Source organism: Triticum aestivum, chromosome 4D, assembly GCF_018294505.1.
Source record: "Triticum aestivum cultivar Chinese Spring chromosome 4D, IWGSC CS RefSeq v2.1, whole genome shotgun sequence".
Lineage (NCBI taxonomy): Eukaryota > Viridiplantae > Streptophyta > Magnoliopsida > Poales > Poaceae > Triticum > Triticum aestivum.
Window position 1 is genome coordinate 342,394,006 of NC_057805.1, and position 144,179 is coordinate 342,538,184.

Consider the following 144,179-nt stretch of genomic DNA (forward strand, 5'->3'; position numbering starts at 1 on the left):
GAGGGAGCAGGGCGTCTCTAAGCGGCGGGCCAACCGGTGCGCGGTGGAGATGGAGGCCAGCGGCGGCTCAGAGGCGTGGTTGCGTCCATGTCCGTAGCAGCAGCAGTGATGGGCGGTGCCGTGGCGGCGACTTAACAGTGGGTTGCGACTCTAAAGCAGGCAGACGCAACGGAAAAAAGCCCGGAGACGAGTCACAGCCAGAGAAACTGTGGCGGAGATCAGTGCAACCTCGAGGCTGATATGGCAGCCCCCAAGTTGTAACCAGTTGAACAGATTGGGCCGTGGCGCAGTAGCAGAATCGGTCAGGCGTCTCGAGGCCAGTGGTGGTGGTTCGTCACAGTAGCTCAGACAATGGCAACTGCAGCAGGCCACGGTTGCGGTCGCAACGGCAAACCTCGGCGGCGGCTCAGGACGGAGGTGGCGCGACACCGGCTCGGATACGGCCAAGGAGAAACCAGATCGAAACCACGGCGGTCGGGGCGGCTCGGGTTCTGCTGGGGCAGCGATTTGCAGGCACAGCCCAGCGGGGCGGCTCCAGATGAGGCACTGCGAAGGGCCCGGTTCAGCGACGAAACAAGGCAGAGGAGCGGCCGGTTGATGCATCCGCGATGGTGGAGGCGCACTGGCCATGGTAGAATTGTCTTAGAAGACGCGAGGCGGGTCGGTAAGACCGCCGAATCCGAGTCGATCCCCGTGCTCATCCTGGTCGTTGTTGGTTTGACCCTCCTTGATCACTGTTCTGGTATTGACCAAGGGCAGACCATAGGGATAGCAGGCAAAGCATGTGTCCATTGGTTTATACTGCTCTATATAGCAATTTTTACAACTGGTAATCTGCCTTGGTGCACGTGGCATCTGATGGTAAAAAAAAGTTGGAGTAATATCCTGTACTAGTGCCTCCACACGTTATAGTGGACAACAGAGTATTAGCTGATGACTTTATATTTGGTCTCTCTGGAAAGAATCAATGACTAGTCAAATCTGAAGTTGTGGCCGCAGAATCAAACAACTGTCTTGGGACTTGACGCGACCCCACATATTCCGGTTTGGAATAGAAGCAGCAGCAATGCTGGCGCACGCGACGACGCGTACGTGCCCATTGATATAGTAATACTTGACCTCGGGCGTTAATCAGAAGTCTGTCGGTATCGGCAACTTGGAAAAAATCGAGTAAACTGCAGGACGGCGGCAGACCAACCGCAACCCTAATTTCAGTCGAACTTACAGATCTCACAAATCATAAATCTGGATTGACGAGAAAACCGATGTAAATCCTCTTAAACCGGCCATTCTTCATCCGGAAAAACAATGAATTTCTCGATCCCTTGAAGAAATCCCTTCAAGAACTCAATACCACCATGCGCAGGCCCCACGGTGGGCGCCAACTGTCGTGGAATTGTCACGGCAGATGTCCTAGTGTCAGGACTTAGTCGTGAGGCCAACGCATCTATGTAGTAGCTTGAAAGGGGTTGAGCGGAATCGATATACGCAACAAAAGACGAGGATTTAGACAGCTTCAGGCCCCGGGAAACATCATCCGGTAACAACCCTACATGCTGTTTGAGGCTAGGTCTCATTATGATCACGAGGGGGTTGCCGGTAAACCGGCTCTTGGTGTCTAGCCCGAGAGATTGTTTCTTTTTGCTTGTTGCTTGTCCCTCTTTGGGGAGCCCTGCCCCTCCTTATATATGTTGAAGGGGCGGGTTACATGTGGAGTCCTATTAGGATTAGGACTAGTCTACCTTCTAATACAAACCGGATACAAGTCCTGGTCTTAACTCCTTGTAAGGTAAATATTCCTCATGCCTTTCCTCTTAAACCGGCCCACCATAGTATGAACCGGCCTTCATGAACCGCCCGTTGGGCCACCGGGTCTTGTCGCTCCTCTGACCCGCCTGCCGGATTACCAATGAATCGTAAACCGCCAGGTCCAAACAGGTCGCCAGTGAATCGTCAAGTCTCAGCCGGTTCTGAAGTAAACCGCCAAGTCCGGCCGGGTTATACCTCCGGCCGGTTTACGCCGCGGGGTATATCCCCGACAATCTCCATCACCTTCCCCCCTCTATCTACAGCGGTCCACTCTCCCGCAACCCGATGTACCCTCTACTTGAACATGGTGCTTTATGCTTCATATTATTATCCAATGATGTGTTGCCATATTATGATGTCTGAGTAGATTTTCGTTGTCCTATCGGTGGTTGATGAATTGCTATGATTGATTTAATTTGCTTGTGGTTATGTTGCTGTCCTTTGGTGCCCATCATATGAGCGCGCGCGTGGATCACACCATAGGGTTAGTTGTATGTTGATAGGACTATGTATTGGAGGGCAAGAGTGACAGAGGCTTCTACCTAGCATAGAAATTGATGCATACGGGATTGAAGGGGGACCAATATAAATTAATGCTATGGTTGGGGTTTACCTTAATGAACGTTAGTAATTGCGGATGCTTGATAATAGTTCCAATCATAAGTGCATAGAATTCCAAGTCAGGGATGACATGCTAGCAGTGGCCTCTCCCACATAAAACTTGCTATCGGTCTATTTAAATAGTAAATTGCTTAAGGGACAATTTCGCAACTCCTACCACCACTTTTCCACACTCACTATATTTACTTTATTGTGTCTTTATCTAAGCAGCCCCTACTTTTTATTTACGTGCTCTTTATTATCTTGCAAACCTATCCAACAACACCTACAAAGTACTTCTAGTTTCATCATTGTTCTAGGTAAAGCGAACGTTAAGCGTGCGTAGAGTTGTATCGGTGGTCGATAGAACTTGAGGGAATATTTGTTCTACCTTTAGCTCCTCGTTGGGTTCGACACTCTTACTTATCGAAAGAGGCTACAATTGATCCCCTATACTTGTGGGTTATCAAGACCTTTTTCTGGCGCCGTTGCTGGGGAGCAATAGCGTGGGGTGAATATTCTCATGTGTGCTTGTTTGCTTTATCACTAAGTAATTTTTATTTGCTGTTCTTAGTTGTTCTTTATCTTTAGTTATGGATATGGAACACGAAATACCAAAAAATTTAGGTTTACTTGCTACTCATGGAGAAGGGGAACCTCCTAAAACCCTCGATGCTCGTTATGTGACAGATATTATGTACTACTTTGATAATCCTGAGAAAACCCCATTCAATCTGGTAATGGGAGACACGTTGGATCAACACGAATACTTTAGGGATTATCGCTTGACTCAAAAAGGGAAACTATTATGGGATCAAATTTATATGTTGAAGTGGTATGCTAGGCAACTATGCTTGAGATATGATTATACTTGTTGCTCTAGGATGAAGGCTCCACACCTTCCCTTTTCATGCAAATTTAATGATAATAAACCTTGGCTTCTTATGCTAATGGTATATATGATAACTATGATGTGGAACAAATAGAAGAATTTGTTGCTTTTATTGGTGCTTATGAAATTGAATCTTTGTTCAAAGAGTTTGAAGATCTTTATGATGCTGTTTATAGACCTGAAAATTTAGCTATCCTTAAATATTGCTATGAGAATTATGAATTCAATTCCGATATTGATGAATTTATTGAGAAAGTCTCCGCTGTCCAAGAAGAGACTAATATTTTGCAGGAACCTATGGAAGAAGAAATTGATGAAATTGTGAGCTCATTGGATGAAAAAGATGAGGAGGAGAGCGAAGAACAAAAGGAGGAAGAGCAGATTGATCACCCGTGCCCACCTTCTAATGAGAGTAACTCTTCAACTCATACATTGTTTAATTTCACTTCATGCTTACCGAAGGATGATTGCTATGATGATTGTTATGATCCCATTGATTATCTTGAAATATCCCTTTTTGATGATGCTTGCTATGCTTGTGGCCAAGATGCCAACATGAGTTATGCTTATGGAGATGAACTTGCTACAGTTCCTTATGTTAAACATGAAATTGTTGCTATTGCACCCACGCATGATAGTCCTATTATCTTTTTGAATTATCCCGACTACACCATATCGGAGAAGTTTGCACTTATTAAGGATTATATTGATGGGTTGCCTTTTACCTTTGCACAAGATGATTTTGATGAATATAATATGCATGTGCTTGCTGCTCCTACTTGCAATTATTATGAGAGAGGAACTATATCTCCACCTCTCTATGTTGCCAACACGAAAAAATTGCAAGAAACTGTTTATACTATGCATTGGCCTTTACTTTGTGTACATGAATTGTTCTTTTATGACATGCCGATGCATAGGAAGAGAGTTAGACTTCATCATTACATGATATATGTTACTTTGTGCTCACTACTAAATGCCAAATCTATACCTACTAATAAAGGGGCTATTGCTTCTTACCACCGTAATTTCGTCCGTTTTTCGTCCGTCCGTCGTCCGTCCACTTTGCTGATATTATTTCTATATATCCGAGGTGGTACTAAACTTACGCTTAGGTTTCCTACGTTTGGTCATCAACCAATCGTCTGATTCCACCTATCGATTGCTCGGCATGGGCCTTTGTACGTCCTGTGCTTGGTTTTCACCGATCAATCACTAGGTATGGGCCGGCCCAGTTAATTAGGAGCCAGCGCTGATCGCACGAGACTAACTACGGCCAAAAAGATGGTGGCAGAGGAGATTCTCAAACAAGGGTGCTAGGCACAGGGTTGCCAACTACTGTGACGAGGAGAGTGGTGCATGAATGTAAGTGCATCTAGCGCCCGTTAGTGATTTTGGTGTATTGAAGACTTATAGGTTAAGGGACTAATGTGTTTATGAGTATACACAGGTCTATAAGTCTATGAGGAGTTTGCTATTTACAGAGAAAGTCGACCCCTAAAAATGAACTTCTTCGACTGAAGACTTTGGATTTCTGAAGACTTTCTGAAGACTTTGAAAGTGAAGAAATTGGTGTGACCTTGAAGACTTGGCATTCATTCGAGGAACATGAAGCATGAAGACTTTTGTTTTCGTAGTTTCATTTTCCCTTTCTTGAGTCATAGGAAACACCGTACTGTTAAAGGGGGTCGAGGAAATACTAAGGAAAAATTTCCATGTGATGCTCAACTCAAAATCCTACACCTACCAATCCCTTCGAGTGAAACCATTGGAAATCTCATACAGTTCAGTCAATTTCTTCAGTGATAGAGACAAAGTTCTTCTGGTCACTGAGGAATTTGTTCTGACTGAGGAGTTAGGAATTCGCCAGTGCGGATTGCCTACACAGTGAGGAACATGATAGCCCTGAGGAATTTGATACTCAAATATCCGACCGTTGCTGTGTTATGCGCCAGCTGTTCCAAAATATCTACCCACCTAACGGTCATATCATTGAAGGGCATTTATGTCTTATCATGTCGGGCTGCTCCCTAGGCTATAAATAGCTGCCCCCTACAACCACTAGCTGGTTGGCTGCTCCGAGAGAAACTGACACTTGTCATTTGAGAGCATCCCATCCTCTGAGGACTTTGAGCGAAAATCATCGAGTGAGGAAAACCCAAACCCAAACACCTACAAACCCAAAGTGATTGAGCATCACTTAAGAGATTGATCCTGCGTGGATCCGACGCTTGTTACCTTTGAAGACTGTGCTTCTTCCAGATGGTTAGGCGTCATGGTCTAGAGCATCCAAGAGGAATTGTGGATCGTCGTGACCGAGTTTGTGAAGGTTCGGAAGTCACCTGAAGACTTACCACGAGTGATTGGACGAGGTCTGTGTGACCTTAGTTCAAGGAGAACATGGTGAGGACTGTGTGTCCGGGACTGTGTGTCCTCAGGTTTAAATACCTAGCCGCTCCAACCAGATGTACAACTGAGACAATAGTTGGAACTGGTCTACCAAATCATTGTCTTCACCAAGCCAACTGGTTCTATTTCCTCAACTCTTTCATTTCCTCATAACTGTGTTGTGCACTTGTTCATATCTGTGTTTGAAGACTTTGACTGAAGACTTTCTCAATTTCCTCAGTTCAATTTCTTCATTCTGTTTGTCTTCATCCTGTGTTATCCTGTGATTACGCTTTCTGTACTCTGTGCTTGTCTTCATTTCATCATGATGACTATGATTGTGTTCTGTTATGTTTAATTTTGAGTACTTATTCCGCTGCTAGTAGTTCTTGCTAAGGTATTTCCTCACCCGCAAATTCCTCAGTGAAGAATTCATAAAAATCGCCTATTCACCCCCCTCTAGTCGATATAACGCACTTTCCATTGGTATCAGAGCAAGGTACTCCCTTGTTCTGTGTGATTTTGGTTTAACTTCCTGGAGTTTTAGTTATGTCGACCGCAGGTATGATCAAGGTCTCTGCTGGGTGTCCTACCTTCGATGGGACGGACTACCCCTACTGGAAGAATAAGATGCGAATGCATCTTGAGGCAATTGATAACGATCTCTGGTATGTTGTGGAAAATGGTGTTCCCTCAGTCACACCTTCTCTGAATGCTGCTGATGTGAAGAGATTCAAGCAACTCGATTCTCAAGCGAAGAACATCATTTGTGGCCATCTGAGCAAAGGACAGTATGGAAGAGTGAGTGCTTTGGAAACTGTGAAGCTTATCTGGGATAGGCTGTCCAAAGTGAATGAAGGGGTCTCAACACAGCGTGACTCTCCAGTTGACGTTCTTTGCAATCTCTTCAACCACTTCAAAAGACTCGACAATGAAAATGTTCAACAAACCTTCGATCGCCTCACTGACATCTCAAATGAGCTTCAAGCACTTGGTGCCACTGACATCACCGACCATGAGGTGGTGAAGAAATTGCTGAGATCGCTTGATTCCTCATTTGATACTCTAGCACTGATGATACAAGAGTGTGCTGACTACAAGTCACTTGATCCCGCTGATATCCTCGAGAGGTTAAATACTCATGAGTTCCAGCTTGCTGAAAAGAGAGATCTCTATGGTTCGCGCTATGGCAGATCACGTGCCCTCAAGGCCAAGGCAGTGTCTGAATCTGAAGATGAAGATTCTGGCAGCAGCCTTGGTGACCCTGAAGAACTGAGCCATGAACTAGCACTGCTCGTGAAGAAATTTCAGAAGTTCTCAAGACGTGGTCGCTTTGGAAAACCCTCAAGGAGCACTGATTCCTCATCCAGTGACTACAAGAAGAGGCTTTGCCACAAATGCAAGAAACCTGGACAATACATTCAAGATTGTCCTCAGTGGGAAAAGGAATCAAAGAAGAAGAAATACAAGGATTACAGTTCTGATGATGCGAAGAAAAAGAAGAAATCCTCAAAATCTTCATCATCAAAATCCTCGAAGTCTTCGTCTCACAAGAAGAGCAGCTCCAAGAAGGCTCAGGCATTCATTGGCAAGGAAATGGACTCTGAGGCTGAATCTGAGGAACATGAGGAAGAGGAGGCATCTGAGGAGTCCGAGTCTGGTGTGGCGAGTTTAGCTCTCGCTACTGCATTCGTCAGCAAGTCTATCTTCAACTATGAAGAAAATGGCTTCACCAACAAGGCTAATGAAGGCAATGATGACTACGCTCCCACCTATTGCTTCATGGCAAAGGGTGCCAAGGTACTCAAATATACCTCCTCTGAATCAAGTGACAATGAATCTGATGAAAACCTCAAGCCCAGCTACTCTAAACTTGCTAAGATTGTTGTGAAACAACAAATGACTTTTGAAAAGGTTGAAAACATGCGAGACAAAAGTGATGATATGTTGGGTGAAGAAATGGATCGCACTAAAACCTTGACTGAAAATCTTCAGAGACTTCAGACTAGGTTTGACAACCTTCAAGGTCATCATAACACTCTCTTATCTGATCATGAGAATCTTTCTTATGAGTTTATTCAGAGAAAGCAAGATCTTGAAAAGCTAAGAGTGAGTTGTGAAGATCTTCAGAAGGAGCGCGATTCATTACTTGCTCAACAAATCAGCGCTTCTCAGGAAGAATTTGTTCCTCCATGTTTGAAATGCATTGAACGTGAATCTGCTAATTCTTCACCTGAATGTTCAAATGCTTCTAATGCTACAAATTCTTCAACTGTCTCTGCTATCACTAATTCCTCATCTGAGGACATTGCTAGTATCACTGATGATGCAAGGCTGAAGGAATTGTACATGACAGGCATGTACAAAAGCCTCAAAGGGCATCAGACTCTTTGTGATGTGCTTAAAAAGCAGATCCTCAACAGGAACCCTAGGAAAGATGGTATTTGCCTTTGAGAGGAAACTTAATGCTGATGGTACATATTGGAAGCCTGTGCAGTACCCCAAAACCTCATGGGTTGCTGCAAAGGGACCTCCAGTTGATCCATCCAATTTATCTGGCTTTACATGTGAATCTCCTCATTCTTCTGATGAGTCATTTAACTCCAACTATAAACTATTCAAGAATCAGAATGGTGAAGTATTTGCTAGATACGTTGGCACTAACTGCAAGAACGGTTCCCCTATGAAGAAAATCTGGGTTCCCAAAAGGTGCCTTGAAAATCTTCAGGTGAATGTCATCATGACACCACCAGTGAAGAATAGGAACCCCAGATCAAACTCTTCATATGGACCAAATTCTTCATATGGATCCAAGTCCTTATATGGACCAAATTCCTCACGTGGATCAAATTCCTCAAGAGGATCAAAGTCCTCATATGATCATCATCGTGCTAACCCCTCTGTTTCGCAGGAAAGAGCTAAGGGCTATGAATATGAGCATTATTCTTCTAACCATTATGTTCATAAGTCCTCGAAGAATTTCTCTGCTTATTCATATGCTTATCCTAACTCCTCTTATGTGAAACGAAATGGACTGGCTTCTATGCCACCATTCTCTTATGGAGCTCGCAGAGTGATGAACTCTTTGCCACCCCTTCAGATGTGGGTGGTGAAGAAAAAGAACTAATCTCTTCTGCAGGGTCAGGTCTCCAGACGAGCGTAAATGTCTGAAGAATTTGCTGGAGACCTGAGAGTGCCTGAAAGGACGCAGGCTAATCATGAAGAAATGAACTTTCATTTCTCACGTCCTCATACTGCTTTATCTGTTCTATTACTTGATGAAATTGATATGATGAATTGTGATGCCATATTCTTCACTGATGAAGTATATGAGTTTGTAAGCTGCACTAATTCATCTGCAGGATGATCAACCCAAAGCCACTGAGTGGGTCCTCGATAGTGGATGTACAAATCACATGACTGGTGACAAGAATTTATTGATGGATGCTCCCTTATCACCATCGCATCTGAAGCATATCATCTTTGCTGACAAAGGCAAAAGTCAGGTATTGGGTCTAGGTAAGGTTGCGATCTCAAAGGATCGACACATGGACAAAGTCATGCTTGTCGAGTCCTTAGGATACAACCTCATGTCTGTCTCAATGCTTTGTGATCTTGATATGGTTGTTGTCTTTGGCAAGTATCGTTGTGTTGTGGTTATGGAAGCTGACAATTCCAAAGTCTTCGAAGGCTTTAGGAGAGGAGACTTGTATATTGTTGATTTCTCTACAGTACCACAACCAGCCGTGTGCCTACTTGCAAAAGCTTCAGAAGGCTGGCTATGGCATCGTGGACTTGGTCATGTAGGCATGAGGAATTTGCACACGCTTGCGAACAAGAAGCACGTCATTAGCATTGAGTATGTCAAATTCCTCAAGGATCACTTATGCAGAGCCTGTGAAGCTGGGAAGATGACAAAGGCTAAGCATCCAGCGAAGACTATCGTGACTACTACTCGACCACTTGAATTGCTTCACATGGATCTTTTCGGTCCTAACCATTATTCTGCAGTTTCAAATGATGCATCTCAATATGGCTTTGTTATTATTGATGATTACTGTCGTTACACATGGGTACACATTGTTACTTACAAACATGAAGTGCAGGAAGTCTTCAAACGATTTTCCTCGAGGGCTTCAACCAACTTTGGTGTGAAGATCAAGCACATCAGAAGTGACAATGGAACTGAGTTCAAGAATTCTGGTCTTGATGACTATCTCGATGAACTTGGTATTACTCATGAGTTATCTGCTCCTTATACTCCTCAGCAAAATGGCGTCGTGGAGCGCAAGAACAGGACTCTTGCTGAGATGGCTCGCGCTATGCTTGATGAATACAAAACGCCTCGTCGTTTCTGGATTGATGCAATTGATACTGCGTGCCACATCATCAACAAAGTATATCTTCACAAATTCTTCAAGAAGACTGCCTATGAACTCCTCGCTGACAAGAAACCCAATGTGAGTTATTTCAAAGTCTTCGGTGCTAAATGCTGGATTAGAGATCCTCATCACAACTCTAAATTTGCACCGAAAGCACATGAAGGTTTTATGCTTGGTTACGGAAAGGACTCACCCACCTACAGAGTCTTCAACAATGTTCTTCACAAGGTTGTTGAAACTGTAGATGTGCGGTTCGATGAATCTAATGGCTCGCAAAGAGATCACCTACCTTCTGTGATAGATGAACCAGCACCTGAGGAATCTATCAAGTTCAAGGCTACTGAGGACGTCATTCCTACCGAAGAATCTGCTGAAGAATTCATTCCAGAACGTGAAGAACGTCGAGCTAATGCACCTGAAGAAAATGGTATTGAAGAAAATGCTGATCAAATTCCTCGGCGACAACCAGCTCATCCTCGCGTTGCAAAAGAAGTGCAAGTTGAAAAGATCATCGATGATATTGAAGCACCAGGTCCTCTCACACGCTCAAGAGCTTCACATTTGTCTAACTTTTGTGGGCACTTTGCTTTTGTCTATATCACAGAGCCCGCTAAGGTAGATGAAGCATTTTTGGAGCCTGAGTGGATTCTAGCTATGCAAGAAGAATTACATCAGTTCGAGCTCAACAACGTCTGGGAACTGGTCAAACGTCCAGATCCTCGCAAGCACAACATTATTGGCACAAAGTGGATCTACCGCAACAAGCAAGATGAAAATGGCCTTGTGGTGAGGAATAAGGCACGGCTTGTAGCTCAAGGCTACACACAGGTTGAAGGAATTGATTTCGATGAAACTTTTGCACCTGTTGCTAGACTTGAGGCTATTCGCATATTACTTGCTTATGCTAACCACCATGATATCACTCTATATCAAATGGATGTGAAAAGTGCATTCCTCAATGGTAAGCTTGAGGAAGAAGTATATGTTGCTCAACCCCCAGGTTTTGAAGATCCAAAGCATCCTGACAAAGTCTTCAGACTCAATAAGGCCCTCTATGGCCTCAAGCAGGCCCGACGGGCATGGTATGATACCTTGAAGGAATTCCTAATGAAGAAAGGCTTCAAACCCGGTTCACTCAACCCTACTCTTTTCACTAAATCTTATGATGGTGAACTGTTTGTGTGCCAAATATATGTTGATGATATTATCTTTGGCTGTACTGACCAACGTTATAGTGATGAATTTGCCTATATGATGAGTGAAGAATATCAAATGTCTATGATGGGAGAATTGAAATTCTTCTTAGGTCTTCAAATTTGTCAACAGCGCAATGGCATATTCATATCTCAGGAGAAATACCTTAAGGATGTACTGAGGAAATTCGGCGTGCAAGATTGCAAAGGCGTCAAAATCCCTATGCCCACAAATGGCCATCTATGCACTGATGAAAATGGTATTGACTTCGATCAAAAGGTATACCGCTCCATGATTGGTTCTTTATTGTACTTATGTGCATCTAGGCCAGATATTATGCTTAGTGTTTGCATGTGTGCACGATTTCAAGCTACACCGAAGGAATCACACCATAAGGCTGTGAAGCATATTCTTCGATATCTAGCTCACACACCAACACTTGGATGGTACCCCAAGGGCTCGGCTTTTAATCTCATTGGATATTCTGACTCTGACTATGCTGGTGATCGTGTGGACCGCAAGTCAACATCTGGTACATGTCATTTCCTCGGAAGATCTTTGGTCTGTTGGTCCTCGAAGAAACAGAACTGTGTATCACTGTCTACTGCTGAAGCTGAGTACATTGCTGCTGGTTCTTGTTGTGCTCAATTGCTATGGATGAAGCAAACTCTCAAGGACTACGGCGTCAACGTGAAGAATGTGCCTCTCTTCTGTGACAATGAGAGTGCCATCAAAATTGCTCACAACCCAGTTCAGCACTCGAAGACAAAGCACATTCAGATTCATCATCATTTTCTTCGCGATCATCTATTGAAGGGCGACATTTCTATTGAGCATGTGAAGACTGAAGAACAGCTAGCCGATATCTTCACAAAGCCCTTGGATGAGAAGAGATTTAGCAAGTTGCAGTGTGAGCTAAATATCTTAGAATCTTCGAATGTTCTTTGAAAAGGACACTCATCCTAACACTTATGCATAAATTGATGACTTAGATGTGCAACACATGAAGAAACGTTTTTCTTCAATCAATGAAGAATAACACTCTAAGTGTGAAGAAATTAACGAAGAATTTGATTCTCAGAGCCCTACGACAATTGTACGCGGTGTCTGAAATCATCATTCTTATACGGTGGGTCATGCCACCACAAAAGTTGAAAATCTTCAATTTGAGTTTTTTTTCCCAGTTTTTGAAATTCCTCAGTTGTTAATGTTCTTCAACTTTGCATTGGCTTCACTGATTCCATCATTTTTCTTCATTGGCTACTATATATATATGAGTTTATGTCCTCTACAGCATTCACTTATTGCTAATTCTTCAAGTTGCCATTTCTGCTAAGTGAATGTGATCGGACCCTTCCCCCTCTATGCTAAACTCAACCCAATCTATTCAAAAATTCTTCATGTGAAACTCGTTCAAAATCTTCACTGTGTCCTTGTCAGCTGAAGAATTTGCGAACGGAACGTTAAAACTTATCTTATCCAAAACTTTCATTTTGCCGCTCAAACCGTTCCGCATCCCACGAAAACACTTATCTATTCACCCACGATCTCACACGATCTCCACTTCTTAGTACGTGGGTGACACATGTCAAGCGAATGAGAAGGGTCAGGGGCACGTTCATCCAAATTCTTCAGGTGAACAGTTTTTCACCGTGGCTATAAATACCCCCTTCCCTTCCTCACTTCTCCTTTACTCCGCTCGACCTCTCGCCAGCTCGAGCCTCTCAAACCCTAGCACCGCCGCTATTTCATCGCCGCCGGTGAGGAAGAGATTCACTGCCTCGACCTCGTCGCTGTCGTACTCACGCCGACCGCGGATTTCTTCCCTCCGCCGCCGCCGTAGCCATCTTCCTCTGCCAAGTTAGGGCGTGGAAGATCTGCACTGACGAACTTCACATCTCCACTCCCCAGTCCGTCGTGTTCTTCATCCAGGGCAATTAAAAGTTACTTTTACTGCCCTCTTTGATTCGAATGATTTCTACAAAATCTTCAAAGGTGTTTTTCTTCAAATTTTCACACACTGAACACCTCACATGTCATCTGTTCTTGATCCGTTTCTCTAAGCAATATTTTTCTTCAAGATTCCTCAATTGTGTGGATTTTTGATCTGTACAACTCTGGAACATAAGACAAAGAACGCTTAGTGAAATTCTTCAAGACTCATCTGGCAAATTCCTCAAACTTGTTCATTTTACAAAACCTTCTGAGAACGCATATGACATCTCCAAATTCCTCACAATTATAGTCTGTTCACAGGCACACATGTCCGCTGCTGAATCACTAGGTTCTCATCAACTTAACTCATTTGCAGCGTTCCTTGAAGAAAAGTTGCATACATCTTCAGAGAATTCCATTGTCCAAATTCCTCATCTGAAGAAAACGGCTGATGGTAAGAAGCCACAGAAAGGAGGAAAGAGGCCTAAGATTAATACTGCGTTTGAGATCCCTGATGACATATACAAAGATTATTGCACTCCTGATGAGGCCAAGTTCGGAAAAGAGGATAAAAATCAGCGCAAGGTGCGCATACAGAGGATAGAAAGGAGATGGGCAAGAGAGTGGAGGGAGTACAGATATGTTACTCCCAAAGACATGAAGAAATTCGCGCTAAATACTCCATGCCCAAGACCTCCGTTGGCACCTGGCCAAGAAGCGGATCCCACCAGCCTCAAGTGCGGTGAGGATTATCCTGATGAATGGGCCAAGCGCCAGGCCAAGCTGGCTAGACAAGCCAGAGAAGCAGTGAGGAAATTCAATGAAGACTCTGCTGCTGCTGCTGCCACTGCTGAGGCCTCTGCTAGCAAGCCGAAGAAGGCCATGGCAAAGAAGCCTACGCATAAGCCAAGTGCTTCACCTTCAATGACCTCAAGGCCAAGTTCCATAGCAATGCCCTCACGGCCAGATTCCTCAAAGCCCTCACGGCAAACTCCTCAAACTGCACCTGCTCCTCCAAAGTCCTCGGCTCCTCCGCCAAAGTCTTCGGCTACTCCGACTAAATCCTCAGCACGTGTGCATCTCGCCACATGCCAAAGGACTGCGGGCATATCTATTGCCTCAGGAGCCTCTGCTAGTTCCTCAGCTGCTCCGAGTTCCTCAGCTGGCCCCTCTCTGCTGAAGAAAAAGTCTGCTGCTGGACGAGGTCCTCGACCAAGTCCTCACAAGAAGCAGGTTGCTTTCCAAGTGCCCTCTGATGATGATGAGGCTGATGATTAAGAACTAGCCAAAATCATCAGAGACAGACAAGCCAAGGCCGCTAGAGCCAAAGGAAGCAATGTGCCACTGATTTTGGATCCGAAGTTGATCCTTGACTACATCGATCTCTGGCACAAAGATCCCAACACTCCTTTACCGGAGATGAACCTCACTCCTGGTCAAAGTCGTGTTATTTTACTACGGACTCTTGAATAGATCGAGCAGAAAGAATAACTTTGAGGTGGTTTTGTACCCTACCACAATCTCTTAGTTTGTTCTCCGCTATTAGTGATTTTGGAGTGACTCTTTGTTGCACGTTGAGGGATAGTTATATGATCCAATTATGTTATTATTGTTGAGAGAACTTGCACTAGTGAAAGTATGAACCCTAGGCCTTGTTTCCTAGCATTGCAATACCATTTACGCTCACTTTTATTTAGTTACCTTGCTGTTTTTATAATTTCATATTACAAAAACCTATATCTACCATCTATATTGCACTTGTATCACCATCTCTTCGCCGAACTAGTGCACCTATACAATTTATCATTGTATTGGGTGTGTTGGGAACACAAGAGACTCTTTGTTATTTGGTTGCAGGGTTGTTTGAGAGAGAGCATCTTCAACCTACTCCTTCCACGGATTGATAAACCTTAGGTCATCCACTTGAGGGAAATTTGCTACTGTCCTACAAACCGCTGCACTTGGAGGCCCAACAATGTCTACGAGAAGAAGGTTGCGTAGTAGACATCAAGATCTTTTCTGGCGCCATTGCCGGGGAGGCTAGGTAAGCGGCACTCACACCCCGTCAACTAAGCTCTTTTCTGGCGCCGTTGCCGGGGAGGTGAGTGCTTGAAGGTATATCTTTAGATCTTGCAATCGAATCTTTTTGTTTCTTGTTTTATCACTAGTTTAGTTTATAAAAGAAGACTACAAAAAAATGGAATTGAGTTTGTCTCATACGCTTCATCTTTTAATATCTTTCGTGAGAATGATGGAAAGGAAAATTGTGCTCAAGTGCTAGAATAAGAAGTCTATAAAATGGTTGGCACTAGATCTTTGTATGTTGAGCATTATTGCAATGTTGTTAGTATGAATTCCTTAAATATCCATGATGCTAATGATATGCAAAGCCACAAGCTTGGGGAAGCTATGTTTGATGAAGATGGTATTTTTTGTCCCCCAAGCTTTGATGAGCAAATTTACTATGATGAAAGCATGCCTCCTATCTACGATGATTATTGTGATGACACGTATGCTTTAAAGAATAATGATAAACATGAACCTTGTCATCTTGATTTCAATTTTCAATCACATGATAGTTATTTTGTTGAGTTTGCTCCCACCACTATTCATGAGAATAAATTTTCTTATGTGGAGAGTAATAAAATTTCTATGCTTGTAGATCATGAAAAGAATGCTTTATGTGATAGTTATATTGTTGAATTCATTCATGATGCTACTGAAAATTATTATGAGGGAGGAACATATGCTTGTATGAATTGCAATAATATCAAGTTTCCTCTCTATGTGCTTAAAGTTTTGAAGTTATGCTTGTTTTGTCTTCCTATGCTAGTTGATTATTGTTCCCATAAATTGTTTGATCACAAAATCCCTATGCATAGGAAGTGGGTTAGACTTAAATGTGCTAGTCATATTCTTCACGATGCTCTCTTTATGTTTCAATTCCTATCTTTTATGTGAGCATCATTGAAATGATCATGCCTAGCTAGGGGCGTTAAACGATAGCGCTTGTTGGGAGGCAACCCAATTTTATTTTAGTATCTTGCTTTTTGGTTATGTTTAGTAATAAATAATTCATCTAGCTTCTGTTTAGATGTGGTTTTGTGTTTTAATTAGTGTTTGTGTCAAGTTAAACCTATAGGATCTTCTTGGATGATAGTTATTCGATCTTGCTGAAAATTCCAGAAACTTTCTGTTCACGAAAACAATTGCTTAAAATCACCAGAACGCGATAAAATACTGATTCCAATTGCAGAAGATCAATAGACAAATTATCTAGGTTGTCCTATTTTGGTAGAATTTTTGGAGTTCCAGAAGTTTGCGTTAGTTACAGATTACTACAGACTGTTCTGTTTTTGACAGATTCTGTTTTTCGTGTGTTGTTTGCTTATTTTAATGAATCTATGGCTAGTAAAAGAGTTTATAAACCAGAGAGAAGTTGGAATACAGTAGGTTTAACACCAATATAAATAAAGAATGAGTTCATCACAGTACCTTGAAGTGGTGTTTTGTTTCCTTTCGCTAACGGAGCTTACGAGTTTTCTGTTGAGTTTTGTGTATTGAAGTTTTCAAGTTTTGGGTAAAGATTCGATGGACTATGGAATAAGGAGTGGCAAGAGCCTAAGCTTGGGGATGCCCAAGGCAACCCAAGGTAATATTCAAGGATGACCAAGAGCCTAAGCTTGGGGATGCCCCGGAAGGCATCCCCTCTTTCGTCTTCGTTCATCGGTAACTTTACTTGGAGCTATATTTTTATTCACCACATGATATGTGTTTTGCTTGGAGCGTCATTTTATTTTCTTTTGTTTTGCTTGCTGTTTGAAATACCAAGATCTGAAATTCTTAAATGTTAGAGAGTCTTCACATAGTTGCATAATTATTAAAGTACTCATTGATCTTCACTTATATCTTTCGGAGTAGTTTGTCGTTTGCTCTAGTGCTTCACTTATATCCTTTTAGAGCACGGCGGTGGATTTATTTCGAAGAAATATATGAACTCTCATGCTTCACTTATATTATTTTGAGATTCCGAAACAGCATGGTAATTTGCCTTGGTTATGAATTTAGTCCTAATATGATGGGCATCCAAGAGGGATATAATAAAAACTATCATATAAAGTGCATTGAATACTATGAGAAGTTTGATTGTTTATGATTGTTTTGAGATATGAAGATGGTGATATTAGAGTCATGCTAGTTGAGTAGTTGTGAATTTGAGAGATACTTGTGTTAATGTTTGTGATTCCCGTAGCATGCACGTATGGTGAACCGTTATGTGATGAAGTCGGAGCATGATTTATTTATTGATTGTCCTCCTTATGAGTGGCGGTCGGGGACGAGCGATGGTTTTTTCCTACTAATCTATCCCCCTAGGAGCATGCGCATAGTACTTCATTTCGATAACTAATAGATTTTTGCAATAAGTATGTGAGTTCTTTATGACTAAGGTTGAGTCCATGGATTATACGCACTCTCACCCTTCCACCATTGCTAGCCTCTCTAATACCGCGCACCTTTCGCCGGTATCGTACACCCACCATATACCTTCCTCAAAACAGCCACCATACCTACCTATTATGGCATTTCCATAGCCATCCCGAGATATATTGCCATGCAACTTTCCACCATTCCATTTATTATGACACACTCCATCATTGTCATATTGCTTTGCATGATCATGTAGTTGACATCGTATTTGCGGCAAAGCCACCTTACCTAAATTCTTTCATACATGTCACTCATGAGTCATTGCACATCCCGGTACACCGCCGGAGGCATTCATATAGAGTCATATTTTGTTCTAAGTATCGAGTTGTAATTCTTGAGTTGTAAGTAAATAAAAGTGTGATGATCATCATTTTTAGAGCATTGTCCCATGTGAGGAAAGGATGATGGAGACTATGATTCCCCCACAATTCGGAATGAGACTTCGGACTAAAAAAAGAGGCCATAAAAAAAGAGAAAAGGCCCAAATAAAAAAATGAGAGAAAAAGAGAGAAGGGACAATGTTACTATCCTTTTACCACACTTGTGCTTCAAAGTAGCACCATGATCTTCATGATAGAGAGTCTCCTATGTTGTCACTTTCATATACTAAGTGGGGACTTTACATTATAGAACTTGGCTTGTATATTCCAATGATCGGCTTCCTCAAAATGCCCTAGGTCTTCGTGAGCAAGCGAGTTGGATGCACACCCACTTAATTTCTTTTGTTGAGCTTTCATACACTTATAGCTCGAGTGCATCTGTTGCATGGCAATCCCTACTCACTCACATTGATATCTATTGATGGGCATCTCCATAGCCCGTTGATATGCCTAGTTGATGTGAGACTATCTTCTCCTTTTTGTCTTCTCCACAACCACCATTCTATTCCAGCTATAGTGCTATGTCCATGGCTCACGCTCATGTATTGCGTGAAGATTGAAAAAGTTTGAGAACATCAAAAGTATGAAACAATTGCTTGGCTTATCATCGGGGTTCTGCATGATTTAAATATTTTGTGTGATGAAGATAGAGCATAGCCAGACTATATGATTTTGTAGGGATAGCTTGCTTTGGCCATGTTATTTTGAGAAGACATGATTGCTTTGTTAGTATGCTTGAAGTATTATTGTTTTCATGTCAATATTAAACTTTTGTTTTGAATCTTATGGATCTGAATATTCTTGCCACAATAAAGAAGATTACATTGATAAATATGTTAGGTAGCATTCCACATCAAAAATTCTGTTTTTATCATACCTACTCGAAGACGAGCAGGAATTTAGCTTGGGGATGCTGATACGTCTCCAACGTATATATAATTTTTGATTGTTCCATGCTATTATATTATCTGTTTTGGATGTTTATGGGCTTTACTAAACACTTTTATATTATTTTTGGGACTAACCTATTAACCCAGAGCCCAGTGACAGTTTCTGTTTTTTCCCTTGTTTCAGTGTTTCGCAGAAAAGGAATATCAAACGGAGTCCAAAAGGAATGAAACCTTCGGGAGAGTTATTTTTGGAACGGAAGCAATCCAGAAGACTTGGAGTGTACGTAAGGGAATCAACGAGGAAGGCACGAGGCAGGGGGGCGCGCCCACCTCCCCTGGGCGCGCCCTCCACCCTCATGGGCCCCTCGTGGCTCCCCTGACCGACTTCTTTCGCCTATATAAGTCCATATACCCTAAAAACCTTCGGGAGCAGAATAGATCGGGAGTTCCGCCGCCGCAAGCCTCTGTAGCCACCAAAAACCAATCGGGACCCTATTCTGGCACCCTGCCGGAGGGGGGATCCCTCACCGGTGGCCATCTTCATAATCCCGGCGCTCTCCATGACGAGGAGGGAGTAGTTCACCCTCGGGGCTGAGGGTATGTACCAGTAGCTATGTGTTTGATCTCTCTCTCTCTCTCGTGTTCTTGAGGTGATACGATCTTGATGTATCGCGAGCTTTGCTATTATAGTTGGATCTTATGATGTTTCTCCCCATCTACTCTCTTGTAATGGATTGATTTTTCCCTGTGAAGTTATCTTGTCGGATTGAGTCTTTAAGGATTTGAGAACACTTGATGTATGTCTTGCCGTGCGTATCTGTGGTGACAATGGGATATCACGTGATTCACTTGATGTATGTTTTGGTGATCAACTTGCGGGTTCCGCCCATGAACCTATGCATAAGGGTTGGCACACGTTTTCGTCTTGACTCTCCGGTAGAAACTTTGGGGCACTCTTTGAAGTACTTTGTGTTGGTTTGAATAGATGAATCTGAGATTGTGTGATGCATATCGTATAATCATACCCATGGATACTTGAGGTGACATTGGAGTATCTAGGTGACATTAGGGTTTTGGTTGATTTGTGTCTTAAGGTGTTATTCTAGTACGTACTCTATGATAGATTGAACGGAAAGAATAGCTTCGTGTTATTTTACTACGGACTCTTGAACAGATCGAGCAGAAAGAATAACTTTGAGGTGGTTTTGTACCCTACCACAATTTCTTCGTTTGTTCTCCGCTACTAGTGACTTTGGAGTGACTCTTTGTTGCACGTTGAGGGATAGTTATATGATCCAATTATGTTATTATTGTTGAGAGAACTTGCACTAGTGAAAGTATGAACCCTAGGCCTTGTTTCCTAGCATTGCAATACCGTTTACGCTCACTTTTATTATTAGTTACCTTGCTGTTTTTATAATTTCAGATTACAAAAACCTATATCTACCATCCATATTGCACTTGTATCACCATCTCTTCGCCGAACTAGTGCACCTATACAATTTATCATTGTATTGGGTGTGTTGGGGACACAAGAGACTCTTTGTTATTTGGTTGCAGGGTTGTTTGAGAGAGAGCATCTTCAACCTACGCCTCCCAGGGATTGATAAACCTTACGTCATCCACTTGAGGGAAATTTGCTACTGTCCTACAAGCGTCTACAAGAAGAAGGTTGCGTAGTAGACATCAACGGACGACACTTGTGTCGTTTGAAGGCGGAGCAATCGCCTGCACCAGCAAGCGGGGCGGGCGGCGCTGACCGTTTCGGGCGCAAAGTGCGCGCGGGCAAGGGTGGCGGTCTGGGTGGGCCAGGGCAGTCAGACTCATGGTTGACAGTGAGTTGGTCCAGGTGCCGGACATGCTGGCTCACCAGCGAGCGCGTCGAGCTGAGCATCGACAATCAGACGATGGACGTAGCTTCCGACCTGGAGTGTGCAAGCCGGTTCATGCCGTGTTCACCATAGAGCAGGTGTGACCGCACTTCGACGCCCTAAATGCGGAAGAGCTACCAGTGCAGGAGGACTTGTGCTGCAACCACCGTGTCCTCAACGAGCACCGGTGAACAAGCAAACAATAATGCCATCGCAGACATGTAGCCCTATGATCCTGGCTTCCCGAATGAGCAGCGGGCGCTGTATCAGACCATCCGTAGGGCCCGCGAGGCCCTCTTCGTCATCCTTCGAGTTGTTGAGATCGCTGTGGCGCCGTCGTCTCGCATTGTCAACATGGTCAACGAACATGAGGAATGAGGAGATGACTTCACTTGGAGAGGATGACAGTGGGGACCCACCAGGGCCATGCCCGCACGTACGCAAGTGCCTCCTTATTATATACAACTATAATTTTTTTGCTTCCTCCTGGTTTCCTGACATCACGGTCCCACACCATTGTCAACCTATGTAGTCAATAAACGAGATAATTGCACAAGGAGCGGTTGAGGGATTCCTGGACTAAGGGGTCCTTGGGCGTCCGGCCTGTTGGCCATGGGCCGGACTGATGGGCTGTGAAGACACAAAGACCGAAGACTCTACCCGTGTCCGGATAGGGCTCTCCTTGGCATGGAAGGCAAGCTTGGCGACTAAATATGAAGATTCCTTTCTCTGTAACCGACTTTATGTAACCCTAGTTCCCTCCGGTGTCTAGATAAACCGGAGGGTTAGGTCTGTAGGGACGAACAATCATAAACATAGTCATACATGCAAGACTTCTAGGGTTTTAGCCATTACGATCTCGTGGTAGATCAAATCTTGTAATACTCATATTCAATCAAGATCAATCAAGTAGGAAGTAGGGTATTACTTCCATAGAGAGGGCCCGAACCTGGGTAAACATTGTGTCCCATGTCTCCTGTTACCATCGACCTTAGACGCACAGTCCGGGACCCCCTACCCGAGATCCGCCGGTTTTGACACCGACATTGGTCCTTTCATTGAGAGTTCCGCTATGACGTCGAAGACAGGGTTGATGGCCTGCCTTGTTGTCAAGGATAATATCACCTCCGGAGGAACCCTGGATCCGGGCCAAACCCTCCGAATTGGCGGCTTTACCATGACCGCCTGTTCGGCCATTAAGCCGACGATGACCTCTCAAGTCATCGAAAATCGTCTCCGTGTTGACTCCGAATACTCCAAACGGATGGATCCGACGGAGTTGTCGTCTTTAAACGAACTCCTATATCGCATCACCGCCTTGGGGGTCACTACAGACTATGATCGGATTGGGCTTAAACCTGATCAGAGAGAAATCAAATCTCCGCCGATCACCCATCAGATAGCGGTAGTAGAGGAGCAAGACAATAACTCTTCCCCTATATTGAGGACGAACTATGTTCGGATGTCCGATCTCAAGGAGCCGGATACCTATCCGCGGTACGACGCGCCCTGCCCTCCGAACCTAGAATTGGACGACGGGCCTAAAACGTCAGCTGATATCCCGGAGTCTGAACCATTAAGTTCGGAAGATTTACAAACTCCGGATCCAAAATCAGGTGAGGGTTCAGATTTAATACCACCCACCCACCCAGCTATACGCGATCTTATGTACATACGAAAGCAGTATTAGGAAACGGGCCATCACATTTAGGCCATATTCCTCCTTGTCAAAGACAAGATTAAAGATTGCCGCGATGAAGACGCGATCTCAGTATTCTGCAACAATTGCATGGACGAAGGAATCCTCAACGCCATCAGCAGCTATCGAATGTGGGGTTACGGCAAACCCTTAAGGTTCGAACACTGGGGTGCGCGTGAAGTCTTTCCCTCCTACCGATCTACGCCCTAGCTCGCTAAGATCTCGCGGACGAACTCGACGAACTCGCAACACAGAAAGACACGAGATTTATACTGGTCCGGGCCACCGTTGTGGGGTAATACCCTACTCCAGTGTGGTGGTGGTGGATTGCCTCTTGGGCTGATGATGAATAGTACAGAGGGAAGGACAGCCTCCTGAGGTTGACGTGTTCTTGTGCTTGGTGACCTAGCGGGTGAGAGCTAGATGAACCGCTCGATGCCCCCTAGTGTGATGGATGGCTCTACTTATATAGGCCCTGGTCCTCTCCCCAAATATTGAGCAGGAAGGGAGCCACAACGGTGGGCAAATTTAAAGGGGGACAGCTAGTACAAGCTATCCTGACAAAAGTGGTCTTTGCCTGCGAAAGGCTCTGGTGGTGACGCCGTCTTGGGCTCCACGATGACCTCCGTCTTGCCGTCCTTCCAGTCTTGGTCTCATTGCACCGATATTTTCCTGATGCCTCGGTACTCCTCGCATGTGCTGGCTTCCTTAGCGCCAAAGAGGAAACAAGGACATTGCGCGCGCTGGCGCCTGCCTGGCGCCGATCATCATGGCTCACGTCACGAGAGCCTCGCGAGGTTTGCCCCGCCTTGATATCTCCGCTCCTCGTGAGCCTGCCTGACTAGGCCACTCCTGAGGAGGTCTTGCGTCGTCCCCCTCGCGAGGGTCTTGGATGCCTTGTTGATGAAGATGGGCCGTATGGGCTGCTGGCTTAGCCACGCCGTGGGCCGCAGGCAAGCAAGTCTGGGGACCCTATTCCCAGAATGCCGACAGTAGCCCCCGGGCCCAAGGTGCGCTCGGGCTTGGCTTCGCGGCGAAGCCAAGGGTCAAGTACGGAGCACCGCGGGCCCCAAAAGCCTACGGCTTCGGTTGACGCGTGGCAGTTGATTGGACGTGGGCGTCTCCGCTTCCCCACGCTGCCCTTGAATCCGCCTGGCTATGCGGCCCCGCCTCTCACACAGTTATTCTTCCTTCGCCCACGCCTGGCTCCTCCAATCTCCCTGCTTCCTCGAGGCCCTGCTTTGCCCTTCCAATCTGACTTGCGCTCCGCCTGCTTCATCGCCATGGCGCCAAAACAGGCTAAAAAGGGGAAGAAACCTCTGTCTTTGCCAACTACGCGTCCGCGCTTTGAGCCTGCGCTCGGCCGGCCTCAGGTGCTCAAAGACGAGGCCATGGGCAAGGTGCGCCCCACGCTTGCCTCCAGCTTCAACGAGTGGGGAGAGACGGTGGCTTGGCCCACGTCTCACACTCGCATGGCTCGGGCAGCCACTGAGGTCCCGATCTTCATTGATGCCCTCTGGGCTGGTCTGATTCCTCCCTTCTCCGCCTTCTTCCACGCGGTGCTCGAGCATTATCAGATCCACATGCTTCATCTCGACCCTCAATCTGTGACCCTTCTTGCCGTCTTCGCCTTATTGTGCGAGGCCATGGTGGGCATCGCTCCTTCCGTGGCCCTCCTCCGTCATTTCTTCTCATTGCATCTGACCGGTCCCCGGCAGAGCTCGGGGTGCGTTGGCTTCCAGGCCGTGGCCGCGACTGCGGGCGCGGGGATTGACTTCGATCTTCCTTCATCCACGAACGAGTTCCGCATACGATGGGTGTTTGTTGACGCCAGCGTACTCAACCCTCTGCTCCAAGTTCCGGCGGGGCCTGCTGTTCCAAACTCTGGCTGGGGCCATCAGAAGCTCACGAGCCCCCACCTTGCTCCCGTCTGGGCCAGGCTGAGGTGGTTGAAGGACCTCGGCGTGACTGCGCCCATGGTGGTGAAGGAGTTCGTCAATCGTCGAGTCGCTCCACTTCAGCGCCACTCCTGCCCGATGTGGGACTTGCTCCGCAGCCAGGACCACATGAGGTTTCAGGAGAAGGGGCTTCCTCTTGCGACGTGGCAAACGGTGCTCATGGTCCTATCGGGTGTCCCTCTGCCGGATGAGATGCCCAGGAATAGCTACCTGTTGTACCGCTGCGAGAACAAAGCCGCATTTTCCACGAGCATGCCTTCCTTCGATGAGTGGGGGCTGCGCCCAATCAGCCTAGTGGGATCCCGCGAGAACCCCGTCGTCGTGGTTCCCTTCCTCGCTGCTGGTGCCGAGCTCGCCCCAGGCGATGGTGCGGGAGGGCAAGCTCCGATGGGGGCCGGTGGCTCGAGTGCTGAGGAGCACATGCCGAGTGGTGATCCTGGGGCATCGTCCTCGGGGGCCTGCGACCCCCCTCCTGAGGCGTCGGTCGCTGAGGAGACGCGGCATGCGGCTCCTGAGGCCAAGGCTCTAGGAGCCTTGGGAGGTTGTGGTGAGATGGTGCTCGGCTGTTTGCCGCAACCGGGCACCCCTGAAGCCATCCCTCTCGGCTCTTCTTCGGCCCCGCCGCGCACCGGCCGTCACGTCCAGCGCTTCGGTCGTCTTTGTGTGGACTTCGAGGAGCTCCGTAAGAGGAAGGGATCCCCTAGCGGCAGCAATATCTTCGGGCCGTTGAAGCGACGAAAGTACATCGACGCGTAAGTATCTTATTACCATGGCTTCTTGCACGTGGTCTTCTTATCCTTACGTCTGTCCTTCAGGGCTCCTTGCGTTGAAGCTGTTGTGTCTTCTGAGAAGCGGCCTCCTCCTTCATCAACTCCACCATCGGCCTTGAGCGTTCCTGGTCTGCCTGCCGCCCCTGGAGCAGGGTCGGTTGGGGGAGCGTCTCCGCCTTCGTGGCGCGCTGAGCCCGCAGCTTGGCCACCCCTCTCCCACGGTCTGGCATGGAGCTTGGCGGGTGTGCCCAAGACTCCTCCATTGCTCGTGGATAGCAGCTGGTCGGCTTTGATCTTCGGCTCCTCTTCAAGCAGCGAGCCCCGATCGGCTTGGGTTCCTCGCGAGGACTGGCTGACGTCAGGTGCGGAGTCAGCCCCCAGCCCCCTGCCGGGAGGTGGCGCGCCACTTGGCGCCCCGCCCGCAGCCCCCGAGGTGGAGGACGAGGTGGGCCGAGCATTCGAGCTCGAGCGCGGGCGGAGCGTAGTTCGTCACGAGCTCTTCCAGGAGGCGATGGGCGCTATGAGTCGACTTGGTGAAGAGCTTGCGGGTGTCGACTCGCGCCTTGAGGCTGAAGGTTTCCGGTTGGTGGAGGAGCGGCGCAAGCTGAGGGTGGCCATCAACCTCGGCCGCCATCAGCGTGACCTTGAGAATGCGAAGGCCGAGGCGTCCCTCAAGGTTTCCTATGAAGCCCGCTCGCGGGCCTTGGAAGAGGCTAGCGAGGCTGACCGCCGTCGCGAGGCTGCGGAGAAGCGCGCGTGGGAGCTCCAGGCCTGGAGCGCGTCCCTTGAGCAGCAGGTGGAGGCGCGCAGGGCTGCTCTTGCATCGCTGAGGGGGACGCCCGCGGAGGAAGAGGAGGTCCAGAAGCGCGAGGAGCCGCTGGCCCTGGAAGCCGTGGAGCGCAGCCTCGAGCTCGAGCGACTGGAGACGAGGGAGCGTCAAATTGCCCAAGCAGAAGATGCCGTTGGAGCTCGCGAGGCCAGAGTCGAGGAAGAGGTCGATCGCCGGGTGGCCGAGGTTCGCGCAGACCTGGTGGGTAGGTATGACCTGAAGCTGAAGCTCGCGGGTACAGAGGATGCGGGCAGGGCCGCTGCCCTCAGTCCCAGGTTGGATGAGGCTGAGAGGCGTGCAGAAGCCACGACCGACGCCCTGGTTACGGCGCAGGCGGACTTGGCCTCCGCCCGCGCCGAGCTGCTTTCCCTTCGAAGGCGGGTTGATGACGCTGAGGCCGTTGCCCGGCAAAACACGGAGGAAGTGCTCCAACGATGAACGCTGGAGCGCGAGCATGCCCCTATGCTTCAGGATCTCCGTAACAGGGCCAATACCGCCCTGGGCCATATTTGCGATGAGGATGCACCGGCCCCTCACTCGAATGACTATGCCAGCCACCTGACCTTCTTCATCGAGGTGGTGACGCGCCTGGAGGCTCGATCTGCTAGAGCTCGCCAGCTTGTGGAGGAAAGGGGTCGTGGCCTGCTTGAGCGCGCTTTCTCCCGTGTCTTCAGCCACCTTCTGAATGCCGACCCCAACTTTGATTTCGACGCCGCCATTGCCCCCGTACCCACGGCCGTCCGGGGCAACCTGGAACGTTGGGTTGAGGTGAATTGCAGTTTTTACTTTCCTATGCGATGTGAGTATGTGTCCTTGTGAACTCGTGAATCTAGGGGCGAGTTTTCCGGTCGTGGTTTACCTTAATCGGCGCCAACTTCGAGCTGGGTCATGAAGCGACGAGTTTCTGAGAATCCTGTGGAGCTTATTGCCCCGTCCGAAGGGGCCCCACAAGAGGTGAGCACGAGCCGCAGCGCTGGCGCGCGCTCGGCGAGCGTGCGCTTCGTGCGGTCCAGCTCGCGAGGAGCTCGTGAGTGACATGAGTCCCAGACAAAACGAGATCCAGAAGGCAAGAAATTGCTCGAACGAGAAAAGGCACCCCCCGCACGCATCAATAAAAATTCGGCTTCAACTTAAATCCAGATCCAGAAAACAAAGCTACAGAAAAAGAGATCCAAAGCAAAAGGCTGCGTCCGTCACCTAGTCTAGTCTTCCGGTCTTCAAGTCTTCTCACCAGTGCGGAGCTAAGTGCTGCCACTAGGCGTGGGAAGGAGCCCCAGGGCCTGAGCCCGGCGCTCCTGAGACTCCGGGGCGTGTACAGCCCCAACTCATTATTACGTGAGAGTGTCACGGGCGGCGAGCTTCACAGGCACTGGGCCTTCTTCACAGGTACCGGCCTTGCTTCATATCGCCAGACGAGGGCCCTGCCTTGCACCACCCTTGACCTCCTTTGAGTCGACCGGTTACCAGGACGACACAAAAGAGGGAAAGGGGATGCCAGCGGTGCCCTCGGCGACCACAGGTCCTCTGCCGGGGGAAGGGTCGTCGAAGCCTCCCCGGCAAAGGGCCTACCTCCGTGTGTCCCCTGGCTTCGTGCGCCGTGGGGAGGGGCCTGGCTCCCGACCCCTCTCCTGCAGCCCCCAACGCAATCCTCCTGCTGGCAGGGAGGCCGTCGAGCTGGGGCCGCCGGCCGTTGCGGTGATCTGTTCCTCCTGCGACTCATGGTTAGCGTAAGCTTGCTCCTGAGGGATTAGGGGTACCCTATAGTGGTCGTCGCACAAGCGGTCGTGGTGGTTCCCCAGCGGCTCCTGGAAGGCTTCGACTCCTAGCGTCCCTTCTTCCCAATCTTCTCCAATGAACAGGCCGGGGTCGTCCTTCGGTGTGTACTCCTGGTCCGTCATGCGGGGCACGTAGGCTTCCGGGGCTGTTACCCCGAACACCTCGCCATAGTGCCCCACACTCCATGTTGCCCGGCCCATCACGGCGTCCTGAGGGTGATAGCGCGGCATCCCACTTGGGCCATGGGAGGCAACGCTTGTGCTCATGCTTATTGCGGGCGGTATGGGGGCGGCAGAGCCCCCGGCGCCGCCGGCCATGCTGGTGTTGACGAAGCCCCCTGGCGCACCTGACGGCGCGTGGTGGCGGCATGGCCCGCCGTGAATCCCTGTAGCGACCTGAGGAGGGAGCTGATGACAGAAAGGCGGCGCTCCCGAGGCCGCCGCGTCCAGCAGCTCGGCAACGCGTTCCAGCAGTGCGTCCCGGCCACTCTCCATCAGCCGGCACCGCAGCAGCTCCCTTGCCACGGTGAGTGCTGCCCGCATGTTTGCCTGTTCCCGCCGCTAGTGCGGCGCCGTTTCCGCGGCGTGGCTTGCTGCTCTGGTAGCAGCTCGCACTTGCCATCGAGTGAGGCTAGACGACGCCTGGCCGCGTCGCCCGCGCCTCGCAGGATTGGACGGCGCTCGTCCCGCCTAGAGCGCGGGGCTGAGGTCTTCATGGGCGGGCGGCGCCGACCGGGCTGGCCAGGCTGCCTAGCGGTCGGAGTCAGCTCTTGGGTCATCGGACATCGTGGCCACGGAGCGTCGGCAAGTCGATTGGCGGAGAAGAAGCTCCGGCGCACCCCTACCTGGCGCGCCAAATGTCGGATGTGGGGTTCCGGCAAACCCTTAAGGTTCGAACACTGGGGTGCGCGCGAAGTCTTTCCCTCCTACCGATCTACGCCCTAGCTCGCTAAGATCTCGCGGCCGAACTTGACGAACTCGCAACACAGAAAGACACGAGATTTATACTTGTTCGGGCCACCGTTGTGGTGTAATACCCTACTCCAGTGTGGTGGTGGTGGATTGCCTCTTGGGCTGATGATGAACAGTACAGAGGGAAGGACAGCCTCCTGAGGTTGAGGTGTTCTTGTGCTTGGTGACCTAGCGGGTGAGAGCTAGATGAACTGCTCGATGCCCTCTACTGTGGTGGCTAGCTCTACTTATATAGGCCCTGGTCCTCTCCCCAAATATTGAGCGGGAAGGGAGCCACAACGGTGGGCAAATTTAAAGGGGGACAACTAGTACAAGCTATCCTGACAAAAGTGGTCTTCGCCTGCGAAAGGCTCTGGTGGTGACGCCGTCTTGGGCTCCACGATGACCTCCGTCTTTCCGTCCTTCCGGTCTTGGTATCGTTGCACCGATATTTGCCTGATGCCTCGGTACTCCTCGCCTGCGCTGGCTTCCTTAGCACCAAAGAGGAAACAAGGACGCTGCGCGCGCTGGCGCCTGCCTGGCGCCGATCGTCATGGCTCACGTCACGAGTGCCTCGGGAGGTTTTCCCCGACTTGATATCTCCGCTCCTCGTGAGCCTGCCTAACTAGGCCACTCCTGAGGAGGTCTTGCATCGTCCCCCTCGCGAGGCTTAGCCCCTCGCGAGGGTCTTGGATGCCTTGTTGATGAAGATGGGTCGTACGGGCTACTGGCTTAGCCACGCCGTGGGCCGCAGGCAGGCAAGTCTGGGGACCCCCGTTCCCAGAACGCCGACAGCAGCCGTCGCGTATTACACTTCGCTGACTTGGCAACCACAGTACAGAAGTACTACGCAATGGAAAGCGCCTGGAAAACTCAGGCAGCTCGTTGGGAATCACCGGCTTCAACTCAGCCCCTCGTTAGGGCAAAAAGGACGCACCCTCGTGGGGCGCCTGATCCAATAGTAAAGAAATCAAAGCCCATCACGGGACGCGGAACCGTTCTGGAGGGATGGCTCGACAGGCCATGCAAAATACATGCAACACCAGATACCATACCAACCCACAGCCTTAGAGCATGTTGGATACTCCCGCAAGTGACCAAGAGCGGCGAAGATCTCCTCACCAAAAACACCCCAGAACAACAACCCCCGAAAGACGACGACCCCAGAGTATTGACGGTCTTCGAGACATTTGCTTCGAAAAATCAGCGCAAAAGGGCACTCCGCGACCTCGCCGAAGTCTGCCAAGTAGGAGCAATAAATCCCTGGAATGACACGGCCATAACTTTCAATGCCGATGACGAACCAAAATTCAAAACAGTCCGGGCACCAGCCGCCTTGGTCCTCAGTCCAATTGTGGACGGCTTCCGGCTCACCAAAGTGCTCATGGACGACGGCAGCGGACTAAACCTCATCTACAAGGACACACTCATAAACATGGAAATAGATAGGAGCCGCATTGAGCAAAGTAGCACGACCTTTTGGTGAATCATTCCCGGATAGGAGGCGCAATGCGCGGGAAAAATCACGCTCGACGTGGTATTCAGCACGCCGGAGAATTATCGGTCCGAAGAAATAACCTTCCAAGTGGCCCCTTTCAACAACGGATATCACGCCCTACTGGGGCGAGACACATTCACACACTTTCAAGCTATACCTCATTACGGGTATATGAAGCTCAAGATGCCCGGGCCCAACGGCACAATCACTCTTGCTAGTGATCCGGACATAGCACTGCGCGCCGAAAATAAAACCGCATCCCTGGCCCTCGAGGCATTGTCTGAAGCCCTCGCGGCCGAAGAGCGAACCGCGCTACGCTCCACCGTGGATAGGGATGACGTAATCCTGGACAAGCGACTCAAATCCACCTCCTTTAAACCAGCAAATGAAATAATCAAATTTCAAGTCCACCCGACGGACCCCAAGAAGACAGCATCCATCGGGGCACAACTCGACCCAACGGTCGATGTCGCGCTACGAGAGTTCCTGCGCGAGAACTGGGACATATTTTCCTGGCACCCTTCTAATATGCCAGGAATCCCACGCAGGTTGGCCGAACACTGCCTTAATATCTTGAAGGGATATAAACCAGTCAAACAAACATTGCGGCGTTTTTCCGAACCTAAATGACAAGCCATGGGAGAGGAGCTAGCCAAGTTACTGGAGGCCGGATTCATGAGAGAAATAAAACACCCGGACTGGCTAGCAAACCTAGTGATGGTACCAAAGAAGAATAAATCCTGGCGCCTGTGCGTCGATTTCAAAGACCTTAACAAGGCCTGCCCTAAGGATCCCTTCCCACTCCCTCGCATTGATTAGATTATCGATGCAACCGCAGGACATGACTCACTGTGTTTCCTCGATGTGTACTCCGGATACCATCAAATCAAGATGAAGGAGTCCGATCAAGCCGCAACGGCATTCATTACCCCATATGGGCCCTTCTGCTTTAACACTATGCCTTTCGGGCTCAAAAACGCTGGCGCCACTTACCAACGCATGATTCAAACATGCTTGGAGAAACAGATCGGCAAGACAGTTGAAGCATATGTGGATGACGTCGTCATCAAAACCAGGCATGTCGAGTCATTGATAGACGATCTACATATTACATTCGACAACCTCCGTACATATGACATCAAGCTCAATCCGGAAAAGTGTGTTTTCGGCATCCCCGCCGGAAAACTGCTGGGCTTCATCGTTTCCAATACAGGAATTGAGGCAAATCCAGCCAAAATACAAGCTCTATCACAATTGGCTACGCCTGGTTTCCACGCATACCCCGGTATATTTTGCCGCCCAGGTATTCGGAAACACTCTGCACCTTCGGGTCCAGAGGTCGAAGCGAAAAGGTCTACCATGACAATTGTTTTACAGTCCGGCTAGGGACAAATAAGTCAAGGAAAGTACATAGTCACATGGACTAATAAATTTCCTCCTCTATACCGTCTAATAGGATGTCGAACTTACAATCCTGTTGGGAATATCTGGCGGCTACTTCTACTTGGTCATATACCAAATTCACGGGAATTTCTTTCCCATTTGACCGTAGAGGTCCGACCCGGGCCACATGATTTGGATCAAACTTGGTATACCATGTTTTTACCATGGCCCAGGCTTCTCGCGCACCTTCCCGGCAGGCCGATATCTTCCATAATCGGAAGCGCCACCGCGCTCCCTTGAATAGCTCTATAAGCTCCTCCATCCTTCCTGGAGGGGAGGCGGATGGCCACAAAGCCTTGGCAACACTTCACATCGCCTGCCGAGCTTGCTCGTGCATTTGCGACAGCTCTTGTAGCAGATCGCCCGTGACTCCGGACATCTCTTCTTCGGGGCGGCCGGTCAGCATACCTACAGATATAATTCTGTCAGTCCCTTCAATCTCCGAACTACACGGAGTTAAGTGTGACCACATACCAAATATGCCTCCGTGTAGCCTCTTATTTTCCTTTACGGAATCAGCCAGCTGGGCCCGTACATCTTTCAGTTCTTCGCCCAGCTGGGTGTGGGCATCCTGCAGCTTGTTCTTCTCATCCCTAACTCGTGTCAGCACATGTTCACCCGCGGCCAGCAGTCTTTTGGCTTCTTGTTCTTCCGCCTGGGCGGCTTTCAGTTGCTCCTTCAGTTGATCTGACGATCCTACCATAAGATAAGCAACAGTGTTAGCATCGCCGGTATATAATTATGTTTTCTCGATGGAGGGGAACATTACCGGGTGATGCCTTCTTGGATCCCTCCAGTTCGACAGTAGCAGCAGTTAGCTGGGTCCGACACTTTTCTAGTTCTTGAGACAATAGGCTGTTCTTCTCCGTAAGCGCCTGGTTATACAATGATCCTTAAATCAGTTCTATGACTGCTTCAAGTCTCGGGGGCTACTGGTATATGATTATCAGTTTTGTATAAAATAAATTTACCCGCATATCTTTTAAATGTTTGTCGGTGGCTCTGGCAAGTCCGTCTCGGGCAGTCTGGATATATGCATCAGCCGAGCTGAGGGCATTGAATGCCTCGTTCATAAAGCCGGGGTCGCATAGAATGGCTCTCCGGTGCCGATGATTCATGGTGCTCTCCACTTCCGAGTTTGTGCCGGATACATCATCTGACTCCTTTGCCGAAGGACAATCCGGCGTCACTACCGTATCAGCCCTTGCCTTTAAAGCAGGGTCGGGAACCTGACTCGTGGAGGCGTGGCTGGCGCGATCCCCGAACATAGTCCAGCGAACGCTTTTCTTGAATGAAACACAGCGGATGATGTCATAGTTGGATGTGGCTGCCAAGGGGCACATTCACAAATCAATACCTCTTTGATGAAGGCTCGGTGCGTCTTCGTCAGCCTTCCTCTTCGAAGGCTTGCCCGGTATAGGGGCCGCTCTCTTCGGAGTTGCCTCCTGGGTACCATGGCGCGCCGAACGCCTCCCCTTTTGAGCACGAGACAGTGCGGTGGGTGAGGCAGAACGAGAGAACTCTTTCGGAGTAGATGTCTCCTGATTACTTACGTGCGAAGCAGGGAGAAGACCGGGATAGTCGGTGGTGGTGGCCACTTCCGTACCATCATAGCTCGCCTGGTAAAACACCCCATCCTCGAGCACCACGAATATATCCCGATCCTCTTCGAATTCGGGGTCAAGGTCCCGATTATGGCCCTCTGGCTGTGTGGCGGGGCTATGAAGCCCTTCAGAGATCTTTCGCCAGTGTTGTTATAAATGGATGGATTAATATTCATTGAAAGTAGCTCAGGGGGTGGAATGAGTAGAGCAGAGGAGTTGGGACTTACCCAGCTAGGAGGACTGTACATGGAAAATCCATCTCTGCGCTTGATACGAAGAAATTCCTCTTCCTCCCCTTTGAACAGTTCGGCCAATATTTTGGCCAAAGCGGCGGGGGTATCCAGACCCTTCCGGCTGCAGCGGGAGGCGTCATCTTCCCCATTGTAGTGCCACATGGGAAGACCTCTGTATTGGAGTGGCTGAACCCCCCGTACTATGGAAGTCGCCATTACCTCGACTATTAATAATCCGGACTAAGCGAGCGTCCTTATCTTGCTCATGAGTTGGCGAACTTCCGCACTATCTTCCTCCTCGAGGCTGCAAGGGCGCCAGCTGTGGCATTTCTTCAATGGAACGGTTGTGAACTCGGGAAGACCCCTCCGAACTCGGTCTGGAAGTGCGACGTCCTCAATATAGAACCATTCGGAAGGCCACTCTTCGGATGCCTTCTTCGATGTGCCAGACAGGTATCCGGTCCCAGCAATGCGCCATATTTCGGCTCCGCCCACTTCAAATATTGATCCATCATGGTTGCGCGGGACGAGACAGAATAGGTTTCTCCACAATTCAAAATGGGCCTCACAACCCAGGAACAGCTCGCAAAGAGCAACGTAACCCGCGATGTGCAGAATGGAGGCGGGAGTGAAGTTGTGCAGTTGGAGGCCATAGTACTCCAGAAGCCCTCGGAGGAATGGATGAATCGGAAATCTGACGCCTCTTAGTAAATAAGGGACGAAGCACACTCGTTCCCCCCAGATGGATTGGGAAATTCTCCGCCTGGACCCCGTCATTGAAGGAGGTCAACCCTGCTCGAACAGGGACCAGATCCGCGGGGGGAAGAAATCCCTGTGTTTGCAGCTTCACTAGCTGTCCGTGGGATACGGAACATTTCTCCCAGTCGCCTTTCTCTGAGGCGCAGGGATGGGAGGAGGAGCTAGGAGCGCAAGCCATGTTGGAGTGGTCTTTTTGAGCAAGCTATGGGGATTTCTTCCGTGTGGTGCTGAATGGATCTGAGATCCAATCTCTTTAAATAGAGACCCCTCCTTACATGGCCGGGGTGTTATGTGCAAAAACACCCTGACCTCTCGCATTCGCTCAACACGTGAAAGCTGAAGTTGTTGATGCATAGAAGCCGAGGGGTACGACATTAAATGGAAGGCCGAATACATCGCTTTGAAGTCATCGGAGGAGGAACCCGCCTTGCAATGCCGAAGACTATCCGCGCCGGACACCTCGTTATTGAAGTCTGGTTTGGGGGCTACTGAGGGAGTCCTGGACTAAGGGGTCCTCGGGCGTCCGGCCTGTTGGCCATGGGCCGGACTGATGGGCTGTGAAGATACAAAGACCGAAGACTATACCCGTGTCCGGATAGGGCTCTCCTTGGCGTGGAAGGCAAGCTTGGCGACTAAATATGAAGATTCCTTTCTCTGTAACCGACTTAATGTAACCCTAGTTCCCGCCGGTGTCTATATAAACCGGAGGGTTAGGTCTGTAGGGACGAACAATCATAACCATAGTCATACAGGCTAGACTTCTAGGGTTTTAGCCATTACGATCTCGTGGTAAATCAACTCTTGTAATACTCATATTCAATCAAGATCAATCAAGCAGGAAGTAGGGTATTACCTCCATAGAGAGGGCCTGAACCTGGGTAAACATTGTGTCCCCTGTCTCCTGTTACCATCGACCTTAGACGCACAGTTCGGGACCCCCTACCCAAGATCCGCCGGTTTTGACACCGACAGCGGCCGACGGCTGGGACCAAGAAGCTCGAGCAGTATTTTTGTTTTTGATGTGTGAGCACTGCAGAGTTTTTCTTGAGCAATGTTTTCGTTGTTGTTCAGATGAGAGAAGGGTATTAACTGGGCGGGCTATGGCCCGTCTAGCCCAGGCCAGATATCCAGCCCAGATACTAATGTTTTTCAAGCTGAAAATGGCTATCCCAGCTATACTTTTTTTAGGAATACCCATGCAAGGTCAACTTGTTATTCTCCGCCCCGCTGGGCCGCAAATCTTTCCAAGGAGGGATACATTAGGCTTAAAAAGAAAATGGGCTTTACGAAATAATAAATGGGATGTAATTATAAAAACTGGGCAGTAACTATAAAAATGCACCAAACACGTAATTAGTTTATAAAATATTATTTTTGGATTTTGAAAATTTTAATTTCATTTATTGTTGCGCGCGCAATGTTTCGTTGGATTTTTACGTAATACAAATTTATATTGAAATTGTATTTAATTTGCCTAGAAATTTCGGGATAAAAATATTTCAGATCCCATCAAAATGTGGGAAATTTTATTGAATTCTGTTTTGAACGGTTGGTTGAAATTATTAATCATTGTCCTAGCTAGGAAATGGGTTGTACTTTTAACAAACTGTAAATGGGTTGTAGTAAATTCCATTAGAATTCAAAAATGGGTTGTACATTCTTACAAATCACAAATGGGCTATAAGTTCTCTAGCACACACTTGTGTGCCTACTAAGTTGACGTGTACCCTAAAAAAAGTAAGTTGATGCGTATGCAAGGCTTTGTCAACTTATAGTCAACACACGGTTCTAGCAGCAGTGGCCATTGGATGTCGATCCAACGGATGTCGTGCTTCTTCTTCAATCTCGGATATTCTAGCTTCAGCCGCCCAAAAAATGATTCCTCCCCCTGACATCTGGGTCGCACCGTTTCGGAGGCTGACCTGTGGGCCTATTAAGTTGACGCGTACCAAGGGCTTTGTCAACTTAATCAATATAAACGATTCTAGCTATAGAGACCGTACGATGTCCATCCAACGACCGTAGTGCTTCTTCAACCTTTGGTCTTCTTGCTCCAGCAGCCCAAACCAGCGCCGGTGGGACTGCCTGCTCCCGCCTCCCGTTGTCGGCTGTGCTGCCGCACAGGCCGCACCGCCCCACCCTACTCCATTGCTGGCCAGGCCATTCCTCTACTCACCCACACCTCTTGTTATTTTCCGGCGATGGCAGCCGGACCAGTAAACTCTCGTACTCCCCACCGCATAGGCAACCACTGCCTAGTCTTCCCTGGCTCCGTGTCGTTCCCTTCCTAGGCCTCGCCGTCGTCCACCGCCCTGGTGCTGTCGGCGTGCGGTGGTCAACGTAGTCAACGAACGACATCCATCGGACGTGGACTGTACGTGGAGAGGCTGACAGGTGGGTCCACAGCCGCACACAAGGAAATGCCTCCTTATTACGCACAAAATAATGATTCCTCCACCTGACAGCAGGGACCCACCAGACGAGCCACCGTATTTCGCGAAAAAAATGTTTCGCCCCTGACTGCTGGGACCCACCAGCTACATCTTCACACGCAAGGAAGTGCGTCCATATTACGGGCAAAAAAAATGATTCGCCCCCTGACTACTGGGACCCACCAGCTACCTCTTCGCACGCAAGGAAGTGCCTGACAGTCGGGACCCACCTGGTCGAACCGTACGTAGCGTTGTCATTCTGGTCGTGAATGTGTATGCACATACTGGTTGATCGGTCTGTCTGCAGGCTGCAGCGATGAACCGTGGCCGTGTAAGTAAGGGCACGTGTCGTAGTAGAGGCGCGCACGTAGCATGTACATGTACGTACAGTGGCCAGGGTGCAAGAAAGAAAAGACGGTCACATACATACATACGGGCAGGGTCTCGAACGCCTACTCGCGCATACGTATGCCCAGGGCTCGTGTATATGGCTAGGTCGGAACGGAGAAACTGCGTCGTCGTCGTGTTCATCGGGAGCCAACCGGCTGGGTTGGAACGGAATGTGATGTCGTGTTCATCGGAGGCCAACCGGCTTGGACGGAACAACCGATGGAAACCAGGCCTGGCGTACCGCAGAACGGAGGAAACGGCCTTGTGTTCGACCGGCCACGGTCGAAATGGGATCTTGTTCATCGGGAGGGGTCTGGCGTACCGCAAAAGGGGAGGAAATGGACTTTTCTTGGACCTCCTACGGTCGAAACGGGGTCCTGTTGATCGGGAGGGGTGGGGCGTACCGCAAAACAGAGGAAACAGACTTGTGTTGGAGCGCTACAGTCGAACGGGGGTCCTGTTCATCGGGAGGGGTGTGGCGTACCGCAAAACGGGACTCCACGGGATACTGTTCATCCCCACCGTCGACTACCTCCACGGGCTACTGTTCATCCACCGTCGACCTCCTCCAGCCTCCACCTTCGACTGTTCATCCACGGGCTCCTGTTGATCCAGCCTCCACCGCGCGCTCCTCCACCGGCTACTGTTCAATCAGCCCTCTCCACGGGGTCCTGTTCAACCACCCCTCCACGGGCTACTGTTCATCCAGCCCTCCACCGGCTACTGTTCAACCAGCCCTCTACAGATCGTCCTGTTCATCCAGCCCTCCACGGGGTCCTGTTCATCCACTCCCAACCGGCTCGATCGATCGGGGTCTTGTTCATCCAGGCAACGGCCTCAACTACCACGGGGTCCTGTTCATCCAAACCCCCACCAGGAACTGTTCATCCAAACCCCTCAACAATGCTCACTGTTCATCCAGAGGCAGCATCGATCGGCTTCAGTTAGTAGCAGTAGTGAAGGAATCACTCGGGTTCAGTTAACAGCAAGGGAGCGATCGATCGCTCTGGTTCAGTAACGCGTAGCCTACAGTGCAATTGCTCGGGTTCATTTAGAGCCCAACGCCTCGCTCGGGTTCAGTTAGAGCGCAACGCCCCGCACACATGCACGTACGTATGAGAGAAATGCGCATCGCTCGGCCCCCGACCACCCACTGTTGTCGGATTTCGGGTCCTGGCAAAACCCTCAAGGTTCGAACACTCGAGTGCGCACGTAGATCTCTCCCTCCCCTAGCTCACCCACTGCCCGCGATCTCAAAGCTCAGCACGTCGAACTCGCAGATCAAAGGACATAGAGTTTATACTGGTTCGGGCCACCGATGTGGTGTAATACCCTAATCCAGTGTGGTGTGGCGGATTGCCTCTTGGGCTGAGGACGAACAAGTACAAGGGAAGAACAGCCTCCTGAGGGGAGGTGTTCTTGAGCTCGGTTGGCTTGTGTGTGTGAGGATGGAGATGGATCTGATCCCGGATCAGTTGCCTCCTACTGTGGTGGCTAGTCCTATTTATAGAGGCCCTAGTCCTCTTCCCAAATGTAGGCGGGAAGGGATCCAACAACGGCCAAATTTGAAGGGAGACAACCAGTACAAGTTATCCTGACTAAAGGTGGTCTTCACCTACCAAAGGCTCTGGTGGTGACGCCGTCCTGGGCTCCACGGTGACCTCGGGAGTCCAGCCAACAGCTACGTGACGGCGCTGCGGCAGGAGCTAGGCCTGCCACTGGCCTCGCCAGCGGTTCCTCCAGCAGCAGCAGTGACGCTTGGGAGTCCAGCAACTCTCTCGAGCCCTACGAGACTCCGGAGATGAGCGACGACAGCTACGTGACCCCGAGCTCGCGCCATGCCCGGAGCGCAGCCGCAGCGTTCGGCCGCCGCCGTCGCTGATCTGGATGGGGTTGGCGCCGGCCTCCCGTAGCCCATTGTTGATGATGGCGTCGGTAGCGTTGGCGCGTGTAGATAGGGTTCCTAGAAACCTTCTTCTTTTGTTCCCTGCGAGGAATCGAGACGAACCCCGTGGGGGGTGTGTAAAGGGTCTGTAATGCCTTTTGTTGATATCATCCTTATTATGAAGATCTACAAATGCATGTCCTGATTCGGCTCGGTCTCCCCTTTCCAACTTCATGGTAGCTCGGCGCTCTATACCGACAGGTCCCGGTCCCCAGGCAGGCTGCAGCTGTCGCTGGTATGCCAGGTCGCGATGCCGTGGTCAAGGCCAGGAGGTGAGCGGCCCGAGGTCCAGTAAGACCTCCTGAGGCGCGATGCTCAAGAGGTCCCCTTTGGCGTGCAAGCAGCTACCTGAAGGTTGGAAAGGGAGGCGACGTTGCCGTATCAGGGCTGCAGGAGATGGGAATCCTATGTCGCAGCGCTCGGCTGACCCGGGTGCGAAACTTATCTTAGCGGTCAAGAGTCGACTCCTCATGCGGCGCCTGACTCATGCGTCGACGGCCATAGTGTAGCTAGGTTAGGCCCGTGCGAGCCTCCTCCTCTTTTCCACGCTCTTCAGTGTGCTCCACGTCCTCGGGTCCCGACCATCGAGCGAGCTCAGCCGCCGCTGGTATGCCAGGTCGCGATGCCGTGGTCAAGGCCAGGGGGTGAGGGCTGGAGAGCTAGTAAGAGCTCCTGAGTCGCGATGCTCAGAAGTCCCCCCTTTAATGCACAAGCGAATCACATGAGAAAAGAGGGAGTCCGCAGTACCACCTGCTGTCGCCCTCGGGAGGTTCCTACAGGTTAGAGCGTCGAGGGATACAAATTGCAACCATGCTTGCCGGTCCGCCACTAGTCATTGCGCGAGGAGATGAAGGCACGGAGGGCCTGGTGAGGTGACGTGAGCGGACGTGCCGCGAGCCAGAGCTCGACCGCTCAGATTTGTCAGCGTTGCAGGGACGGACCCGAGCACAAGCGCCGTGCCAGCATGAGTGGCCCTCAAGCAGGATAAGCGAGGCGCCGACCGGCGACGCCGGTGGCCGCGGTGAGTGACAATTAAGCAAGCAATGACTGTAAATAACTCATGCATAGGGACCAGCTAGCTTAGATAGATGCGAGAATGATGCATGCCATTGGGACGGATCCGAGCGGCCTGGGGATGATGCAGCCCGAGGCTCCCCCCCAACAGATTAAGCTAAAGATGCAAAAGGATACATGTCGCAGGAACAGGCCCGTGCGACCTGGGAATAATGCAGCCCGAGGGGCGCTCCCAGCTAAATAAACTTGGAAAATGTCACTTGGTTCTGTTGTCGAAGGAGTGTTGGGGTAGCCGAAGACGCGTGACGAAGGAGCCGTTCCTCATGAGCCGCCTAGACCCTGAGGACCGTCTCCATCTCTGCCTGGACCGCGTGATGCCTGGCCTCCTGAGTTGCGAGGATGCTCTGTAGGTTGCGCTGGAAGGTAGCTGCCACGCTCGGCAGGCCAAATGGCATGCGAACATAGCTGTGAGGTAGACCCTCGCAACGCCCAGCGCGCGAAGGCCAGAAGCGCTCCTGAGACGCGGCTCTGTTGAGCCCTGGGATGTCGATGTAGACGCGCAGCCTGCCATCCTCGCCTAGATGGGGAGCTGCGCCGGGTGGTGGGCGGCGGTCACCGCGCATGGCTCTTGCTTCTTGAAGCTCCTTGGTGGCCTTGTCGATGAACTCCTGAGCGCCGGGCGCTCCTTGCCCGGTGCCCTCCTGAGGGAAACGTGTCGCAAAGCACGCCTCCATGTGGTGCCCGAGCGCCTCCCTCGTGATGTTGGCTAGGTCTGAGGCCCTCCAGAAAAGAGCCCCCGAGCCTTGCCCGAGGAGGGCGCCGGGCGCGCCTTCCAATGGGAGGGAGGGAGGCGCCCTAGGTGCAGGCGCTGATTCTGAGGCGGCGCCGCTGGAGACGCTGCTCTCCTAAGGCCCTGTGCGGAGTAGTTGCTTCTTCTTCTTGGGGGATGGCCTCAGGAGGGTACACAGTGCCTTGGTTGTCGGGGTCTTCGATTGCTGCAGCTTGGAAGGCGCACTCAAGGGAGCACACCGCATCTCTTTCTTCGCAGGGGACTGTGATGATTCCGCCGCTTCCTGGCATCTTGAGGACGTTGTAGCTGTGGTGGGTCACTGCCATGAACTTGGCTAACGCCGGATACCCAAGGATGGCGTTGTACGGCAGACGGATGTGGGCGACGTCGAAGTCGATGAGCTCGGCGTGGTAGTTGTCGCGCTGGCTGAAGGTGACAGGGAGGCGGACCTGCCCTATTGGGGTGGTGGAGCCGTCAGTCACTCCTGAGAAGAGCTTGGTAGGCTGTAGTTGATCATATGGCACTTGGAGGCTGTCGAATGTCTCGACGGAAAGGACGTTAAGCCCTGCACCACCGTCGATGAGGGTCTTGGTGACTTGGACGTTGCTGATGACAGGCGAGCAAAGCATCGGGAGAGCACCGGCGGTCGCCGCGCACTTGAGCTGGTCTGACGAGCTGAAGGTAATGGCGCACTTGGACCACCTGAGCGGGCGTGTGGCCTCAAGCATGGGAAGAGCCACGTTCACCTCGCGAACAAACTGCTTGAAGACGCGCTGGGATGCTGGGGCCTGAGCTCCGCCCAAGATGCAAGCGATAGCGCGTGGTTCCTGGAAGCCCCCAGCCCCCTCGTCCCGATGGTGGTCGTCGCTCCTTCTTGGTGGTGGTCGCGATGGAGGGAGACCAGCATTGCCCCGAGGGCGGTCCTCGCGAAGCTGGTCCCTCCATGCACCCTCACGAGGCTGGTCCTGCCAGTGGTCCTCACGAGGGCGGTCGCGCCACTCCTCGCGGGGGCCACGATCGTCCCAGCGTCCTCCACCTCGTCCTCCTCCTCGTCCGTAGCCCTGGTTGTTGCAGTCGGGGCGTCGACCGAAGCGTCATCTCGAATGGCCCTGAGCTCTTGACAATCGTTGGTGTTGTGGCTGTGTACATTGTGGAAGGCGCGGAACGGACGGCTGCTCTTGGACGACTCGGGGTGGTCCCGGCCGTGCTTCGTGTCCGGTTCCGCCGCGAGCACGGCCACCCCCTTGCGCTTCACATCCATGGCCTTGGCTTTCTTCTCCTCTGGGTCGGTAGCAGGGAGCTCGAGGAGGGAAAGGCGCCCCTCCTCAGCTCTTGCGCACTTGGTCGCCATGTTGAATAGCTCAAGAGCCGTGCATAGCTCCTCGTGGATGATGAGCTCCTCCTTCATCTTGACGTCGCGGACGCCATTGGAAAATGCTGAAATGATGGCCTCGTCCGTCACCTTGGGGATCTTGAGGCGAATGCTATTTAAGCACTGGATGTACTTCTGCAAGGTCTCTCCTGGCTACTGCTTGATGCGGCGTAGGTCACCCGCGGCCGGCGGGCAGTGGCGAGTGCCCTGGAAGTTGGCGACGAAGCAGTTGCGCATCTCACCCGAGGAGGAGATCGAGCCCGGGGGCAGGTTCAGGAGCCACGAGCAAGCACCATCCTTGAGAGCCATGGGGAACCAGTTCGCGATGACTTTCTCGTCGCCGTTGGATGCCTCGATGCTCAGCTCGTAGAGCTGCAAGAACTCCGCAGGGTCGGGGTGCCGTCGTAGCAAGGAGGTAGGTCTGGCTTGAACTTGCCCGGCCAGATGACGCTACACAGCTCCGAGGAGAAGGCGCGGCAGCCTGCTGTGGCCACCGGGGCCCTTTGCAGAGGTGGGGCCTGCCCTCGATGTCCGCACGCTGCCACCGCAGGCGACACGCGGTCTTGTCATGGTGGCGCTGGGAGCGCAGGCGCATTTTCTTGCGGTCGGGGGACCTCTTGGTTGCTTCCTTCTTCTCGCGCGGGCGCCCGGCGCGGTGGGTCACGCCGGGGGGGCGCCTTGGCGCCAGGGCACCGTCTCGGTGCAGAGGTGGTGGAGGTGCTCCGTGAGCCACGTCGCCCGCAGCTGGCGTAGGGCGAGGCAGCGAGAGGGACGGTGCGGGAGAGCCCCCAGCGGCACTGACGAGCTCGGCGATGCGGTCCAGCCAGTCCTCGTAGAGGTCGTTGACTGGGCGGTAGCGCAGGAGCTCGCATGCCATGAGCAGCCCGGCCTGCGCGTCCGTGGGCGCGCGACGAGCGCGAGATAATGAGCCGGCCGGAGTTAGCGATGGAGTTGCGGTGCGGCCGTCCAGCGGCATGGAGGGGTGAAGCGAGGACGCTTACTGCTCGTTTCCCGTCGGGCCAGTGGCGGCGTTGGCGGCAGGCGACGGAGAACGACGGGGAGGCCCGCCAACAGGGGCCGTCTGAGCAACACGGGCGGCGAGGGCGGCCCGGCGCTCGGCGCAGGCTCGACGCGCGTCTGCCATGGATGCGGTGGAGCGGTGGAACGTGGATCGAAGGAAGGACAACTTCAGCGCTCCCCTACCTGGCGTGCCAAATGTCAGATTTCGGGTTACGACAAAACCCTCAAGGTTCGAACGCTGGGGTGCGCACGAAGATCTCTCCCTCCCCTAGCTCACCCACTCCCCGCGATCTCAAAGCTCAGCACGTCGAACTCGCAGATCAAAGGACACAGAGTTTATACTGGTTCGGGCCACCGATGTGGTGTAATACCCTAATCCAGTGTGGTGTGGCGGATTGCCTCTTGGGCTGAGGACGAACAAGTACAAGGGAAGAACAGCCTCCTGAGGGGAGGTGTTCTTGAGCTCGGTTGGCTTGTGTGTGTGAGGATGGAGATGGATCTGATCCCGGATCAGTTGCCTCCTACTATGGTGGCTAGTCCTATTTATAGAGGCCCTAGTCCTCTTCCCAAATGTAGGCGGGAAGGGATCCAACAATGGCCAAATTTGAAGGTGGTCTTCGCCTGCCAAAGGCTCTGGTGGTGACGCCGTCCTGGGCTCCACGGTGACCTCCGTCCTGTCGTCCTGCTGGTCTTGGTCTTGTTGCACCGATATGGAAGCCTTTGCCTGAGGCCTCGGGACTCCGCGCCTGCGCTTGCCTCTTTAGCACCAAAGAGGAAATGAGTACGCTGCGCGCGCTGGTGCCCGCCTGGCGCCCGCCTGGCCTCGGTCGTCATGGCTTGCATCACAGGGACCTTTCGAGGTGCCCCTTGCCTTGATCTCTCCGCCCCTCGCGAGCCAACCTAGTGAGGCCGCCCCCGGGGAGGTCTTGCTTCGTCCGCCTTGCGAGGCTTGGCCTCTCGCGAGGGTCTTGAGTGTTTGCTGATGAAGATGGGCCGTACAGGGCCGCTGGTGGAGCCATGCCGTGGGCCGTAGGCAGGCAAGTCTGGGGACCCCCGTTCCCACGACGCCGACAACCGTAACCAGGAACTCCCCCGATATTTTCCTCGCCCTCGCTTCTACCACGGTTTTTCCATCATGGACGGCCCAAAGAATGTCATGCAGCTGCGTCTCCGGCAAGCCCAGGACGAAAAACCCATTTTCTGTCATGATTTTTTGTCATAGAAGTAGGAGCCCACCACATCTATGATTATACCGGGCTTTGTCACAATTATCATCATAGAAGTGTCATAAGCATGACGGAAAAAAAAATTCGTTCGGCCAAAGTGTCATGGATGTGTCTTTTTTGTAGTGTTGGTCGACAAACCGAATCCTAAGAAGCACAATATCATCGGCACAACATGGATATTCCGGAATAAGCAAGGCAAAAATGGTATTGTTGTGAGAAACAAAGCACGTCTTGTCACTCAAGGGTATACACAGGTAGAAGGTATTGATTTTGGTGAAACATATGCTCCTGTTGCTCGCCTTGAGGCAATTCGTATTCTTCTCACTTATGCAAACTATAATGATATCCTGCTTTATCAAATGGATGTGAAAAGTGCTTTCCTTAATGGTGAAATTGATGAGGAAGTATATGTTAGGCAGCCACATGGCTTTAAAAATCCTTAGTTTCCTAACAAAGTTTTCAGGTTGAAAAAGGCTCTAAATGGCCGAAGCAACTACCTCGAGCTTGGTACTTAAAGACATTTCTGCTTGATAAAGGGTTCAAGCCAGGATCCACTGATTGCACTCTATTCACTCGGTCTATTGATGGTGATCTATTCATGTGTCAAATTTATGTGGATGATATTATTTTCCGTTGTACTAACAATACTTGCAGCATGGAGTTCGGGCAAATGATGTCCGTGAAATATCTAACCTCCATGATGGGTGAACTTAAGTTCTTTGTCCAACTACAAATACGTCAACATGACAACATAATTTTTATATCTCAGGAGAAATATCTAAGAGACTGTCTGAGGAAATTTAAAATGCAAGATTCCAAACTGACGGTCTACAAAACTCCAATGCCCACGAATGGTCAGCTGGACTCAGATGTGTATGGTAAAGATTATGATCAGAAAGCTTATCGTTTGATGATTGGTTGTTTACTCTACCTATGTGCATCACTACTAGGGAAAACCCTAGCAGTAGCGCGTATTTAAAGCCTATCAGTAGCGCGGGGTGCGGCGCTACTAGTAAGGCGCTACAGCTAAAGGTTAGCAGTAGCGTGGGCTGGACCTTGCTACTGCTATATCGACTTAGTAGCAGCGCTTTGTACTATGAGCGCTACTGGTAATTAGTAGTAGCGCTTCTCCTTGCACGCGCTACTACTATTATTCCGTATTTCTTTTTTATTTCGTGTTGTACTCATACACCTTTATACAAGTTTTCATACCGCAGCAATTTAGAGAATGATTCTACATCATAATGAGTTATTACATCACTGGGAGAAAGAACCGTGGACAGTTTCAAGTGGATGGACATCCACTTGAAACTAATTCGCTGTTCGTTCACCCAGTGATATAATATATCATCATCATCATATCATTAACAACTTATCATCGGAATACATCATTGTCATATAACACCTCCTCATGATCATCGTTTTCATCAATGATACATCACATACAAGTTGGTCACTAGACATAATCACAACTACTCATCATCATCAACTCTCATAAACATATTGTACCTCATAGGACCTACTACATTCTCTTAGGACCTACTATATTATCTTAGGTAAAATAGCATAAAACAAGATAGCCCCTGAATGTCCATTATGGAGAATGGAGATTATCCTGTCTCCAATTCTTGCCTTTCGCACAATGTTGCTCCAGGAACCTCCTTACGACTGTCCATACATTTTTTTCCATTCTTTGATTAGCATGTGTTCACCGGTTTTAGAAACCCGGTATGGACAGGTGAGATTCGTAGGATGGCCTGGCTGTATGTTCAAAACATCAAGGCGACCATTCTGATACATCAAATGAGGCACACAATCCATCGGGATTTTCTGTTGAAAAACATAGTAATAACTTCATAGTTAGCAATGATGTACTAGTTTTAGAAGTATCCAAAAGATGCACGGATGTCATAATAGTAAAAAATCTTACCAGGGAATCTCCTTGGAAGTTACCGTGGTTCAACACGTGCACTAGTGGCACGTATTGACCATAATTTGGAGGAGTTCGATAAAACGCACTGTAATTCTCAAGATCAGTACAATATGCGACCAGATGACTTTTCTCCTGATAAGTTAACTCAGAGCCATCGGTGGAGTTGGTTCTGTCTACCATCTTCCGCACATTCTTCAAATAATGAAAGTAAGCTATCAATGGAAATAAGTTGTCAGCTATTTTGAAATAAACAATATAAATTACTTAATAACTATGTTTGAGGAACTCACATAGCGGTAGAATTGGAAGCGTATCAACAAGTACCCAAATTTCCAAATTGTCTTGGTCGATGTCAAGATCACCAAGATCCATGGTGACAAACATACCCTCTTGAAAATCATTCATCTTGCAAAGTGCTTCCCAACCCGGGTAACCAAAATGGGATACGCTCTCAGAATTGTATAGATTTACCTCAAAATCCATACCATGATGGGTCCTTAGGTTAATTTTCTTTGTTTCATTCCTCTCATGATCTTCAAAACCCATCCTCTCCAAGACATAGCGTCTTGCATGGCATGGGATAAGCTAGTCGAATTGTAAAAGATGAAAATTACACGTTGAAGTAGTAGAAGTCGAGCTTAATTATGAAAAAAACACTTTGCGTCGTAGCTTACGGTATCACAATCGAAGGCCTCCCCGAGCTTAATGCTGAAGCGCCGACCTTCGTCCAGGTGAGGCCTGTCGCAGAAACCCCGGTTGTCGCCGCACCAGGAGCACTCCCCGGGACCTTCTTCGTCTGATGACATTTCCTATGTTCATAATTCAAAGATTAAACTTGTACAATTAATACTCTCAGCTTGTTCATTATTTATCACGGGTTGACTATCTGTCTGTCGAGTCTTTTCTTGAAAACTCTCAGCTCACGTGGTGTATATATTCGACCGTCGGTGATGGTAGCTCCTCCTTTCGTTCCCGAGTGCATTACACCAAATTGTCTAGCACACTGGAACGAAGGAGAAGCTACCCCCACGACAACAGTCGGGATTCTTCGTCCTCTCATATATGGTGGAGACTCTCCCTCACTGATTCGTCTCTAACATTTGCGACCGTCGGTGATGGTCATTACTCCTCCTTCCCCTAGTGCATAACAAAGCGCTAGCACCCGGAGAAGAAGGAGAAACGACCCCCATGACAACAGTCGGGATTTTTTGGCCTCGACAGACTTAAAGTCAACCCGAAATATCGTTTAATTATCTTTCTAGAAAATCCAGGCCACTCGATATTTCCTACATATTCTAGCACAAGTCATGTCAAAATTCACGAAAAATTCCGGCATGACCTTTGCTAAAACAATACATATCGAGCGCCTGAAATTTGCCGGAACGGAAATTAATCAACACTCCGGCAAAACATAGGCCACTCAGAGTGTAACCTGAACATGACCGGCCACTTGGGCAACCACATATCCTATTTGAGCAACACAAGATATACATGTTTTTATCTACATCATATCTTATAGGACTCATATTGACATGGAGATTTGGCTGGTCTCACCTCGAGGTCGGAGGGGGTCGGTGACGGGGACGACGACGGGGATGATGGAGGGGCTCCTTGATTTCTGAAAAAACAAAAACCCTATAAGTTATCACTAATACATCCCGAATAGTATCATACATATAACATCACTAATACAACTAAATGTGACATGTTCAACTAGTTCTATTAATTCAACTAGTTCTTACTAAATATAAACTTACTATAAATAGAAATAAACTAGTTCTTTCTAAAAATAAACTAGTTCAACTAGTTAAATTAATTTTCTTACTAAAAATACATTAGTTCTATTAATTCAACTAGTTCTTACTAAAATTAAACTAGTTCAACTAGTTTATTAATTTACTTACTAATTATTTTAAACACTTACTAAAAACTGTAAAAAAAACTACATTATACAATAGTAAAAAACTACAGTGCAAAACAGAAAAAAAAAGATGGAGGGAGGAGGAAGGAGAGAGGAGGAGGGGGAGGAGGCCGGTGGGATTGGAGGAGGGAGGGGCGGGGGGAGGAGGGGGAGGGGCGGCCGGAGAAGGAGGAGGGAGGGGGCGAGGGTGGAGGGGGAGGGGGCGTCCGGAGGAGGAGAAGGGAGAGGGGCGGTGGGAGGAGGGCAGCCGGAGGAGGAGGGGGAGGAGGGAGGGGAGGAGGGAGTACCTCGGCGAGGAGCAGCGCGGCGGCGGCGGACGACGTACGGGTTCGGCGCGGGCGAGAGCGAGTGAGAGGGAGTGAGTGTGAGAGGGTGAACTGCTCCAGGATAAGGTAAGTAAGTAGTAGTGCGTTTCAGAGAAACGCGCTACTGCTACGGGCCGTAGCAGTAGCGCTGGTCAGTGGTACACGCTACTGCTAAGTGGGGCTAGCCATCTGCGCCCGTACAAATATAGCAGCAGCGCTGTTTCGCAGAACGCGCTACTGCTAATGTAGTAGCAGTAGCGCGGTCTATTTAAAAATGCTACTACTAAGTAGCAGTAGTGCCCTGTTTTGTCCAGTGCTACTGCTAAGATGCCGTGTATAAGGTTTTCCCTAGTAGTGCATCCAGACCTGATATTATGTTGAGTGTTTGTATGTGTGCTCGTTTTCAAGATGCACAGAAAGAATCGCATCATCAAGCGGTCAAGCGTATTTTGAAATATTTGGCTCACACCCCCACCATAGGTTTATGGTATCCTAAGGGAGCACAGTTTGATCTCATTGGATATTCAGACTCAGATTATGTAGGTGATCGGGTTGACATGAAATCTACTTGGGGACATGCCATTTCCTCGGGAGATCTTTGTTATGTTGGTCGTCAAGGAAGCAGAATTGTGTCTCTTTCTCTATCTACGGATAAGGCCGAATATATTGCTGATGGTGCGTGTTGCACTCAGTTATTATGGATGAAGAAGATTCTGAAGGATTATGGCATCAAGGTCAAGATGATTCCTCTATTCCGCGACAATGAGAGTGCAATCAAAATTGAGCACAATCCAGTGCAGCATTCTCGCACCAAGCATATTTCGATCAGACATCATTTTATTCGCGAACATGTTTCTCGAAGGGATATTGTTACCAGTCATGTCAATACTGAAGATAATTTTGTTGATATCTTCACCAAGCCTCTCGATGAGAAAAGATTCTGTGTGTTACGGTGTATGCTAAATATCCTAGATTCCGCAAACATGTAGTAAGTTGGACCCGGCACCCGTACCATCACTTCCACATCTTAGAAGGAATGGGTGCACACCATTCAAAGAGTTTGAAAATTTCAACAAAGTGAAATCTTCTTTCTAAGAGTGAATACATTAATGAAGAACTAGACTAACCGGGTGCCACAATAATTGTGCGACGCTCGGGGTCATACTATTCTTATACGGTGGCTCACGCCACCACAATTTCCATTCGCTGAGTTGCCTTTCGGTTGAAGGATTTTGTGTTAGTCCAAATGTATTTCACTCATAGTTTGTCTCCCGGGTGTTTATGTTCCTTTGTCTATGTGAAATACCTAGGACCCTATTTTCCCTCTATTCTATCTCTTCCAGTTTATGTTGTTCTGTTATGAATGCTCAAATTTCATCTGGTAACGATACTTTATCTGGTGTCCTTGACCATGTTAAAGGTTCGTTCCGAACTTAATTCGTTTTGGTGAAAGCTATCCAATATTAGGGGTTTCCTGTCCAAGTCTCGACCATGATCTTTGATGACGGTTGCCGCGTGCTCTTCATCAACTGCCGTTTTACCTGGACTATAGAATCGCAATAGTCCTCTGTTTGTGGCCATCCGATCAGATTCACCGGATGCGGTTGTTTGTCCTCGCACATATATATATTGCTTCACCTCCGCTAATGAATCCACTTCACCTCTTCACCACCGTCAATTTTGAAGCCCTACCGCACCGCTCCACCTTTAGCTCGAGATCATCGATCATCTTTGCCGCTTTGCTGCCGGAAAGAGGTCGCCGAAGTCGTTCCATGCTGCCGCGGATCATCTTCCTCCTCGCGCCGCCGTAGTTGCTGCACATCACCGACTTAGGGTATGTGTAGTGCAAACTCGTTCTTCCACTCATCATGTTTGAGTTCGTCCGCGGTAGAAATTACATGTTTTACCGCATTTCTCAGATCTTTACTAATGAGTAACTTGTGCGGATGTGGGTTGTAGTCCCTCGCATCCGAATTTTTTTAGATCTAGGGTTTGTGTTATGTTTCGTACGAATGGAATGCTTAGCACGTTAACTACTATATTCTTCGAACCTACTAGTTTGTTCTACACATTTCTCTCATCCGAAACATGTCTCGAAGTCTGCATCTAATTCTTCTTTAAAACATTTTTCTTTCTCAAAAACCTCGCTGTGAGAATTTGTAACCCTATCCCCATTTTCCCTCGCATCTATCCTTATTCACAGGTAAATGCAGTCAGTTGAGGACTCTGCTCGACAAGTGAGCACGGATGAAGGAGATGATGGTGTTCTGGGCACAGCAGACAAATCCAAAGCTCTGAATGCCAAGTTCCCAACGGTAGGCCCATCAGCCAGCAAGCGAAAAAGAACCAAGTAAAATGCTGACGAGCAAGAAGAGAATGCTCTGAAGAAGAAGAGGGGTGGCAGACAACCATATACAAACACAGTTGAATATATCTCCCATGATAACTATAATACTGTTCCAGGAGAAACAAAGCAGCAAAGAGATAAGCGTCTGCAATGGATTCGGCATCACTGGATGTGCAAATGGTTCAGTTATGAATTTGTTCATCCTCGGTTTGCTCAAAACTTTGCATTTCATCCACCATCGGGTGACTGCCGGGAAATTTCTCTCATCAAATTAACCAAATGATCCCCAGGAGAGACCGCCGCCTCCACCAAATGCTCATGAATCATCCCTTCGCACACCTGAATCTTATCCTGATAAGCTTGCAAAGCATCAGTGTAATGTCATCAAGTGAGCAAAAAGGGAAGAAAAGAAAAAGGCTCATGAAGAGGAAAACCGCCGCCTTCTCAAAGATGATGTAGAGAAGAAAAAGGTCGAAGGCAAATCTGAAGGTCGCTCTAAACGCAAGCATGATCCTAGTCCTGCTGCATCAAAGCGAAAGAGTGCACCAAAGAAGAGAACGGCTAGACCAGCCGATGAAGATTCTTCAGATGATGATGATCCTCCGCTCACAAAGGAAGAAGTAGCTACTGCTCTCAGTAAGCAAGTGAATATCACCACTTCGACGGTGTTGCCTGATCTTCGGGTCCCTATGATTCCAGTAGCACCACCAAAGAAGATCACTACTAGGAAAACTCCACCTACCACTATCATGATGAAACAACATGTGGACACAACTCCTCATTCAGATGCTATCAATTTGAAGGATTTGGTAGTTGACGCTCCTGTGAGTACTGCAAAGCCAGGCGAACGAATTCCCAAGCCTGACTTGAAGAAAATCAAGGCACCTACTACCGAGCATAATGCTCCTCAAGCTACTCCTCCGACGGAGAAGGCTGCTAAGTTCGCTCCTACATTAATGCAGTCGTTACCTTCTAAACCTCCTTCCGAGCAAGTTCCAGTGCAAACTGCTCCTACTGCCAAGTCTGATGCTCCTCACTACTATAATCATGTGTTCATCATGGAACAACTTGATAAGTTTGTGGACAATCCATTCAATGGTGAAATGGCCTCTCTGCCTATCCCTCCTGAAGTTATTTCACAGGCCACTACAATTGTTCAATAAATGAGAGAAGATGCAGTTGAAATCGACACTCTTACTGCCGAACTAAATGACCTTGATGGTCGAATGAAAACCGCATCTTCAAAGTTTGTCACTAAAGCACTCGGAGACTCCTACAAGGACATCAACCGTGCCATGAATCTTCTCCAAAACAGAAGTTTGCATTTTCACACGGATCTAGATGAGATTGTTCGCAAGATCTGTGATGAGCATCAAGCAAAGGTTACTGGCTACGATGATCTGGTCAAATGCCATATTGATCAAGTTGCTCGGCAAAAGAAGAAGCACCAACATAAAATTGTGATTAAAAATATACCTCCTGCTCCGATAGAAAACTCACCTGATTGCCCAGAGACTCAATCTCAGAAAGAAAAATCTCATGAGCCAGTTGTTCCTTCGCAACCCCCAGTCAAAACCTCTGATGCTCCTCCCTCACCAAGGCCAACTAAATCAGTGTCTGTGGCCTCCCCTGCTCAAGCTGATATTCCATCCCAGCGAACTGTTTCTGAGGAAGGTGAAATCCCTTGCTTCAAGCCCCAAGCTTCTTCTGCTCATGAAACATCAAAGGTCTCGGACTCTCCAACTGTTCAGCAACAAGAGATTCTAGTGGAACACACTCAACCACCTCCAGTGCCTGATTCGACCTCAGTTCCTCTAGTGAAAGAACCTGCTCTGTTGCCTACTATCTCTACAGCTCCATCTGTTGTGCCACCAGCACCTTCGCCACTCAAGTTGTCTATCGACACAGTGATAAGAATGCAAGACTGGTCCCTCCAAATGAAAATCTGTTACTGCACGCCGTACTGACTCTGTTGTATATGGCGATGAATATCTCTCTCTTGAAGACGAACCCAATACCCGTACCCTCGTGAAGAACTGTCTTCGTTCTTGTCAGGAGAAGGCGACAAAGGCCCTCATTTTAATCGGAATGCCCATCCCAAATTCTTTCAAGATAGTCAGTATGATGGGCCGCGCACTTCGAAATCGCCTCGCTTCTGGACAAAGGAATGGACCATATACTACTCTCGGGTTCTCTATGAGAGCAAAAAGATATTTCTGCATGAATACCTGAACATCCCTGCTATGGGAAATATTGGCTACTTCATTCAGGTGCTACAAGATCTGGATGATTTCTGCCGCACCAACGTATTCGAATTCGAGCATCCTTGGAGCAGAGAGATTATTCTTCAGTTCTATGCTACTCTATATATATATCTGGTGATGAATCCGATAGCTCAAAATAGATTATGGAGTGGATGACCGAAGGAAAACGCATCAAATGCACTTCAACAGATTTTGTCTCGCACTTCCATCTCCCTCGCTTTGAGCATGGTGACCATGAAATTTGGGTGCACAACATTGATGTCATGTCAGATGAAACATTTGGTTGCACTATGGATGAAGAAAAGATTCGTGAATACACTGGTCCTCAACGTCCTGCGCATTTAACGTTTGAGAATCAAATGTTGTATCACATGCTCTCCGATACTATTTGCCCTATTGTCGGGATGAATACAGATAAGTCCATCTCAGATGTTCTTCGGAATACTATCTATGCAATCTCTGGCGATATATCTTCGATGTTGAGGACATGTCTCTGTGCATTCTCAAGGATTCTGCTCAATATCCTTTCCGCCTCAAAGTTTTCGTGCCATGGTCCAGAAAGTTATTCATCACACTATGCGCACAGTATATCTCGCGAAGCAAAGTCATAAAAGCTTCATACCTCCTGTTCACGATACCTTGCAAGTCATGGAAGATATTTCTTTGGATAAATCGCCTACGTCAATCCCTCACGATTATCACAAGAAATTTGATGGGCCCCGTCTCCCTCAGCGCAGCAGAAAGATTTCGCCTCAACCTCCATCGCAACTCGAAATTAGTTTGCGTACACAATAACTGTTGCTGCAGCACATTGATACGTCCATTTTGCATCATGTTTTTATGTTGATATTTATTGCATTATGGGCTATTATTTCACATTATGGTACAATACTTATGCCTTTTCTCTCTTATTTTACAAGGTTTACATGAAGAGGGAGAATGCCGGCAACTGGAATTCTGGACCGGAAAGGAGAAAATCTGAGATACCTATTCTGCACAACTCCAAATGTCCTGAAACTTTACGGAGAATTATTTTGGAATATATAAAAATATTGGGCGAAGAAACTACAGAAGGGGACCCACCAGGTGGCCACAAGCCTGGTGGGCACGCCCCAGGGCTTGTGGGACACCTGACCATCATTCGGTGCCCATCTTATGCTATATGGAGGCTTTTCACCTGAAAAAAATCATAAGGAAGCTTTCAGGACGAAGCACCGCCGTCTGGAGGTGGAACCTGGGCAGAACCAATCTAGGGCTCCGGCGGAGCTGTTCTGCCAGGGAAACTTCCGTCCGGGAGGGAGAAACTGATGCAATCGTCATCACCAATGACCCTCTCATCGAGGGAAGGTCAATCCCCATCAAAATCTTCATCAGCACCATCTCCTCTCCAAACCCTAGTTCATCTCTTGTATCCAATCTTTGCCACAGAACCTCATATTGGTACATTTGGGTTGCTAGTATTGTTGATTAGTCCTGGTAGTTGATGCTAGTTGGTTTACTTGGTAGAAGATCATATGTTCAGATCCTTAATGATATTTATTACCAGTATGATATTGAACATGAAAATGCTTTGTGAGTAGTTACGTTTGTTCCTGAGGACATACGAGAAGTCTTGTTATAAGTAATCATGTGAATTTGCTATTCGTTCGATATTTTGATGAGATGTATGGTTTCTTTCCTATGGTGGTGTTATGTGAATGTCGACCACATGACACTTCACCATGATTTGGGCCTAGGGGAAGGCACTGGGAAGTAATAAGTAGATGATGGTTTGCTAGAGTGACAGCAGCTTAAACCCTAGTTTATGCGTTGCTTCGTAAGGGGTTGATTTGGATCCATATGTTAGATTTATCTTAATTCTTCTTTCGTAGTTGCGGATGCTTGCGAGAGGGGTTAATCATAAGTGGGAGGGTTGTCAAGTAAGGACTGCACCCAAGCACCGGTCCACCCACATATCAAATTATTAAAGTAACGAACGTGAATAATATGAGCATGATGAAACCTAACTTGATAGTAATTCCCATGTATCCTCGGGAGCGCTTTGCTTTATATAAGAGTTCGTCCAGGCTTATCCTTTGCTATAAAAAGGATTGGGCCACCTTGCTGCACCTTTGCTATACTTGTTACTTGTTACCTGTTACGAATTACCTTATCACAAAACTACTCGTTACCGATAATTTCAGTGCTTGCAGAGAATACCTTGCTGAAAACCGCTCGTCATTTCCTTCTGCTCCTCATTGGGTTCGACACTCTTACTTATCCAAAGGACTACGATTGATCCCCTATACTTGTGGGTCATCAAGACTCTTTTCTGGCGCCGTTTCCGGGGAGTGAAGCGCCTTTGGTGAGTGGAATTTGGTAAGGAAACATTTATATTACAAGCTGAATTCTATTGTCACTTGTCACTATGGAAAATCATCCTTTGAGGGGCTTGTTCAGGGTATCTTCACCTTGACCGGAAGAGCAAAGAGTTTCTCCTCAAACTAATGCACCTTCTAAAAATATTTATTATGGAATTCCTTCGGGTATGATAGAGAAACTGCTAGCTAATCCTTATGCAGGAGATGGAACACTACATCCTTGTATGCATCTAATCTATGTGGATGAAGTTTGTGGATTATTTAAGCTTGCAAGGTTGCACAAAGATGAAGACAAGAAGAAGGACTCCCTTTATCTTTGAAGGGAAAGGCCTTGACATGGTATAGGCTATATGATGATATTGGAGCCTGGTATTACAACCGATTGAAAAAATTTGGCCTCGTGAAGGAGAAAGTATCTCCCAAGCTTGGGGTAGGCCTAAGTCAATGTCATATTCATGCCCCAATCATGAGCTCTCAAGAGAAATTATTATTCAGAATTTTTATGCTCGGCTTTCTCATAATGACCAATCCATGCTCGATACTTCTTGTATTGGTTCTTTTATGAAGAAGACTATTGAATTCCGATGAGATCTTTTGGAAAGAATTAAACGCAACTCCAAAGATTGGGAGCTCGACGAAGGTAAGGAGTCAGGTATAAACCTTGAGTTTGATTGTGTTAAATCTTTTATGGATACCGATGCTTTTCATGAATTTAGCACTAAATATGGACTTGACTCTGAGATAGTAGCTTCTTTTTTTATACCTGACTCCAAACCACTTTTACGGCACACTATTTATACATGTCATTTGTGTTAGGTATTACAACTTCACACACGGTTTTCGCACCAAACCGTGTGAAAAGACAACGTAGGTGAGACATGGTTGCCGTTGCATAACCATATGTGATGTACTACCCTGTACATATAATTGAGTTATAGTGATACCATGTAAACAGCCGCTCTGCGAATATTCGTCAAAAAAACAGCCGCTCTACATATAGAGATGGCGGCAGCGGCCCAGGCAGTGGCTACCGGAGAAGAGGTCAATCCTCGGTCGGTGGGCGGTGGTGGCGTCATAGGAGGTCAATCCTCGGTCTGCGGCGGGAGATAGGATGAGCTAAACCATCGAGGTCGGCAGCGGCATGATTCAAGCACATCCATCGCGGTCGATGGCGGGATAGTGGAGGTCAAACTTCAGGCGGCAGCCGCACTAAACTTTGCTCCTCGACCCTGCTGTACCGGCGTGCCGCCACATCACGCTCCTCTGTCTGCTAGGTGGAGGTCGTCGTGCAGCTAATTAATTAAGGTATTATTTTCGTGAGTGTCTTAATTAAGGTATTCAATTCCTAAGGGTAGTGATGTACTAGTACTCTGTGTGTAAATTGACTGGCCATTAATTTTTGTCATTAAATGTCTGGATAACAATATGGAGCACCCTCAGTAATTATGAAAATAAAACATTGTGATTTATGCACGCATCTTTGGGCAACCACTACTGCAGGATGGTCCAAACGCGACACTACGATCAGAAACCCTTCAACGAAACTGTGTGCGATGCCATAATCGCAAATGGTGGTGTAAAAAACCGTCAAAAAGGTGCAAAACGTTTGCGATGACAGATGCATCAAACATGGTTCAGAATGTAGTTGCGTGTGTGATGCAGGGCATACGGTTCAGCTCAATTAACTGTTTGGGATGAGGACGAACAAAAGAAACGGGCAGCCACATGAAGGCGTGTGCGATATACAACATACGGTTCACTGGGATGAACTGTGTGTGATTAGGCAACACAATGGAAATGGTTCAACTGAACAAGATGTGTGTGATACACGGCAAACAGGTCCGTAATCATAAATGTGTGCGAAGACCAATAATAACACAGACGATTGCTGCTAATAAGCCGTGTGAATTGCTCTGTCTAAAGTAGAATAACATGTATATATATAACTGAAATAAACATCCAATTACATAAGTGACTATACAGATCATTCGCACACACCTCAATAAACAATTGCATGCATTGTAAAGTAGGAGAAATGATCGTCTAGTCATCTACTTCTTGTGACGGTCATGCCACTACTATGTGGCTCGATCCCTCGTCTGGGTCAGGAAGAAGACAGTTCCTCATGTCAATGATTCGCCTGTACAACTCGTAGCTTGTGTACACGTGCATGGCCGCGTACTTGACATGTTGTCATCCAGTCTCATGCCACACACTCTGCCAGGCGTTCTTGTCCTTATTGCTCTCTTCCTTCATCTTTGCGTAGTAGGGGTCGATGATGGCCGATGCAAGGTCAACCAGGGAGTTCAGTTTGTTTCTGTCGCTGCCCCAGACCTTGTAGTGGTGCTGGATGTTGACAAGATTCGGGCATTTCAAGTCTGAAACCTTGAGCGCTTTTAGATCGTTGGTGGTGTCCACCGTAGTGAAACTGTAGTCGGAGCTGTTGGTAAACCTGGAGAAACACTCGCAAGGCCTTGTGGCAAGGTGGTAGTGGTAGACGAGGAAGTCATGTCGCACGCACAACTGGGCGACGGCAACCTTCTAATCGTGCCCGGCACGACCGATGGTGTACTCGAGGTCGAAGCCGACCACTCGGTACTTGTGCTCGGCAAGGAAATGCTCCATAGTTTGGATGGATCTCTCCACCGAGACCGGATCGTTCGTGTACACCACCGAGAGGGCCTTCCCCCTCACATGGGTGTCCACTACATGATGCGTGGTGAACTGCCCGCCGTTGTCGTCGTCGGCCGCTGGGAGCGCCATTGGAGCCACGGGGAGTGCCATTTGAACCGTTGGATGTCCTCTTTGTATGTGTCCTCGTGGGTGTGATTATTGTGTCGTGTGAGACAAGAGATGAAGGTAAATGGCCGCAGGAATAAAAGGGGGCCGGGCGGCGTGGATTCTCGGCGTGTCCGCATGGCAGTTTTTGCAGCAGGTAACTGCATCGTCGCGTCGCGTCGGGCGCAACCGCTTGCACACGAACATGTGTGATCGTGCGCTGGCCCCAAACACTGTCAGCGCGCGTGGAGGGACGAGGGCAGGGCACCCAGAGGGACACGAGAGCAGAGCGCTCCGCGTCCGCCTGAACCGCAAGCATCCACATGCATAGAGCAGTTGAATACGCAGGAAATGGTCGCCTACAAGCCGGCCGACAGTTGTGTCGCTGCGTAGAGAGCGGCCGTGTGCTACCACCACCATCTAGTCTATAGTCTCCTTTATATTATGTGCCATACTTTGCCCTCAAATTTACCCAACAAAATGTTAATGCATGTTTAATTATATAATTGGAAAATATCTTCAAATACAAATCGAACTATATAATCTTTGGCGACATGCATTCGTATCTTATTAGTTAAATCATACTTATAAACTAGGACGGTGGTATAGTAGGTAATTAAATCGCAAACTTTTTTTTATTAACCGTATGTGTATGTGGCCTTTCGTCCTCCTCTCGCACGTCTTGTCACCCCGCTGCCGCAGACGGCTTACAGCGCAAGCTTACGCAGCGCGCGGGGGTGTTCTTTTGGCCAAACGGTGGCACCAATGAATCATCGGTGAGCCCGTTCCCGCGCAACCTCGCAGGTTCCCGCTCAAGCTTCCCGCCCGACTCGGTGAAATCCCCCAAAATCCCAATGCTTCCCGGCCTGCTACAAAAACCCTCACGGGCGGCGAGTCCTGCGTCGCATTTTCCCCTCCCTCCCTGTAGCTTATCTCGTCTGCTTCTCCCACAATCGCCAATGGCACCGGTCCATTGTCGTCGCTTAGCCACTCCGCCGTCATCAAAGGACATCTCCAGATGGGAGGCTACACCGCGCCGGTGGTGCAGTCCCCGGTGTAGTGTAGTGCGCGTGGCGTCCCTGTTGGTTGTGCGCGGAACACCCACCACACGCTCCGCCGCCGCTGCCCGTCGGCAGCTGTTGCCGGCCGCCGTTGCCAACCGCCGTTGCCGCCACACCACCGTCGAAAGCCAGGGCCATCGCCCGCTCCGCCGCCACGGCCCGAAGGCGGGAGGTGGCCGTCATGGCCGCCACCCCACTGCCGGCCACTGTGGCCATCACCCGCTCCTCCACCCGCGCCCCGAAGGCGGGAGGTGGTGGTCGTGGCCGCCACCCCGTCGTCGGCCGCCGTGGCCACCAGCCCACCGTCGACCGCCGGGGTCATCACCCGCTCTGCCACCGCCGCCCGAAGGCGGGAGGCGGAGGTGGATGCGCACACGTGCGTTAGCGACCTTGCGCGCTACACCGAGTTCCTGCGGGAGGAGGAGGAGGAGCGCCTCGTCGAGCACGCAAAGAGCCTTACCGCCACCGTGGCCGCGGCACACGCCGCCTCAGAGGCGAGGAATCAGGAGATCTACAAGGAGTATCACCGCTTCGAGAGGGGTCGTCTGGAGAGGCAGAGGGCGTTCGAGGTGAGCGTTGCTGAAGCTGCAATAGCGGCAGGTACCGTATTGCGGTTTCCCAGCTCGTCGGTAGGCTCCTCCTCCTCCGCCTCTTACTGAGCGCGCTCGGCAGAGGAGAGGTAGCCGGAACTAGTACAAAGCCCCTCCGCAGTAGTGGTAGTAGTATTTAGGGGCTATTTTGTTCAGTTCATCTAACTATAGACGTGGTGCAACTGTACAACGTACTTAAAATTAGCTAGTATATATAGTTGAACTGGCTATTTCAGTACATGGTTGGCAACAATTGGGGAAAAGTTTGGTCGGTTCAGCTGTCGAGTTGAACTGTTTGTATAAATTAAGAACGACTTCTTAATCTATGAATGAAATCTATGCTTAATTACTGAATTTTAGTTGCAAAAATTAGATACTTCTAGTGATTTTTAGCTTCATATTTTGACAAATCGCAGTGTTACAGGGATTGACAAATCTTACCAAATTGTTTGTACGTGGTTGCACACGGGTCATCCGAAACAACCGTTTGCGTCGAAGGGATGCACAAATCCTGCGCTGCTCTCACTTTGTATACATGTGTTCTATCTAGAACATTTGTGATCAAGAGCTGCAGAAATCCTGCTCGGCACATTTTCTCTTGGCTTCTTGGGGAAGCTGTCGGTTTGCATAGGGGTGTTCTAACTAAAACGTTTGCGAGGAGTGTTTTATATTTAAAAAGAGAATTAAACCGCGGGTTGGGCACCATTAATGGAGAGGATGCAAGCAAGACGGGCGGCCATGGAAGTCAAAGGGCTCACTTCCCAGTGAGCCTGTGCAGCGTACAGCTTGCACGCTTCCCGGTGAGCCTACACATTCGAGGACAGCTTGCACGCCTGTCGGTCAGCCTGCGCACCGGACGACGCTCGCACGCCTCCCGTTCAGTCAAGGTCAAGCAGCTGCCCGCACGACACCTCCTACATCCATTAAAACCAAGACACGTGGCATCACGTGAATGGTTAACAGAACACATACGGTTTGAATTATACAAACGTTTGAGATATTAAAGTGGTAGCTATTTTTTCAAAATGCCTTTATTGGCTGTCATTATTCGAGTGCGCTTCTCTCAAAATGGACACGAAAAATACCACAGCATGTCGGGTGCCATTCCATGATAGAATGCCAAGTTTCATGAATTTCAGACGACTTTTGGATTTACTAGAATTTAAAAATAAAGTACTCAACGTTTTGTCGGCAATCAATGGTGCCCTGGTGTTTGAAATTCATTCCCATTTCTTGCATGTGACCTAAGCATGCACCCAAGGACACATATTTGATTTTCAACCGATTTATATGCACTGGAGCATGTGCATGTAGTTCAAATTTGAATTATGCACATAAATGCATTGAAAACTCAGTTAATGCATAAAAATGTCCAAACGAACCCCGAAAAATCACCAAAATTGACACAACACTCCTGTTGTTCTATGTTGACACGAGATTTTTTTTAAAGCAATAAGAGGCAATGGATATCGTTTCGTCCCCAAAGGTGGGACGTTCCCTACTGAAACCATCATGATGTTGTGAGAAGCTCTTTTTTGTGAGAAGCATATACCCAAACCTGCCCCAAATGGGACAAAAATTTACCACAACATGCTGATGCCGCTCCATGATAGAATGCCAAGGTTCATGAATTTCAGACGAGTTTTGGATTTACTATAATTTAAAAATAAAGTATCTCAATGTTTTGGCGGCAATCAACGATGCCCGGGTGTTTGAAATTCATTCCCATTTCTTGCATGGGACCTAAGCATGCACCCAAGGACACATATTTGATTTTTCAACCAATTTATATGCACTGGAGCATGTGCATGTAGTTCAAATTTGAATCATGCACATAAATGCACTGAAAACTCAGTTAATGCATAAAAATGTCCAAACGAACCCTGAAAAAGCACAAAGATTGACACAACACTCCTGTTGTTCTACGTTGACACGAGAATTTTTTTGAAAGCAATAAGAGGCAATGGATATCATTTCGTCCCCAAAGGTGGGACGTTCCCTACCGAAACCATCATGCTTGTTGCGAGAAGCTCTGGTTTGTGAGAAGCATTTACCCAAACCTGCCCCAAATGGGACAAAAAATTTACCACGGCATGTTGATGCTGCTCCATGATAGCATGCCAAGTTTCATGAATTTCAGACGAGTTTTGGATTTACTAGAATTTAAAACCAAGGCATCTCAATGTTTTGCCGGCAATCAACAATGCCCTGCTGTTTGAAATTCATTCCCATTTCTTGCATGGGACCTAAGCATGCACCCAAGGACAAAGTTTTGATTTTTCAACCAATTTATATGCACTGGAGCATGTGCATGCAGTTCAAATTTGAATTATGCACATAAATGCATTGAAAACTCAGTTAATGCATAAAAATGTCCAAACGAACACCAAAAAATCACAAAATTGACACAACACTCCTGTTGTTCAATGTTGACATGAGAAAAAATTTGGAAGAAATAAGAGGCAATGGATATCATTTCGTCCCCAAAGGTGGGACGTTCCCTACCGAAACCACCATGCTTGTTGTGAGAAGCTCTGGTTTGTGAGAAGCATATACCCAAACCTGCCCCAAATGGGACAAAAAAATTACCACGACATGTTGATGCCGCTCCATGATAGCATGCCAAGTTTCATGAATTTCAGATGAATTTTGGATTTACTAGAATTTAAAAACTAGGTATCTCAATGTTTGCGGCCGAGTGACGGTGGCAAGGTGTTTGACATTCATTCCATGGGACCTAAGCAGGCAACCAAGGACATGAATTTGAATTTTTCAACTAATTTATATGCATTAGAGCATGATCCTGTAGTTCAGATTTGAATTATGCAGATGAATGCATAGAAAACTCAGTTAATGTATAAAAATGTCCAAGCAGACCCAGAAAAATCGCAAAAATTGACACAACACTCATGTTGTTCTATGTTGACACTAGAAAAAATTTGAAATCGAGAAGAGGCAACGGATATCGTTTTGTCCAAAAAGGTGAAACGTTCCCTACCGAAACCATCACACTTGTTGTGAGAAGCTCTGGTTTATGAGAAGCTTATACCCAAACCTGCCCCAAATGGGATAGAATTTTTACCACGACATGTTGATGCCGCTCCATGATAGCATGCCAAGTTTCATGAATTTTAGACAAATTTTGGATTTACTAGAATTACAAAAGCAAGTACGTCGACGTTTGCCGGAGAGCCACTGTGCCGTGGTGCTCGAATTTCATCCCCATTCCTTGCATGGGAGATAAGCATAAACCCATGGACACATATATGATTTTACAACCCATGTTGGTGCACCGGAGCATGGGCATGTAGTTTATTTTTGAATTGTGCACCTGAAATGGCTAGAAAACCAATTTAATGTATAAAATGTTCAAACGAACCCTGAATAATTCCAATTCTTTTACGACACACATATAGTTGCATCTTCACTCTAGATAAAAGGTCTAGCAATTCAAACACTGTCCATTGCCGCTGTGACCCCATTATGTAATTCAAATCTAGATGAAAAATCAAGTAGATCGCACACAGTTTATTATCACCAACCGTGCGAGATGCAGCACAAAATATCCTGGAGCACCGTTGGTGTATAGTACTCCTATGGCTTACGCGAGAAGGTTGCTACCTCTTGAGCATGCGTTGGTTTTCCCTTGAAGAGGAAAGGGTGATGCAGTAAAGTAGCGTAAGTATTTCCCTCAGTTTTTGAGAACCAAGGTATCAATCCATTAGGAGACTACATGCAAATCGCCTAGTACCTGCACAAACAATCAAGACCCTTGCAACCAACGCGATAAAGGGGTTGCCAATCCCTTCACGGCCACTTGCAAATGGGAGATTGGATAGAAATAATAAGATTTGGTATTTTTGTTGTATAGATTGGAAAATAAAGATTGCAAAATAAATAGTAACTAGAATTATAGATCGGAAACTTATATGGTGTAAAGTAGACCCGGGGGCCATAGGTTTCACTAGTGGCTTCTCTCAAGATAGCATATATTACAGTGGGTGAACAAATTACTGCCGAGCAATTGATAGAAAAGCGCATAGTTATGAGAATATCTAGGCATGATCATGAACATAGGCATCACGTCCGTGTCAAGTAGACCGAAACGATTCTGCATCTACTACTATTACTCCACACATCGACCGCTATCCAGCATGCATCTAGAGTATTAAGTTCATAAGAACAGAGTAACGCATTAAGCAAGATGACATGATGTAGAGGGATAAACTCAAGCAATATGATATAAACCCCATCTTTTTATCCTTGATGGCAACAATACAATACGTGCGTTGCTGCCCCTGCTGTCATTGGGAAAGGACACCGCAAGATTGAACCCAAAGCTAAGCACTTCTCCCAATGCAAGAAAGATCAATCTAGTAGGCCAAACTAAACCGATAATTGGAAGAGACTTGCAAAGATATCAATTCATGCATATACGAATTCAGAGAAGAATCAAATATTGTTGATAGATAATCTTGATCATAAACCCACAATTCATCGGATCTCGGCAAACACACCGCAAAAAGTATTACATCGAATAGATCTCCAAGAACATCGAGGAGAACTTTGTATTGAGATCCAAAGAGAGGGAAGAAGCCATCTAGCTAATAACTATGGACCCGAAGGTCTGTGGTAAACTACTCACACATCATCGGAGAGGCTATGGTGTTGATGTGGAAGCCCTCCGTGATCGAATCCCCCTCCGGCAGATCGCCGGAAAAGGCCCCAAGATGGGATCTCACGGGTACAGAAGGTTGCGGCATTGGAAAAGTGGTTTCGTGGCTCCCCTGGATGTTTTCAGGGTATAAGAGTATATATAGGCGAAAGAAGTAGGTCGGTGGAGCTACGAGGGGCCCACGAGGGTGGGGGCGCGCCTACCCCCCTGGGCGCACCCTCCTGCCTCGTGGTCGCCTCGTTGTGTGTCTGACTTCCACTCCAAGTCTCCTAGACAGCGTTTGTTCCAGGAAAGATCCTCGCGAAGGTTTCGTTCTGTTTGGATTCCGTTTGATATTCCTTTTCAGTGAAACACTGAAATAGGCAAAAAAAACTGCAACTGGCACTGGGCATCCGGTTAATAGGTTAGTCCCAACAATAATATAAAAGAGCATATTAAAGCCCATTAAACACCCAAAACAGATAATATAATAGCATGGAACGATAAAAAATTATAGATGCGTTGGAGACGTATCAAAGGTGTGTCGGCTACAGTCCACAGCCGGCGTCTCAAGCACACTAGCTCGCTCCCCAAATATCATTTCAGTGTTCAATCGTCGCCGGTGAAAGATGGGCACGTAGACCCGCGTCATGAGGGCAACTTCGGTGGCCCACTCCGGCGAGAGAGCGGCCGCAGCCGCCATGCGCGTGCTAACATGGTGCATGAGCGCGGCCGCAATCTGCAACCAGGCGGCAAAGGCAGCCCAAACGGCCATTGTTGCTTCTCAGGTGGCGGCAGCAACATCTGCCTCGGGGATAGCAACTGGCGAGAACGGCACATCAATTGTCCGTTCCGCAGCGGTGGCCTTAGCCCTGATGGAGGCCGCCCACGACCATGTCGAGGCTGCCCACGCCCAGATCCTGGCGGTCACCGCACAAATCAAACGAAGCTTCTCCGACAACGGTCGGCAACCCACGGCCGAAGTGCTGGCAATCGCCGAGAGCGTTCGAGCCGCCGTCCGTTCCTCCGCCGCATACCTTGCGACGACGGAGCCCGTCCAAGCCCAGATCACGTCCGCCCACGCCCAGCTCATGGTGGCCTTTTCCAAAGAGATGGCGGACACGGATGGCAAGATGCTTGCCGAGTATGATGCAATGGATGCCATAGAGCCCCTTCCCGAGGAGACCGTCGGGCGCGAGCTGGAAATGGAGGCGGCGGCGGAGATCGACGAGCACCAACCGTAGTAGTACTATTTGTTTTGTATAATTAAGAGCGCCGGTCTTTAATTTGTTAGAGTAATGTTTAGGTCAGCTAGCTCTGTTTAATTGATGAACTTGCTCGATTAAGAAGTGTGGGTGTGCTGTAGTCTCCTTTGTGTACCCAAATTATGCAATGACGTGGATGACCACTGTAACCATGGAAACTCGAACCAAAACTTTTGATGTTCAAACTCATCACACATGGGTGAAGCTATCTGAATCGTTTGTGATGTCCACATATCGTACACAGTTCTGAATAAGGGACCGTGTCTGATGACACTTTGCGCGGAAATAAGGGACCGTGTCTGAAGACACCTTGGCTGAAGGGATTCCAAATTTTCGGCTTCCACAGAAATATCTACCTCCCTGCCCCTCCCCCTTACCAAAAGCCACATTTCCCCTCTTTCCGCCTTCCTTTCCAAGTTGAAACCTTCACTCCTTGCTTGCAACACCGCCTCGTTGTCGGTGACCCCCCTTCACGCTGCTCAGCCTCGTCTATCCAGGCAGGTAATCCACACCCGACCCCCATCCTCCTCCTCCTTCCACATCCCACATGCCCCGACCGCCGGCGCGAGCGCGACACCTTCCACCCAAATCACCGACCCCTCCACCAAATAAGCGCCGCCCTAAGCCATGGTGCACGCAGTATTGCCAGGATCTCAAGGAACATTTGGCAGCGGAGAAGCAAATCGCGGCTGCACGCGCGGATGAGGTCGCGATGGCTGCCATTCGTGCCGACCCCCAGATCTTGCAGGAGCACCTTGCCATTTGCTAGCTACGCCGGTTAAGCATGCTCGGTTTACCCGTTGCGTGTGCTGCTCCTGCCTTTCCTTCACAAATTCTAGTGAATTGTGCCATCTAATTTTTCCATGCAATCTGTTGCTCTAGTCTATATGTTCTATATGTCGTGCAGTGTGGTGCTCACTTATTAACTGTTTTGTTAATTAGTTGTCGTCTTTGGTTAACTGTTTGGTTCAATTATGCAAATGTGATGTTCAATTCTTCAGGCTGCAATTTTGTATTGTCTTCCATGTGAAAAATAAATCGAATTTATCTTTACAAAATACATGAGAAACGAATACAATTGCTATATTTCCAAGTTGTCAAGCATGCTTAGTTTGGTTATACATTGTGCAATGTGGTGCTCAGTTAACGTTTGGTTCATTTGTGTTGTGGTGTTTAGTTAACTGTTTGGTTCAATTCTGCAATGCGATGTTCAATGGTTGTGGGTGCATTCTGTTATTGTATACCATGTGAGGAATAAATTGGATTTGGCTGTAGTAAATACATGAGAAACAAATATAATTGCTACAACTGGCTATAGTTAATTGTTTGGTTAACTGTCTGATCTTCTATTAGGAGTATGTTATATTGTGCAATGTGGTGCTCAGTTAATGTTTGGTTCATTTGTTGTGGTGTTTAGTTAACTCCGTGGTTCAATTCTGCAATGCGATGTCCAATTGTCATGGGTATAATTTTGTATTGTTGTGCATGTGAGGAATAAATCAAATTTGGCTGCACTTAATACATGAGAGACATATACAAGTGCTATATTTCCTAGTTCTTAACCATGCTTGGTTTGGATAAATGGGTTTTCCGTGTGACTTGAATTAATCTGATGAATCTGCAATGTGCTTATTTTTCATCAACATATTTTACTGATAGCATGCAAACCCTTACTTAACCTGATGACTAACTACCTTATATGTGTTGCAGGGTAACAATGGGAAGCACTGATGTTTACAATCGAGGTTAGAACGTGCATGGTCTGTTCTCTAATAGCACATTATTGTGCAATTGCAGGAACCATTCTAATATTTTGGTTTTTAACAATTTGGTCTTGCACATGTAGGTCCTGCTATCAGAGGTTTGGACCCACTATTCGACCCTTTTTGCATATGGGGAAATGAGTTGTCCATGAATATCAATCAAATCAAGAAACTCAGAAAGATTGTTAGGATAAAGAAATTAGCGACAAAAAACAAGAAGATCTTTGTCTGCACAATGAACAAGACATCAGTTCACTACAAGATGGTACTAACTATTATACCTTGCCTTTTTTATTCCTTTGCCCCATTTCCGATATAGAGAAGATATTTATGCACATCCTTGTTTTCAGGCCTTTCCAAAGCAGTTCACCAGGACCAGATGGATTTACTGGTTTGTTTGTTAAGAAGTGTTGGAATATAATCAAGGATGATTTCCTCAAGCTAATCTCTGACTTCTATGAAGGAAGAATTTCTTTGCAGAGTACTAATGGATATCTGGTCACACTCATTCCCAAAATCCTCTCTCCTGAAGGACCAAATGACTATAGGCCTATCTCTCTCTCTCACAAATACTTGTCTCAAGTTTCTCACTAAACTCCTGTCAAATAGACTACAGAAAGACATCCTCACATGTATCCATAAAAATCAATATGGTTTCGTTAAATCAAGGTCTATACAGGATTGCATTGCTTGGAGTTTGGAATACATTCATCAGTGTTATCATTCCAAAAGACCAATCCTTATTCTCTAGCTTGATTTTGCTAAAGCCTTTGACACTGTTGAACATGATCTGATTCTGCTTATGTTGAAATACAAGGGTTTTGATGCAAAATGGATAGGTTGGGTTAAAGAACTCCTCTCATCTGGATCTTCTTCCATCCTTCTAAATGGTATACCTGGCAAGCAATTCAACTACAAGAGAGGTGTAAGGCAAGGGGACCCTCTGTCACCTCTTGTTTTTGTTATTGCTGCTGACCTGCTTCAATCTGTGGTTAACCAAATGCTCCAGCAAGGTTTACTTACTCTCCCAATACCATCTAATGACCCAGATTTCCCAATAGTTTAGTATGCAGACGATACCTTGTTGATCATTCAAGCTGATGAGGGACAGCTGCTAGCTCTAAAGAATATGTTGATTTCTTTCTCTAAATCAACTGGTTTAAAAGTCAACTTCCAGAAGTCTTGTATTCTGCCCATCAATGTATCACAGGAGGAAGCCATCAGATCGGCTGCAATTTTTGGATGTCAGGTTGGGTCTCTCCCTTTTACCTATCTTACTGCCTGTGGGCGCCACCAAACCCAGGGTACAAGACCTTGTGCCTGTTGTGGACAGAGTTGAAAGGAGACTCTCTGCTAGTTCCTCCCTGCTCTCTCAAGGTGCTAGATTACAACTGCTGCTGTCAGTCCTTTCCTCCATGCCCATCTATTTCCTTTGCAGTCGTAGCTTACTAGCTGCTATAATTAAGCAAGTTGAGAGAATTGTGAGGTAATGTTTATGGAGAGGAAATTCTGACACCCCCAAACAATCTTTAGCAGCCTGGCCAATGGTTTGTAAACCAAAAGATAAAGGGGGCATGGGGATCATCAACCTTGCAATTCAGAATAAGGCCTTGCTCACAAAACACTTACAAAAGTTTTATAATAAGGCTGATATACCTTGGGTCTCTTTGATTTGGGACACTTACTACAATGGAGTGGTCCCTCATGCAACTGTTCAGTGTGGATATTCATGGTGGAGAGACATCATGAAGCTAAATGATGTTTATAGAGCACATTGTATTATCACAATCAATGATGGAAATAGCTCTCTGTTTTGGCATGACACATGGAGCTTAGGTGGAAGCCACCTGCCAATTAAGGATAGATTTCCCAGACTCTTCTCCTTTTCTCTTGATGACAAGATATCTGTCAGGGATTTCATTGAGGACTTTAATATTGGCACATTTTTTCAATTACCACTCTCTCATGAAGCAATGGATGAGTTGGTTTCCCTTAATTCTGCTTTATCAGGCTTGCAAAGAAGACCCAATGAACCTGATGCCTGGTCTTGGACACCTGGAGAAGGTCCATACTCTGCCAAGAGTTATTATACACCGGCCCATGCACATCTACCTAATGATGATCCCTGTAAATGGATATGGAAGAGCAGGTGCATTCTGAAAATCAAGGTTTTTGTTTGGTTGATGCTGAATGATAGGCTCAATACGAGACATATGCTTCAGAGAAGGCATTGGAGAACCGATCAGGATGAGAACCTATGCCCTATGTGTGTGGCTCAATTGCATGAGGATAGAGATCATCTCTTCTTCAAATGTACCTTCAGCAACAGAGTTTGTAATTACCTACAGATTACCTAGTATGCAGGGTTAACTCCTCGAGAGTGCATTATGGCTGCCAAGAGAAGTTTTCAGCATCCTTTCTTCTTTGAGGTGGTTTATCTTGCTGTCTGGAGCATTTGGACCACGCGGAATGATAGGATCTTCAGGCATATCAGGCCAACTTTTCGCAGCTGGAAGGCCAAATTCATTCATGACATCACCTTGCACTCTCATAGGATGAAGGCTTCGATCAAGCCCCTGCTTCTCCAGTGGATCAATGCTCTGCCTTGATCTTGTGGCATCTCCGTTTGTATATTTGTATATATTTGTGGTACATGTATAGGTAGGTTTTTTGTTCTCATAGATAGACATTGCTAGTTTTATTTTCATGTAAAGACTTGGGCCTATTTTAATAAAAGGTTGTGGGGCTTTTGCCTCACAGTATTCAGTCAAAAAAAGCAGTTCACTGATGATTACCTCTCAAACCACCTCTATGGTCAGGAGGCGAGGAAGGTTTTCATACAACACCCACGGTTCAATATTGAAGTGTTCCTGAAGAGGACGAAGGACGGTCAATCATCCACAGGCACTGGCCTAAAGTTGCGAAGACCTTCAACATGAATGAAGGCTCAATATTCGCCTTCCGCTTCAGCAGTTTTCCGGATGAGATGCATCTGTCTATATACCATCTATGATCCTAATTTCGAAAGGTTCTACATGTTGCATGTGGAACTTGGTACTGGTGTAGTTGTGTAATGGGGTAGCTGAGTGCTGAAGCTATATCATGTTGTACTCTGATGTATTTCAATTATGAGATTATGCTTCCTTAATATGGAAATGAAATATATTGTGTGCTTAATATGAATGTCAATTAGATTAATAAATGGATTATTAATAATAGGGCAATTAGCCTGCTAATGGCGAATTAGCCTGCTAATTGGATTTTGATATTGCAAATTGTTATTGAAAAAATACCGTGGGCAATGACCTCAAGCAATGCACACAGTTTCTACGAATAAACCATGTTGGATCAATGAACAATCACACATGACTTTCTCTTGAGAACTGTTTGCGTTAGGCCACCTTGCGCAAACGTTTACCACATAAAAACTGTGTGTGATGGACAGCCTTTGCCACACAGTTTCTTCTACGGACCGTGTGTGATACATTCAATAATGCAAACGATTTAACGGGAAAAATTGTGTGTGATGTACCTGTGAACGGATACGTTTTCCTTGGAGCGACCGTGTGGGATGTACATACGAATGGAAACGTTTAGCGGGGACTGACTGTGTGGGATGTACTTGCGACCGGAAACAATTTCGCATGTATAATTGTATTTTATTAGCTCTACTGTACGTATTTCCGTATTTGAGCGCTCGCCGGTCGCACACGACCTCATTTTGCCGAGCGTGTGCGCTAGGAGGGCATATCCCCGACGGTTTCTGGGTCGTGTGGGAAGGATCCCCTATCGCCCACACTCACTTGGCGACGGTTCCAAATGCCGTTGCGGAAAGGGGTTAAAAACCGTTTGTTTAGGACCGACGCGTACCAGTGAGCAGTTAATCCGTGTATTAGTGTTGTTGTTTTGTTTTTAATTACCATTCGTGTGGTGCATATGGAACGATCTCGATGGATGAAGAATCGGAGAACCGCAGATTTTATCAGTGGCGTGACAGAGTTCATGAATTTGGCTGAAAGTACAAAGAGGAAAATTGTTGATGCGGATTACATCCTGTGTCCATGTACTGATTGTGCCAATACAGAGTCACGTGAAGTTGCAGATGTCTAGTGGTACTTAGTCTCTCGGGGATTCATGGATGGATACACATGTTGGACCTGACACGGTCAAGAGGAGGTCATGGATGAAGATACCCAGGGCTGTGAGATGCCAAACCCCGATCAGTGTCACATGGATGTTGAATCTAACATCCGAGCAGAGGCGTCAAGCTACCAATGGAACACCAGAAAGCCAAAACACCCACTGGAAAACCAAGACGTCAACGCAGATGACGACGATCTCGATATGCCAGATTTTGCTGCTATGATTGCAGATTTTGAGGGCCCAAAAAAGGATATGATTGGGTACAAGGATCTGCCAACCATTGATGCGGACTCCAAGAAAGAATTGTATCCAGGTTGCAAAAAGAAATATTCCAAGTTGAGTGCCACCCTGGCGCTTCTCAGATTTAAAGCAACAAACGGTCTATCAAACAAGGGCTTCACAGAGATGTTATGTCTTTTCAAAGAAATTCTTCTGGAAGATAATGTGCTCCCCAGAAGCACAAATGAAGGGAAGAAAATTGTTTGCCCATTGGAACTTGAAGTACAGAAGATACACGCTTGTGTGAATGATTGTATATTGTACCGTCGTGAGTACAAAGATTTGCGTACATGTCCCACATGCAAGCATGCATGATACAAGCGCGGGAGAGCAAAGGACAAGTGCAAATTGGACGACTAGATCAAGACAGGAATCCCGTTCAAGGTTGTTTGGTACTTGCTTATAATTCCAAGGTTGAGGCGTTTGTTTGCAAACCCTAGAGAGGCAAAGAGGTTGCGGTGGCATCATGATGAGCGAATTTCAGATAAGTATATGAGACACCCGAAAGATGGGGCTTAGTGGGAATTAATCGACAACAAGTTTGAAGACTTTGCCAAGGATCCTAGAAGTATAAGGCTCGGGGAGCGTACCAACGGGATGAATCCTTTTGGTGATATGATCACCAATCACAGCACATGGTCGGTGCTTCTGTGCATATATAACCTAGCTCCTTGGTTGTGTATGAAGAAAAAATACATTATGATGTCAATGATTATCCAAGGCCCGAAGTAACCTGGAAATGACATCGACATTTACTTTCAGCTACTGGTAGAAGAATTACTAACAGTGTGGATAGATGCGCCTGCTGTAAAATGTTATGATGCTTACAGAAAGGAGATTTTCGATCTACATGCGATGCTGGTGCACACCATTCAAGATATGCCGGCATTAGGCAACACATCGGGGCAGAAAAGAAAGGGAGATGTAGGGTGTGTCACATGCATGGATAGGACAATTAGCAGATTTCTTCCCAATTTGCGCAAAACCATGTATTTGCGTCATCGTAGGTTCTTATGGAGAAATCACCCAAACCGAAAGATGAAAGCTGAATTTGATGGTACGGCAGAGGTAGGTGTGGGCCCAAGACCCTATGATGGGGAGGTGGTACACAATATGGCTAAACAAATTAATGTTGTGCTTGGCAAGAAGCATGCTTTGACGGTGAAACAAACACCCAAGGGTCAAGTGCTTAAGAAGAAATCGGTGTTCTGGAAATTACCTTACTGGGAGATTCTACGTGTATGTCAGTACATCGATGTCATGCACGTAGAGAAGAACGTATGTGAAAGCATCCTCGGTAATCTTCTCAAGATTAAATGTAAAAGAAAGGATGGTGATGGTTCACGGCTCGATATGCTTGCTGATCAATCAAAACGCAAGAGTGAAGCAGAAGATGAAGACAAATTCATCAAGCTCGCCAGAGTTACAATTTCAGTACAAAGGAAGCCACACAGTTCTTCACCTATTTGTTGTCAGTTAAGACACCCTCTTCCTACTCCGCAAACATCAGAAGTCTTGTGGATGTGAGCTCGGGTAAAATGAAGTTGGGACACATGAAGTCACATGATTTCCATGTAGTGTTGACACAAATCCTCCCGGTGGCCACCAGGAATCTGATGGACAAATATATAAGAAACACACTCGTTGAGCTCTGTGATTTCTTCAACCAACTATGGCAGAAAGTTGTAGATCCTAAAGAGTAGAATCATATGCAAGATGATATTGCAAGAATATTGTCCAACCTAGAGATGTTTTTCCCACCATCATTCTTTGATGTCATGGTCCATCTCACTGTGCACCTTGTCGATGAGATAAAGTATTGTGGTCCTGTGTTTCTTCGCAACATGTATCCCTTTGAGCGGTTAATGGGAATACCGAAGCGCTTTTGTCGGAACCAAAACCATCCGGAGGCAAGCATCCTACAAGGTTTTACCGCGGAGGAGGTGGTTGAGTTTTGCACCAAATACATGAAACAAAGACCTATAGGTTTGCCCCTCTCTCGCCATGAGGGAAGGCTAAAAGGTAAGTCGGTCCTTGCTGGCACGCAAATGGCTGCACCCAGTTCTCAGCACTTATGCCGAAGAACACTTGGCGGAGATACGCCAAAGCTTCTTACCAATGGTGCCTTCATCAGATGTGGAGATGAAGGAGCACACTAAGAACTACGTCGAATGGTTGAAGAATCATTTGGCACAAGGATCCCTCGATGACATTGCCACGTGGTTGGCACAAAATCCATCACCTACGGTGTTGACGTACCAAGCATATGACATAAATGGATACATGTTCTACACCGAGGAACATGATGAGAAGACCTCATATCAGAACAGCTTTGTTCGAATAGAATGCATGAATGTAGATGAAGCTGGTAAAAGGGTATAATATGGAACCATCAAAGAGATTTGGGAGCTTGACTATGTGAAAGTTAGGGTGGCATTATTCAGGTGCGCATGGATCCCTCTTGGTCATGTAAAGGTTGATGATTACATTAAGACCCATGTTAACAGGACAACGGTGGCATATCACGCGGACCCGTTCATTCTTGTCAGCGATTCTACCTAGATTTTCTATGCGAAAGACCCCTTGCGTATGAACTAGCGTGTAGTGATGCATGGGAAGAGGAGGGTACTGGGTGTCGAGGATGTTACCGATGAGGACGAGTACGCTGAATTTGCTGAGTTGCCAGCCAAGGGATCACGCACCCATGTTACAGAGAAGCATAAAATCATCAGAAAACCCAAGTTCATTCGGGGTCAATGTAATGATCCCAGTTCCCCCATGTACATGGGAATTAAGCCGTAAGACAAGTCTTTATGCCTACCCTGCAACTTAATTCGTTCAATTTAGAACTATCGCATGTACTAAATTTGTGAGTTATGCCTGGTTTTCTGTTGATGTAAGAATCGTTAATATGTTGACCTTGATATGCTGTCAGCTCAGGCAATGAATATGAACTGTTTATATTATTATTATTATTATTATTATTATTATTATTATTATTATTATATCAAAGAGGTAGCACACTCAATTGATCTCACTACAGTATGTGTGAACAAAAATATGCAATCTGGTTTGCGAATAGCACACGGTTCGTTCATGAAAGCCGTGTGCCGACCAAACCCAACGCGCGATCTGAGTCGTGCTTTCTGATTGGCCGGAACCCAAACCCCACGGATCGTACGTCTGCATCGTTGGATGCTCCCAGATTGAACGACAAGCCTCATCTCTTTCGACATCACATGCAGTTCCGGTTGTAATTTTATATTTATGAACAAAATGCACGTTAAACTCAAAAAATGTCTTAAATATAGCGAACGATACCTGAAATGCGCCAGAAAATCAAACCCGTGGTATAATGGTGATTGCGTACCGTGGAAATTTTTATGAGGCCAAACGATGAAGTCACCGGCCACTGGAGTTTGAATTGACACGTCTCCTTTTGGAAACCATGATCCTTCATGTGAGATGCTCCGGTTTGGAAGGTGCGATCATCAAAACATGTGCCAAACTTTACCAAAAAATTTCCACGGGGTCGTGAGAGCACGCCATGGGCACACATCGATTTTAATGATGTCCGGGCTCCATCTGAATTTTCTATAATTAAAATACCAACTAAGCCTACGCCAATGGCCACACCTCACGGCCGAAATGTTTGAAACTTCTCCCCGCTTCTCGGACAAACGGATGAAAACTCGCAAAGCGACGCACAAATGATTTGTACACCTTCTTTGCTAAGGGTGGGCATAGTGGGGGTATCATAGCCGGTATCATGCACTTGGGAATAACAAATATGATGATGTGGCAAGGAATTAAAGAAGGGAGAGTGGGTTAGAGTAACATAGGTAGATACCGTAACATAATAAATGCTATACTACTTTGTGTCATGCATGGCCATAAATACGGCCATCTATGATACTGCTCTATGATACTATGCACTATGAAGATACGTACGTAGTATCATACACTAGTATCAATTCATGTCGGCTATGCACCTTTATCCTTATAGACGTTGTTGGGCCTCCAAGTGCAGAGTTTTGTAGGACAGTAGCAAATTTCCCTCAAGTGTATGACCTAAGGTATATAAATCCATGGGAGGCATAGGATGAAGATGGTCTCTCTCAAACAACCCTGCAACCAAATAACAAAGAGTCTCTTGTGTCCCCAACACACCCAATACAATGGTAAATTGTATAGGTGCACTACCTCGGCGAAGAGATGGTGATACAAGTGTAATATGGATGGTAGATATAGGTTTTGTAATCTGAAATATAAAAACAGCAAGGTAGCAAGTAACAAAAGTGAGCGAAAACGGTATTGCAATGCTTGGAAACAAGGCCTAGGGTTCATACTTTCACAAGTGCAAGTTCTCTCAACAATGATAACATAATTAGATCATATGGCAATCCCTCAACGTGCGACAAAAGTCACTCCAAAGTTCCTACCACAGAGAACATAAGATGAAATTGCTTGTAGGGTACGAAACCACCTCAAAGTTATTCTTTCTGATCAATCCATTGGGCTATTCCTATAAGTGTCACAAACATCCCTAGAGTTCATAGTAAAATAACACCATATGATAAACATCAATCAACCCTAATGTCACCTAGATACTCCAATGTCACCACAAGTATCCGTGGGTTAATTATACAATATGCATCAAACAACTTCAGATCCATAATATTCAATCCAACACAAAGAACGTCAAAGAGTGCCCCAAGATTCCTATCGGAGAAACAAGCATGAAAACGTGCATCAACCCCTATGCATAGATTACCCCAATGTCACCTCGGGAATCCGCGAGTTGTGTGCCAAAACATACATCAAGTGAATCAATAGAATACCCCATTGTCACCACGGGTATGCCACGCAAGACATACATCAAGTGTTCTCAAATCCATAATAGTATTCAATCTAATAATAGTGAAACCTCAAAGGTAAAACTCAATTTATCACAAGATAGAGGGGGAAAAACACCATATGATTCAACTATAATAACAAAGCTCGCGGTACATCAAGATCGTGCCGAATCAAGAACATGAGAGAGAGATCAAACACTTAGCTACTGGTACATACCCTCAGCCCCAAGGGTGAACTACTCCCTCCTCGTCATGGAGACCGCCGGGATGATGAAGATGGCCACCGGTGATGGTTTTCCCCTCCGGCAGGGTGCCGGAACGGTCTCCCGATTGATTTTTCGTGGTTACAGAGGCTTGCTGTGGCGGAACTCCCGATCTAGGTTTATTTCTGGGGGTTTCTATAATTATAGGAATTTTTGGCGTCGAGAACAAGTTAGGGGGGTCCACGAGGTGACGACAAGGCAGTGGGCGCACCCTAGGGGGGCGCGCCCTCCACCCTTGTGGATGCCTCGTGGCTCCTCTGGTCCATCTCCGATACTCTTTGGGCTTCTTTTGGTCCACAAAAATCTTCGTAAAGTTTCAGCTCGTTTGGACTCCGTTTGGTATTCCTTTTCTGTAAAACTCAAAAACAAGGAAAAAACAGAAACTAGCACTAAGCTCTAGGTTAATAGATTAGTCCCAAAAAAATATAAAATAGCATATAAATGCCTATAAAACATCCAAGATGGATAATATAATAGCATGGAGCAATCAAAAATTATAGATACGTTGGAGACGTATCAATGATGCTCCCCACTATAAGGCTGGCCATATTGGTTGTATCATAGCCGGTATCATGCACTCAGAAATAGCAAGTATGCTAATGTGGCAAAGAATTAAAGAAGATAGAGAGGGTTAGAGTAACATATAGGTAGATACCGTATCATCTTAAATGCGATGCTAATTTGTGTCATGCATGGCAATAAATATGATCATCTATGATGCTACTCTATTATACTATGCACTATAATTAAAGGTAGTATCATACACTAGTATCATATATATGCATGATACTAGTATATGATACTCACCACTATGAGCAGCCTAAGTATAGCCTAACTAAAACACCCACATGTAGTTATAGTAGGGTTTTTGACTTTATATGCACTAAATGCAAGGTAAGTGCAGAGAATGATTTAAACATAGCAGACGAGACCTGAAATGGGCTAAAAAATCAAACCAAGGGTATATCCGCGATTGTTTACCATGATTTTCTTCGAGGCGGAACAATGTAGTAACTAACGATTTGGAGTCCGAAGTGCCGCGTCTCCTTTTGGAAACTATGATCCTTCTTGTGAGATGCTCCGGTATGGAAGGTGCGAGCACCAAAACTTGTGCGGAACTTTACCAAAAAAATTCCATGCGATCGTGATAGCATGCCACAGTGACACAATGATTTTCGTAATTTTCCGGACTCTATATGCATTTCTTGAAATTAAAATACCAACAAGGTGTTGGGGAACGTAGTAATTCAAAAAATTTCCTACGATCACGCAAGATCTATCTAGGAGATGCATAGCAACGAGACGGGAGAGTGTGCCCACGTACCCTCGTAGACCGAAAGCGGAAGCGTTATGTTAACGCCGTTGATGTAGTCGAACGTCTTCATGATCCAACCGATCCAAGTACCGAACGTAAGGCACCTCCGTGTTCAGCACACGTTCAGCTCGATGACGTCCCTCGAACTCTTGATCCAGCAAAGGGTCGAGGGAGAGTTCCGTCAGCACGACGGCGTGGCGACGGTGATGATGAAGTTACCGGCGCAGGGCTTCGCCTAAGAACTACGACGATATGACCAAGGTGTTAAACTATGGAGGGGGGAACCGCACACGGCTAAGAGATAGTCTGTTGTGCTTTGGGGTGCCCCTGCCCCCGTATATAAAGGAGGGGAGGAGGAGGCCGCCGACCTAGGGGGTGCGCCATGGTGGGGAGTCCTACTAGGACTCCCAAGTCCTAGTAGGATTCCCTTTCCTTTCCGGAGTAGGAAAGAGGGAAAGGGAGAGGGAGTAGGAAAGGGCAAGGGGGGCGCCGCCCCTCCCTTAGTCCAATTCGGACTCCATGGGGGGGGCGCCACCTCCCCTTGGCCTGCCTCCTCTTCTCCCCTATGGCCCAATAAGGCCCATTACTTCCCCGTGGGGTTCCCGTAACCTCCCAGTACTCCCAAAAATATCCGAATCACTCCGGAACCATTAGGTGTTCGAATATAACCTTCCAATATATCAATCTTTACCTCTCGAACATTTCGAGACTCCTCGTCATGTCCGTGATCTCATCCAGGACTCCGAACAAACTTCGGTCATCAAATCACATAACTCATAATACAAATCGTCATCGAACATTAAGCGTGCGGACCCTACGGGTTCGAGAACTATATAGACATGACCGAGACACATCTCCGGTCAATAAACAATAGCGGAACCTGGATGCTCATATTGGCTTCTACATATTCAACGAAGATCTTTATCGGTCAAACCGCATAACAATATACGTCATTCCCTTTGTCATCGGTATGTTACTTGCGTGAGATTAGATCGTCGGTACCCTCATACCTAGTTCAATTTAGTTACCGGCAAGTCTCTTTACTCGTTCCGTAATGCATCATCCCGCAACTAACTCATTAGTCACATTGCTTGAAGGCTTATAGTGATGTGCATTACCGAGAGGGCCCAGAGATACCTCTCCGATACACGGAGTGACAAATCCTAATCTTGATTGATACGTCCATTTTGCATCATGCTTTTATATCGATATTTATTGCATTATGGGCTGTTATTACACATTATGTCACAATACTTATGCCTATTCTCTCTTATTTTACAAGGTTTACATAAGGAGGGAGAATGCCGGTAGCTAGAATTCTGGGCTGGAAAAGGAGCAAATATTAGAGACCTATTCTGCACAACTCCAAAAGTCCTGAAACTCCACGAAAGTTGTTTTTGGAAATAATAAAACATACTGAGCGGAAGAAATACCAGAGGGGGCCCACACCCTGGCCATGGGGGTGGGGGCGCGTCCTACCCCCCTGGGCGCACCCCCTGCCTCGTGGGCCCCCTGTTGGCCCTCCGGTGCCCATCTTCTGCTATATGAAGTCTTTCGTCCGAAGAAAAATCATAAGCAAGCTTTCGGGATGAGACTCCGCCGCCATGAGGCAGAACCAATCTAGGGCTCCGGCATAGCTGTTCTGCCAGGGACACTTCCCTTCGGGAGGGGGAAATCATCGCCATCGTCATCACCAACGCTCCTCTCATCGGGAGAGGGCTAATCTCCATCAACATCTTCACCAGCACCATCTCCTCTCAAACCCTAGTTCATCTCTTGTATCCAATTCTTGTCTCCAAGTCTGGGATTGGTACCTGTAGGTTGCTAGTAGTGTTGATTACTCCTTGTAGTTGATGCTAGTTGGTTTATTTGGTGGAAGATCATATGTTCAGATCCTTTATGCATATTAATACTCCTCTGATTATGAACATGAATATGCTTTGTGAGTAGTTACGTTTGTTCCTAAGGACATGGGAGAAGTCTTGCTATTAGTAGTCATGTGAATTTGGTATTCGTTCGATATATTGATGAGATGTATGTTGTCTCTCCTCTAGTGGTGTTATGTGAACGTCGACTACATGACACTTCACCATTATTTGGGCCTAGAGGAAGGCATTGGGAAGTAATAAGTAGATGATGGGTTGCTAGAGTGACAGAAGCTTAAACCCTAGTTTATGCGTTGCTTCGTAAGGGGCTGATTTGGATCCATATGTTTCATGCTATGGTCAGGTTTACCTTAATACTTCTTTTGTAGTTGCAGATGCTTGCAATAGGAGTTAATCATAAGTGGGATGCTTGTCCAAGTAAGGACAGCACCCAAGCACCGGTCCACCCACATATCAAATTATCAAAGTACCGAACGCAAATCATATGAACGTGATGAAAACTAGCTTGACGATAATTCCCTCTTCATTGTATTGACATGATTAGTTATGCTATTGCAGTCCAGCCCACGACAGCTCCCAGCGATCCTCATCACGAGGTTCGCTGGATTCAAAGGCGATGGCTAGCGAGTCGCCGCCGACCGCTCACTCCCCCAAGGCCAAGGACGATGCAGAGGTGCTGTCCCGAAGGACTTTCCCAGGCCGGGGAGAGGTTCAGGAGGCGCCAGAAGGCGAAGCCTCCGTCGCCGAACACCAGGGGGAGCCAATCCCCATGGAGACTGGTGATGAGGGCCGTATTCAATTCGGCCCTCAGCCGAACTCAATTTCGGAGAACGATACGGCTCCGGAATCCAGCATGCAACCTCCTTCGAAAGAAGGGGGTATGCATATTCGCCGGTGACCCCTGTCCAACCAGGGGCACCGGATAATCTGCTGGAAGCGCTGCGAGGTAATTGAAAGGGTTCTTATGGGCATGGTAATTGAAAGGGTTCAGTCCGCCAAGAGCGGACTAACCGAAGCCTGCAGCAGCCTGCTGAGAGGTTTTGAGGTAAGCGACGGAAAAAATGAAGATCCCAATACAGATAGTAGCCCCTGAGACACTGTTCGGTGTTTGGAAACAAAAAGCCGGACAGAGGATCAACCCCTTATTGTTGGAAACTAACTAAATATGTCTGAAATGAATACGCAGGCGTCGCGGTTGGCCGCGGCCTCGCATACTGCCGAAGTCTCCGGACTGAAGCAGAGACTAGAGCAGGCCGAGGAGGAGCTCGACCAGGTGAGGAGGCAGCTCCAAGAAAAACAAGGTATGTGATAACCCGTTATATATTCGAAAAGAGTAAAGTGATCTATATTGACCGAAGTGTCATGATATCTTTAGGAGCAACGACCGAGGTCGAGGCCCTCAGAAAGGCCATGGCCGAAGCCGAGGGGAAGGCTGTCAAGGAGCAGGCCACCCGTAAGAAGCTTAAGGCTCGGGTCAACGAGGTCCAGCAAGAGCTCCAGGATGTGGTAAGGAAGTGCGGGGCAAGAGACCGAACTCACCAAGGCTCGTCAGAGCGCAGAGACGGCCCGGAATGAGGCCCAGGGCGCCCTCCAGGAGAACCAGGAGGCCAGGAATATCACGGTGGGTAAGGCATTTAGTATGCAAAGCAAGAATGTGAAGAGGAAGTATCTTTTACTAACCCGGATTCGGAGTTCTCCAGGGGCTTTTGCGGACTTGCCGTGCAGCGTGTTAGACGTTGCGGAGTTCTTCAGGGCTGAAGAAGGAAGCTCGATGGAGAAGCTATTCTGGTCGCAATACCTTGCGCCAGAACATCCAGTGCCCTTTACTGATCAGCTGAAACAGCTGGTCGAGCTGCATAGGGTGGCCGAACTGGCCATGAAGGATCTGATAATCCAGCTGTGGCCTGCCGAAGCTATACCCAGCAGCTACTTCGGCCTCGTGAAGCGGTTGGTGAATGCCTGTCCTCGGCTGGACGTCGTCAAGCGGTCGGTCTGCATCAAGGGAGCGCGCCTGGCCTTCGCCTATGTCAAGGTGTGGTGGGCGAAGATGGACACCGTCAAGCTAGCGACCGAGGGGCCGCCGGAGGGCAAGGAGCACCGCACACCCGAGCGATACTTTGGAGACGTCTTGGAGGGGTCTCGCATTGTTGCGGAGCATTGTGTGAAAGACATGATCTTTGAATGAATACATTCATATTTTTCTCTCGCCCTGTATTATGAAACAAAGATAATTTATGTAATATGATGCTTTGTGTTAGATTTTTACCTCCTGTGCGGCCGTTTTTATTAAATCTGAGAGTTGGCCAGTCATCGGCCTCAGCCCCCACGTAGGTAATACGGGGGTGTTCGGGATGAAACCTAAACACTCTTGATCCAATTATTTGGTCCTTGAAGGAGGTGTTTAGCGCAACGAACAAGCCAATCAGACTATAATGCTTTATCACCCTCACTTAGCCATAGGAGTTCGACAATAAAATTTTAGGCGCAGCCCCTGGTATTCAGAATTCCGAACTAGGGGATTCTGTAAACACCTGGTCGGATAAAGACCGATTCACCGCGTAATGCAGAAAAAACCTCTAGCGATTTGAAACCTCCGAAGAGCTGACCGGCTCTCGCTGTATCATGACATTCAGTTTTCGGCTTTCTCTACTGAGGTGCTCGTCCGGATGAACCAGCACACAATCACAGTAGTTCTCCCTTTACTACCCTAGCCGATATAGCAGAACGTAAGGTAGTAAGCACAGGTGCCGGGCAACCCAACTATTGACCAAAGACATGATTCGGAGCCAATGCATATAGTGCTAAATTCGGGGTGCCGAACTATACTGTAAAAAGTGTTTGGACTTTCGTTGCCGTAGTGCGGGGTGCTATAAAGCCCCTAGCAAATATGAAACGTACCAGAGTGTACGGGTGCTAACTGATAAGGTTGTCAATAGAAAAAGGAAAATAAACAAGGAGCAAAAGGTAATTAGCTGGGGCCCTAAAATTTGGGCCGCAAAATTGTTTCTATTGCCATTTTATTAATACATCAAAGCGCATTGATACAAATGGTGCGATAAGCAACGGGCTATTTGACATGCCATGACCAGGTGAGAGCTGCGTGTGGGTCCTGAAAACAGGTAGAGTGATCATTAAAGAAAACACCTAGAAATTCCCCGGTACGCTTGTGCTTCTTGCCAGCTTGGTGTGTTTATCCTTTGACTAGACCGGTGATCAAGCCATCAGGGAAAGCCTGTGGAAAAGGGACCTGAAAAGGGGAAAGATAAACAGTGAAAGTATATGTGTCCGGGAGCGGTCGAGCCGTACTATGGATCACAAGGTAGGTGTGCCTCCGTCTATGCCCATGGTATTTTGAGTGCGTAGTGATGTGCGCGTGGTATGAATGCCACCACCTGGTTGGGGCTGGGACGGAGGCCGAATTGCTAGTCGAGCTCTTGACGAGCCGAGCAGTCCTGCTGCAGAATGGTCCGGACCCTCTTAACGGTGTCCGGGGGATTGGCAGCCGAATTAAGGTTCTGCTGGAGAAGGCCGCTCTGTACTTCTGCTGCTAAGGCAGCGGTGTGCTCTTCTATACAGAGGGAGCATTCCGTGTTTCCATTAACTGTTATGACGCCGCGTGGCCCGGGCATCTTGAGCTTGAGGTAAGCATAATGAGGCACCGCATTGAATCGAGCAAATGCGGTTCGTCCGAGCAGAGCATGATAGCCGCTGCGAAAAGGAACGATATCAAAGATTAACTCTTCGCTTCGGAAGTTGTCCGAAGATTCGAAGACAACCTCTAGCAGAATTGAGCCCCTACAGTGGGCCTCTACACCTGGTATGACTCCTTTGAAGGTGGTCTTTGTGGGCTTGATCCGTGATGGGTTAATGCCCATTTTGCGCACTGTATCTTGATAGAGCAGGTTCAGGCTGTTGCCGCCATCCATAAGGACTTACGTTAGGTGGAATCCGTCAATTATTGGGTCAAGGACTAATGCGGCTGAACCACCATGACGGATACTGGTCGGATGATCCCGTCAATCAAAAGTGATCGGGCATGACGACCATGGATTAAATTTTGGGGCGACTGGCTCTATCGCATAGACGTCCCTGAGCGCGCGCTTGCGCTCCTTCTTGGGGATGTGTGTAGCATATACCATGTTCACCGATTTGACGTAGGGGGAAACTTCTTTTGTCCCCTGTGCTCGGTTGCCGGGGCTCCTCTTCATCATCCTCGCTTTGCGATCCCTTTTCTTTGTTCTCGGCATTTAACTTGCCGGCTTGTTTAAAAACCGAACAATCTCTGTTAGTATGATTGGCTGGTTTATCAGGGGTGCCATTGATTTGGCACAGACGATCGAGTATGCGGTCTAAGCTTGATGGTCCCTGATTGTTTCTTTTATATGGCTTCTTCTGCTGATCAGACTTGGAACCACTGAATCCGGCATTGACTGTCGTGTCATCGGTGTTGTCACCATTACTTCGGTGCTTGTGTCTGCTACGTCGGATCTTGCAGTTGCTATTTTTGGCCTCGGAGGTGCCCGTGTCACTTGCTGTATTTTTGCTACGGGCCAGCCAAGTATCCTCTCCCGCACAGAAGCGGGTCATGAGTGCCGTGAGGGCTGCCATGGATTTTGGCTTTTCCTGGCCGAGGTGGCGGGCGAGCTATTCGTCACGGATGCTATGTTTAAAGGCCGCTAGGGCTTCGACATCATGACAGTCGACGATCTGTTTTTTTAGTTAGGAACCTTGTCCAGAATTTCCTGGCTGACTCTCCAGGCTGTTGGACTATGTGACTTAGGTCATCAGCATCTGGTGGCCGGACATATGTACCTTGGAAGTTGTAAAGGAAAACTTCTTACAAGTCCTCCCAGCTGCCAATGGAATTTTCAGGCAGACTGTTTAGCCAGTGCCGAGCTGGCCCTTTGAGTTTTAGTGGGAGGTATTTGATGGCGTGAAGGTCATCCCCGCGGGCCATGTGGATGTGGAGAATAAAATCCTCGATCCATACCGCGGGATAGGTTGTTCCATCGTATGATTCGATGTTTACATGTTTGAACCCTTTTGGGAATTCATGATCCATTACTTTGTCAGTGAAGCAAAGAGGGTGTGCGGCGCCTCTATATCGGGCCGCATCGCGACGTAGCTCCGATGGAGTCCGTCTGTGGTTTTTGGCCCAGGCGTGACTAGGTTTGTCATGTCCGAATAGATAGCCGTCCTCGCGTGTCCAGGCACGTCCTCGCGATCCGTAGATTGATCTTGTATGTCCTGCTCTACTGTCCAGGTCTTGACGAAGGTCATATGTATAACACCGAGCTGTCTTATCCTTGCCCTTACGGCGAGGTGGGACGGTCTGGTTTTTGGCTCGAGTTGCCGTTTTATCCCGACCGCGAGATGGCCGATCAACCGCATTGCTTGATGCTGGTGCGGGCTCTGCGCCTCGTCATCGAACTGAGGTAGCAATTTGCGCTTCGGGTAACTTTTGGATGGGCGTTTAAGGCCGTATTCCTCGGCTGCCAAGACATCGGTCCATCTGTCATTGAGCAGGTCTTGATCAGCTTGAAGCTGTTGCTTCTTCTTTTTCAGGCTCCTCGTAGTGGCTATTAGCTGAAGCTTAAAGCGCTCCTGCTCGAGAGGTTCCTCAGGCACGATGAAGTCTTCATTGCCAAGGCTCACCTCCTCCTCGGAGGGCGGATGATAACTGCCGTCCTCCAAGTCTTCTTCTATGGCTTGTTCGTCAGGGCTGACTTGCCCATCTTCTCAATTGTCTTGTTCGTTAATTTGTTCATCGGGTTCCTCTGTGTCTTCGGCGCCATCCGGAGTGTTGTCGTCTCCTGTGCCGGTGTTGTTGTCTCTGCTGCGGCGCGATTTCGAGCGGCGCCGCTGACGCCGGCGCTTTGGTTGTGTCTTAGGAGGGTCATTCTTCTCTGGGTTTTCCTTGTCGTCGCCGCTATTATCTTTTGGTGCACCCACCATGTATACGTCATATGAGGAAGTGGCCGTCCATCGTCCTGTGAATGGCGGGTTTTGGGCCTCCTCTTCTCCGGCATCGTCGTCCATACCGTCGATGTCTTCGGAGTCATAGTCTAGCGTGTCGGTTAGGTCATCGACAGTGGCTACGAAGTGGGCGGTGGGTGGGAAACGAAATTCTCCATCATCAGTCTCCAATTCAAACCGGATATAATGCGGCTGAGAGTACCCCGCTAGGGATAGGTTTTAATGAATTGAGCACGTCGCCTAAAGGCGAGTGCCGAAAGATGTCCGCTGCGTTGAATTCGGCGATCGATGACTGATCTTGCTCGACATACGCGGACGCACATGGTTCAGAACTTATAGCTGGAAACGAGTCCGAGGTTCCGGAGACACAGATGTCACCTGAGGCTAAGTCTGTGTGCGGCTCCAACGCCGTGGAATCTACGGCCTCCGTGGCGGGGTTGAGCTTCCTATCCTCGAACTGCGCGATTTGCTCCGGATCTAGGGCCAGAGTAGTAATAGGTGCAATTTGATGAGTATGGACCAGCGACAGATGTAAGTCATGTTCACCGTGGGGACAGGGGGATTGAGCGGCTGCCGTGGTCTCAAAGTCGTCGAAGATCAAGTCTCCACGGATATCCGCGACGTAATTCAAGCTCCCAAATCTGACCTGATGGCCAGGGGCGTAGCTATCGATCTGCTCCAGATGGCCAAGCGAATTGGCCCGCAGTGTGAAGCCACCGAACGCGAAGATTTGACTGGGGAGGAAGGTTTCCCCTTGGACGGCATCATTGTTAATGATTGAAGGAGCCATCGAGCCTTCTGGGGACGGCAACGTGGAACTCTCAATGAAAGCACCAATGTCGGTGTCAAAACCGGTGGATCTCGAGTAGGGGGTCCCGAACTGTGCGTCTAAGGATGATGGTAACAGGAGACGGGGGACACAATGTTTACCCAGGTTCGGGCCCTCTCTATGGAGGTAATACCCTACTTCCTGCTTGATTGATCTTGATGAATATGAGTATTACAAGAGTTGATCTACCACGAGATCGTAATGGCTAAACCCTAAAAGTCTAGCCTGTATGACTATGTTTATCCGTCTCGCCTCTGGACTAAGTCCTCCGGTTTATATAGGCACCGGGAGGATCTAGGGTTACACAAGGTCGGTTACAAAGAAAGGAATCTACATATTTGATCGCCAAGCTTGCCTTCCACGCCAAGGAGAGTCCCATATGGACACGGGTAAAGTCTTCGGTCTTTGTATCTTGACAGCCCATCAGTCCGTCTCATGGCTAACAGGCCGGACGCCCGAGGACCCCTTAGTCCAGGACTCCCTCAGTCCTGCCCTCTACTTCGGCCTCCGAGAACTTCAACTTCAGGTTGTACTTGTTGACAAGATCTGCATGAGCTTTCGCTACCCTCTGGTCAACCTCCTCCTGGATCTTGGCTTCGCGTGCGGCGACAGCATCTTCGGACATGGCCACGTGGCACTCCCTCGTCTCCAGCCGCTCAAGCTCGAGGCTGCGCTCCGAGGCCTCCAACATCAGCGCTTCCTCACGCTTCTGGATCTCCTTCTCTTTGGAAGGCGCCCCCCTCATTGACGCCAAGATGGGCCTGCGCGCCTCGACCGTCCGCTTGAGGATAGAATTTAAGGCCCGGAGCTCCTGTTCGCGCTTCTCGACATCCTCGCGGCGGCGATCAGCCTCCCTGGCCTCCTACAAGGCCCGGGCACTAGCCTCGCATGAGATCGCAAGGGACACCTCGGCCTTTGCACGGGCTTGCTCATGTTGAAGACGCCTGAGGTTGATGGCCACCTTCAACTGATGCCGCTCGTCCGCCAGCCAAAGGCCCTTCCCCGAGCCGGCTCAGCGCACCCATCGCCTTCTGGAAGAGCTCGTGGCGGACAGCGCCTGCTACCTCTTGAGCACTGCGTTGGTTTCCCCTTAAAGAGGAAAGGGTGATGCAGCAAAGTAGTGTAAGTATTTCCCTCAGTTTTTGAGAACCAAGGTATCAATCCAGTAGGAGGCTACGCGCGGGTCCCTCGCACCTACACAAAACAAATAAATCCTCGCAACCAACGCGATAAGGGGTTGTCAATCCCTACACGGTCACTTACGAGAGTGAGATCTGATAGATATGATAGGATAATATTTTTTGGTATTTTTATGATAAAGATGCAAAGTAAAATAAAAGCAAAATAAAAAGCAACGGACATAACTAAGTGTTGGAAGATTAATATGATGAAGATAGACCCGGGGGCCATAGGTTTCACTAGTGGCTTCTCTCAAGAGCATAAGTATTTTACGGTGGGTGAACAAATTACTGTTGAGCAATTGACAGAATTGAGCATAGTTATGAGAATATCTAGGTATGATCATGTATATAGGCATCACGTCCGAGACAAGTAGACCGACTCCTGTCTGCATCTACTACTATTACTCCACACATCGACCGCTATCCAGCATGCATCTAGAGTATTAAGTTCATAAGAACAGAGTAACGCCTTAAGCAAGATGACATGATGTAGAGGGATAAATTCATGCAATATGATAAAAAAACCATCTTGTTATCCTTGATGGCAACAATACAATACGTGCCTTGCTGCCCCTACTGTCACTGGGAAAGGACACCACAAGATTGAACCCAAAGCTAAGCACTTCTCCCATTGCAAGAAAGATCAATCTAGTAGGCCAAACCAAACTGATAATTTAAGAGACTTGCAAAGATAACCAATCATACATAAAAGAATTCAGAGAAGATTCAAATATTGTTCATAGATAAACTTGATCATAAACCCGTAATTCATCGATCTCAACAAACACACCGGAAAAGAAGATTACATCGAATAGATCTCCACGAGAGAGGGGGAGAACATTGTATTGAGATCCAAAAAGAGAGAGAAAGCCATCTAGCTAATAACTATGGACCCGAAGGTCTGAGGTAAACTACTCACACTTCATCGGAGGGGCTATGGTGTTGATGTAGAAGCCCTCCGTGATCGATGCCCCTTCCGGCGGAGCTCCGGAACAGGCCCCAAGATGGGATCTCGTGGGTATAGAAGGTTGCGGCGGTGGAATTAGGTTTTTGGCTCCGTATCTGATCGTTTGGGGGTACGTAGGTATATATAGGAGGAAGAAGTATGTTGGTGGAGCAACAGGGGCCCACGAGGGTGGAGGGCGCGCCCTGGGGGGGTAGGCGCGCCCCCTACCTCGTGGCTTCCTGGAGGCTTCTCTTACGTAGGGTCCAAGTCTCCTGGATCTTGTTCGTTTCAAAAATCACGTTCCCGAAGGTTTCATTCCGTTTGGACTCCGTTTGATATTCTTTTTCTGCGAAACTCTGAAATAGGCAAAAAACAGCAATTCTGGGCTGGCCTCCGGTTAATAGCTTAGTCCCAAAAATAATATAAAAGTGAATAATAAAGCCCAATAATGTCCAAAACAGAAGATAATATAGCATGGAGCAATCAAAAATTATAGATACGTTGGAGACGTATCAGCGCCGCGCCCGCGCGTAAGTTCAAACGAGCGGCCGGGTCCGTCCTCCGCGCCGGGAACCGTCGAGGAGGCTTGAGGTGGCTGGCCTTCTCCTAGCAGGGGGCTGGAGGCCGGCGCCCTCCCCGCCGCCTTTTGGGCCTCGGCGGAGGCGCTGCAGCGCGAGGCCTCGCGGCTTGAAGAAGAAGCGAGGGCTGAGGCTGCCCAGCTGTGGGTGATAACCAACGGGGAGCCCTCGGCAAGCCTTCAGCACCCCAGACCGGACCGTGAAGGAGGGACGAAAGAACGCATGATCAAGACCCCCTGTCGACGCACCCTCCTCAGGAACGGGCCCTGAGCCGCGCACAGCGTCCTGGCGAGGGGAGCTCAGGGTCAGTGGCGAGCCAATGACTGGTGGGGGACGCTCTTCAGGAGATCTCGCCGCTTTTTTCTCAACCGACGGGACCCTGAAGAGTTGTGATCAGGAGGGGATGTAGCACTCAGGAAATCACATAGATGAGGTACTTACTCGTCTTTGGCAATGTATTTCCTCTGCTTCAACGGCCGGTAGGCGCCACCATTGCAGCTTGGAGGCACCTTCCTCTTGCGAAGTGCTCCGAAGTTCAGGCGAAGCTGGCCGAAGCCCTGTGTGCGACTGCCGTCGCCTGGGGCAGTTGGCGGGGCTCCTGAGGGGACAACCTCGGGAGCGTCACGCTGCGTTGGCCCCTCAGCCTCCGCCTCAGGATAGCTCGCCTGAGCCTCGGGGGCTTCCACCCAAGGAGCCTCGGACCGCGTCGGCCCTCCGGCCACCGCCTCGGGGTAGCTCGCCCGAGCCCCAAGAGCCGCCACCTTGGGAGCCACGACCAACGTCGCTTCCTCGGCAGCCACTTCGCTGGCATTCAACGGCGCTCGCCCCCTGCACCCGCTTCCGGGGTGAGCGCCGAGGTGACGACAGGCAAGGGAACCACAAGAATGGGGCTCTCACGGAGCCCTTCAAGGCCGACCGGGTGCAGTCCCCATTCGTCGAAGGGGGGCATCTGCCTCACGAACTCCACCTTGTTCGAGCAACAGTACAAGAGGCAGCCCTCCTCCGGCAGGTTGGCTGGCGCCGGGTCGCCCGTCAAGAGCCCAAGCACCATCCGCAGCGCCGCAGGAGGGAGCGCGGGCACGTGGAGCCTCATGGGGTCCCTTCTGCCGGAGAAGGTCCACATCGATCGGGAGTGACGCTGGAGCAGAGCAATGTGGCACCGGATGAACTCCTTCACCATAATGGGCACCGTCACCCCAAGGTCCTTCAACCTGGCCAGCCGACACCAGACGTGGGCGAGCCGCCGGTCGACGAGCTTCGCATGCCCCCAGCCGGAGCTCGGGACGGCCGGCGCCCGTGGGAGCAGTAGCAGAGGGCTGAGCATGCCAACATCCATGAATACCCACCGCTTCCAAAATCCATCCACAACTGGTGAGAGCTCGAAGTCGATCCCCGAGCCCGCCGTCGCCGCAACGGCCTGGAGGGCCACACACCCCGAGCGTTGGCGGGCGTCCGTCAGATGCAGCGAGAAGAAATGGCGAAGAAAAGCCACTGAAGGGGCAATGCCCACCATGGCCTCGCAGACGAAGGCGGAGACGGCGAGGAGGATGATGGACTGGGGATCCACGTGCAGCGCATTGACTTGATAATGCGAGAGCACGACGTTGAAGAAATCAGAGAAGGGGGGAATTAGGCCAGCCCAGAGGGCGTGAAGATGGATGGGGATCTCAGTGGCCGTCCTATCAATCACGGCATGGGAAGCAGGCGAAGCCACCGTCGCCTTCCATTCATTGGAATCAGTGGCGAGCGTTGGGCGAACCTTGTCCAGCCCATCCTGGTTGAGCACCACCGACCGCTTGATGGCGGGCTCGAAGATCTGCGGAGCTTGGGCTGAGGTACGGGTCTTCTTCTTTCCCTTCTTCTTCTGGCTCGGCGCCATGGCGACGGGAAGGATAGGTGCCGGTTCAGTCCAGGGGACGAAATCATTATTTTCTGGAAGACAGAGGAACTGTGGGAGTGTGCTGCCAGCGATGGAGGCGGAGCTATGTTGACAATGGCGGCCGCTTAGCCTGGTGGATATCAAGGCTGCGTGGGGGAGTGGAGGCACCCACGTACCATCTGTCGCCACGCGTCAACCGAGGCCGCAGGCGGTTGGGGCCTGCGGCACTCCGCACTTGTCCCTTGGCTTCGCCTCGAAGCCAAGTACGAGCACGCCTTGGGCCCGGGGCTACTGTCGGCGTCCTGGGAACGGGGGTACCCAGACTTGCCTGCCTGCGGCCCGCGAGTGTGCCTCCATCAACGGCCCGGTATGGTACATCTTTAGCAGCAAGAACTCAAGACCCTCGCGAGGGGCCAAGCCTCGTGAGGTGGACGACACCAAGACCTCCTTGGGGGCAGTCTCACTAGGCTGGCTCCCGAGGAGCGGAGATATCTATGCAAGGGGCACCTCGCGAGTTTCGCGTGATGTGTACCAGTTTCCTCTTTGGTGCTAAGGAGGCAAGCGTAGGCGCGGGGTCCTGAGGCATCAGGCAAAGGTTTCCATATCGATGCAAAAAGACCAAGACCAGCAGGACGGCCGGACGGAGGTCATCGAGAGCCCACAGCAGCGTCACCACCAGAGCCTTTGGCAGGCGAAGACTACTTTTGTCAGGATAGCTTGTACTAGTTGCCCCCCTTCAAACTTGGCTGTTGTGGGATCCCTTCCCGCCTAAACATTCGGGAAGAGGACCAAGGCCACTATAAATAGGACCTAACCACCACCGTAGCAAGGGACAGATCATTCAGATCATCCTCACACCCACCAGCTCATCGTGCTCAAGAACACCTCACCTCCTGAGCCTGTTCATCCGCTATACTAGTTCATCCTCAGCCCCTCGAGGCAATCCACCACACACTGGAGTAGGGTATTACACCGCGAGGTGGCACGAACCAGTAGAAACCCCTGCGTCTCTTGTTCTTTGGGTTCGTCGAGCTAGGCCGTGGGATCGTTGAGCAAGCGAGCTGGGGAGAGAGTGTTCTTCGTGCGCACCCAAGAGTTCGAACCTCTTAAGGGTCTGTGGAACCCGTAATCCGACAGCACTCAGTTTCAGGCTTAGGTCCAGACTTGGGCTTCTTCACTTGAGCAGCAACTTGCTTGCCGTTTTTCTTGAAGTTCCCATTCTTCCCGTTGCCCTTTTTCTTGAAACTAGTGGTCTTGTTAACCATCAACACTTGATGCTCCTTCTTGATTTCTACCTCTGCAGCCTTTAGCATTGCAAAGAGCTGAGGAATTGTCTTATCCGTCCCTTGCATATTATAGTTCATCACGAAGCTTTTATAGCTTGGTGGAAGTGATTGAAGAACGCATTAAAATACAAGGGAACGGTAGCACGGGCCATTGATCTACAACAACATAGACATGCAAAAACTATCAGATACTAAGTTCATGATAAATTAAAGTTCAATTAATCATATTACTTAAGAACTCCCACTTAGATAGACATCCCTCTAGTCATCTAAATGATCACGTGATCCATATCAACTAAACAATGTCCGATTATCATGCGAGATGGAGTAGTTTTCAGTGGTGAACATCACTATGTTGATCATATTTACTATATGATTCATGTTCGACCTTTCGGTCTCAGTGTTCCGAGGCCATATCTGCGTATGCTAGGCTCGTCAAGTTTAACCCGAGTATTCTGCACGTGCAAAACTAGCTTGCACCGGTTGTATGTGAACGTAGAGCTTATCACACCCTATCATCACGTGGTGTCTCGGCACGACGAACTATAGCAACGGTGCATACTCAGGGAAAACACTTATACCTTGAAATTTAGTGAGGTTTCATCTTATAATGCTACCGCCGTACCTAGCAAAATAAGATGCATAAAGGATAAACATCACATGCAATCAAAATATGTTCGATATGGCCATCATCATCTTGTGCCTTTGATCTCCATCTCCAAAGCACCGTCATGATCTCCATCGTCACTGGGTTGACACCTTGATCTCCATCATAGCATCGTTGTCGTCTCGCCAACTATTGCTTCTACGACTATTGCTACCACTTAGTGATAAAGTAAAGCAATTACATCGCGATTGCATTTCATACAATAAAGCGACAACCATAAGGCTCCTTCCAGTTGCTGATAACTTTTACAAAACATGATCATCTCATACAACAATTTATATCTCATCACGTCTTGACCATGTCACATCACAACATGCCCTGCAAAAAACAAGTTAGACGTCCTCTACTTTATTGTTGCAAATTTTGCGTGGCTGCTATGGGCTTCTAGCAAGAACCGTTCTTACCTACGCATCAAAACCACAACGATTTTTCGTCAAGTGTGCTATTTTAACCTTCAACAAGGACCGGCCGTAGTCAAGCTCGATTCAACTAAAGTTGGAGAAACAGACAGCCGCCAGCCACATGTGTGCAAAGCACGTCGGTAGAATCGGTCTCATGAACGCGGTCATGTAATGTTGGTCCAGGCCGATTCATCCAACAATACCACTGAATCAAAGTAAGATATTGGTGGTAAGCAGTATGACTATTATCACCCACAACTCATTGTGTTCTACTCGTGCATATATCATCTACGCATAAACCTAGCTCGGATGCCACTGTTGGGGAACATAGTAATTCGAAAAAATTCCTACGATCATGCAAGATCTATCTAGGAGATGCATAGCAACGAGAGGGGAGAGTGTGTCCACGTACCCTCGTAGACCGAAAGCGGAAGTGTTATGTACCAACCGATCCAAGTACCTAACGTACAGCACCTCCGTGTTTAGCACACGTTCAGCTCGATGACGTCCCTTGAACTCTTGATCCAGCAAAGGGTCGAGGGAGAGTTCCGTCAGCACGATGGCATGGCGACGGTGATGATGAAGTTACAGGCGCGGGACTTTTCCTAAGCACTACGACGATATGACCGAGGTGTTAAACTATGGAGGGGGCACCGCACACGGCTAAGAGATTGTCTATTGTGCTTTGGGGTGCACCCTACCCCCGTAGATAAAGGAGGGGAGGAGGAGGCCGCCGGCCTAGGGGGCGCGCCATGGTGGGGAGTCCTACTAGGACTCCCAAGTCCTAGTAGGATTCCCCTTTCCTTTCCGGAGTAGGAAAGAGGGAAAGGGAGAGGGAGTAGGAAAGGGCAAGGGGGCGCCGCCCCCTCCCTTAGTCCAATTCGGACTCCATGGGGGGCGCGCGCCACCTCCCCTTGGCCTGCCTCCTCTTCTCCCCTATGGCCCAATAAGACCCATTACTTCCCCGGGGGGTTCCGGTAACCTCCCGGTACTCCAAAAAATACCCGAATCACTCCGGGACCATTCGGGTGTCCGAATATAAGCTTCCAATAAATCATTCTTTACCTCTCGACCATTTCGAGACTTCTCGTCATGTCCGTGATCTCATCCGAGACTCCGAACAAACTTTTGTCATCAAGTCACATAACTCATAACACAAATCGTCATCGAACGTTAAGCGTGCGGACCCTACGGGTTTGAGATCTATGTAGGCATGACCGAGACACATCTTCGGTCAATAACCAATAGCAGAACCTGGATTCTCATATTGGCTCCTACATATTCTACGAAGATCTTTATCGGTCAAACCACATAACAACATACGTCATTCCCTTTGTCATCGGTATGTTACTTGCCCAAGATTCGATCGTCGTTATCCTCATACCTAGTTCAATCTCGTTACCGACAAGTCTCTTTACTCGTTCCGAATGCATCATCCCGCAACTAACTCATTAGTCACATTGCTTGCAAGGCTTATAGTGATGTGCATTACCGAGAGGGCCCAGAGATACCTCTCCGATACACAGAGTGACAAATCCTAATCTTGATCTATGCCAACTCAACAAACACCTTCGGAGACACCTGTAGAGCATCTTTATAATCACCCAGTTACGTTGTGACGTTTGATAGCACAAAAAGTGTTCCTCCGGTATTCGGGAGTTGCATAATCTCATAGTCAGAGGAATATGTAGAAGTCATGAAGAAAGCAATAACAATAAAACTAAACGATCAATATGCTAAGCTAACGGATGGGTCTTGTCCATCACATCATTCTCTAAGGATGTGATCCCATTCATAAAATGACAACACATGTCTATGGTTAGGAAACTTAACCGTCTTTGATTAACGAGCTAGTCAAGCAGAGGCATACTAGGGACACTCTGTTTGTCAATGTATTCACACATGTACTAAGTTTCCGGTTAATACAATTCTAGCATGAATAATAAACATTTATCATGATAAAGGAAATATAAATAACAACCTTATTATTGCCTCTAGGGCATATTTCCTTAACAAGGCCCACGCCTCTGGCCGCAACCTGCGGCCGAACTATTTGAATTTTTTTCCTGTTTCTCGGACAATGAATGAAAACTCACAAAGTGACGCAAAAATGATCTTGCTAACACCCACGTGTAGTTGCGACTATATATATGTGTGTGTGTGTGTGCGCGCGCGCGAAAAATGACTCAAATATAGCAAACGACATCTCTTTTTTGCATATTCAAAGTTTGAGATTGCTAGCCAGGCCTACCGCTTGGTAAAATGCACCAGAAAATCGAACCATAGGGTACAATCGTGATTTCTTATCGTGGAAAAAACTGGAGGTGAAACGATGAACTCATGTTTTCACTCAAACGAAAATATGTTGTTAGTTAATATAAATGTTTTCAAATAGCACACGGTTCACTCACGAAAACCATGTGTCCACTAAACCGTGGCTGATGCCCCTGCCACACGCGCGATCCGAGTCGTGCGTTCTGATTGGCCAGAACCCAAAACCCCACGGATCGTACGTCTGCACCATTGGATTCTCCTTGATCGAACGGCGATCCTCATCCCTTTTGACAACACATGCAGTTTCGATTGTGATTTTATTTATATCCACAAATTGCACGTTAAATTCATAAAATGTCTTAAATATAGCAAAAGATACCTGAAATGCGTTAGAAAATCAAATGAAGAACTTTGAATATGTCTTCATTTCAAACAAAATTATTCTCTTTATGCACATGAGCGCTTAGAGGCAACCATTTGCATAGGCCTTTCCGCGCGGCGACCGGGGATATTTTTCACTGTTTTTACCTAGGCTGCCAATACCCCCACCGCCCGCCCACGTTTCACTCAACTAGTCCACCCAATCTCCATCGCCAGCTCCCCTCCCCCAAATCTACAACAGAACCCTCTCCGACCCCTGCGTGCTCTCCCCGGCCGTGTGCCCGCTCTTCGGCGTAAAGCCTAAAGCCTACCTCCACTACATTCCCAACACGCGGCTGTCGGATTCAGGGCTCTGCATACCCGAATAAGGTTCGAACTCTAGGGTCCGTGCGAAGAACTCGATCTCCCCAGTTTACCAACTCAATACTCTCACAGCCTAGCTCAATGAACGGGAAGGGAAAGAGACACGGCAGTTTACCCAAGTTCGGGCCACCTTGCGGTGTAAGACCCTGCTCCTGCTTTGGGGTGGATTAGCCTCGCGAGGGGCAGAGGATGAACTAGTACAGAGGAAGAACAACCTCAGGAGGTCGGTTCTTGTGTTGGTTTGAGCTAGCTAGGGTTTGGGTTGGATCGGATCCTCATCTATGGTGGTGGCTAAGCTATATTTATGTGGCCTCGGTCCTCTTCCTCCAAAACAAAGGCGGGAAGGGATCCCACAATTGCCAAGTTTGAAGGGAGACAAGTAGTACATCTTATCCGGACGAAAGGTGATCTTCGCTTGCAAAGCTTCTGGTCGTGACGCCATGTTGGGCTCGGCGATGACATCCACCATGCCATCCTGGCGGTCTTGGTCTTGTTGCACGGGAATGGAAACCTTTGGTTGATTCCTCGGGACTCTGCGCCTGCGCTTGCCTCCTTAGCACCAAAGAGGAAACCTGCTGCTCTGCGCCCGCTGGCACCCGCCTGACCTTGGTCGTCACGGCTTGCGTCATCCGGACCTCATGAGATGGGCGCTTGCATAGGAATCTTTGCTCCTCAGGAGCCAGCTGGACGAGACACTCCCTCCAGAGGTCTTGACGTCGTCCGCCTGGTGAGGCTTGGCCCCTCGCGAGGGTCTTCTCTTGCCAATGCTGAAGATGGGCCATACCAGGCCATTGATAGAGCCATGCCATGGGCCGCAGGCAAGCAAGTCTGGGTACCCTGGTTCCCAGAACGCCAACAGTAGCCCCGGGCCTAAGGCGCACTCGGACTTGGCTTCGAGGCGCAGCCAAAGGGCAAGGGCGAAGCGCCGCGGGCCCCAATCGCCTACGGACCGGGTCGACGCGTGGCGCTTGATGGGACGTGGGCGCCTGCACTTCCCCATGTTGCCTCGACAACCGTTCCACTTGACTACACCCTGCTGCATGCAAAAAATCATCATTACTAGGTATCGTGGGAGGCCGGCGGTTGGCCTTCATCTAGCTATAAATGGAGGGGGGCGAATCCCCCTGCTCATCTCCGTCTTCTTGCTGCTTGCTTCTCCTTCTTCCTTCTTGTCCCGCCGTCTTGTTGAAACATCCATGGCGCCGGTGAGGAGATTTTCCGTGACGGACAAGGGGAAAACCCCTCAGGTGGAACTCGGGCTACTCCTGCCAAAGAAAAGGCACGACAGATCTCGCGATGCCGTCGGGGGGGCCGAGGCGACGCGACCCTGGCAGGAGCGGCCTCCGTCGGGCTTCCCGATCTTTGTGTATGCCCGCGTGCAAAGCCCCGCGCACAGGGGCAGCGCCCGGCGCCGTGAGGGATAGGGTAGCGGAGGAGAACAGGCGGTGGATGCACGACCACCCGGCTCGCGGACCCACGCCGAGAGCACGACACGCGAGTTTGTGGTGTGGGCGGCAATGCCGCCGCACACATGGATCCTACTCTCGCAGTTCTTCGCATAGGAGATACCGCCGAGGGGGCCCGTCGAGTTATGGCCACAACACGCCGGGTGCTGCGGCCAAGCTTCTGAAGCGGAAGTCGAGGTTGTCCACTCCAACGAAGTCTTCATGACTCGTGGATGGGGCGAGATCGCCCGCGTCTACTGCTTGGAGGGAGCCCTTGCCATCCACTTCGAATACGATGGAGCTTTGATGCTCTTCTTCAAGGTTTTTGGCAAGGGCGGTCGGTGCCTGGAATGCTGCCCCGGGAGAGGCGGTCAAGGCGGCGTGGCCACGGGCGTTGAAATTGCCCTTGGCCTTGCCCGCAGCTCTTACGACAGCAGCAACGACTCTCCAGAATCCAGCGACGATGATAGCTACGAGCCACCGAGCCGCCATGCCCGGAGCGCAACAGCGGCATCATCTCGGCGCCGTCGGTGATGTCGCTGAGGCCGGAGTTCTTTAGGGTTCTTTTCTTTTGCATTCCCTGCACCAAACCATGACGAGCCCTGCGGGGGTATGTAAGAATTTGTGATGCTTTTGTCTAGATGTTATTATTCCTGGTTCGGTGTCGTGTTTCTCTCGCCTTGGCATGGTTCCCCCTTTCATTCCCGTGATAGCTTAGTGCTCTACACCGACAGGACCCAGTCCCTAGGCAAGCTTCGGCCGTCTCTTGTATTCCAGGTCGCGATGCCATGGTCAAGGCCAGGAAGTGAGCGGCCCGAGGTCCAGTAAGAGCCCCTGAGGCGCGATGCTCAGGGGGTCCCCTGTGGCATGCAAGCACCTCCCGAAGGCCTGAAAGGGAAACGTTCTTGCCTGAGCGAGATCACTAGAGATAGAGCAATGATTGTAAAGTTTGTGTCATCACGGGTGTGGGGTAACTTATCTTGGCGAGCCCATGATGATTCTTTAGCTGTGAGGGCGAGCTTCCAGCGTGACGTCAGACTACGTCCCTCTCCTGGTGGCTGATACGTCTCCAACGTATCTATAATTTATGAAGTATTCATGCCATGTTTATAATAGTTTTATATGATTTTGGTATGATTTGATTAGAACTAACCCGAACTGACGCTGTTTTTAGCAGAACTACTGTGTTGTTTTTGTGCAGAAATAAAAGTTCTCGGAATACGATGAAAATCAACGAAGAATTTTTCTGGAAAATATAAAAAATACTGGAACGAAGAGTTACCGGAGGGGAGGCCCGTGGGCCCCACGAGGGTGGAGGGTGCGCCCCTGTGCCTCGTGGACATCCCGTGGGGCTCCCTGACTTGTTCTCGACGCCAACCTCTCCTATAAATACCCAAGCCTCCAGAAAATAACCTAGATCAGAAGTTCCGCCGCCGCAAGCCTCTGTAGCCACGAGAAATCAATCTAGGCCCTCTCTGGCACCCTGCCGGAGGGGGCCATCATCACCGGAGGCCATGGAGGAGGATCCCGGAGGGGCATCATCGCCATGAAGGCCAAGATCCAGAGGGAGAACCTCTCCCCATCCAGGGGGGAGGCCATGGAGGAGGAAGCACAAGGGGGAGAACCTCTCCTCCTCTCTCTCTCGGTGGTGCCGGAGTGCCATCGGGAGGGGAATCATCGCCGCGGTGATCGTCTTCATCAACATCACCATCATCATCACCATCCTCATCTCTTTTACGCGGTCCACTCTCCCGCACCCCGCTGTAATCCCTACTTGAATATGGTGCTTTATGCCACATATTATGATCCAATGATTTGTTGCCATCCTATGATGTTTTGAGTAGATATCCTTTGTCTTTGGGTTGATTGATGATCTAGATTGGTATGAGTTGTATGTTTTATTTTGGTGCTGTCCTATTGTGCCCTCCGTGTCGCGCAAGTGTGAGGGATTCCCGTTGTAGGGTGTTGCAATATGTTCATGATTCGCTTATAGTGGGTTGCTTGAGTGATAGAAGCATAAATCCGAGTAAGGGGGTTGTTGCGTATGGGATAAAGGGGACTTGATATGTTAATGCTATGGTTGGGTTTTACCTTAATGATCTTTAGTAGTTGCGGATGCTTGCTAGAGTTCCAATCATATGTGCATATGATCCAAGAAAAGAAAGTATGTTAGCTTATGCCTCTCCCTCATATGAAATTGCAATGATGACTACCGGTCTTGTTAACAATTGCCTAGGACAATTCCGCACACCGATCCATCATTATTCCACACTCGCTATTTATAATATTTAGTAATATATTCTAACTTTATGATAACAGCACCTACTTCTATATTTTAGCTCTCCGATACCATGCAAAGTTATCCTCTTCATACCCACAACGTAGTTTTATTTCTCATTTCTAGTTGGAAGCAAATGTTCGGTGTCTGTAGAGTCGTATCAGTGGCAGATAGGACTTGAGAGAATATCGTTCTTACCTTTAGCTCCTTGTGGGTTCGACACTCCATACTTATCACTTCCACCTTTGGGAATTGCTACGATGATTCCCTGCACTTGGGGATTATCAATGGCGCTCCCGGGCAAAACTTGTGCCGACTCCATCTTTCCCGCTCATCTTGGTGCTCTACGTCCTCAGGTCCCGTTGCTCGAGCGAGGCTCAGCCGCCGCTGGTATGCCAGGTCACGATGTCGTGGTCAAGGCTAGGGGGTGAGGGCTCGAGAGCCAGTAGGAGCCCCTGAGGCGCGATGTTCATGCCCACCCCCTTTAACGTGCGAGCGATTTGCGTGAAAAAAGAGTGGCTGGCTCCGAGGGGATGCTGCGTCTCGAGGGACGGGCAGAGCCGTTGGTGGTCCACACTCCGGCGGTTCCTGCGAGTTAGTCGAAAAAGGAAACACAGGGCGTGGCCGCGCTTGCTATCCTACCGATGATCTTTCCGCGAGAAGACGAAGGCCCTAAGGACTCGGTGAGGTGACGTGTGCGGGGCCGGCCGCGAGCCAGAGCTTATTCTCTGAGGTTTATCATTGCTGCAGGGACGAACCCGAGCATAGGCGCCATGCCAGTAGCCCCCATTGCGGGATGAGAAAGAGGAAGGTTTTGCAATGCGTAGAGGCCATGAGGGGCAACTCTATAGATAACAAAACAGCGGGGATAACGTCGATAACCATGATAACACAAGTATGCATACTGGTCCGTAGTACATGAATCAAAGTGGTGCGGCTGTGGGGCTGGCCCTAATAGCTTGAGGATAATGCAGCCCGAGGGGCGCCCTCAATTGAACAAACCAAAAACGGTCACCTGGCACCGTCGCTGAAGAAGTGTTGGAGTAGTTGAAGAAGCGTGCCGCAGAAGTCGCCCCTCACGAGTCGTCCGGCTCCTGAGCCTCGTGAGGCTCCGGAGGCCCGGGGGGCTCGTGAGGGTCCGTCATCTCCTCCGTCCGGACCGCCTTACGCCTGGCCTCGTGAGCCTCCAGGACGGCCCACATGTGGTGCTGGTGCGCCGCAGCTGCGTTCGGCAGACCGAAAGGCATGCGAACGTAGCTGTGAGGGGGGCCTTGACACCGGCCAACGGGGGACAGCCAGAAGAGCTCCTGAGACGCGACTCTATTGAGCCCTGGGATGTTGACGCAGACACGCAGCTCACTGCCCTCGTTAGGGGAGGGGACTGTGCTGGGGGTGCGGGGCGACGCTCGCCTGGCATGGCTCTCGCCTCCTGAAGCTCCTCGATTTCCTTGGTGATGAACTCCTGAGCACCTGGCGTCTCGCGCCCTGTGCCCTTCTCGCGGAAGCGCGCGTTGAAGCACGCCTCCACATGGTGCCCGGACGCCTCCCTCGTGACGCTGGCTAGGTCTAAGGCCCTCTAGAGGAGTGCCCCCGAGCCCAACCTAAGAGGGGCGCCGGGTGGGCCTTCCTATGCGAGAGGGGAAGGCGCCCCATCCGTGGGCGCGAGGCCTGAGGCGGGATCGTCGGTCGCCCCATCCTCTTGAGATCCTCGGCGAAGCAGCTGCTTCTTCTTCTTGCGAATGACCTCAGGGGGGTAGACGGCGCCCTCGTCATCTGGGTTCTCGACCACCGCGACCTGATAGGCGCGCTCGAGGGAGCACACTGCATCCTTTTCTTCGCAGGTGATTGTGATGATGCCGCTGCTTCCTGGCATCTTGAGAACATTGTAGTCGTGGTGAGTCACGGCCATGAACTTGGCCAGTGCTGGATATCCAAGGATGGCATTGTACGGGAGGCGAATGTGGGTGACGTAGAAGTCGATGAGCGTAGTGTGATAGTTGTCGCACTTGCCGAAGGTGACAGGGAGGCGGATCTACCCTATGGGGATGGTGGAGCCATCGGTCACCCCCGAAAAAGGCTTGGTAGGCTGAAGCTGGTCGTACGTCACCTGGAACGTGTTGAACGTCTCGACGTAGAGGGCGTTGAGTCCCGCGCCGCCATCGATGAGTGTCTTCGTGACGAGGACGTTGCTGATGGTGGGCGAGCAGAGCATCGGGAGTGGGCCGGCAGTGGCCGCGCACCTGAGCTGGTCTATAGAGTCGAAGGTGATGGCATACTTGAACCACCTGAGCGGATGCGTCGCCTCGATCTTGGGAAGGGCCGCGTTCACCTCGCGAGTGAACTGCTTGAAGATGCAATGGGAAGTGGGGGCCTGAGCACAGCCTAGAATGCAAGCAATGGCACGGGGCTCTTAGAAGCCCCTGGCCCCATCATCTTGGTAGTGGTCGTCATTCCTCCTTGGCGGCGGCGGCAGTGGAGGAAGGCCAGCATTGCCCTGCGGGCGGTCCTCACGAGGCTGATCTCTCCATGGGCCTTCGCGAGGCTAGCCCTGCCAGCGATCCTCACGTGGCTGGCCGCGCCAGTCCTCGCAGGGGTCGCGGTTGTCCCAGCGTCCCCCACCTCAGCCTGCTCCACGGTCGTGGCCGCGGTCGTTGCGCTCAGGGCGGCGGCCAAGGCACCCGTCTCGGATGGCCCTGGGCTCTTGGCAATTGGTGGTGTTGTGGTTGTGTACATTGTGGATGACGTAGAACGGGTGGCTGCCCTTGGAGGACTCGGGGTGGTCGCAGCCGCGCTTCATCTCAGGTTCATCCGCGAGCACAGCCAGGCATTTGCGCTTCACGTCCTTGGCCTTGACCTTCTTATCTTTAGGATCGGCCTCCGGGAGCTCAAGGAGGGGGAGGCGACCTTCCTCAGCCCTCATGCATCTGGTTGCCATGTTGAACATCTCCAGAGCCGAGCATAGGTCCTCGTGTATGGCTAGCTCTTCCTCCATCTTGACATCCCGGACGCCATCAATGAATGCTGAAATGATGGCCTCATCTTACACCTTGGGGATCTTGAGGCGAACGTTGGTGAAGCACTGGATGTATTTGTGTAAGGTCTCCCCTGGCTGCTGCTTGATGCATCACAGGTCGCCCGCAGCAGGGGCGCGGTCGTGAGTGCCCTAGAAATTGGCGATGAAACGCTCTCACATTTCCTCCCAGTAGGAGATCGATCCCGCGGGGAGGTTCAGGAGCCATGAGCGCACGCCATCCTTGAGGGCCATGGGAAACCAGTTTGCCATGACCTTCTCGTCGCTGTTCGCCGCCTCGATGCTCATCTCATAGAGCTGGAGGAACTCGACGGGTTCAGGGGTGCCATCATAGCATGGAGGCAGGTCCGGCTTGAACTTCCCATGCCAAACGACACGGCGCAGCTCCGGGGTGAACGCACGGCAGCCTGCCGTGCTCACGGGAGCCCGCCGCGAAGGAGGAGCATGGTCTTGGTGCTTGCGTGCCGCCGTCTCGGGGAGCACGTGGTCTTGACGCGGCGGTGCTGGGAGCGCACGCGCCTCTCCTTGGGGCCACTGCACCACTTGGCAGCTTTCTTCGTCGCGCACTGGCGCCCTGCGCGGCACGTCGCACCGAGGGGCCTCACACCTTGGCTCGGGGAAGACATCTTGCCTGGGAGGTGGAGGAGGCGCACCATGGGCCACGTCGCCCGCAAGAGGCGGCGGGGGAGGCAGCGAGCGAGTCGGTGCAGGGGCCTCTCCAGCGGCGCTAACGAGCTCGGCGATGCGGTACAGCTAGTCCTCGTAGAGGTCATCGGTCGGGCGGTAGCGCTGAAGCTCGCGTGCCATGAGCAACGCAGCCTACACGTTCGCTGGCTGCAACGAGCATGGGAGGACGAAGCAGCAGCCAGAGTCAGCGATGGAGTGGCGGTACGTCCATCACGCCACACAGAAGGCTGCAACAACGAAGCCTGCTGCTCGTGGGCCGCAGGGCCAGTGGCGGCGTTAGCCGCTGGTGATGGGGAACGATGGGGGGCGTCGTTGCCCGAAGGAGCTTTCTGGGCGACGCGGGTGGCGAGGGCAGCCCGGCGCTCACCACGAACTCGACGAGCGTCAGCCATGAGAGCGGTGGAACGGTGGCGAATCGACCGACGGGAGAGAGGCTTTGACGCACCCCCACCTGGCGCGCCAAATGTCGGATCTAGGCCTCCGCACACCCAAATAACGTTTGAACTCTGGGGTGCGTGCGAAGAACTCGATCTCTCCAGTTTACCAACTCGTCGCTCTCACAGCCTAGCTCGATGAACGGGAAGGGAAAGAGACACGACAGTTTACCCAGGTTTGGGCCACCTTGCGGTGTATGACCCTACTCCTGCTTTGGGGTGGATTAGCCTCGTGAGAGGCAGTGGATGAACTAGTACAGAGGAAGAACAACTTTAGGAGGTTGGTTCTTGTGTTGGTGTGAACTAGCTAGGGTTCGGGTTGGATCGGATCCTCATCTATGGTGGTGGCTAAGCTATATTTATAGTGGCCTCGGTCCTCTTCCTCCAAAACGAAGGCAGGAGGGGATCCCACTATGGCCAAGTTTGAAGGAAGACAAGTAGTACATCTTATCCTAACGAAAGGTGGTCTTCACCTGCAAAGCTTCTGGTCGTGACGTCGTGCTGGGCTCGGCGATGACATCCGTCCTGCCGTCCTGGCGGTCTTGGTCTTGTTGCACGGGAATGGAAACCTTTGGCTGATTCCTCGGGACTCCGCGCCTGCGCTTGCCTCCTTAGCACCAAAGAGGAAACCTGCTGCTCTGCGCCTGCTGGCACCCGCCTGACCTTGGTCTTCACAGCTTGCGTCATCCGGACCTCATGAGATGGGCTCTTGCATAGGAATCTCTACTCCTCAAGAGCCAACCTAACGAGGCCGCTCCCTCTGGAGGTCTTGACGTCGTCTGCCTCGTGAGGCTTGGCCCCTAGCGAGGGTCTTTTCTTGCCAATGCTGAAGATGGGATGTACCAGGCCATTGATTGAACCACGTCGTGGACCACAGGCAGGCAAGTCTGGGTACCCTGGTTCCCAGAACGCCAACAGCGGCTACCCGCACCTCGCCGTCTTTTTTTGCTCACCAGCCACCCTCGAGCATATCGATCCTGTAACCCTCACCTCTCCTGTGGTCCGGCCGGGTTTGCGTTAGGAAACCTGTTAGTTACTGCTCTCCATCGCGGTGAGGCATATTTCCTCGCAATCCCTCTTCCTATTTCGTTCTGTGTGTTCCCAAATTTGCTATAAAATAACGGAGAGAGTATATATGTTCATTATCTACCTTCCTAACTAGTACATATAAGTTGTATTTGTTCCAATAAGTTACTGCCGATTTACAGATCGTGGGCGCCTGAGTCACACAAACTTAACAAATAAGCCATACATTTTCTAAAAATTATTGCATGACATGTTTAGACAGCTTGATACCAAGTTGTTAGTTCTATGCTTATCCTCCTTTCCTGAGTTTTGCATGTGTTCTCTGTAGATGCCGAGTAGCAGCGACAGCACTCATGATTCACGCGATGTATCTTCATCTGATTCTGACAACCCTAGGTCTTTAGCAGATGGTGAGGGATCAAGTAATCTTGAACGGGATAGAGCTGCAACAATTACCCTTCTGGTCAGGACACGGAAGAACGCTCCAAGGAAGCCCACACACCAACCTAAAGGTGTATATGAAGTAACCGAGATCAATTTTGAAGTCTTGGGCTCCAACCAAACCAGATAAAGCACGCACGAGGTTCAGGAGTGTGTGTGGATATTTTGGCAGCGCAAGGCTCAACATTAATCTGCCGGGGTTTCGGAAGGCTGACATAGAAACACGGCAAAGGATAGTCCAGGAGATCATGGATCACTTCAACGTTACAGAGCAGTGGAGAATGCAGGTGGAACACACTGCACTGAAGAAGGCTAGAGATGCTTGGAGAAACTGGAAGCACGTGTTGTACAAGAAGTACTTGAGTGAAGGCAAGGACCCAATGCCCGCATACCCCCAAATTACAAAGGCATACTGGGCAGAATTCAAAAGGGTCAGGGCAACTATATAGTTTATTAAGAAGAGTGCCAAGCAATCAGAACTTCAGGAGAGGAACACACACCCCACCGTATAGGTGTGGCAGGATACTACGGCATGAAACCGATATGGGACCAGGAGGACAAAGAAGCAGTAGCGGCAGGTGGGAAACCGGCCTTTAGTGAAATCAGGGGCGAATGCCCCAGAGACTACTTGCGGGCACATGCAAGGAGGCGTGATGACGAAACTTATTACTTTGAAAAATTACGTGACGAAGAAATGTATCAAGTGATATTAAAGGCTTCCAAGATCCCTAGAAGGTTCTACAGGAAGTCAGGGCCATGTGACATTCTGTCCGATGCTCTGGAAACAAGAGAGTCCCCTGGCCGTGCAAGGGGTATAGGTGTTAATGTCCTGCACAAGAGGGCTTTCACACTCAGCAAAGAAGAGAGGCTCAGCATGAAAAAAGCGAGGAGTGGAATGAAGTAGATTGAATTATATGAAAGGTTGAGGAAGGACATGTATCCAGCTGTTCGAAAGGATATTGAGGAGTCAATGATGATGCAGAAGACTCTAACACTGAGAGATAGCCAGCAGATGGGAGGGGAGGCGGGCATGGAGGATGCTGCTTATTGCGCGACAACACCGCACAAGAGTACACTACAAAAAAATACACTTTCGTGATAATACGTGTTTGTCACAGTAGGTCACATTTTTTTCTCATGCATGTACATCCATGAGTATTTTATGACAGAATCAAGATAGTCATACATGTGTTGTCCTAGAAGTGTTCCATGACAATACCAAAATTATCATCACAGAAGTGTCCACTTCCATTACAATAAATGGCATGTCACGGAAGTGCTTTCGTCAAGGGTAACCAACACGTGGCATCCAACGTAATGGGTCGCCGTTAAGATATCGGGTTCCGGTTTTGATCCGATAACCCATTAACAGCCCGGACCAATGGGGATTTTCCACATGTAAAATCATCATTGGCTGGAGGAAACACGTGTTGGCTCACCGTTGGGATAGATGTCATTCACTCATTGGACCGAAGGCGCCTATGATACGTCGACACATGGCACGGCCGAACAGAGGCCCATTCCTGTGAAAAGGCCGGCCCGCTTGACTTGGCCAAAAGGTAGCAGGCCGGCCCACGGAAAGCTTGTTAACGGCTTGTTCGCATATAGCCCATTTACAGCCTGCTAACCCAAGGCCCGTTACGGCCTATCCGAATTAGGCCCAGTAGCATCATCTGGGCCGTCCAATATGATTCCAGCCCATTGTAACTCCCGGCCCATGTATGGCCCATGACGTCTTTCAGCCCATATGAGCTTTGTAACTCTTGGCCCATTAACGGCCCATGGTGAAACTGGCCCGTAATGAACAGTGTATTGCTTTATAACCATTAACGGCCCATTATTCCATGGGGCCGTTTCAAGCCCATGTTATCTTTCGGCCTTCTCAGGGCCCATTTATTCTTGGGCTCATTCCTAGCATTCGGTTACTTACGGACTGTTACTGGCCTTTTCTGCTTGTGGGCGAAATTTAGCCTGTGGTTACAGTCAGCATGTTTGTGGCCCGTTAATCCGTTGGGCCGTTTTCATAACGTCATCGAATACGGCTGATTAACGACGGCCCGTTATGGTCGGCCCATGAACGGACGATTCCAACTCTATCCCGTTTACGGCCCATAATGCGGTCCGTTATTGGCCCATGTTTGGCCAATCGATCATACGTCCCATAGAAGGCCCATTGATGCTACGTCCCGTAGAAGGCCCATTGATGCTACGCCCCGTAGAAGGCCCATTGTTTCTATGGCCCGTAGAAGGCCCAATGTTTCTATGGCCCGTAGGAGGCCCAAGGTCACTATAGTAAATATGTAGCCCATGGTTATTGTGGCCTAGTTTTAAAAAATAGGTCATTGCGGCCACTAGCAAACCGCGGAAAAAGAACTGCACCGACTACAAGAAAAAAATAAACAAGACAACAAGGAAATAAATAAGCAAGCAACTTACGCTAGGCTATCACGACTATTACACATATTACATCCACTGGGCATCAAAGTTCACCACCAGTGCAAATATAGGGAACAAAGCAGCATATCACATACACTGGTTGTCAAAGTTGGCGACCAGTGCAAATAAACGCCGCGGCAAAACAAGTCCAGAACTGAAACCACTTCAGAAGAGCTCAAGAAACAATATCCTGGTACCCATAATACTGGCAAGATGCTTAACAAGCTTATTAACTTTCTCTTGTTTTACACTTAAATCCTCCAGGGCTTGCTGTTGCACCAAAAAAGTATGAATCTGAATTCTGTAGGGACTTCCTCAGTCCTTCGGTTTCTTGCCGCAGCACAGCTGACTGATGCCTTTCAGCTTGTAGCTGAGACTGAAGTAGCCGAAGAGATTCAGGCAGCGAGTTCGAAGAGCTTGTGCCAGCGGTACTGGCCAGTAACTCGAACACTACATCAACGCAGGACTGTGGGGTTGTCTCACTGTCTACAAGATCATTTTTATCACCTTTCTTGGAGACCAACAGGGTTGTCTCACTATCTTGAACCTTATCTGCATTACTTTCTCTACCATTGCATAGTGGGGTGCTCTTCTCCAATATTCTGTTCGCATTCTACAAGAGAAACAAGCAGACACATCATAGGTTTATCATGTAGTCTACAAAACTCATTTTGGTAAACCGGTTCAGTAGTAAGGTGGACAGGATAACAACATGAAACAAACATATATCTATGTACTATGGTCACTATATTGTCCATATCATTCTAGTTTATGTTGCCAAATCAAGATAGAGACACAGTTCAAATCATATATTTTCAAGACACTGCAGCATAGACAGAATATAAGTGTGAGAAACTACACAACATTGGCAACACTTGTAATGTGCATCACATGAGAACATAACTGTTTATACAACTGAAACTGAAATCAACATAGAGCAAGAAGTTAGAACAGCAATCCAGTTAAAGAAATAGGGTTAAAACATACCTGTTGCGTCATTGGACTTTCAGTTCGATCCTTCAAATTCGAAAGTAGTTGGTATGAGTAAATACAGTGATGCAACAGCAAAGGAGTATGGACCATAGCTACGAAATATGACCTGAGAACAGTTGCTCTTCTACTTTAAACGTGGAGTTTGGGTTCGCTCTGGTGGTATTCGTGCTTTGAGCACTATAGTTGCTTTACAAACTGCTCGTGCGGGGGTACCCTGTGGTGGACATGGTGCTATCTCAACTAGAAGTGGGTTACTATCCACTGGGGTTGGGGTTACATGGTTTGTAGCTAGTTCTCTGTCCAACGGTGTAAGTGTGCAATCTGGAAGAGTCTCGATTATGTGTGGTGTGATGAGGGCATTCCAGTACCACCTATTGTTCCCATGAAGAAGGAGGTGAAGCCCAACTTCAGGACTCCACCAAGTTAGAGGTGTGCCAAGGGGGTCACAGAACCATACTAATTCGGTCAATTGCATTTTTAGTTATTTATTTTATTCCAGGCCATGTTATGGGCCAATTAGGATATTTATTTGTGTGTTTCGGTTTGGGCCTGTCTAGCCGACTTGGTTTCTGGTCTCCTATAGAAAGGACCCACCTTCTGAAGTTTAGGGAAAGAATTTTGGAGAGTTTAGATTTCGAGTTGTGTCTCGGGGTGAAGCATCCCTCCGGGGACGGCACCGCCGCATATCCATATTGAATAAAGTTGCATGAAGGTTCTTGTGTGCATCAAGAATTATCAGGCTAAGGTTTGAGGCGTGTTGATCATCATCACGTTGCTTGCTGGATTCGTTCCTCTTCTTCAGGTTGCGTTCATCACGTGATTGGAAGATTAGCTATCTAATTGTCTTGCGGTGAAAGATCGGGCAAAAACTATAGGATCATCATGTTGATCCTTATTATGGTGGGGCTAGTTCGTGGGCCAGTACAACCATGGTTCTATCTGCATCGACGGGTTGCACCGTCTTTTGTGAAGAACGGGTTCTTGCTCCCTTGGATACTGCCATCACCCCCTCCAATTCAAAAGGCTGATAAACAAGAAAAGAAATTGAACGTACAAACATTGTATGATAGACAGATGTGGTAATTCAAATATATGTTGTCTAACCAAACAGGACAACATGACACAATTTCACATATATGATGGCTAACTAAACAGGATTGCATGACACAGTTTCACATATATGATGGATAACTTAACAGGATATAATGGCATAACTCAACATATGATGAGTATCTAAACCGGGGCATGACAAAACTATATGATGTCTTTCTAAAATAGCTTGGGATGAAATAATTCACATACATGTTGTCTAAGTATACAGGATGGCATGATATAATTGACATAATTGATTCATATACTAAGCAGCTCGCACTCGCATGTATGATCTCTGAACTAAGCAGATGGAATTCAATATTGTGCATATGATGTCTAAACTAAGCAATGCAAGACACCATATGCATGATATGAGAAATGTAAACATTGCAACTTAGAGCATATACCTCAGGTGGGATATAGGACTGGTCATCTGTCTCTGAATCCACCTCTAAGGAGCTACCTGTAACCATCGAGATATATGCTTCAACAGGTACCATTGCCTGCTCTGAAGACCTTGTTTTCACTCCTAATTTTTCCATAGCCGGCTCAAATGGCTGATACACATGAAGAGTAGTTCAATATATACAGATTGTCGGCAAATGGAATACGTAATGAAAAAAAAGATGGCATGAGATAATCACATATATGATGCCTGGCTACATGGCGGTGCATAATTCACATATATGATAACTGGCTGAAAAACATGGCATTGCATAATTCATATCTGATATAGAAAGCAAACATGAGGCATTCACATGAAGCATGTCTAATCTAAGCAGATGGCATGGCAATGCAAGACACCATATGCATGATATGAGCAATATAACCCTGCCAAGCTAGAGCATACACCTCGGGGGGGGGGGAGATATGACTAGTCATCTGTCTCTCAATCCTCCTATGAGGAGCTATCTGTAACCAGCAAGAAATCTTCATCGACAGGTAGCACTGACTACTCAGAAGACCTTGTTTTCACTCCAGATTTCCCATGACCGACTCAAATGGCTGATGCACAGGAAGAGTAGATGAATGTATAAACATTGTTCACAAATGGAATACATTATGAAAAAAAGATGGCACGATACAATTCACATATACGATGACTGGCTAAACAGGATGGCATTGCATGATTCACGTATATGATACCAGGCTAAAGAAGATGGCATTGCATAATTCCCATATACTCCCTCCGTTCCTAAATATTTACCTTTTTAGAGATTTCAAATGGACTACCACATGTATATGTATATAGACATATTTTAGAGTGTAGATTCACTCATTTTGCTCCGTATGTAGACACTTGTTGAAATCTCTAAATAAGACAAATATTTAGGAACGGTGGGAGTATGATACAGAAACCAAACATGTGGCATTCACACAAAGCAAATCTAAAGGAAGCTAATGACATATAAGATGTATAATGTAAGCAATGCGAGGCGCCATATGCATGATATGACCAACATCAGCATGCCAGGTTAGAGCAAACTCCTCAGGGGGTAAATAGGAGTGGTAGGCTCCCTCTGAATCCCCCTCTGAACAGTTATCTTCCTCTGGAATACAATCTGGAATGGCGGGAGGGGGGCTAGTTCGCCCGCCATGGAGCGGAGTCTGCATGACATTATATTCCCGCGCAATGGTCTTCTGTTTTTCTCTACATGTTCAGTACGATTGTGTACAATGACTGGCATGCATAATAATAAAACATAGTTAGATTATGTAAGGCCTATGGGGTGCATGCAGAAATCAAGACCGATGGTAGCAAACGAGTGGATAGATCCAAAACTAATGATAGTAGGTAGATTATAGCTTCAGTTTAAGAAGATAGACAATGGATCATCTACTGTTTGTTGCCCACCCAACATAAACCACATAGAAGACCCCAGATGAACCAGATAGTAGACAGATACTATTTGTTGCTGCCTCAATATGTGCCCCACGGGCATTTTGCAACTCAAGTTTGAACGATAAAGTAGCAGGTAATAATAACGGATGTATAACGTAAGCAGACACGAAAGAGTGCGACCTCTCTTCTGAAACTGTGTAGTCCTTAGGTTCATCTGCTCAGTCGATGATGGTAATGCAGTTGGCGTGGCTGCCGACAACGGGGAAGATGATCTGAGGCGGCAAAAGAAAGTCTCAGGGGGAATCTCTGCTGCAGTGAACGCTTCCGTCGATGGTGCACCTCAGGTGGGGTGGATGGCACGTCATGAGCAGGACATAACACACAGAGTTTTCTTTGACGCCTATCTGAAAATGAAGTAAATCTGTAAGGGCTCCTTAGAATTGGAGGATTCTATAAACGCAGGGACAGGAAAAGCACAGGAATAGGATATGAATGCACGTGCAAAACAGAGCATTTGCAAACATAGGATTTCTGTCAACTTGGGTCTTTGGTTCACATGAATTGGAAGATCACAGGAATGGAGAAACATGGTCAAATTAAAGTCAAACCACGTGAAAAATGAAAAAATAAGAATCTTATTATGCCAGTAATGCAATTAGTCATGTTCTTCATGCATATTAATTTGAAAAGGATGTCCAAGTGGATATTATAATTCCTATGTTTTTTCTTTGAAAGAGACACCAAAGGAATAACAAATCCTCCAGTATTGCTTTGCTCCACTCCTTCTAACCAAATGCACGAATAGTAGTACCATAGTAGTTCCATAGCAAAGGATCCCTAAGGGATCGACATGAATGCAGGGTAATAAAGTGATGCGACTAGTGCACAACCTCTTTGGCATAGCCTTGTCGACCTCAACATCATTGGGTTGGACGTGGAGGATGGTAATGCTGGTGTGACTATCGGAGGCGGGGAAGAAGATCTGAGGCCTCTGGAAATGGCGCCGAGGGTACTGCTCCGCTGTGATGAACGGTTCCATTGTTGGAGCAGCTCCGGTGAGGTGTACGGTGGCGAGGCTGAAGCAGGACAAGACATACAACGTTAATCTGAAGTGGGACTCTAATATCATCTGCAATAGATGATGTAAAATACATCACCAAAAAGTGCTAGATGTAAAACGCATTAGCCGCGCCACGGCCGCTCCGACAGATGCTGTAAATAATGTTCACTCTGAACTTAACTGAAGAAACTGAACTTTACAGTCGAAACTGAATTTTACTGTTGAAACTGATTGAACTAGTAGCAGAGCATTGCAATAGAAGTTTAGGGCGTTCGAGCACTAGTAGCAGAGAAGCAGTGATCTAAATCAGTAGCCGCTCGAGCAGGGAACACACTAGCACAGAGCAAGTCGTGCAGCAGCAACGCGAGCGAGTGCTAAAGTAGCAACTCCTGTAGCTGCCGGAGGTTGCGCAGCAGCAGCAGCAGCGCAAGCGAGAGCAAGAGTAGAGCAGCAGCACGAACGAGAGCAAGAGCGGAGCAGCAGCGCGACCAACAGCAATAGCGGAGCAGAGGAGCAGCACGAACGAAATCAAGAGCAGTGCAGCAGCGCGACCGACAGCAAGAACAGAGCTGCAGTGCGAGCGAGAGCCAGAGCAGCAGCAGCAGCGCAAGAGAGAGCCAGTGCAGCTGCAGCTAGTGCCGGTGTGGAAGCACCGTCGAGGAAGCAACGACATGGGGGAGAGACGCCATGGATGAAGTGGTCGACGATGGCGCCGTCGACGGAGACCCGCCATGGCTGCTCGGTATCGAGCACCGGCAGCCCCGTGAGATCGAATTAAAGATAAAATGCTGCGGTGAGTGCAGAACCTCCTTGGTGGCACCGAGTAGGCCTCGGCTTCATCGGAGGAATTGGTGAGGGTGCTACGGTTCCCGTGGGGCAGGTCAAGACAGTGCTGTGTGGATGGAGGTGGCACGATAGACGAGGCGAACATCGGGGCAGCTCCTTGGAGGTGGAGGACGGGGCGACTGATCCGGCGGGACGACGAGATCGATGACAGATCCTCACCCGGTGCGGTGGATGGGGGCGGCGAGCTGTTGCGGTGGACGACGTCGTCAGGGAAGGCCGACGGAGGAGCGTGGGGTTTCGCGGGTTTTGGCAGCCTCGGTGTACGAATGGGGGGACGAAGGGGAAGGTAGGGGAGCCATGGCTTAGGGACGTGCTTGTCCGAAATGTAGGGTAAGTTATGAACGTACCCCCACCGGTTTTGACCATGCGACGTCAAGGTGGGATTTCCTGCTGAGGGGTAGAAGGGGGATTTCGCGTGTCTGGGCTGCGGGGCCGATTTCGGATGAGGAGGGAGTTTTCGCGCGCATCAAAAATTCGGGATAACAAGGCGCGGCGCGGGTTGAAGAGGCGGGAGTTTCACAGCAGAAGAGACAAAAGATAGTCGAGCTTGAAAATTTCGGGATAACAAGGCGCGAATTCCATGTTCGGCAGAACAAACTTAACGTGTACAAAAAGAACAATTCATACAATACACGAGAGAGTCATGTCCCCTTTTACTACTCCCTCCGTTCCCAAATATAGGTCTTTTAGATATTCCAATAAATGACTACATACGGAGCAAAATGAGTGAATCTACACTCTAAAACATGTCTACATACATCTGTATCTTGTAGTCCATTTGAATGTCTAAAAAGACTTACATTTAGGAAAGGGGGAATATATTGCTATAAATGCCATTGAAAAAACTACAAAAAATGTAAAAATATCGAGGGAACAAGATTACCCTGTACAGTACCAAATCAATTCACACTTCCCTCAACAACAATAAAAAACAAATCAATTCCCACCACAAGAAAGAGTCATGTCCCTTTTTATATGATTAAAAATGCCAGGATCTCGAATTTCAATTTTTGAATCCACGTTATGTTGAATTCGAATATATCGTTAGGTGACCTTGCGGTTTATAATGGATGTAGTCCTACATTTTGATCTTCCATCTTATATGAACATTTTACTCCACCCTATGAACATATATATTGTCGTCTACCATATGGACTAAATTTGAATCAATTTTCCTTATTTGAATATGATTATTGTCAAGTTATACCATCATTTAAATATTATCTTGATAACAGAAAACATGCATATAGCAGTAATCATATTTCACTATGAACCACATGTACCATACGATCTCCAATTCAAATATTTGTATCCATTTTATGTTGAATTCAAATCATAGTACATTGGTCTACGTAGCGAGATGTTCGGGATAATCTAAACCCTGTTTTCATATGTATAATTTTTGGCTGAATTGGGACAAGTTTTGGTATAAACTTCTTGCAAACCAGATATTCTCTCAACAAGCCTCGTGGTTCTGAGAGGGAACGTGTCACCTTTGTGTGCGAAACGATATACGTTGCCCCCTGATTTTCTTTACAGAGGCAACATAGAACTATATGAGTGCCCTGTTAAATTTTGGAATTATACCGGGTTCGTTTGGCCTTTTTTATACACTAGCAAAACATGCCCGTGTGTTGCAACGGGAGGAAAAGAAAGCATCTTTCATACACACTTCCGACAACATCAGCAAACAATATTCTTAAAAAAATCTTTATTGACACAATTTGAAACAATATGAAAATCAACTATAAGCCACTGGTTTACATAAAACTCGTATCAACAGTTTAATGTGCATCATCATATAGGGGTTGGTAGTGCACTGTGCAAAACAGAGAAGATGATTATGTACCTGTTTTAACCTTTAGGATATGGTAGTTGATAGGAATCAACATCCCCTATAGTGTCAATAATAGATTATGTGAGAGCATCAAACTGTCATATCTACTAAATTTGAATAGGGTAGAAAACATATAAAATAGACATTTATTAAATGCCCCACATAGAGAAAATATTAATTAAGTTTACATTTTGTTAAATTTTGGAATTATTCTGGGTTCGTTTGGCCTTTTTATACATTAATTGAGTTTCTAGGCATTTAATGTGCATAATTCAAATTTGAACTGCAAGCACATGCTCCGGTGCACCAAAGTTGGTTGAAAAATCACATGTGTGTCCTTGGGTGAATTTCTAGGTCCATGCAAGAAAGGGGTGTCGATGTCAAAACCGGACGATCTCGGGTAGGGGGTCCTGCTACCTCTTGAGCATGCGTTGGTTTTCCCTTGAAGAGGAAAGGGTGATGCAGCAAAGTAGCGTAAGTATTTCCCTCAGTTTTTGAGAACCAAGGTATCAATCCAGTAGGAGGCTACACGCAAATCGCCTAGTACCTGCCCAAACAATCAAGAACCTTGCAATCAACGCGATAAAGGGGTTGTCAATCCCTTCACGGCCACTTGCAAAAGTGAGATCTGATAAAGATAATAAGATAAATATTTTTGGTATTTTTGTTGTATAGATTGTAATAAAGATTGCAAAATAAACGGCGACATAAATAGCTAGTTGATGGGAAACTAATATGATGTAAAATAGACCCGGGGGCCATAGGTTTCACTAGTGGCTTCTCTCAAGATAGCATAATTTACGGTGGGTGAACAAATTACTGTCAAGCAATTGATAGAAAAGTGCATAGTTATGAGAATATCTAGGCATGATCATGTCTATAGGCATCATGTCCGTGACAAGTAGACCGAAACGATTCTGCATCTACTACTATTACTCCACACATTGACCGCTATCCAGCATGCATCTAGAGTATTAAGTTCATCAGAACAGAGTAACGCATTAGGCAAGATGACATGATGTAGAGGGATAAACTCAAGCAATATGATATAAACCCCATCTTTTTATCCTCAATGGCAACAATACAAATATGTGCCTTGCTGCCCCTGCTGTCATTGGCAAAGGACACCTCAAGATTGAACCCAAAGCTAAGCACTTCTCCCATTACAAGAAAGATCAATCTAGTAGGCCAAACCAAACTGATAATTCGAAGAGACTTGCAAAGATATTTAAATCATGCATAAAAGAATTCAGAGAAGAATCAAATATTGTTCCTAGATAATCTTGATCATAAACCCACAATTCATCGGATCTCGACAAACACACCGCAGAAAGAATTACATCAAATAGATATCCAAGAAGATCGAGGAGAACTTTGTATTGAGATCCAAAGAGAGAGAAGAAGCCATCTAGCTAATAACTATGGACCCGAAGGTCTGTGGTAAACTACTCACACATAATCGGAGAGGCTATGGTGTTGATGTAGAAGCCATCCGTGATCGATTCCCCGTCCGGTGGAGCGCCGGAAAAGGCCCCAAGATGGTATCTCATGGGTACAGAAGGTTGCGGTGGTGGAAATAGGGTTTCGTGGTGCTCTCGGATGTTTTTAGGGTATATGAGTATATATAGGCAAAAGAAGTAGGTCGGTGGAGCCACGTGGGGCCCACGAGGCTGGGGGCGCGCCTAACCCCCTAGGCGCGCCCTCCTACCTCGTGGCCGCCTCGTTGCTTCCTTGACGTCCACTCCAGGTCTCCTGGATTGTGTTTGTTCCAAAAATGATCCTCGCAAAGGTTTCATTCCATTTGGATTCCGTTTGATATTCCTTTTCTGCGAAACACTGAAATAGGCAAAAAAACAGCAATTTACACTGGGCCTTCGGTTAATAGGTTAGTCCCAAAAATAATATAAAAGTGCATAATAAAGCCCATTAAACATCCAAAACAGATAATATAATAGCATGGAACAATAAAAAATTATAGATACGTTGGAGACGTATCAAGCATCCCCAAGCTTAATTCCTGCTCGTCCTTGATTAGGTAAATGATAAAAACAATTTTTTTATGTGGAATGCTACCTAACATAATTTTCAAAGTAATTGTCTTTATTGTGGCATGAATGTTCAGATCCGAAAGATTCAAGATAAAAGTTTAATATTGACATAAAAATAATAATACTTCAAGCATACTAACTAAGCAATTATGTCTTCTCAAAATAACATGGCCAAACAAAGCTTATCCCTACAAAATCATATAGTTTGGCTATGCTTCATTTTCGTCACACAAAAATGCTCTCATCATGCACAACCCCAATGACAAGCCAAGCAATTGTTTCATACTTTAGTAATCTCAAACTTTTTTCAACTTTCACGTAATACATGAGCGTGAGCCATGGACATAGCACTATGGGTGGAATAGAATGTAATGATGGGGGTTGTGTGGAGAAGACAAAAAAGGAGAAACTCTCACATTGACGCGGCTAATCAATGGGCTAGGGAGATGCCCATCAATTGCTATCAGTGCAAGGAGTAGGGATTGCCATGCAACGGATGCACTAGAGCTATAAATGTGTGAAAGCTCAACAAAAGAAACTAAGTGGGTGTGCATCCAACTTGCTTGCTCACGAAGACCTAGGGCATTTTAGGAAGCCCATTGTTGGAATATACAAGCCAAGTTCTGTAATGAAAAATTCCCACTAGTATATGAAAGTGACAAAATAAGAGACTCTCTATCATAAAGATCATGGTGCTACTTTGAAGCACAAGTTTGGAAAAAAGGATAGTAGCATTGTCCCTTCTATTTCTTTCCTCTTTTTTTGGCCTTTCCTTTCTTTTTTTTGGCCTTTCTCTTTTTGTTCTCCTTTTTTGGGACAATGCTCTATTAATGATGATCATCACACTTCTATTTATTTACAACTCAATAATTACAACTCGATACTAGAACAAAATATGACTCTATATGAATGCCTTCGGCGGTGTACCGGGATGGGCAATGAATCAAGAGTGACATGTATGAAAAATTATGCATGGTGGCTTTGCCACAAATACGATGTCAACTACATGATCATGCAAGGCAATATGACAATGATGAAGCGTGTCATAATAAATGAAACGGTGGAAAGTTGCATGGCAATATATCTCGGAATGGCTATGGAAATACCATAATAGGTAGGTATGGTGGCTGTTTTGAGGAAGATATAAGGAGGTTTATGTGTGATAGAGCTTATCATATCACGGGGGTTGGATGCACCGACAAAGTTTGCACCAACTCTCAAGGTGAGAAAGGGCAATGCACGGTACTGAAGAGGCTAGCAATGATGGAAAGGTGAGAGTGCGTATAATCCATGGACTCAACATTAGTCATAAAGAACTCACATACTTATTGCAAAAATCTACAAGTCATCAAAACCAAGCATTACCCGCATGCTCCTAGGGTGATAGATTGGTAGGAAAAGACCATCGCTCGTCCCTGACCGCCACTCATAAGGATGACAATCAAAGAACACCTCATGTTTCAAATTTGTCACACAACGTTTACCATACGTGCATGCTACGGGACTTGCAAAATTCAACACAAGTATTTCTCAAATTCACAACTACTCAACTAGCACGAATCTAATATTACCATCTTCATATCTCAAAACAATCATCAAGTATCAAACTGCTCATAGTATTCAATGCACTTTTTATGAAAGTTTTTATTATACCCATCTTGGATGCCTATCATATTAGGACTAATTTTATAGCCAAAGCAAATTACCATGCTGTTCTAAAGGACTCTCGAAATAATGAAAGTGAAGCATGAGAGATCAATAATTTCTATAAAATAAAACCACCACCGTGCTCTAAAAGATATAAGTGAAGCACTAGAGCAAAACTATCTAGCTCAAAAGATATAAGTGAAGCACATAGAGTATTCTAATAAATTCCGATTTCTGTGTGTCTCTCCCAAAAGGTGTGTACAGCAAGGATGATTGTGGTAAACTAACAAGCAAAGACTCAAATCATACAAGATGCTCCAAGCAAAACACATATCATGTGGTGAATAAAAATATAGCCTCAAGTAAAGTTACCGATGGACGAAGACGAAAGAGGGGATGCCTTCCGGGTCATCCCCAAGCTTAGGCTTTTGGTTATCCTTGAATTTTATCTTGGGGTGCCTTGGGCATCCCCAAGCTTAGGCTCTTGCCACTCCTTATTCCAAAATCCATCAAATCTTTACCCAAAACTTGAAAACTTCACAACACAAAACTCAACAGAAAATCTCATGAGCTCCGTTAGTATAAGAAAACAAATCACCACTTTAAGGTACTGTAATGAACTCATTATTTATTTATATTGGTGTTAAACCTACTGTATTCCAACTTCTATATGGTTCATACCCCCCGATACTAACCATATATTCATCAAAATAAGCAAACAACACACGAAAAACAGAATCTGTCAAAAACAGAACTGTCTGTAGAAATCTGTATCAAACGTATACTTCTGTAACTCCAAAAATTATGAAATAAATTGGTGGACGTGAGGAATTTTTCTATTAATCATCTGCAAAAAGAATCAACCTAAAATCACTCTCCAGTAAAAAATGGAAGCTAATCTCGTGAGTGCTAAAGTTTCTGTTTTTTACATCAAGATCATAAAGACTTCACCCAAGTCTTCCCAAAGGTTCTACTTGGCACAAACACTAATTTAAAACATAAAACCACACTGAAACAGAAGCTAGATGAATTATTTAATACTAAACAGAAACAAAAAGCAAGAAACAAAAATAAAATTGGGTTGCCTCCCAACAAGCGCTATCGTTTAACGACCCTAGCTAGGCATAAAGGCAAGAATAGATCTAGGTGTTGCCATCTTTGGTTTTAAATTTTTTAGCGGAGTCATGCTTGAATCCGGGAGGTTCTTTACATTTCTCTTCATATTCGGAAATTTTTAGATCTAAAGAATCCAACCGCTTATTGCAAAGGGTAATCAACATATTCATGTGGTGAAGATTTCCACTAACACTCTTAAGAGGTTCAAGAGACTTTTGTAAATTTTTCGTTACTTCGCAAATCTTCTCAAAAACTTGTGTCCCTTCCTGGGTATGATGTGGCCCCTTTTGTTGAGGTAGTGTTCCCACTATTCCCTCTATGATTTCATGCGCAATACTAGGATCAATTTCGATATAATTTCCTTTGGCAACACAATCCAAGAGTTGTCTATGGGACATATTTAGTCCAACATAAAAATTGCGAAGTAAAATTCTAAAACTCACCTCTAAGGTGCAATTACGATAAGATTCAATCATCCTATACCAAGCATCTTTTAAGTTTTCTCCTTGTCTTTGTTTGAAGTGAAGAACTTCAAACTCGGGAGACAAAGGAGCAGATAAAGGACTGGCCATGACAACGAAACAAACGATCTAACACACGGACACACAATAAGCAAGCGAAAAGAGGCAGGTGAAAAAAAAGGGCAAATAAAATGGCAAAGGTAAAGTGGGGGAGAGGAAAACGAGAGGCAAATGGCAAATAATGTAATGAGAGGGAGAAGAGTTTGTGATGGGTACTTGGTATGTCTTGACTTGTGCGTAGATCTCCCCGGCAACGGCACCAGAAATCCTTCTTGCTACCTCTTGAGCATGCGTTGGTTTTCCCTTGAAGAGGAAAGGGTGATGCAGCAAAGTAGCGTAAGTATTTCCCTCATTTTTTGAGAACCAAGGTATCAATCCAGTAGGAGGCTACACGCAAATCACCTAGTACCTGCACAAACAATCAAGAACCTTGCAACCAACGCCATAAAGGGGTTGTCAGTCCCTTCACGGCCACTTGCAAAAGTGAGATCTGATAAAGATAATAAGACAAATATTTTTGGTATTTTTGTTGTATAGATTGGAAAATAAAGATTGCAAAATAAACGGCGACAGAAATAGCTAGTTGACGGGAAACTAATATGATGTAAAATAGACCCGGGGGCCATAGGTTTCACTAGTGGCTTCTCTCAAGATAGCATAATTTACGGTGGGTGAACAAATTATTGTCGAGCAATTGATAGAAAAGCGCATAGTTATGAGAATATCTAGGCATGATCATGTATATAGGCATCACGTCCGTGACAAGTAGACTGAAACGATTCTGCATCTACTACTATTACTCCACACATCGACCACTATCCAGCATGCATCTAGAGTATTAAGTTCATAAGAACAGAGTAACGCATTAGGCAATATGACATGATGTAGTGGGATAAACTCAAGCAATATGATATAAACCCCATCTTTTTATCCTCATTGGCAACAATACAATACATGCCTTGCTGCCCCTGCTGTCACTGCGAAAGGACACCGCAAGATTGAACCCAAAGCTAAGAACTTCTCCCATTGCAAGAAAGATCAATCTAGTAGGCCAAACCAAACTGATAATTCGAAGAGACTTGCAAAGATATTTAAATCATGCATAAAAGAATTCAGAGAAGAATCAAATAATGTTCATAGATAATCTTGATCATAAACCCACAATTCATCGGATCTCGACAAACACACCGCAAAAAGAATTACAACAAATAGATCTCCAAGAAGATCGAGGAGAAATTTGTATTGAGATCCAAAGAGAGAGAAGAAGCCATCTAGCTAATACTATGGACCCGAAGGTCTGTGGTAAACTACTCACACATCATCGGAGAGGCTATGGTGTTGATGTAGAAGCCCTCCGTGATCAATTCCCCCTCCGGTGGAGCGCCGGGAAAGGCCCCAAGATGGGATCTCACGGGTACAGAAGGTTGTGGTGGTGAAAATAGGGTTTCGTGGTGCTCTCGGATGTTTTCAGGGTATATGAGTATATATAGGCGAAAGAAGTATGTCTGTGGAGCCACGAGGGGCCCACGAGGGTGGGGGCGTGCCTATCCCCCTGGGCGCACCCTCCTACCTCGTGGCCGCCTCGTTGCTTCCTTGACGTCCACTCCAAGTCTCTTGGATTACGTTTGTTCCAAAAAGATCCTCGCGAAGGTTTCATTCCATTTGGATTCTGTTTGATATTCCTTTTCTGCGAAACACTGAAATAGGCAAATAAATAGCAATTTGCACTGGGCCTTCGGTTAATAGGTTAGTCCCAAAAATAATATAAAAGTGCATAATAAAGCCCATTAAACATCAAAAACAGATAATATAATAGCATGGAACAATCAAAAATTATAGATACGTTGGAGACGTATCAGGTCCCGAACTGTGCCTCTGAGCATCGAAGGTAACAGGAGGCAGGGGACACGATGTTTACCCAGGTTCGGGCCCTCTTAATGGAGGTAATACCCTACTTCCTGCTTGATTGACTTTGATGAGTATAGGGGTTACAAGAGTTGATCTACCTTGAGATCGTAATAGCTAAACCCTAGATGTCTAGCTTGTATGATTATGATTGCCTCTACGGACTAAACCCTTCGGTTTATATAGACACCGGAGGGGCCTAGGGTTGTACAGAGTCGATTTACAGAGAAGGAATCTTCACATCCGAACGCCAAGCTTGCCATCCAGGCAAAGGAGAGTCCCATTCGGACGCGGGGGAAGGCCTTCTATCTTGTATCTTCACAGCCCATCAGTCCGGCCCATGTCACATAGCCCAGACGCCCGGGGACCCCCTAATCCAAGACTCCCTCAGTAGCGCCTGAACCACGCTTCAATGACGATGTGTCCGGCGCGCAAATTGTCTTTGGCATTGCAAGGCGGCTTCCTCCTCCGAATACTCCAAAGCAGTTGAACAAAAGAACTGTATCCGGCTCTGTATAACAGTTACAACCCTGAACCACAAGGGCAAAATACTTAAGCAAAATAGGTTATGTCCACTGACGGCTTTTTCGGTGAGACGTTATGTTCTGGCGTCATTACTATTTCAAACCGTTTTTTAACCTCCCGCTTCGCATTTCGAGGCGTGGTCTTTATTGACATGTCTTGTCAAAGCATAGATCATGTCCCCTTATTGCGGGATTCTCATCAATACGGGTTTGGATAATCCAACTGTGTTGTTCACATGACCCCTTGAGAATAGGCGAGTTTTAAGGCTCGTGGGGGCGCTTGATATTCACTGCCTTTATAAGGGGATAAGGATCCATCTTTTTACCCCACGCCTTCTTCCCCCTCAGCCCATCCGCCCTCGAGCTCCAGCGCCCAAGTTTCAATCCTTTCCGTCCCCAGCAAACACTCCAGTCATGTCCGGATCTGGCTCTCAAGGCAAGTGGGCGGCCTCCTCTGTGACGGAGAAGGACATCAAGGAGCTCCTGGAGGCGAGGTACTTGACAGTGGAAATCAGACACAGGCTCCCCGCCAAAGAGCAAGTTATCCCCAGTCCAGAGCCCAGTGAGAGGGTTGTGTTCCTCCCTCACTTTCTCCGCGGAGTAGGGTTTCCCCTCCACCCCTTTGTCTGAGGTCTCATGTTCTATTACGGGCTAGATTTCACGATCTAGCCCCAAACTCCATTCTGCACATCTCGGCATTCATCGTCGTGTGTGAAGCATTCCTCCGCATCCCCCCACACTTCGGCCTGTGGCTCAAGGCTTTCAACGTGAAGCCGAAGGTGTTCGACGGAGAGCACGCAGATTGCGGCGGCGCCATGGTGAGCAAACTCCCCAACGTCACCTGGCCTAGAGGAGCCTTTGTGGAGACCATCAAGACGTGGCAGCAGTAGTGGTTCTACATCACTGAACCTCGCGGCACCAAGTGGGCGGCCGCTCCTGCTTTCAGATCCGGACCCCAGCTGCGGCTCGCGTCATGGACCAACAAGGGTCTGGACTGGGGATCATCCAACGAGGTGTTGAGGCTACAAAAGTGCATCAAAAGTATCATAGAGAAGGACACCAGCCTCACTGATGTGGTCCAGGTGATGCTGATCCGCCGAACCCTTCCCTGCCAACGCCGCCTCTCCACATGTGGGAGTTCAAACTGGAAGGGCCGCGGACCCTGCAGTGATTCTTTGGCACAACGCACGAAGCAATCTGGAAGCTGCTTTTCAAAACTCAAAAGTCGTGGCCACAGACGTCTGAAGACATCGGCCTTGACTGCAATCATCCGGCTTCCCCGGTAAGTGCAGTGTGTCCGATCATAACTTAGTTCATCAATCAAAAGAAAAGGGTGTGCCGAGACTTTTCTTCTTATAACAGGGCTGGACAAAGAAGGCGGAGCGGATCAGGTGTCCGGCTCCGCTCCCCGAAACCCCAGCTAATCCTCTGTTAATAAAGATGCTGGTTCCGGTGACCTATCAGGTGCCGGAGAAAAAGCCCAAGAAAAAAGAGCAAGGAGGCCAAAGGTGGCCTCCGCCGAAAGGGTGCTTCAGACGCAGTGTCCGGAGAGACTGAAACTCACTCCTCCCATGAGGAGGATGAAGATGAAGAGGAGGAGGAGGAAGCAGAGAACAATTCTACCCCTAAGGGGAGAAGGAGGAAAAGGGCGGCCTCTGTAGATCTAGAAGCGGAGGCCCCAAGAGGGGAAAGATATCCCTCCCGGATGGCTCGGATTCGGATGCCGACGCCATCCCCAAATGACGCCCCAGGCCGAAGCCCCTTGCCGCATCATAAGTATATGCGGGTGCCCTTTCATATGCCCAATCTTTATGATTGTAATTTAACACATTATATGGTGCAGTCCGACCCGCGATCTTCCCCAGCAATCATCAGAGGGAAATTCTTTGGATCCGAGGATGATGGAGAGAGAGTCGCCTTCGCGAGCCTCCCCGCCTATCACCACGGACGACGCCGAAGTGTTGTCCCGAAGGGCCTCTCCGGGCCACGGGGCGGTATGGGAAGCCGCCGAAACGGCGCCAGAGGGTAACACCTTGGTCGCCGAAAACACGGGGGGAACAATCCCCACGAGGATTGAGGGCGGGGGCCTTGGCCAATCCGGCCCCAAGCCAAACACCATTTCGGAAACCCTAGTGGCACCGGAATCGAATAAGTGACCCCCCTCAAGGGAGGGGGGAGTGCCAACTCCTGTAGCAACGTCCACTAATCCGGAGGTGCCGAACACACAGGCACTACAACATGCTTCCATCGTGGAGGAGCACCGCACCCTAATGGGTGTGGTGGTTGAAAAGGTTCAGTCCGCCAAGAGTGGGCTGAACGAGGCCTTCACTAGCCTGCTAACAGGCTTCGAGGTATGCAATGTAATATTCCTGACCGCTTTTCATATGAAAAAGATGCATGTGTATAGATAGTAGCCCCTGAGACTCTGGTCGTCCTTTTTTTAAAAAAGGGGCGAAGAGAGGTTCAATAATTTTCGCAGGAGATAATGTACTTTTATATGTTGAAATGGAGGCTTCACTGTTAGCGGCGACCGCCCAGGCCGCTGAAGTGTCCGAGCTTAAACGTAAGCTGGGGCTGGCCAATGAGGATCTCGTCCGCATCAACAAGAGATTTGATGAGGCGCAAGGTATGTTTTAGAACATTTCGTTCATGCCTGTATTAATACGCAGATCTTGAGTCAAAGCTCATGCGCTGCTATGTGTATGATTGCAGGCAGCGCTGCTGCGGTTGTGGCCCTTAGGGGTGAACTTGCCTAGGCCAAGGAGCAGGCAAGGGTGAACAACCCGACCGCTGATAAAGCGGTCGAGGACTTGAAGTCCGAGTAGGTTGTCCACTGCCAATATGAGGAGCGGGTGACCGAAGTGGAGCAGGCGCTCAAGGACGCCGCCAACAAGTGGAAGTCCCTAGAGGAGAAGAGTAAAGCCCAGGCGACCGACCTTGCTGAGGCCCTTAAAGAGGCCGAGGAGGCGCGGGCCGAATCCCGAGCGGCACGCAAGGAGATTAAGAAGGCCGGACAAATAGCGGCTGGTAAGCCCTTTCTCTTACAAAGTAAATTCGCCAATCAGACGTATATTTTACTCACGCGACTCTGGAGTGCTCCATACGCCTTTGCGGATCTTCCGAAGAGTGCCGCCGACGCTGTGCAGTTCTTCCGGGCCCAGGAGGGGCACGCAACGGAGAAGCTATTCTGGTCCTAGTTCGTGGCATGCGAGCGCCCCGCGCTGCTGAATGACCAGATGGCGCGGTGGGCCGAGCTGGATAGGATGTCCGGATTGGCCATGAGTGACGTCATAGTCCGGCTGTGGCCAACCGAACCCGTTCCGAGCAGCTATTTTGGCCTAGTGTAGCGACTTGTTGATGCATTGCCCCGTATTGACGCGGTCAAGCGGTCGTCATGTATAGAAGGTGCGTGGCTAGCCTTTGCCAGTGTCAAGATGCACTGGGCCAAAATGAAGGCCGCCATCGTGGCCGCCGAAGGTCCTCCCGGAGGCAAGGACCACCGTACGCCGGAGTGCTATTTTGAAGACGTCCTGGAAGGTGACCGCTTGACAGAGGGCCAATGCTCAAAGGACATCATGTTCGAGTGAATGTGTCCGAACTGCCCGGATGTTGTATGAACCAACGCTTTGTAATATATTTATGTTGTTTATCTTAAAGTGTTTTTCCTCATGTTTGCCACTCGTCGGCTTCAGCCCCCACGTATATACTACGGGGGTGTTCCGAATAGCACATGACCACATGTTAACCCAACGTCTTGGTCCATAAAGGAGGTGTCAGTGCAGCGAACTAGGCAATCGGGCTATGCGGCTTTACCACTCTCATTTAGCCATAGGAGTTTGACAATGGGCTTGTAAGGTAGCCCCTGGTGCGTATGCGGCTATCCGAACTTGGGTGCCTTACGCGTGTGACTGGAAGGTAGCCAGTCCTTCGTGTAATACGAAAGAAATCGCTAGAGATTTATTAAGTCGCGAATCGCTAACCAGCTCTCGCCTCATCATGACAGTCAGTTTTTGGCTTTCTCTACTGAGGTGCTTGACGGGATGAACCGGAAACACAATCGTAGTAGTTCTGCCTTTACTACCTTAGCCGAACGCGCGGAACGTAAGGTGGTAATCATAGGAGCCGGGCAACCCAACTATTGACCAAAGACATGATTCGGAGCCGATGCATATAATGCCATATTCGGGACGCCAAAGTACACTATAAAGGTGTTCAGACTTTTTATTTTTGAAAAGGTATATGGCTGAATAAAGCCCCTGACGATTTAAGTCGTACCAAGGTCTATACGCCAATCTGACGTATAGGGGGGAAACAGGCTAAGAAATAAGCCAATGCCAAACAAGGTTGGGCGAAACCGTTTCCATTATAGTCTGATTGATACGTCAAATCATAGTTTTACAGAGGATGCGATAAGCATCTGGGCTATTTTACATGCCGGGCACAAGGGAAAGCAGTATATAGGTCCTAAAAGGGAGAGGATCATCTTGAAGATCCTTTGGATACTCGGCCACACGTCTGCGCTGCTTGTCGCCTTGGTGTGTGATCCTTTGAGAGGATAAACGATCGAGCATAAATGAGGGGCCTGTAAGAAGGGCCCTTGGTATCATCAAGAAGTGATGTGGGTTGTAAAGAACCTGAAAAATAAGAAGAAGAAGAAGAAGAAAATAAAGAATATGATGGTCCGGATAGGGTCAAATCATATTGTGGACTTTATTTTTAATAGGCCTCCATCCTAGCCCATGGTATCTCTAGTGCGTAGTTCTGTACACGCGATACATATGCCGCTATCAGTTTGGGGCTTTGACGGAGGCTGGATTGCTAGTCTAGCTCTGGACTAGCTGGACTTTCATTCTACAGGGTAGACCGGACTCGTTTGACAGTGTCCGGGGGCTTGACTGCCGGTGTAGTATTCAGCTTAACGAGGCCACCCTGCACCTCGGCTGCGAGGGCCGCGGTATGCTCCTCAGTACGGAGGGAGCGCTCCATGTTTCCATTGACTGTTATAACGCCACGTGGTCCATGCATCTTGAGCTTTAGATAAGCGTAGTGCGGGACTGCGTTGAAATGGGCGAAAGCGGTCCGTCCGAGTAGTGCATGGTAGCCACTGCGGAAGGGGACGACGTCGAAGATTAATTCTTCGCTACGGAAATTATGCGGTGAACCGAAGACTACTTCCAGCGTTATGAATCATGTACAACAGGCCTTTATGCCGGGTATTACTCCTTTAAAGGTAGTTTTAGTGGGCTTGATCCTTGATGAATCAATATCCATCGTGTGGACGGTGTCCTGATAAACAGATTAAAGATGCTACCGCCGTCCATGAGGATGCGCGTGAGATGGAATCCGTCGATAATTGGGTCGAGGACCAATGCTGCCGAACCTCCATGACGGATACTGGTCGGGTGGTCTCTGCGATCGAAAGTGATCGGACAGGCTGACCATGGGTTGAATTTTGGGGCGACTGGCTCTATGGCATAGACGTCCCGTAGTGCGCGCTTGCGCTCCCTTTTGGGGATATGTGTAGCGTATATCATATTCACCGCTCTTACCTCGGGGGAAATTTCTTCTGTCCCCACTACAAAAAAAAGACACATCCGTGACATTTTGGGCCGAACGAAATTTTAATCTGTCATACTTATGACACTTCTATGACGATAATTGTGACAAAACCCGGTATCATCATAGATGTGGTGGGGTCCTACTTCTATGACAAAAAATCATGACAGAAAACGGGCTTTTCGTCTTGGGCGGGCCGGAGACGTAGCTGCATGACATTCTTTGGGCCGTCCATGACGGAAAAAACCGAGGTAGAAGCGAGGGCGAGGAAAATATCGAGGTGTTCCCGGTTACGGTGGGTGGTCGGGGCCTAGCGATGCGCGTTTCTCTCGTACACGCACGCATGTGGGTGTGAGGCGTTGGGCTCTAACTAAACCCGAGCGAGGCGTTGGGCTCTAACTGAACCCGAGCGATTGCACTGCAGGCTACGCGTTACTAAACCCAAGCGATCGATCGATGGCTGTTAACTGAACCCGATCCCGATTCCTTCGCTACTGCTGCTAACTGAAGCCGATTGATGCTGCCACTGGATGAACAGTGAGCGTTGCTGGGGGGGGTTTGGATGGACAGTTCCCGGTGGGGGTGGATGAACAGGACCCCGTGGTCTTGCCTCTGGATGAACAGGACCCCGATCGATCGAGCCGGTTGGGGCTGGATGAACAGGACCCCGTGGAGGGCTGGTTGAACAGGGCCACCCCGTGGAGGGCAGTATGAACAGTAGATGGTGGAGGGATGGATGAACAGTAGCCCGTGGAGGGGTGGTTGAACAGTAGACGGTGGAGGGGGCTGGTTGAACAGTAGCCGGTGGAGTAGCGCGCGGTGGAGGCTGGATGAACAGGAGCCCGTGGATGAACAGTCGTAGGTGGAGGCTGGAGGAGGTCAATGGTGGATGAACAGTAGCCCGTGGAGGCTGGAGGGGGTCGACGGTGGAGATGAACAGTATCCCGTGGAGTCCCGTTTTGCGGTACGCCACACCCCTCCCGATGAACAGGACCCCCGTTTCGACCGTAGTGCTCCAACACAAGTCCGTTTCCTCTGTTTTGCGGTACGCCACACCCCTCCCAATCAACAGGACCCCCGTTTCGACCGTAAGAGGCCCGTTTCCTCCGTTTTGCGGTACGCCAGACCCTCCTGATGAACAGGATCCCGTTTCGACCGTGGCCGGTCAAACACAAGGCCGTTTCCTCCGTTCTGCGGTACGCTATGCCTCGTTTCTATCGGCTGTTCCGTCCAAGCCCTCCCGATGAACACGACGACACATTCCGTTCCGACCCAGCCGGTTGGCTCCCCATGAACACGACGACGACGCAGTTTCTCCGTTCTGACCCAGCCATGTACACGAGCCCTGGCCATACGTATGCGCGAGTAGGCGTTCGGGACCCTGCCCGTATGTACGTACGTGGCCGTATTTTCTTTCTTGCACACCGGCCGCTGTACGTACGTGTACATGCTACGTGCGCGCCTCTACTACGACACGTGCGCTCCTCTACATCGACCAGTATGTACGTACACGTTCGTGACCAGAATGACAACGCTACATACGCTTCGACCAGGTGGGTCCCGACTGTCAGGCACTTCCTTGCCTGCGAAGATGTAGATGGTGGGTCCCAGCAGTCAGGGGGGCGAATCATTTTTTTGCCTGGACGCACTTCCTTGCGTGCGAAGATGTAGCTGGTAGGTCCCAGCAGTCAGGGGGAAACGTTTTTTTTGCGAAATACAGTTGCCCGTCCGGTGGGTCCCTGCTGTCAGGTGGAGGAATAATTATTTTGCGCATAATAAGGAGGCACTTCCTTGCGCCGCCGTGGACCCAGCTGTCAGCCTCTCCATGTACAGTACTCTTCCGATGGAAGTCCTTCCTTGACCACATTGACCACGCCGCGCCGAGAGCACCAGGGCGGTGGACGACGGCGAGGCCTAGGAAGGGGACGACGCGGAGCCGGGGAAGACGCGGCAGTGGAAGCCCGCACGGAGAGGAGTACGAGGGTTCACTGGTTCGGCTGCGGTGTGAGGCTGCCGTCGCCGCAGGGCCTGGCCAGTGGTAGGAATAGTAGGGGCGGTGAGGCCTCTGCGACAGCACAGCTGGCCACGGGAGGCAGGAGCATGCGGCACGACCGGCGCTGCTTTGGGCGGCTGGAGCAAGAAGACCAGAGGTTGAAGAAGCACTACGGCCGTTGGATGGACATCGTACGGTCACTGGAGCTAGAATCGTTCATATTGACTAAGTTGACAAAGCACTCCGTCCCCGTCAACTTAGTAGGCCCACAAGTCAGCCTCCCACCAAGGTGGGTCCCAACTAGCAGGGGGAGTATTCATTTTTTGTGCGTAATAAGGAGGCACCTCCGGTGGGTCCGAGCTGACAGCGGGGGGAACATTTTTTTCGCGAAATACGTTGGCTCGTCCGGTGGGTCCCAGCAATCAGGGGGAAACTTTTTTTTGCCAAATACGGTGGCCCATCCGGTGGGTCCCTGCTGTCAGGTGGAGGAATAATTATTTTCCGCGTAATAAGGAGGCACTTCCTTGCGGCTGCCGTGGACCCAGCTGTCAGCCTCTCCACGTACAGTACTCTTCCGATGGAAGTCGTTCCTTGACCACGTTGACCACGCCGCGCCGAGAGCACCAGGGCGGTGGACGACGGCGAGGCCTAGGAAGGGGACGACGCGGAGCCGGGGAAGACGCGGCAGTGGATGCCCACGCGGAGAGGAGTACGAGGGTTCACTGGTTCGGCTGCGGTGTGAGGCTGCCGTCGCCGCAGAATAACAGGGGTGTGGGTGAGTGGAGGGATGCCCTGGCCAGCGGTGGGAGTAGTAGGGGGCGGTGAGGCCTGCGCGGCAGCACAGCCGGCCACGAGAGGCAGGAGCAGGCGGCACGACCGGCGCTGCTTTGCGCGGCTGGAGCAAGAAGACCAGAGGTTGAAGAAGCACGACGGCCGTTGGATGGACATCGTACGGTCACTGCAGCTAGAATCGTTTATATTGACTAAGTTGACAAAGCCCTTGGTACGCGTCAACTTAGTAGGCCCACAGGTCAGCTTCCGAAACGGTGCGCCCCAGATGTCAGGGGGAGGAATCATTTTTTGGGCGGGTGAAGCTAGAATATCCGACATTGAAGAAGAAGCACGGCATCCGTTGGATGGACATCCAACGGCCACTGCTGCTAGAACCGTGTGTTGACTATAAGTTGACAAAGCCTTGCATACGCGTCAACTCTTTTTTTTAGGGGACGCGTCAACTTAGTAAGGCCACAAGTGTGTGGCAGAGAACTTATAGCCCATTTGAGATTTGTAAGAATGTGCAGCCAATTTTTGAATTCTAATGGAATTTACTACAGCCCATTTACAGTTTGTTAAAAGTACAGCCCATTTCAACCAACCGTTCAAAACAGAATTCAATAAAATTTCCCACATTTTGATGGGATCCGAAATATTTTTATCCCGAAATTTCTAGTCAGATTAAATACAATTTCAATATAAATTTATATTACGTAAAAATCCAACGAAACATTGCGCTCGCAACAATTAATGAAATTAAAATTTTCAATATCCAAAAATAATATTTTATAAAGTAATTACGTGTTTGGTGCATTTTTTATAGTTACTGCCCAGTTTTTATAATTACATCCCATTTATTATTTCTTAAAGCCCATTTTCTTGTTAAGCCTAATGCATCCCTCCTAGGAAAGATTTGCAGCCCAGCGGGGCGGAGAATAACAACTTGACCTTGCCTGGGTATTCCTAAAAAAAGTATAGCTGGGCTAGCCATTTTCAGCTTGAAAAAAATTAATATCTGGGCTGGATATCTGGCCTGGGCTAGACGGGCCACAGCCCGCCCAGTTAATAGCTGCAGCGATGTTTTCGTTGTTGTTCAGAGGAGAAAAATTAATATCTGGGCTAAACATCGCTCAAGAAAAACTCTGCAGTGCTCACACCTCAAAAACACAAATACTGCTCGAGCTGCTTGGTCCCAGCTGTCGGCCGCTTCTTGTGCAATTCTCTCGTTTATTGACTACATAGGTTGACAATGGTGTGGGACCGTGATGTCAGGAAACCAGGAGGAAGCAAAAAAATTATAGTTTTATATACTAATAAGGAGGCACTTGCGTACGTGCGGCTATGGCCCTGGTGGGTCCCCACTGTCATCCTCTCCAAGTAAAGTCATCTCCTCATCCTCATGTCCGTTGACCATGTTGACAACGCGAGACGGCGGCGCCACAGCGAGCGCAACAACTCGAAGGACGACGGAGAGGGCCTCGCGGGCCCTACGGATGGTCTGATACAGCGCCCGCTGCTCATTCGGGAAGCCAGGATCATAGGGCCACATGTCCGCGACGGCATTGTCGTTCGCTTGTTCACCGGTGCTCGCTGAGGAGACGGAGGTTGCAGCACAGGTCCTCCTGCGCTGGTAGCTCTTCCGCCATTAGGGCGTCGAAGTGCGGCCGCACCTGCTCTATGGTGAACACGGCATGAACCGGCTTGGACAGTGGCGCCGGCTCCTGGTCGGAAGCTACGTCCATCGTCTCATTGTCGTCGCTCAGCTCGGCGAGGTAGCTGGCGAGCCAGCATGTCCGGCTGCTGGACCGACCCGCTGCCAAGCACGAGTCTGACTGCCCTGGCCCACCCAGACCGCCTCCCTCGCCCGCGCGCGCTTTCCGCCCGAAACGGTCAGCGCCGCCCGCCCCGCTTCCCGGTGCATGCGATTGCTCCGCCTTCAAACGACACAAGTGTCGTCCGTCCGTCCTTCTGCCGCCCACATTAATGATACGCGGTTGCCGAGGCGGCTACTCCGGCGCCACACGTCCGTCCCTCCGCCGCCCACCATTGCTATATAAACTGCTGCGCCGGCCATAGCCGCAGTCATCCGCATCCGTTCCTATTCTCCTGTCCACACCACTACTCCCCACCATGGCTTCCTCGCACTCCAGCGCTCTTCGGGACGGGCGGACGATGAACCACAAGGAGATGGCAGCCATTGCTGCCGACTGGCTGGCCGGCAGGCAGCCGGAGGACGACGACGTCCCAATGGAGAACATGGTAGTCGACGATCCGGCGCCAACCCCCTCCTCCGCGCCATACTCGTCGGTGCATTAAACCATGACCATCGGCGAGGCCCGTGCCCAATATATGGACACGGTGAGGCAGAAGCGTGAGGAGCAATTCCGGGAGACGCAAGCCGAAGCCGCCTACAACCAGCATCTCCTCCAGGAGCACCTGCAGGCGGAGGAGGAGATCGCCGCGGAGCGGGCGGAGCAGGAGGCGCTGCTCGAATCATACCGCTCCGCCCGCGAGGGCCGCCTCGAGCGCTGGCGGTACCGCATGCGGGTGGCGGAGGCTGCGGCCGCCTACAAAGAGGGCGATGAAGCGGGCGAGGCGCTGTTTGGCGAGACCGAGGACGAGGCAAAGGACAATGCCGGCTCCAACGAGTCCCCGCTCTGCTGGTGTCGACGAGGCCCTGCTCCGTCGAGGCCCCGCGGCGCCAACAACGAGGCAAAGGACACCGCGGCTCCGCCGAGGCCCCACCCTGCCGGCAACGAGGGGGAGGATTTCCCCTGCTCCGCCGAGGCGCCGCCCGCCGTCAACGAGACAGAGGACATCGCCGGCTCCGCCGAGGCCCCGCCCCGCTGCCAACGAGGCCGCGCCACACAGAAAATGAGGAAGAGTAGAACACGGTAGGTCGCCGCCGCTCGGGTCCAAGTAAGGCCACCGCTGCTACCCTCCGGTTGCTGGCACTGAGCTGTACATCATGGTGCAATTCTATGATTACAGGATGATTGAAGAGCGCTCCGTGGTTGAGCAAGCTCATGAGATACAGTCATTTGCTAGAGAACTTGAGCACTTCAGTTGTATGCTACTGGACAAGTTTGTTGCCGGAGGTATCATCACTAAGCTTCCTCCTTCGTTGATCTCATTGGCACTCTTGATGTGGAAGAAAAGGCGAGGGCAAAGAACACACGTGCTCGAGGAATTGAGGGAGGATCTAGTGCCAATCTGGTACAGAAGAAGAACTTCCAGCCCCACAAGTTCAAGAACAAGGGCAACTTTGATGGTAAAGCAAAGTTTGATGGGAAGAACAAGGCTGTGCAACACACGAACTTCAAGAAGAAGAATGACAAGAAGAAAGGTGTTTGTCATGTGGGGATCCTGATCATTGGGCTCCTAGTTGCCCTAATCGCTATGACAAGCTAGGCGGGTTGACCACTGACGGCCGGTTAGCTTCTTGGCGGCGACGTGGAGTCGGAGAGCTATGTTGGAGAAGGACGCTGCTTCTACTTAACTGCTGGTGCAGTTGGCTGACTGACACGTGGGCCCAACAGGCATCTGGGCCACATGTCAGTTACGCAACTGCACCTGCAGTTAAGTCACTGAAGCTTCTGTTCGGCTCAGCCGGACACAGGTGGGTAGCTTCGGTTAATTAATTATACCTCCAGCGCACCCCTTTTTAGTTGAAGAATGTATGAAATGTAATGAAATCCGGCATGTTTATATGAAATCCGACCGTGTATGAATGAATTTATTTCGATTAGTTCGAATTCTTGTATCACTGGCATTGGATGAACATGCAAAACAATACGTACTAGCATTATTCCCAGGGTGATCACCTCGTTTGCAGCAGTTTCACATGTACTCCCTCCGGTCCTTTCTAGTCTGCATACAAGTTTTGTCTGCAGTCAAAGTATCTCTACTTTGACCAATCTTATAGAAAAAAGTATGCACTTTCACAATGTGCGAAGTAAAAAGGAACAGAAGGAGTACAAAGAGTTTGAGCAGCTTTTTAGCGTTCCTGTACATTGCAATCAAACACACAGGCCTGGCAATTCATAGAGAACATTCAAAACAATCGATGATTATGCATCTCAGCGATTCACATGTCAGAGCCAATATTTACTTCACAACTAAAGAATAAAGAAAAAATGGATCGACGCTGCTGACAGCAAAGGGCGTCCCATTCAAAAATATCAAACGCATGTCTTCTTGCTAAAATCAATGAGCAAAATTTGACAAGGTTTTCCCATTCCAAAATATCAAATGCCTACGATTGTGGAATGGGCAGGGTTTGCCATCAGTTCGGACATTGACATGGCACCTCGTGCTAAATAAACCAGCTGTTCTTTTTGTGCAGTTCCACCAAAATCAACCAAATTCGCACGTAGCTTGTATCATTTCGCCCTTATATGTGGTGGAAATGAATGATTCGATATATTCATGAACATTTTGTGTAGTTCCCATTGAAATCAAGCTGAGCACCCCTGTTTGCACAAATACAAAAAAGTGATTAGTATAAAGCAAATTGTACTATGAATTGACAGTTTAAACAGGCACCTACATGGTCCATGTAGAGCACACTTTTAGAAAAATGGAACTCACCGGAAAGAATCCTAGAACAACATTGTACTCGCGCATCACAGCAAGAAAATGGAGATTTGTCAGTCCTTCTGAGCTGAAGTTATTTTGGTCTTGTGGGGGGTAATGTAACTATCCTTCGACTGCTCCTTATGATGAGAAGATAGACAGGGCTTCTTCATCCTGGCATAATCGGAACTAGTCACTTCACGTACTCCATATTCTTCTTCAGAGGAGGATGATCCTGTTTTGCAAAGACAAGAGGATAACTAAATGCTAGCATCCCTGTTTGCTCGAAAAAAAGGAAAGGAAATATTTAAAACAGCACAGATGAAGCACTTCTCAAGGACAATACCACTTTTTGATGACAGTATCTAAACAGTAGCACAACACCAATAGAGATGACAAAGCTCAATCATATGGATGAAATCAGTGGGCGAGTACCAACCTTTGTCAGGAGGCTTATTGTGTAGAGCATACAGATGAAGCACTTCTCCGGAACCATCTGTTGCTATCTACTGTGGTGGCCATGCTTACTATATACTCCTCGATTAGATTAATGTTTCCAACATCTTCTTGTGCAGTTCCACTAAAATATATGGTATCTTCAAAGAAGATCCCTGTTTGCACAAGTAGAGATAATTACGTATTACATTAAGAGTGGCATCAAATCAGTGGCAAAACAATTGCTCGTTCCAGCCATAGCAATAAATTAAGATGCAAAACTATATCATTACTTGTGTCATCACAGTTCCAGTGCTTCATTACAGCACCAGGAGTTGATTTTTGTTTTTCTTCCGCTTGTTCTTCCCCTTCATCACTTGGTTCAATAACAGACAAGCTTCGCCTTCAATGTAAGATTTGGCATGTCAATTAGGTTGCACAAGTATAGCACTAAACAATGACATTAATTTTCTGATGAAAGTGGCAAAATACAGGCCAACAGTTGTGAAATATCCTTATCTTACCTCAATGGGATATTGCGGTGCACATACAGATTGGAAGTCTTGTCTCCATTTGTGCAGTTCACTAAAATCAAGCAACATTACCGTACAAGTAGCACAACATATGAAAGCACACTGCAGAATCATGTGAAAGAAGGCTAGTACTGACCTCTCATGACGCGGAATTCAAACAACTCACAAGAAGAAGATCTGAACCAAATTTGCCAACACGGATAGGAAGTAAGATCTCCTCTTGTGCAGTTCCACTAAGATCAAGCAATCAAGCAACGTTGTCGGTGTGACATTTTGGTTGAACTGCACAAAACACTCTTAAAACAAAAGTGTTTTGTGCAGTGCAACAAAAGGTCACAATGGCAACGAGGTGAAGTAGATAACCCTGTTTACACAGAGGTGCAAAGGAAACAACTAGTGGTCAATAACGGTGGATGACACAGAAGCCAACAAAAAGAAGCATCTACCTTATCTAAATGGGAAAGAAAGCAAGACAGTAGCATTTCTCAAACGGTGGCATTGATTAATATTAACAGAGAGATTATATTAACAATAAAATTCGTTAAACATGTAATTTGCTTTTAACTGTGGCATTGCATCAATTTTCCAGCGGCATTATTAGAGGGTGCTTGTTTACAGGGACATTTTGGTGGAGGGACTAAAAAAACTCCGTGTCAGTCCCATCTAAACCAAACAGGAGGGACTTTTAGGGACTAAAAGTGGGCATTTGGGACTAAAGAAAGAAGACCCCGAGGGAGAGTCTTTTTGGGACTTTTTCCAACAGTTGCCCCTGCCACGCATCGCACCTTGTCTCTATTAGTTCATTACTAGGGGTAACATGGTCTTTTAGCATGTCATTTAATAACCTCTAGTCCATGTTTAGTCCCTGGAACCAAGCAGGTAGGGACTAGGGAGTTTTTAACCAAACAGGGCCTTAGATTAACAACAGCTAAAGAGTTGCACGGGACAGTGGACGCACCAGCACCATGTGCATCTACCGATGTACTGGGGTGATGCACAGTCTGTTGCAACAAAGAACAAACAACCAAGGAGCATATTTGTGTTGGTCCCAGTTTTGTTATCTTTAGACACCTTTCCCTATGTGAGCGCAGCAAATCTAGTCCTGCTCAAACTCTACAGCCTTGTCCCCCAAAACAAAAGATCAGTTCGTTACAGATGTGCGTACTGCGTTTGTCATTGTTTTCCCTTTTCGACCAACGTAGGTGCTGGATAGCCAGTCTGTACTAGTACTTTCCCCACTTCCTTTCCTCTGTGAACCACGTCCTAGATTTATGCTATACAACTTTCCCCACTACTTTCCCCCATTCCTGTCCTCTTTGAACCACGTCTTAGATTCATGCGATACAACTTTCCCCACTACTTTCCCCCTTCCTTTCCTTTTTGAACCACGTCCTAGATTCATGCTATACAACTTTTCCCACTACTTTCCCCCATTCCTTTCCTCTTTGAACCACGTCCTAGATTCATGGTATACAACTTTCCCCACTACTTTCCTGTTTGATCCAACACCTAGATTCGAGTGCAGAAGCGGAAAAAGCCCACATGCAGCTAGAGCAATGCATGTGGAATAAGTAAATTATACCTTAAGGTTCTTGGGGTGTGGTTCGGTGGGCGACCGGAGGCCGTTCGACCCACACTATGTACGGCGGCGAAGAAGAAGGGGTCGGAGGCCCTCCCGCGCCGCCGCTGGGTGAAAGTGAACAGCTGCGCCGGTAGTGGATTCCCTCCCTCGCCGACGGCGACAGCGTTAAGCCTCCTTCCCTTCCCGGCGGACGGATCCTGCCGGCTCTTTGACCAGCAGTGAGGGGAGAGAGAGAGGCCAACGAAGTCTTGTTTAGATCTGGAGAGGGTGAGAGAGTGTGAAGAGAGCAACTACAAGCAGACCAGCAGTGAGGGGAGAGAGAGAGGCCAACGAAGTCTTGTTTAGATCTGGAGAGGGTGAGAGAGTGTGAAGAGAGCAACTACAAGCGCTGAGGCTCCAGCGTGTATATATATACTGGAGAGAGTGTGAAGAGTGCAAACCCTAGAAAACAAGCGCCGAGGCTGCAGCTTATACGTGATGAGGTGATTATACGGTCACTACGAGATCGTATAGCTCCGTATCCATCCATTTTGACCAGTCAAAGAATCCTCCTGGCACGAATTATGCTCAAGTGTAGTTATCGAACCCGAGACCTCAAGTTTGATGAGCGAACAGGCTAACCAGCTACACAACCCTCCCGTTATGTTCAACGAGAGGAAAATAACCTTTTATACATTCCTGCATTCGTGTGACAAGCATGCCGTGTTTTTTGTGTGTGTGGGAGTCATTGGGATTTAAATCATAATCGTGTCATGTGGCTTTGGTGGTAAGACTATCCACAGTGGTGCAGAAATAATGCAGCCTTAGTCACCTTACCTCTCTCCACGTAGTACGTTGGGTCCCACCAGTCAGAGGGTGAAACAAACAAATTAATAAGAAAAATTAAAAGCGCCAGCGGTGTATCTTACCTCACACATCTCGCTACTGCTCGGGAACACTGTCCAATTGATCCCTCTGTTCGCTCACGTACTATTTTAAGTGAATCCTTATTATAACATGCACACAATTTTGGGCACTTGTATTCGACCTAAGTCAGTGTGCCACCGTATCTCGTACGACTCCCTCCGTCTAGGTGTAATAAGTCACGTTAGAAGGTGCAGCGGGACCAAGGTGCAAGCAGATTGGAGGAGAAGGAGAAACTTGACCGGTCATTCCTCCAATCAAAGCCCTGATTTCTGTCTCTAAACGCAACAATTAATCCAAACAACTAAGAGATGCCGTTTTAGCTACCATGCAGGGCCACGTATTAACTCGCATGCAAGCCGACTTTGATTTCTTGACTGATCAACGCGTAGTTGCGCTCCATGCATTGGGTTTCCGGGGGAGATAACAAGGCAGAGTAAGGAGCGTTTGGTTACATTGCTTAGGCTGGTCATAGTGGTGAGTAACTTGGACTAGTACAACATGCATATGTTACTAGTCTATGTTACTACTACGCGAAGTTTGCCGTCGGAAGCGAGCCGATCTGGCTCTCCTGAGCTAGCAAGGTTTTTCTAGCCCACCCAAGCTAGCTGGCCCACAAAAGCTAACATATTTTAACAGTTCCAAACGCCTAACCTTGCCCGGCTATGCTATAAGCTGTTCTTGCTAAGGATCCAAACGCTCCCTAAGTAACAACGCTCGCTAGCAACGAGGCCAGGAGGGGATTGAGATGCGAAGTTAATGGACGACGCCTAAACATTTTGGGAATATCTGATTTCCGTAGGATGACTTAACACCTAGACGGAGGGAGTACTACTCCTCAGTCCAGGTTTGATGGAATATTCGTCACCTCTTCTCTTCTTGTACGTACTCCATTTGTATCTCACTTCCTGTGGCTTCGCACTCGCACGATTTTCCTATTCTATGAACCTGTGTGTGCGTGTGCGTGTGTGTGTGTTTAACAGCATGTGTGTGTTAGAGAGAGCGACAGATCGACCTACTCCTACAGAGAGATGGTGTGTAGTGTACGATTTTAGCCGCGAGAGTCGGTGCATCCTCTCGTTTCCGGGCGTCCGGTAGGGACAGGCGGACAGCTGCCACGCCCGCTCCTGACCAGCCTGGCCCACCCAAAGCCCCTCCATCGCCCGCGCGCGCTTCCCGCCCGAAACGGTCAGCGCCGCTCCAAAGAATCGGTGCCGCATTCATGCCCGGGCAGAGCGGACGCGACCTCTCACTGGCGCCTGCGTTGAAGGGAGAAGCGGATTCAAGAGTGATGGTTGCTTCGTCCGTCCAACTTACTGCTGGGTCTATGTGATTTGACGGCTCATTGGTCATTATTACTGAGGTGGTAGGACTGCTGGATGTCCCACGCTTTCGGCGAAAGGAGGTACTACTAGATTACAATTTTCTCCATTCTTACGGCGGAGGAGTGCAAGAGCAGTGAAAACACGCAGGCTCAGTGATTACATGGCCCACCTCACACTATCACCATATTTTCTGGACACCGTGCGACACCTAACTCTTTACATAGTACTCCCTCCGTTCCTAAATATAAGTCTTTGTAGAGATTCCACTAGGTGGACTACATACGGAACAAAATGAATGAATCTACACTTAAAATGCATCTATATACATCCGTATGTGGTTCATGGTGAAATCTCTACAAAGACTTATATTTAGGAACGGAGGAAGTACTTGTATAGTACGTACTGTAATTTATCAGCGAGATAGTACAATGCTATGAAGCTTCCAGCTTCTGTTACATGTATCTTGCGTCCAAGGTTGCCCGTTGCAACATTTCATCAAATACAAAGGAGACTAACATGCATGCTATTGCATCTCAATGATTGACAGATCATAGCAAATATGTACTCCCTCCGTTCCAAAATAAGTGTCTCAACTTATGCTACATACGGAGCAAAATGAGTGAATCTACACTCTAAAATACGTCTATATACATCAGTATTTGGAGTATGTACTAGTAGTTCATATTGAAATCTACTAAAGGACATATATATTCCAAACAATATGATAATCTCTCTGACCAAGGTAGGGACGAGGAGTAAAAGGAGGGAGTACTAGTAAAATTTTCTCCTCGTCCTGCGAGCCACCGCGCGCGTGGGCGAGGGAGCGGGCGTAAGGCGTAGTATATAAGCAAGCTTCACCTCATCCTGCGAGCCACCGCGCCCGTGGGCGGGGGAGACAGCGTACTAAGCAAGCTTCTCCTCGTTCTACGAGTCGATGGGACACATCAAAAGTACTCCAGTGTATAGAGCCTTGCCTCTAAGGTAGGCCCCACATGGTTTGCCTCTTTTTTAACATAACGCGTCAAGTCGCAATTTGTTTGTTCACCCGTGGTAGACGATCCTCCCTCCATCTAGTGGACAACCAGTACACGTGTCAAATTACCACGTGGGCTGCCTTTTCGTACAGAAATGAGCTCCACCGTGTACCCGCGCGGGTGTGGTTGGGAAAGAGACGGGAGTACGTGCGCCGTGCGTGCACCTCTTCTCTTCGTGCACGTCCCCCACCTACGTGGGTGTGTGTGAGAGATACAAACCTAGACAAATGGCTTGTGCGTTCGTGAGTGTTTTTTGTTTTGGGGGGGGGGGAGGTTGATTTCGTGAATGTATTTGTGGGAATATGTGTCGATGACATCTCAAACAAAATTTTGCATGCAATGTGTGTGAAATGGAGGCCTATCCATATCATATATAGAGGGTCGGGCGATCCACGAGAAGAGAGGGAGGGGTCATAGATATCGATAGAGTCGAAGAGAGGATCAAGTGGGTGGGTGCGAGATCGATGAAGAGAGCCATCGAAATTGTGTGTGTGTGTGCAAGTCAAAGATATAGGGCGACTGACCTAGCTACCGGAACGTCAGAGGGCACAGGTCAAGTTTGTGTGTGGCAGGGAGACATGACTAGAGCGCTCGATGTATCGGTGTGTGTGTGTGGGAGGGGGTGGGGGAGGGGTAGGCAGAGGCCTAACTATAGAGGTAGAACGACTCGTATATGTGTTGAGAAGGAGAGACCCAGCTATGTCTTGAGGGAGATCGGTCGACATCCATACATAACTGAAGGACGGGAAATAGGATGGGACAGAGAGAGAGAGAGAGAGAGAGAGGGAGGGAGAGGGGTAGAGTGCTGGATGGGTGATGGAGTTGCTTCTCGAAGATGGTGGGAGAGGCCTACTAGACAAACTGAGGGTGGAACTGCAATATTATCAATAAGAGTGGGGATGTGTTTCTGTGTGTGCCTGTGCGTGATAGATCTGTCGGGACACATCCATGGATGATGAAGGGGAACCATGTGTTTGG